Source organism: Zingiber officinale, chromosome 7B (genome assembly GCF_018446385.1).
Source record: "Zingiber officinale cultivar Zhangliang chromosome 7B, Zo_v1.1, whole genome shotgun sequence".
Lineage (NCBI taxonomy): Eukaryota > Viridiplantae > Streptophyta > Magnoliopsida > Zingiberales > Zingiberaceae > Zingiber > Zingiber officinale.
The window spans coordinates 2,078,847-2,220,168 of record NC_055999.1 but is presented as its reverse complement, the minus strand read 5'-3'; the positions used below and the strand labels follow the sequence as shown (position 1 = coordinate 2,220,168).

General features: G+C 42.3%; 11 protein-coding genes across 13 annotated transcripts; 3 read left to right on the top strand and 8 right to left on the bottom strand.

Annotated features, from left to right (window-relative positions):
- Positions 1-35,824: 35,824 nt before the first annotated feature.
- LOC122003478 (myb-related protein 308-like) lies at positions 35,825-36,897 on the bottom strand. The gene is made up of 3 exons (XM_042558587.1): positions 36,707-36,897; positions 36,491-36,620; positions 35,825-36,405 (listed from the first exon to the last, which is right to left on the bottom strand). Exons 1-3 carry the CDS (start codon positions 36,837-36,839, stop codon positions 35,943-35,945), a joined length of 726 nt encoding a protein of 241 aa, XP_042414521.1. The 5' UTR covers positions 36,840-36,897; the 3' UTR covers positions 35,825-35,942.
- Positions 36,898-59,998: 23,101 nt separating this feature from the next.
- Positions 59,999-63,169, top strand: LOC122005009 (receptor protein kinase TMK1-like). Its single transcript, XM_042559905.1, has 3 exons — positions 59,999-60,153; positions 60,265-62,441; positions 62,533-63,169. Exons 2-3 carry the CDS (start codon positions 60,290-60,292, stop codon positions 63,024-63,026), a joined length of 2,646 nt encoding a protein of 881 aa, XP_042415839.1. The 5' UTR covers positions 59,999-60,153; positions 60,265-60,289; the 3' UTR covers positions 63,027-63,169.
- A 2,316-nt stretch (positions 63,170-65,485) lies between these two features.
- LOC122003477 (protein GL2-INTERACTING REPRESSOR 1-like) lies at positions 65,486-66,145 on the bottom strand. Its single transcript, XM_042558586.1, has 2 exons — positions 66,090-66,145; positions 65,486-66,023 (listed from the first exon to the last, which is right to left on the bottom strand). Exon 2 carries the CDS (start codon positions 65,971-65,973, stop codon positions 65,632-65,634), a length of 342 nt encoding a protein of 113 aa, XP_042414520.1. The 5' UTR covers positions 65,974-66,023; positions 66,090-66,145; the 3' UTR covers positions 65,486-65,631.
- A 3,388-nt stretch (positions 66,146-69,533) lies between these two features.
- On the bottom strand, positions 69,534-77,439 carry LOC122005008 (mRNA-decapping enzyme-like protein). 2 transcript variants are annotated; one of them, XM_042559904.1, is made up of 8 exons: positions 77,021-77,438; positions 76,873-76,913; positions 76,455-76,504; positions 74,322-74,466; positions 72,933-72,986; positions 71,338-71,461; positions 70,719-71,180; positions 69,534-69,820 (listed from the first exon to the last, which is right to left on the bottom strand). In XM_042559904.1, exons 1-8 carry the CDS (start codon positions 77,174-77,176, stop codon positions 69,764-69,766), a joined length of 1,089 nt encoding a protein of 362 aa, XP_042415838.1. In that variant the 5' UTR covers positions 77,177-77,438; the 3' UTR covers positions 69,534-69,763. The 2 variants fall into 2 exon arrangements, with proteins under 2 accessions (XP_042415838.1, XP_042415837.1); XM_042559903.1 differs by lacking the exon at positions 69,534-69,820 and adding an exon at positions 69,863-70,013 and having other exon boundaries at positions 77,021-77,439.
- An 878-nt stretch (positions 77,440-78,317) lies between these two features.
- On the bottom strand, positions 78,318-81,703 carry LOC122005007 (vesicle-associated membrane protein 714-like). The gene is made up of 4 exons (XM_042559901.1): positions 81,294-81,703; positions 79,608-79,798; positions 78,805-78,968; positions 78,318-78,596 (listed from the first exon to the last, which is right to left on the bottom strand). The coding sequence occupies exons 1-4, from the start codon at positions 81,508-81,510 to the stop codon at positions 78,503-78,505; spliced, it is 666 nt and encodes a 221-aa protein (XP_042415835.1). The 5' UTR covers positions 81,511-81,703; the 3' UTR covers positions 78,318-78,502.
- An 8,519-nt stretch (positions 81,704-90,222) lies between these two features.
- On the bottom strand, positions 90,223-91,125 carry LOC122007394. Its single transcript, XM_042563262.1, has 2 exons — positions 90,938-91,125; positions 90,223-90,862 (listed from the first exon to the last, which is right to left on the bottom strand). Exons 1-2 carry the CDS (start codon positions 91,123-91,125, stop codon positions 90,223-90,225), a joined length of 828 nt encoding a protein of 275 aa, XP_042419196.1.
- A 4,533-nt stretch (positions 91,126-95,658) lies between these two features.
- LOC122003476 lies at positions 95,659-97,258 on the bottom strand. The gene is made up of 5 exons (XM_042558585.1): positions 97,165-97,258; positions 96,836-97,091; positions 96,549-96,760; positions 96,222-96,489; positions 95,659-96,151 (listed from the first exon to the last, which is right to left on the bottom strand). The coding sequence occupies exons 2-5, from the start codon at positions 97,088-97,090 to the stop codon at positions 95,816-95,818; spliced, it is 1,071 nt and encodes a 356-aa protein (XP_042414519.1). The 5' UTR covers position 97,091; positions 97,165-97,258; the 3' UTR covers positions 95,659-95,815.
- Positions 97,259-100,588: 3,330 nt separating this feature from the next.
- LOC122005006 (U-box domain-containing protein 8-like) lies at positions 100,589-102,697 on the top strand. Of its 2 annotated transcripts, none has more exons than XM_042559899.1 (2): positions 100,589-101,889; positions 102,308-102,697. In XM_042559899.1, the coding sequence occupies exon 1, from the start codon at positions 100,738-100,740 to the stop codon at positions 101,851-101,853; it is 1,116 nt and encodes a 371-aa protein (XP_042415833.1). In that variant the 5' UTR covers positions 100,589-100,737; the 3' UTR covers positions 101,854-101,889; positions 102,308-102,697. The 2 variants fall into 2 exon arrangements, with proteins under 2 accessions (XP_042415833.1, XP_042415834.1); XM_042559900.1 differs by lacking the exon at positions 102,308-102,697 and adding an exon at positions 102,025-102,293.
- Positions 102,698-105,186: 2,489 nt separating this feature from the next.
- On the bottom strand, positions 105,187-107,245 carry LOC122005004 (polyubiquitin). Its single transcript, XM_042559898.1, has 2 exons — positions 107,090-107,245; positions 105,187-106,832 (listed from the first exon to the last, which is right to left on the bottom strand). The coding sequence occupies exon 2, from the start codon at positions 106,830-106,832 to the stop codon at positions 105,459-105,461; it is 1,374 nt and encodes a 457-aa protein (XP_042415832.1). The 5' UTR covers positions 107,090-107,245; the 3' UTR covers positions 105,187-105,458.
- Positions 107,246-107,765: 520 nt separating this feature from the next.
- LOC122003474 (fatty acid desaturase 4, chloroplastic-like) lies at positions 107,766-108,915 on the bottom strand. The gene has a single exon (XM_042558584.1). It carries the CDS (start codon positions 108,792-108,794, stop codon positions 107,910-107,912), a length of 885 nt encoding a protein of 294 aa, XP_042414518.1. The 5' UTR covers positions 108,795-108,915; the 3' UTR covers positions 107,766-107,909.
- A 16,292-nt stretch (positions 108,916-125,207) lies between these two features.
- Positions 125,208-126,953, top strand: LOC122003473 (cytochrome P450 89A2-like). The gene has a single exon (XM_042558583.1). The coding sequence runs from the start codon at positions 125,212-125,214 to the stop codon at positions 126,751-126,753; it is 1,542 nt and encodes a 513-aa protein (XP_042414517.1). The 5' UTR covers positions 125,208-125,211; the 3' UTR covers positions 126,754-126,953.
- The last annotated feature ends 14,369 nt before the right edge of the window (positions 126,954-141,322 follow it).

The window sequence follows — 141,322 nt, the reverse complement described above, 5'->3', positions numbered from 1 at the left end:
GGGTGAGCTCAACTTTGAAAGGTCGTAATATCACCCAAGCGACCAGAGTAAAAGACTTGACAAAGAGTTAAATCTAAAGTTGACACTTATCCGGGCGCCCGGACCAATTTGGTGCTGAAAGGGCACCTCGACGCAGTTGATCGAATTTGGGTCCACGTTAGTAGGGTCCAAGCGTCCGGAGAGGGTCCGGGTGCTCGGGAGAGGATAAATTCTTATCACTTCGCCGTTACATATCCATTGCATGGAGATAGAGTTTGCCGCGCTGGGGGCGCCTGGAGAGGGTTCGGGCGCCCAGACAGCACCATGTCGGCAAATGGTCAGTTCGACCAGTGACCCTATAAAAGGAGCCCTAATGCTCTTCATCTCAACAACACTTTCTATATTTCGAGTTATTTCACTCTGTTCTTCAAAGCATGTGCGCTCAACATTTTGTACGAGGCTTCTCCGCCTCTGACTTGTGTCGAAGGAGTTGATTAGCTGAGCTTCATTGCCTTGGATTAACAACCTCTCCGGTTACTAATCAAGTAAATTATTTGTGTCTCGTACTTATTTTATACATTTCAGTTTGGTTTATTAAAGTGTTTTTCTAATCTAAAGTTGAAAGTTTCAGAAAGGGTATATTTGTTTTTTTCATAACAATTCACCCCCTTTTGTCGTCCATATTGAACTTGTACCCTCATCCGCTCATATATAACTTTGGCCTGAGAGTCAAGCCCATAGAGGGATGTGTTCTTTCTTACACCGACTATATCATAATAAATGCCATTAACTGCATCAGTGGAAAGAAGTTGTGACCCCTCTCCCTCTACCTCATGCTGAGATGCCTCAGCAACTCTAGTGGGCATTGCTTCTTATGTCAAAATAATGATTTATTAACATCCACATAAAATCTACAAATATATTTACAAAATTTAATATTCTTATATTGATTACTGAGAAACGTTGATCGACAAATGACCCATCTTTCTTCTTATGAGTTTTATTAAATATATCTGATGCGGATGTGATTAAGGGGCAGAGGAGGGATTTGGAGGAAAGGAGAGGGCATTTTGGATATTTGAGACCAATTAGGGTTGCTGGTGCTTATACAAAGCACTGTTCGCAGCGCTAGAGAGGAGGCTGTTCGGGCTTCTTTCCGCCGCCAAGGAAGGGTTCTCTCCATCTCACGCTCTTCGTCGGAGATCGTCAGCAGCATGGTCGACGACGGTCTCTTCAAGGACGCCTCCTCCCCTCTCCTTCGGCGCCGGTGTCGTCGCCTCTCTCCCTCATGCCGGTTGTCGTCGCTTCTACCTCTCGCGCTAACCGTCGCCACGCCACAAGGAGGTTCTCAGCCGCCGCAAGGAGAGGCCAGCGACACCGCTAGTCACACACGTCGCTGCCGCACAACTCCCCTGCTCTCCCTCTCTGCTACCTCCTCTCCTCGCCGACTCAGACGCTGTCGGAGAAGGTCGCCTCCGTCTCCAATGGACACCACCTCTGGTGGCTGATGCCAGTGCTTCCGGTGGCCGCCAGCACCTCTCGTCGGTCGCGCGCCTCCTCCAGGTACTGCCACCACCGGCATCTCCCACTGCTGCCATCACTAGCATCTCCCACTGCTGCTGTCACTGGCATCTCCCACTGCAGCCATGGCCACAGCCGCCTCGCGCAGCCAACGTCGCCACCTCTGGCCGCCACGGACACAGCTGCCTCTAGTGGCCAGCGCCTCCGGAGTCCAGCGCCGTCACCTCTAGCAGCCACTTCTGCAGCTGCCAGCACCTCCTGGCAGCCGCCATCACCCTCCGAGCAACCGCCGTCCGAGGGCTCAGGTATCGTACTATGCCTATATTCCGGCCTGCGAGCCGAGAGTGTGTTCGGCCTTTGTGCCGCTCTTGTATCCTGGCCTGCGAGCCGATGGAGTGTTCAGCCTTCATGCCGCTGTTGAATTCCAGCCTGCGAGCCGAGGTTGTAGTTGGACAGTGCGTCGTCCTACGGATCCATATCACGTCCGGCTCCGAGCCACCGGAGCCAGCTACTCACCTGGTGGATATTTATCTACTATTCAGGGCTACGACGACTCGGTCAGTATCCCGATCAGCTCACCCACCTATCCGAGGGCGCCCCCCAGAGCCAGGATACATTCTCATACTCGTCACTTATTTTATTGCTCTATTTTATGTGGCTACTTATATATCCGTGGGACCCGCCTAGAGCATCGGGGTACCAGAGACGGGGGTAACTTGGTCTCTGACTACAGGTACTGTTGACCAGGGGGCTTCGGATGACTTGGTCAACACCGAAGACAGCTCGCCACCGGGTCATGAGGATGCGATCAACCTTCCAGACACGACACATCGGCAGGTTCGTCTTCTTAGCTTCTCGACAGGATCAAATTACCGCCGTCTGTGGGAACGCACCTGATCTGGAACGTGGAGATGGACAATGGCGGAAAATTCTGCCATTCTCATGACCTCGGTCAGTGTTTCTGTTATATTCTCTCTCAGTTATTTGCTTTGCCAAAGTTCCTCGATCGAAGACCCCCGAGCCGATCGACCGGGTGCATATTATATCCGAGCCAAAGGCTCGATGTCGAAGACCCCGTGCCGATCGGCCAGGTGCGCATTATATCTGAGCCAAAGGCTCGATATCGAAGACCCCGTGCCGATCGGCCGGGCGTATATTATCCGAGCCATGGGCTCGAAGTCAAAGACCTTGTGCCGATCGGCCGGGCGTATATTATCCGAGCCACGGGCTTGAGGCCGAAGACCTCGTGTCGATTGGCCGGGCGTATGTTATCCGAGCCACGGGCTCGAGGCCGAAGACCCCGTGCCGATCGGCCGGGCGTATGTTATCCGAGCCACGGGCTCGAGGCCGAAGACCCCGTGCCGATCGGCCGGGCGTATATTATCCAAGCCACAAGCTCGAGGCTGAAGACACCGCGCTGATCGGTCGGGTTTGAGTTATGCTAGAAGACGGTCGAGCGGCGACCTTAAACACTCGCGTCATCGGCGGTCGAGCGGCAACCTTAAACCCTCGCGTCATCAGCGGTCGAGTGGCGACCTTTAACCCTCGCGTCATCGGCGGTCGAGTGGCGACCTTAAACCCTCGCGTCATCGGTGGTCTAGCGGCGACGTTAAACCCTCGCGTCATCGGCGGTCGAGCGGCGACGTTAAACTCTTGCGTCATCGGCGGTCGAGCGACAACCTTAAACCCTTGCATCATCGGTGGTCAAGCGGCGACCTTAAACCCTCGCATCATCGGCGACCAGCTTATCAGAGCATCAGATGTTACATCTCCCCCGCTCGGGGTCGAGTGATCGTCACTGGTCTCGGGCCAGCGTCGGGTATTTTATCTCCCCCGTTCGGGGTCAAGTGATCGTCACTGGTCTCGGGCCAGCTTCGGATATTTTATCTCCCCCGTTCGGGGTCGAGCAGTTTTCACGGGCATCTATCTCCCTCGTTCGGGGTCGAGCTATCTCCGAGGGTCAAGGACAAGAGTATCTCCACTGGTTTCGAACCAGAATGGCTCATAGGCTCTACGCCCGATCGGCTCACGACTTTCGTTTCTGTGCGCATTAGATTTCGCGTACGATGCGTCCGCTCTCTTCACGACTTTCGCACCCATGCACCTTCGACTCACGGGCTACACTCCAGTTCAGTTCACGTGTGATGCACTCGTTCGGCTCACAACTTTCATCTCTACGCACTCGATTTCACGGGCTATGTTTCCGCTCGGTTTTCGGGCTCTACTCCTGCCCAGCGCTGCTTCGCCTCTCGCTCAGTATTTTTCCAGGCGCTCACTCAGCGTTCGCCCGATAGTTTCCTTAGCAGTCGCTCGACCTTATTTTTCATCTCGCGGTCGACACTTTGGTCGCCCGGTCGCATTTTACGACAATCCGATCGGCATTTTACGATCGTCCTGTTGGCATTCTCCTAGCTGCTCGTTTAGCACTCTCGTAGTCGTCCGACCGATATCGCCCAGCCGCCCGTTCGACCATACACTTAGACTACTCGATCGAACGCTCGACATTCTCTCGATGGTCTGGTCAGCATCTTGTGGTCGACTGGTCGATATATTCTCAGTCACCAGTGCGGCATCGCCTGCTCGGTCGTCAGGTCGGCATTTTATGGTCATCATGTCCGACATTTCTTGATCACACTTCACAGCCATCCGGCCAACATTTTTTGGGGTTCGTCCTTCCGATTGCCCGGTTGCCATCTTCGCGGTCACACGCTCGGCGTCTCCGTGATCACGCGCTCGGCATCGCTCGTCCGCTCGGTCTACTCGTCCCACGTGTCGCTTGATCAACTATCATGTTACTCGCCGCTCGCTTGATGCTTTGCCGCTCGCTCGGTGCTTGGCCGGTTACCTGACTCGGTACTATTTTTTCATAGTTGGCTCAGCATCGCCACCCTCTCCCGTGTGACACCATTATGACAGCAATCGCTCGCGTCCCATTATACGATGAGTTCAGCGATTTGACTTTGATATCGAGAGCTGTTCAGCCCTTTGCGATAGACTATCCAGTCAGTCAGACTTCCGCCTCCTTCGACTAGACTTGAAGGGGAGACTTGTGATGCGGATGTGATTAAGGGGCAAAGGAGGGATTTGGAGGAAAGGGGAGGGCATTTTGGACATTTGAGACCAATTAGGGTTGTTGGTGCTTATAGAAAGCATTGTTCGCAGCGCCAGAGAGGAGGCGGTTCGGGCTTCTTTCCGCCGCTAAGGAAGGGTTCTCTCCTTCTCACGCTCTTCGCTGGAGATCGCCAGCAACATGACCGACGACGGTCTCTTCAAGGACGCCTCCTCCCCTCTCGTTCGGCGCCGACGCCGTCGCCTCTCTCACTCATGCCGGTTGCCGTCGCTTCTACCTCTCGCGCTAGCCGCCGCCACGCCAAAAGGAGGTTCTGAGTCGCCGCAAGGAGAGGCCAGCGACACCGCTAGTCGTACACGTCGCTGCCGCACAACTCCCCTGCTCTCCCTCTCTGCTACCTCCTCTCCTCGCCGACTCAGACGCTGTCGGAGAAGGTCGCCTCCGTCTCCAACGGACACCACCTCCAGTGGCCGATGCCACTGCTTTTGGTGGCCGCTAGCACCTCCCGTCAGTCGCGCGCCTCCTCCAGGGACTGCCACCGCCGGCATCTCCCACTGCTGCCGTCACCGGCATCTCCCACTACAGCCATGGCCACAGTCGCCTCCGGCAGCCAACGTCGCCACCTCTGGCCGCCACGGACACAACCGCCTCTAGTGGCCAGCGCCTTCGGAGTCCAGCGCCGTCACCTCTAGCAGCCACTTCTGCAGCTGCCGGCACCTCCTGGCAACCGTCGTCACCCTCCGAGCAGTTGCCGTCCGAGGGCTCAGGTATCGTACTATGCCTATATTCCGGCCTGCGAGCCGAGAGTGTGTTCGGCCTTCGTGCCGCTCTTGTATCCCGGCCTGCGAGCCGATGGAGTGTTCGACCTTCGTGCCGCTGTTGCATTCTGGCCTGCGAGCCGAGGTTGTAGTCGGACAGTGCGTCGTCCTACGGATCCATATCACGTCCGGCTCCGAGCCACTAGAGCCAGCTACTCACCTGGTGGACATTTATCTACTATTCAGGGCCGCGACGACTCGGTCAGTATCCCGATCAGCTCACCCACCTATCCGAGGGCGCCCCCCAGGGCCAGGGTACGTTCTCATACTCGTCACTTATTTTATTGCTCTATTTTATGCGGCTACTTATATATCCGTGGGACCCGCCTCGAGCACTGGGGTACCAGAGACCGGGGCAACCTGGTCGCTGGCTACAGGTACTGTTGACCAAGGGCTCTGGATGACTTGGTCAACACCGAAGACAGCTCGCCACCGGATCATGGGGATGCGGTTAACCTTTCAGACACGACACACCGGCAGGTCCGTCTTCTCAACTTCTCGACGGGATCAATTTCCTAACAAGTGGGAGGTCTCTATAATTTAGCAGCCTGTGTACGAAAAATGTAAATATATTAAAACTAATAGCAAAAAATATGTAAAAAATATTTATATAACTTAATTTTAAACATACCAAGTCAGAGGCATGCTCCACAATCGAACAGGATCCAATAGTATGCTTTATGGATTCGGTACTCAGTCTAGTAGGCTTTGAATTGTGATTACTGCGTGCAATCACTGAATTGTCCTGCTAATGCAGGGCAGCCCAAATGACTCTCTAAGACTGCTAAACTGCATCAAGGACCTCGAATGACCTGGTGCTCCTTTGTCTCCACTTCTACAACATGTCCCTATATAGTTAGAGTAGTAGACATTTCAAATTTTTTAAAACATTTTCTCCTGACCCTCCTCCTAAATATATCTCTTCTGTAATAATATATTTTGACAATTAATATCATATTTTATATTTAAAATACTTACCAAAAATTTACCATAATAAAATTTTTCCATGTCATGGTTTACGAGCCGCTATGTAGTACCAATAGGGGCAATCGTTTTTAAACTTTTTTGATATATACAATGCTACCTAGTGACCATTTGAAACAAAACTACATGCAAAAATATCATGTATTAGATATGTGTGATAATTAAAAAGAAGTTAAAGTACTGACATAATTACTATAAATATATAATTACTTACCAGTCATCAACAACTAGCAAAATAATCTAGTTACCACGTGGTCTCTGTATTGGATGCATGACTATATATGGAAAATCACAGTATAACATATATACATTTGATATAATATTATCTTCTAACTAGGGAAATGGAAAAATAATAAAAAAATTCATACATTATTCCATGATATTGTTAATAATTTTTAATCACCTGATGTCATTTTGAATCAACTAAATTAATATTTTGTAAGTTATCATAGCTAGACTCCATTGATACATCAACTTCCTTACTCCTAACATCTCTTCATCATCTATTTCCTCATAAATGACATTAACATCTACAAGTAATTGTGATGCGGATTGTATTTCTAAATTAACTGAATATATCTCGACTTCTTCATTTTGATATGCATCATGGTCTTAGGCAAGTATGATGTTCGACATTTCTATGGTTAACCGAGGCTTTATCTGACACATTGTTAACCATTCACTAGGTCTTCTTCTTTTTGTCGGGTACTCAAGATAGAATACCTGACCAGCTTGTACCGCAAAGATGAAAGGATCAAACTTGTTGAATCTTTTGTTCGCGTTAACCTCAACTAAATTTAGATAAATGATGTATTTTGGTACCTTTTCTTGGAGTTGGATCATACCATGTGCATATAAACAATACATACTTATCCTGTGGTAAGATCGGGGGGCCCTCATGAGAGAAAATTCGACGACATGTGGGGGTCGGCGGTCAAAGGGGGGTCAGGCCCATGGATTCGAAGAGCGGGAGGGACATGACGATCACCAGGTCATGACCTCCACTCGAAGGGACGACCATCTGACTGGTAGCCCGTATGGCCGAGCGGGAAGGTCATGTGGCCGAGCGGATAACCCGCCCGGCCACGGTTCAAGACGAGTGAAGGCCGAGCCGTTTGGCTGCTCGGCCAAGGTCTCAGGCGATGCGAGCCGAGCGGACGGGCGACCCCGAACCTTCTTGGATGGACGACCACCTACACCGGATCAGAGACGCATGCTCTGGCCGAACGGCTTGAGGGGCGATCCGAGAAGGGGAAGTCAAAAGGTAGAGGACAGTGTGAACGTCATTTCAGTAACCCCTGTTGCTGACAACAGGCATGTCCAAGGATCATACCATACTTAGTATGGGGCGAGAGAAGGTTCTGCTGTCCCATCGAAAAGACGCTCAGACTGTAGCGGCATGGAGTCAAACATGCTCATCTGACAAGCCCATGGTGTGGTATGGGGTATGACACGTGTACACTTCGGATTATGTGCACCAAGCTCCCGTGGCTCTATATATACAAGCTATTAAACTTCACCGGAGGTATGAAATCTGAAATCTCTGGAGCCACCTTCTTGCTATTTGTTTTCTGACTTGAGTGTCGGAGGGTCGTCGCCGGGAACCCTTTCCCGGCCCGACTTCTTTGCAGGATCGCCGGAAGTTCACACCAGCAGTCGAAGATCCACGTCAGCAACCGGAGAGCGCCACGTACCCAGCGTCCGTTGATTCAGCTTCCGGACAGGATCAATTTGGCGCCGTCTGTGGGAACGCTCCTGTAGCCGATCGGAATCAATGGATGAAGCTGGACGACAACACTCAGTAATGCTCTCCACAGAAGAGCTCGATGCTCTGGTTGAGATAAGAGCAGCTAAGCTTGTGGAACAAAAACAAAAATCGCAAGCCGAGCGGATGGAGCAGCAAGCTACATCAGCATCAGGTGGCCGAGTGGAAGCGCCACAAGTCACAGTTCCATTTCATCGAGCCCTCTTCCGCACTCCTCCTAAAGCCGCAGCAGCTAATCGGGATAGAGGCTCTTCATCAGATGAAGTACCAATGCGGGACAACAGAAAAGGCAAAACCCCCCGAGCGGACACCTCGCCCGAGCGGGTCAATCGTCAATTCTCAGAGGCCATCTTGAGGGACTCTCTACCAAAGCACTATGTGCCCCCGGCGATCGGTGAATACAATGGAACCACCGACCCAGATGATCACTTGGGAAAATTTGACAACACGGCTACCCTCCACCAATATACAGATGGGGTGAAGTGTCGAGTTTTCCTAACCACCCTATCTGGATCGACTCAACGGTGGTTTCGGAGGCTGCCGGACGGATCCATCACAAGCTTTAAAGACTTCCGCACGGCTTTCCTCCACCACTTTGCGAGCAGCCGGCGCTACCAGAAGACTAGCGTGAGCCTCTTCGCCATCAAACAAGAGTCCAGGGAGCCGCTCAGGGCTTATATCCAATGCTTCAACTAGGTGGCCATGGACATTCCAACAGCCACCTCTGAGACAATGATGAACGCATTTACACAAGGTCTCGTGGACGGGGATTTCTTCCGCTCGCTCATCCGGAAGCCGCCTCGAGACTACGATCATATGTTGCACCGGGCCAACGAGTACATCAACGTGGAAGAAGCTCAAGCGGCCCGAAGAAAGGAAACACCCGTCGAACTGGCTCCCCAGGCCGAGCGGAAGCCACACACTGCTCATCAGCCACCCAGAGGACCAAGAGCTGAAGCAATCCGCTCCCCCCATGGTAGGTCCCATGTACAAGAGGTAGCAACCGAGCGGCCCAAGCCGAAGAAAAAATGGACTCCCATGTTCTGTTCCTTTCACCGAACGGACACGCACAACACCAGAGATTGTCGAAGTCTCCCCTTGATCACTCATCCTGTTCCTCGAAGTGGCGGCCGACGATCACCATCATCCGACAGGAGACAAAGACCTCGGGAAGCTGATCGGACGATACCCGACAGGTGGCAGGGACAAACTCCGAAAAGGCACCACACTCCGAGGCGTGAAAATAATCCTCGGGTGTCCAAGGAGCGGCCCAGACCGTCCGCTCGGGAAGAAGAAAATAGAAACAACACTTCCCGAGATGAAATCAACATCATAGCTGGTGGGCTGACCGGAGGAGACTCCAACCAAGCAAGAAAGGCGAGCGTCCGGCAACTCCAGATCCATGCAGTCGGCTGCAGCCAAGAGAGGGCGAGCGGACCCGAGATCAGCTTCGGGCCTAGGGACTTAGAAGGGGTCGAAGTGCCACATGACGATGCTCTCCTCATTAAAGCGGTAATAGCCAATTACACTATTCACCGCGTTTTTATTGACACAGGGAGCTCGATCAATATCCTATTCAAAAAGGCCTTCGACCAACTACAAATCGATCGGGCCGAGCTGCTGCCCATGACGACCCCCCTCTACGGGTTCACGGGCAACGAAGTTCTGCCGGTCTGACAGATCCAACTGGCTATCTCACTGGGAGAGGAGCCGCTCAGGAGGACGCGGACAGCAAACTTCGTGGTAGTCGACTCTCCCTCGTCATACAACGTCATTTTGGGACGACTGGCGCTCAGCGAGTTCCGAGCGGCCGTATCCACCTTCCACCAGAAGATCAAGTTCTCCGTCGAGGACAAAGTGGGAGAAGTACGAGGAGACCAATTAGCAGCTCGGCGGTGTTACGTCGAGATGGTCCGAGCCGAATCCAGTTCCACTCGGAAGACGCCCCGGATCGAGGTGAACGCTATCACTGAAAAGCCTCCCTCTTTGGTTTATGAAGAAAAAGAGAAAGTGCAGATTCACCCGACCCGGCCGGAGGCCACCACGTTCATTGCGGCCGATCTAGAGACAGACCAGAAAGAGGAGATAATCAAATGCCTCCAGAAAAATTGTGATGTCTTCGTCTGGTCGACGCACGAGCTGCCCGAAATTTCGCCGAGCATAGCGCAGCACGAGCTACATGTCCGACCGGACGCTCGGCCGGTGAAGCAGAGAAAAAGGGATTTCAGCGCCAAACAGAATGCCATCATCCGAGCGGAGGTGGAGAAACTCCTGGAGGCCGGTCATATACGCGAGGTCCAGTTTCCAAGCTGGCTGGCAAACGTGGTATTAGTCTTCAAGCCGGGCAACAAGTAGAGAGTTTGTATAGATTTCCGGGATCTTAACAAAGCATGCCCAAAAGATTTTTATCCTCTGCCCCGAATTGATCAACTGGTGGACTCTACGGCCGGCTGCGAGCTGATATGCATGCTCGACGCTTATCAGGGATATCATCAAGTGCCGCTCGCCCGGGAAGATCAAGAAAAAGTCAGCTTCGTTACAGCCGACGGCACCTACTGTTATAATGTAATGCCGTTCGGACTGAAGAATGCGGAAGCTACTTATCAGCGCTTGATGAACAAAGTGTTCAAAGAGCAGATCGGGCGAAATCTGGAGGTATATGTGGATGACATTCTTATCAAGTCTGCTCGAGCGGCCGACCTCTTCAAAGATATGGAGGAGACTTTCCGAACACTGAGGAAGTATGGGGTTAAACTAAACCCTCAGAAATGCCTGTTCGGAGCCAAAGGCGGGTGTTTCCTGGGTTACATAGTGACCGAGCGGGGTATAGAAGCAAATCCCAGCAAAGTGAAAGCTCTACAAGATATGCCGCCTCCAAGAAATCTAAGGGAAGTGCAGCGCTTGACAGGTCAGATAACAGCACTGTCCAGATTCATCTCAAAGACCGCCGATCGGAGCCTACCTTTTTTCAAAATCTTGCGCAAAGCCACGAAGTTTCACTGGGACGAAGAATGTGATCGGGCGTTCGAAGATCTGAAGACGTACTTGAACTCTCTACCCGTGCTCGCCAAGCCAGCAGTAGGCGAACCACTTTGTATTTATTTGTCTTCAAATGAGCAAGCAGTCGGCTCAGCACTGATAAGGGCGAGCGGAGAAGAACCTGTATATTTTGTGAGCCATATTTTAAAAGATGCTGAATCTTGCTACACTGGGCTCAAGAAGCTGGCTTTCACTCTGGTCCTCGCCGCTCGACGACTCCGCCCCTATTTCTTGGCTCATACTATCATCGTACGGACGAACAGCCCATTGGGGAGAGTACTGTTGAATCCCGAAGCGTCCGGGTGGCTCATCAAATGGACCACAGAGTTGAGTGAATTTGACATTCAGTACCAACCCCGTTCGGCGATAAAAGCTCAGTCCTTGGCAGATTTTATCACCGAAGTACAAAAGCCTGAGCCCGAAGCCATGTGGAAGATATTTGTGGACGGATCATCTACTCGGCTCGGAAGCGGGGTTGGAGTACTGCTACTCTCCCCCCAAGGAGAAAAGATGCACTTGTCCGTCCGGCTGGATTACCGAGCTACAAATAATGAAGCAGTTATTCCTGTTGAAGTCGGCGTCGAGTCCACTCGGATCCAGAATTATGACGATGATAACGCCGAACAGAGAAACATGGAGCTGGATTTGGTGGACGAAGAGCGAGCCAAAGCATCCATCCGGCTGATGGCGTACCGGCAACGGATGAAGCAAAACTACAACCGACGCGTATTCCCCAGAACATTCCAAGTTGGCGACCTTGTCTGGAAGAAAGTAAAGCCGGTCGGCGACGTCGGCAAGCTGGAAGCTCCCTGGGCGGGCCCCTTCAAGGTCATCGAAAAGCTTCGCTCGGGTGTTTATTATTTGGAGGATGAAGACGGGAGGCAGCTGGATCGACCGTGGAGCGCAAATCATCTCCAGCCGTACCGAGCTGGATGAGAGGTGCGCTAATGTAATTTCACATATACTGTGGTCGCCCATGTACTTGTAATGCAGGACGCAAAAATGATTATGGCAAATGGCTTCGCCGAACAGCAGTGTTAAAGTTAGCCTTAAAGGCAGTCGAGCTCCGACGTTAAAAATCGAGAGACGAGCCGGCGTCTATAAACTCTCCGAGCGGAAGACCGTCGAGCTCCGATGTTAAAAATCGAGAGACAAGCCGGCGTCTATAAACTCTCCGAGTGGAAGACCGTCGAGCTCCGACGTTAAAAATCGAGAGACGAGCCGACGTCTATAAACTCTCCGAGCGGAAGACCGTCGAGCTCCGACGTTAAAAATCGAGAGACGAGCCGACGTCTATAAACTCTCTGAGCGGAAGACCATCGAACTCCGACGTTAAAAATCGAGAGACAAGCCGGCGTCTATAAACTCTCCGAGCGGAAGACCGTCGAGCTCCGACGTTAAAAATCGAGAGACGAGCCGGCGTCTATAAACTCTCTGAGTGGAAGACCGTCGAGCTCCGACGTTAAAAATCGAGAGACGAGCCGGCGTCTATAAACTCTCCGAGCGGAAGACCGTCGAGCTCGACGTTAAAAATCGAGAGACGAGCCGACGTCTATAAACTCTCCGAGCGGAAGATCGTTGAGCTCCGACGTTAAAAATCGAGAGACGAGCCGGCGTCTATAAACTCTCCGAGTGGAAGACCGTTGAGCTCCGACGCTAAAAATCGAGAGACGAGCCGGCGTCTATAAACTCTCCAAGCGGAAGACGTCGGCCAACCATGCCGAGGGGCAAGCCGACGGGCGCATGCACCTATAGAGCGGCACGGGGGCAGCCCCCGGTGCCAGGCATTTGGTTCAAAGGGGCCGTTCAGGTTGACATTTTTTGCCAAGCACCAACCATGCCGAGGGACAAGCCGACGGGCTCATGCACCTATAGAGCGGCACGGGGGCAGCCCCCGGTGCCAGGCATTTGGTTCAAAGGGGCCGTTCAGGATGACATTTTTTATGGTGCCTCCGCTCTGTGCACCACCAAGGCACAGGGTGCCTCCGCTCTACGCACCACCATGCAAGGTTGGTATCTAGATCTGGAGCAGCTGTAAAGCAAGGAATTGATATTGGAGCTGGAGTTATTGATGCGGATTATAGAGGTGAGATTAAATTATTAGTTCTTAATAATTCTAATAATATAATCTCATTACAAGCAGGGGAAAGTATTGCCCAGTTTATTCTGGAAAGAATTATTACTCCTTCAGTAGAGGAAGTTGAATCTTTATCATTAACTGAACGAGGAGAAGGAGCTTTTGGTTCTACAGAATTGGTACTCCCAGCACCAATGAATTCTATGGAATTAGCACTTTCGGCACCAAATTCTATGGAATTAGCACTCTCGGCACCAACAAAATCAGTGTTAAATAGATTATATAACATGGAGATTATCTTTCAAATCGGCATCTATAAACCTTCTGATCGGAAAACTGTCGAGTCCCGACGATAAAAATCAACGTTAAAAGGCGAGCAACCGGAGCCTATAAGGCCGCCGGACGGGTAACTCTCTGCGTCGTCCTCGGTTGTAACGGCCGACCCGCGATCGGGCCTGCCGTAAAGGCGAGAATGAAGACATCGTATGACCGAGCGACTCCTTTATAAAATGTACTTGACGCGAGAAAACTATAACCGAGACGAAAGTTAGGGATTGGACGCTGGTCGAACAAACAAATAACAAAAGAAAACATTCATTCACGCCGAACGGAGGACAGACAAAATTTATAATATTTGCCCCGAGTGGCAGGCATACAGAAAATTGCAGATACTTGAAAGAAACCTCACAAACCCTCATTCACAGTCATCGAAATTAAAAAGAGAGTCGGGGATGGAGCCCATCATGGCAGCTAGATCTTCGGGGGGGACGGACAGCTCAGCAGGTATGTGGCCCTTGGTCTTCATGTAGTCCACCGCCACTTTGATCGCCTCCTCAAAAGTTAAGGATAGCTTGTCGCTAAACCTTTCGCCAAACTCGTCCGAGCGGACGAATGCTTTGCGCACCTCCGCCGACCGACCGGGCTCCCCGTCTTGATACTCTTTAAGAGTAACCTTGGAAGCGTCAAGGGCAGCCTGAAGATCTTGCAAAGCCCCTTCCGCTTTAGCCTGGTCGGCGGAGCGGCCCTCCCGTTCGGCGGTTAGCGAGGCTTTCAACTTCTTCACGCGCTGCTCTAGCCCCCGGTTCTCCACCTTCATCAGGTCCATGTCGTCGATGGCTTTGCGCTTCCGGGTGGTCGCGGTCTTTATCTCCTTATCTCGTTGCTTGACCAAAGCTTCGAGGCGGGCCACCTCACTCGACAGATCGGAGGACTTACCCCACTCGGCTTCCAGTAGCTTTTTGGCCTTCTCCAGAGCGGTCGTTGATTGTCTGCTTTCTCCCGCGGCTTTGAGCTTTTTCAGCTCGTCCTCCAGCTCGGCTAGGCGGTTGCTGATGGCAATATGCTCCACCCAGTTCTGCAAACGGATAGGAACAAGTTAGAAACTAAATCCAAGTAACCAACAAGGCAAAGAACATACCCCGGTCGCCTGTTGCAAATTGCTGTCGCCTAGCTGACCGGGGGTCATAAGTGCAATTTGGAGCCGAGCATCCTCCCAGGCTTTGGCGAGAGGACCCGTAAGAGTGATCTGCTGCTCGAGAACCACTGGCCGATTAGCAGCCGCCAAGTATTCCTCCGACGGAAGGCGCAGGATAGTCTTTATCAATCTCGGGCCGCTCGGATCACCTGGGGGTGCGGCAGCTTGGCCAGACGGCTCGCCGGTGGAGGAAGGACGGTCGCCCAATCGCCTAAGACGACGCATGGTTCGGGGAGGACTGGAGGGAGGCACCTCGGAGGTAGCCATTGGAGAGCCGAGCGGCGTGGGGGTACTCTCTATGGAGACCGTCCCGGATAGCACTGGAGCTTCATCGCCCCGCTCGGAGCGCCGTTCGTCAGATGGGGTCGGCTGGGAGACTCGCTCTGGCCGTCCGCGCTTCCGAGTTGCCAAGGGGGCTTCGTCGGCCGAGCGGCCCTCTAGCCCGACTTGAGTAGAGGGCTCTATATCGCCCGCAGCCTCGCCGAGAGAGGCAGAAGCGTCTAAGGCTTCGGGGACAATCTGAGTCCCCTAGCCCTCTCCGCTGGCCGGACCAGCCGAGGCCAAGCTCCGCTCGACAACCTCTTTATTCTTGGCCGCCTCGATCTCAGCGGCTCTTAGTTTCAGCCGTTCGGTGGCCTTGGCGCGCCACATGACTTCGACTACGGAAGTAAAGAATAAATCAGTTAGAACAAAAGAAAGGGGACGATAAGAGAACTTACTCATGCTACAAGGCAGGTCGGCTGGAATGGGGGACAAGCCGAATATATACATCACTCCCGGAAGGAGCAACTTGTCGATGTGGTAGCGCTGGCCGACCAGCCGGTTGGCTGCATGAAGATAGGCTGGATCACCCCTAAACTTGCCGAGCTCCAGTTGCGCTGGCATCGCCGTCTGCCATTTGATTCGGAAGGCCGGTGGCTCGGGGAAGCGCATGTAGAAAAAATGCTCCTTCCAGTGTTTGTTGGAGCTCGGCATATTATCAAAAAGGACAAAACCTATCCTAGATTGAAAAACAAAAGTACCCCACTCGGCTTGCTTAGGGTAGTAAAAATAGTGGAAGACTTTGGGGTCTAATGGAATGTCGTTCAGTTTAAAAAGAATTACTATCCCGCTCAGCAGCCTAATGGAGTTCGGGACTAGCTGGCCGAGTGGGATGCGAAAATAGTTGCACGCTTGTAAGAAAAACTTATTTGGAGGAAAGCGTAGCCAGGCCAAAAATTGGTCTCGGAAGAAAAGAATGGTGCCGGAGGCGGGTTATGAGGCCGGTCGGTAGGGGTGGCTAATACTATGTGGTGGTCGGTCGGCAGGCTGTATGTCCGAGTGAGGCACAGGGCGTCCTCCTCGTCAAATCAGCTCTCCATGGTCGTGTACCATAGACCAGGAGCGCCGCCGGTCGGCTGGGAAGTATTGGTCATGGTCGGGGGCAAGGAAGGAACGCGAGATAAAAGGAAAGGGAAATAAAGCAAAGAATGAAGGTGGCAGAAAGAAAGAGGCAACCGACAGACAGAAAAGGAGGGAGAAAGCGAGGAAAAGAAGGGCTTACGAGCAACAGGATGGTCGCAAGGGGACTCGGGGTCGTCGGAGAGTTAAGAAGTGAGGTCGCCGGAGAAGAAAGAGCAGTGGGGCGTCGGGGATCGATGAAGCAAAAATGCAGCGAAGAAGAGGGGTCGCGAGCTTTATAACATCGGCCTCGAGCAGCCTCCACGGTCCGATTCAGGTCGTAAAGAACGAGGCCATCATCCAGCCGTTCATTTCAAACGGCGGCTGTCCCATCGGAAGTAAGGCCAGCACCGTACACTGACGATAGCGGGAGCGCCACGTGTCAACGAGACACAGGGCGCATTTAATGAACGCCTGTCACCGCACGCAGCAAGCGTGCAACAAGCGTTAACACCGACCCGATAATAGGGCCGAACGGACTTGACAAAGAATGTAAGCCGAGCGGATGAGCATTTCCCAGCCTGACCGAGCGGCCTAGTGCAGCATCCCTTACTCAATCAAGTCGGCAGTCCAGTCAGTCGGACTCCGCCTCCTTCGACTAGACTTGAGGGAGAGGCAAGTGATCCTGTGATAAATCGGGGGGCCCTCATGAGAGAAAATTCGACGACATGTGGGGGTCGGCGGTCAAAGGTGTTAGGATCCTTCGTACGGAGGCTAGAGAGGGGGTGTGAATAGCCGACCCCAAATCGTCGTGTTTCTACAAACTAGGGTTAGCGCAGCGGAAAATAACACGTAGAAACGAAGGAAAAGAAGACAAACCTCAAACAAACCGATGTAACGAGGTTCGGAGATGATACTCCTACTCCTCGGCGTGTCCGTAAGGTGGACGAGCCCTATCAATCCGTCGGTGGATGAGTCCCCGGAGAACCGGCTAATAAATGCTCCTTGTGGGTGGAGAAACCTCGCCACAATACTTGTAACAACAAGAAGGAGTACAACAGATACAAGAAAGCAAAAGACAATATGAAACACTTGCTTGCCTTTCTTGTCGACTGGAGTGATGAAGCAGCAGCTTCACACCAGCAGCAGCTGACGAGAATCCAGTCGAGAAGCTCACGCGAAGCTTCAGCTGCGAGGAGCTCAGCAAAGCTCTGATAGCAGGTAAGAGCAGAAGCTCTAGAGCACAAGAACATAAGTTCTAAGGAGGAAGCGATCTCCAGCAACGAAGCCCTGTAGCTTCTTTTATACCTGCGAAGAAAAACACGAAGGAATATAGCCGCGTCGCAACGGCTAGTGCCCCGATCGGTCCACGACCAATCAGAGTGTGCCCGATCGGTCCACGATCGATCCGCTTTCCCGAACCGCTAGCTATTGATCAGGTTCGATCGGTCGTGGTGACCGATCAGATTGTCTGATCGGTCCGCCGACCGATCCGGGCTTATTGAGTGCGGTTCCTCACACTCCTCAAGATCGTCACCTGATCGGTCCCAAGACTTACCTGATCGGTCCCCGCACCGATCAGATTCCACACAAGCCTTCTGTTTGTTATCGATCGGTCGCCAGACCGATCAACCAACTCTGGATCGGTCTGGTGACCGATCCAGAGCTTGGTTTTTGCCCAAACCAAGTCCCAAGTCTCCCAAACCAACATCCGGTCAACCTTGACCTGTTGGTACATCATGCTTAGCATCCGGTCACTCCCTTGACCTACTTGACCTTCTCAACACCAGATGTCCGATCTCCCTTGATCCATCTGGATTTTCCCTTGCCCGGCTTCACTCACCAGGACTTTCACCTAGCTTCACTCACTAGGGTTTTCCCCTTCACCTAGCTTCACTCACTAGGATTTTCCGACTGCCTGGCTTCACTCACCAGGACTTCTCCCCGTGCCAAACTCCCTGTTTGGACTTTCCGCGTGCCAAGCTACCTGCTTGGACTTTTCCAGTGCCAAGTCTCCATACTTGGACTTTTCGCGTGCCAAGCTCCCTGCTTGGACTTTTCCCGAATCAGGTCAACCTTGACCTAAGGTTGCACCTACAATCTCCCAAACACCTATTCTTGTCAAACATCAAGAATACAACTCTCTTCTCGTCAAACATCGTCAAACATCAAAACACAACTCGAGTCAGGTCAACTCGAGTCAGGTCAACCAGGTCAACCTTGACCTAAGGTTGCACCAACAATCTCCCCCTTTTTGATGTTTGACAAAATCCAAAATCAAGTTAGGTTAACCCGATAACCTAACTTAGGTTTTCCAATGTTCTTCCTTGAACATTCTTCCAGAACCTACACTCTCCCCCTTTGGACATCTCTCCCCCTTTTTGACACACATCAAAAAGAGGGAATCAAGGTCAAGAGTTTCTTCCTAATGAAAGTCTCATACCTTTCATTGAAACCCTTAATTTCCCCCTTGATACTAAACTCAACACTCAACTTAGTGACAATCCCATATCACTAATCCTCAAAAGTCTTAAGGAGTAAAAACTCCCTCTAAAAGTCAACTCCCCCTTGACAATTAGTTAAGACTCCCCCTAAAGGTCAACTCCCCCTTGACCATTGCACCAACAATGTCTTGGAGAGTTTCAAACCTTTAGAAACCCGAAACTCACCTCCCACAGCTGAAATTTCAGACCACAGTCGAAATTCAGCATGCCTGATCGGTCACCGGACCGATCAGGACCCCTCTGGATCGGTCCCCAGACCGATCCAGCCTTCCCTGGATCGGTCCAGTGACCGATCCAGCCTTGGACAGACTCGAGTTCTGATTTCCTTCTCCCGAAATTCAGAAACTCACAACAAATTCCAGAAAATTCCAAAAATTATAAAATTTTGAGGATATATTCCTCATAACATATACTATCAAGGAAAAATAGTTTTCTATGAAAATAACTTCCATTTTCAAATCTTGATACCAAGTTTGAAAACTTTTGAAATAGCTCAAAGTTTCAAAAACTTTGTATCACTTTGTTCAATGATGAATGCTATCACTAGAAAAGCTTCATCAAGGTTTTTCAAATCAATTTCAAAATGATTTTAAACCTTTTAATTTAGGATCATAATCTTAGGGCTAAATGTACATGACTTGTACATAAGCTTTCCCTATGATCCCCCTATTTTGAATTAGGTTCATCTAGGTACAAGAACTATGCACCTTGATCCTAACTCATCATCCTAATATCTCACACACATCTAAGGTGTATCAAACACATTCAAGTCAATTTTGATGTGAGATATGGGTTTAGGTCAACTTAGGCTAAGTTCTCATGCATTTTCTAAACACCAATTTGATCTCAATATCAAAATGTGCTTTTATCCTTAAATCAATTTCATTGATTATTAATGCAAGAGATGATGACATGGCATGAAATAATATCATAAATGAAAACATGTGCCAATGTCATGATGTCATGGCATAAAGTATGAAACTTAACTAAAGCATGACATATAAAGAACCTAAGCTTTATCATGACATATCAAATGATAAAATTAAACATGATGTCATGACATGTGAGGGCAAATAATCATGGCAAGATTTAGCATGAATAAGACATACCTAGATTACCTATCTAAGTATCCTTAGCCTTAGCTAATACTTAAGCCTTAACCCTTGATTGCCCTAATATGCCAAAATCCTAATTTTGACACTTCTTGAACTCTAGATTCATCCATGCCACTTAAAGATTAAATTTATCCTCAAATCTTGGCATGTTTCATTTTTCCTCAAGAGTTCTCTAGATTTTCCCAAATTGTGCCAATTGAAATTAACATCATCATTTTCCATGATGGCACATTTTACTCTTCCAAGGAGTAAATATTCCATTTCATTTTCAAAGGTTCCCAAAAACCTTGAAAATGCTCCTTGAGCGTCAATTTCCTCAAAGTTGGGTTAACTACCCTTCTAATCGGAGTTGACACTCTCTAACCCATCTATGGGGTAGAGAAGATGCTCCTAGGAACCCAATACTTATTTGAGCTCATTGGGTTCACTAAATATTCACTAGGGATAACTTCCCTAGCAACCCTCCTAATGACCCTCTTAGACTTTAAAGCCTTGGTCATTTGGGACTCATCAAGATCAACTCTAGGGGTGACTCCCCTTGTGACCTTGGTGATGGTCTTCCTAGCCCTAGATTTTGTTCCATAATCGAATGGAACATTATGATAAGTGGGCTTGACCACTTGGGACTTAGGTTTGTGACCTAAACCTTTCTTGTCCTTGGACATTGGTTTTTGACCCTTAAACCCTAGAGATGACTTCTCCAAGTTTTTAAGAAACTTTTCCAAAGTATCAAGTCTTGACCTCAAGACTTGATTCTCCTTCTCTAATACCTCGAGTTTTAATTTGTCATTGTTCTTTGAGGCATTCCTAGGCATATGTCTAGTTGATTTGGGATTCCTACCTAGGTTTTCCTTAGCTTTAGATGAGTTAATTCTAGGGTTGGCTTTCCTAGTGTTATCCTTATCTAGGCTTACATGTTTGGCTCCTAAGCACATATATTGATTCCTAAGATTATCATGCTTATCATTCTTGACAATTGCAATAAAACTACTAGCATGAGTCTTATTATTATTGCAAGAATGTGCCTTAAATGTTACCTTAGGGTTTGCCTTAGCTCCCCCTATCGACGTGCTCGTTCTCTTGTCCTTGTGAGATTGCCTCCCCCTCGGACATTGACTCCGATAATGTCCCCTTCGCTTGCATTGAAAGCACACCACGTGCTCTTTGCCTTTGCGTATCGGGACTCCGGCTTTCTTGACCTTTGGCGCCGGTGGAGTCTTCCTAACCCTCTTTGGACACTTACTCTTGTAGTGCCCAAATTCCCTACACTCAAAGCACATTATGTGTAATTTGCTAGAAATTAAAATGCTTGAGTTACCTAGGTTTGAGGATGGATGAACGCTCTCCTTCATCCCTTCCGGAGGTAGAAGCTTCTTCTTCTTGCTCCGAACTTGAAGAAGAACTCTCCTCTTCTTTTTTAGATGTTGAGTGGCCCTCAACTTCTAAATCCATTCCTCCATGATGTGAACTCCTTGGCTCACTTGACTCCTCTTCATGACTTGAAGTGGAGTTCTCCTCATGGAACTTTGCCAAGTTATTCCACAACTCCTTGGCATCGTTATATCCACCTATCCTACACAAAACATCATTAGGTAAAGAGAATTCAATGATTTTCGTTACCTCATCATTGATGGTTGATTGGTGGATTTGCTCATTGGTCCACTCCTTCTTCTCTAGGGTTTCTCCTTTCTTGTCCATAGGAGGCTTGAAACCTAATTGAACACAACTCCAATTTTCAAGGTTAGTCATAAGAAAATACCTCATTCTTACCTTCCAATACGCGAAGTCGCAGCACTCGTAGAAGGGTGGAAACGTGATGTCTTCTCCGAGTCGATCCATTATCTAGCTTGTGCTCCCACGGGTGTTAATCCGACGAAGAGCGCGCCTCGCTCTGATACCACTTGTTAGGATCCTTCGTACGGAGGCTAGAGAGGGGGGTGTGAATAGCCGACCCTAAATCGTCGCGTTTCTACAAACTAGGGTTAGCGCAGCGGAAAATAACACGTAGAAACGAAGGAAAAGAAGACAAACCTCAAACAAACCGATGTAACGAGGTTCGGAGATGATACTCCTACTCCTCGGCGTGTCCGTAAGGTGGAAGAGCCCTATCAATCCGTCGGTGGATGAGTCCCCAGAGAACCGGCTAATAAATGCTCCTTGTGGGTAGAGAAACCTCGCCACAATACTTGTAACAACAAGAAGGAGTACAACAGATACAAGAAAGCAAAAGACAATATGAAACACTTGCTTGCCTTTCTTGTCGACTGGAGTGATGAAGCAGCAGCTTCACACCAGCAGCAGCTGACGAGAATCCAGTCGAGAAGCTCACGTGAAGCTTCAGCTGCGAGGAGCTCAGCAAAGCTCTGATAGCAGGTAAGAGCAGAAGCTCTAGAGCACAAGAACAGAAGTTCTAAGGAGGAAGCGATCTCCAGCAACGAAGCCCTGTAGCTTCTTTTATACCTGCGAAGAAAAACACGAAGGAATATAGCCGTTGCGTCGCAACGGCTAGTGCCCTGATCGGTCCACAGACCGATCAGGAGTGTGCATGATCGGTCCAAAGATCGATCAGCGCTTTCTCCCGAACTTCGCTAGCTACTGATCGTGCTCTGATCGGTCGTGGTGACCGATCAGGGTATGGCCTGATCGGTCTGCTGACCGATCAGGGCTTATTGAGTGCGGTTCCTCGCACTCCTCAAGATCGTCACCTGATCGATCGGCAGACCGATCAGGATATCGCCTGATCGGTCTTTCAGACCGATCAGGCTCCATGCTGATCGGTCCCCAGACCGATCAGTAAGCTCACAGAATCGATGCGTGCCTTCTGTTTGTTATCTGATCGGTCAGCAGACCGATCAAATACACAAGCGTATCACTGGATCGGCATGGTGACCGATCCAGAGCTTGGTTTTTGCCCAAACCAAGTCCCAAGTCTCCCAAACCAACATCCGGTCAACCTTGACCTGTTGGTACATCATGCTTAGCATCCGGTCACTCCCTTGACCTACTTGACCTTCTCAACACCAGATGTCCGATCACCCTTGATCCATCTGGATTTTCCCTTGCCCGGCTTCACTCACCAGGACTTTCACCTAGCTTCACTCACTAGGGTTTTCCCCTTCACCTAGCTTCACTCACTAGGATTTTCCGACTGCCTGGCTTCACTCACCAGGACTTCTCCCCGTGCCAAACTCCCTGTTTGGACTTTCCGCGTGCCAAGCTACCTGCTTGGACTTTTCCAGTGCCAAGTCTCCATACTTGGACTTTTCGCGTGCCAAGCTCCCTGCTTGGACTTTTCCCGAATCAGGTCAACCAGGCCAACCTTGACCTAAGGTTGCACCTACAATCTCCTAAACACCTATTCTTGTCAAACATCAAGAATACAACTCTCTTCTCTTCAAACATCGTCAAACATCAAAACACAACTCGAGACAGGTCAACTCGAGTCAGGTCAACCAGGTTAACCTTGACCTAAGGTTGCACCAACAATCTCCCCCTTTTTGATGTTTGACAAAATCCAAAATCAAGTTAGGTTAACCCGATAACCTAACTTAGGTTTTCCAATGTTCTTCCTTGAACATTCATCCAGAACCTACACTCTCCCCCTTTGGACATCTCTCCCCCTTTTTGACACACATCAAAAAGAGGGAATCAAGGTCAAGAGTTTCTTCCTAATGAAAGTCTCATACCTTTCATTGAAACCCTTAATTTCCCCCTTGATACTAAACTCAACACTCAACTTAGTGACAATCCCATATCACTAATCCTCAAAAGTCTTAAGGAGTAAAAACTCCCTCTAAAAGTCAACTCCCCCTTGACAATTAGTTAAGACTCCCCCTAAAGGTCAACTCCCCCTTGACCATTGCACCAACAATGTCTTGGAGAGTTTCAAACCTTTAGAAACCCGAAACTCACCTCCCACAGCTGAAATTTCAGACCACAGTCGAAATTCAGCAAATTCAGTACGCCTGATCGGTCACCGGACTGATCAGGACCCCTCTGGATCGGTCCCCAGACCGATCCAGCCTTCCCTGGATCGGTCCAGTGACCAATCCAGCCTTGGACAGACTCGAGTTCTGATTTCCTTCTCCCGAAATTCAGAAACTCACAACAAATTCCAGAAAATTTCAAAAATTATAAAATTTTGAGGATATATTCCTCATAACATATACTATCAAGGAAAAATAGTTTTCTATGAAAATAACTTCCATTTTCAAATCTTGATACCAAGTTTGAAAACTTTTGAAATAGCTCAAAGTTTCAAAAACTTTGTATCACTTTGTTCAATGATGAATGCTATCACTAGAAAAACTTCATCAAGGTTTTTCAAATCAATTTCAAAATGATTTTAAACCTTTTAATTTAGGATCATAATCTTAGGGCTAAATGTACATGACTTGTACATAAGCTTTCCCTATGATCCCCCTATTTTGAATTAGGTTCATCTAGGTACAAGAACTATGCACCTTGATCCTAACTCATTATCCTAATATCTCACACACATCTAAGGTGTATCAAACACATTCAAGTCAATTTTGATGTGAGATATGGGTTTAGGTCAACTTAGGCTAAGTTCTCATGCATTTTCTAAACACCAATTTGATCTCAATATCAAAATGTGCTTTTATCCTTAAATCAATTTCATTAATTATTAATGCAAGAGATGATGACATGGCATGAAATAATATCATAAATGGAAACATGTGCCAATGTCATGATGTCATGGCATAAAGTATGAAACTTAACTAAAGCATGACATATAAAGAACCTAAGCTTTATCATGACATATCAAATGATAAAATTAAACATGATGTCATGACATGTGAGGGCAAATAATCATGGCAAGATTTAGCATGAATAAGACATACCTAGATTACCTATCTAAGTATCCTTAGCCTTAGCTAATACTTAAGCCTTAACCCTTGATTGCCCTAATATGCCAAAATCCTAATTTTGACACTTCTTGAACTCTAGATTCATCCATGCCACTTAAAGATTAAATTTATCCTCAAATCTTGGCATGTTTCATTTTTCCTCAAGAGTTCTCTAGATTTTCCCAAATTTTGCCAATTGAAATTAACATCATCATTTTCCATGATGGCACATTTTACTCTTCCAAGGAGTAAATATTCCATTTCATTTTCAAAGGTTCCCAAAAACCTTGAAAATGCTCCTTGAGCGTCAATTTCCTCAAAGTTGGGTTAACTACCCTTCTAATCGGAGTTGACACTCTCTAACCCATCTATGGGGTAGAGAAGATGCTCCTAGGAACCCAATACTTATTTGAGCTCATTGGGTTCACTAAATATTCACTAGGGATAACTTCCCTAGCAACCCTCCTAATGACCCTCTTAGGCTTTAAAGCCTTGGTCATTTGGGACTCATCAAGATCAACTCTAGGGTGACTCCTTGTGACCTTGGTGATGGTCTTCCTAGCCCTAGATTTTGTTCCATAATCGAATGGAACATTATGATAAGTGGGCTTGACCACTTGGGACTTAGGTTTGTGACCTAAACCTTTCTTGTCCTTGGACATTGGTTTTTGACCCTTAAACCCTAGAGATGACTTCTCCAAGTTTTTAAGAGCCTTTTCCAAAGTATCAAGTCTTGACCTCAAGACTTGATTCTCCTTCTCTAATACCTCGAGTTTTAATTTGTCATTGTTCTTTGAGGCATTCCTAGGCATATTTCTTGTTGATTTGGGATTCCTACCTAGGTTTTCCTTAGCCTTAGATGAGTTAATTCTAGGGTTGGCTTTCCTAGTGTTATCCTTATCTAGGCTTACATGTTTGGCTCCTAAGCACATATATTGATTCCTAAGATTATCATGCTTATCATTCTTGACAATTGCAATAAAACTACTAGCATGAGTCTTATTATTATTGCAAGAATGTGCCTTAAATGTTACCTTAGGGTTTGCCTTAGCTCCCTCTATCGACGTGCTCGTTCTCTTGTCCTTGTGAGATTGCCTCCCCCTCGGACATTGACTCCGATAATGTCCCCTTCGCTTGCATTGAAAGCACACCACGTGCTCTTTGCCTTTGCGTATCGGGACTCCGGCTTTCTTGACCTTTGGCGCCGGTGGAGTCTTCCTAACCCTCTTTGGACACTTACTCTTGTAGTGCCCAAATTCCCTACACTCAAAGCACATTATGTGTAATTTGCTAGAAATTAAAATGCTTGAGTTACCTAGGTTTGAGGATGGATGAACGCTCTCTCCTTCATCCCTTCCGGAGGTAGAAGCTTCTTCTTCTTGCTCCGAACTTGAAGAAGAACTCTCCTCTTCTTTTTTAGATGTTGAGTGGCCCTCAACTTCTAAATCCATTCCTCCATGATGTGAACTCCTTGGCTCACTTGACTCCTCTTCATGACTTGAAGTGGAGTTCTCCTCATGGAACTTTGCCAAGTTATTCCACAACTCCTTGGCATCGTTATATCCACCTATCCTACACAAAACATCATTAGGTAAAGAGAATTCAATGATTTTCGTTACCTCATCATTGATGGTTGATTGGTGGATTTGCTCATTGGTCCACTCCTTCTTCTCTAGGGTTTCTCCTTTCTTGTCCATAGGAGGCTTGAAACCTAATTGAACACAACTCCAATTTTCAAGGTTAGTCATAAGAAAATACCTCATTCTTACCTTCCAATACGCGAAGTCGCAGCACTCGTAGAAGGGTGGAAACGTGATGTCTTCTCCGAGTCGATCCATTATCTAGCTTGTGCTCCCACGGGTGTTAATCCGACGAAGAGCGCGCCTCGCTCTGATACCACTTGTTAGGATCCTTCGTACGGAGGCTAGAGAGGGGGGTGTGAATAGCCGACCCTAAATCGTCGCGTTTCTACAAACTAGGGTTAGCGCAGCGGAAAATAACACGTAGAAACGAAGGAAAAGAAGACAAACCTCAAACAAACCGATGTAACGAGGTTCGGAGATGATACTCCTACTCCTCGGCGTGTCCGTAAGGTGGACGAGCCCTATCAATCCGTCGGTGGATGAGTCCCCGGAGAACCGGCTAATAAATGCTCCTTGTGGGTGGAGAAACCTCGCCACAATACTTGTAACAACAAGAAGGAGTACAACAGATACAAGAAAGCAAAAGACAATATGAAACACTTGCTTGCCTTTCTTGTCGACTGGAGTGATGAAGCAGCAGCTTCACACCAGCAGCAGCTGACGAGAATCCAGTCGAGAAGCTCACGCGAAGCTTCAGCTGCGAGGAGCTCAGCAAAGCTCTGATAGCAGGTAAGAGCAGAAGCTCTAGAGCACAAGAACATAAGTTCTAAGGAGGAAGCGATCTCCAGCAACGAAGCCCTGTAGCTTCTTTTATACCTGCGAAGAAAAACACGAAGGAATATAGCCGTTGCGTCGCAACGGCTAGTGCCCTGATCGGTCCACAGACCGATCAGGAGTGTGCCTGATCGGTCCACAGATCGATCAGCGCTTTCTCCCGAACTTCGCTAGCTACTGATCGTGCTCTGATCGGTCGTGGTGACCGATCAGGGTATGGCCTGATCGGTCTGCTGACCGATCAGGGCTTATTGAGTGCGGTTCCTCGCACTCCTCAAGATCATCACCTGATCGGTCGGCAGACCGATCAGGATATCGCCTGATCGGTCCCCAGACCGATCAGTAAGCTCACATAATCGATGCGTGCCTTCTGTTTGTTATCTGATCGGTCAGCAGACCGATCAAATACACAAGCGTATCACTGGATCGGTCTGGTGACCGATCCAGAGCTTGGTTTTTGCCCAAACCAAGTCCCAAGTCTCCCAAACCAACATCCGGTCAACCTTAACCTGTTGGTACATTATGCTTAGCATCCGGTCACTCCCTTGACCTACTTGACCTTCTCAACACCAGATGTCCGATCACCCTTGATCCATCTGGATTTTCCCTTGCCCGGCTTCACTCACCAGGACTTTCACCTAGCTTCACTCACTAGGGTTTTCCCCTTCACCTAGCTTCACTCACTAGGATTTTCCGACTGCCTGGCTTCACTCACCAGGACTTCTCCCCGTGCCAAACTCCCTGTTTGGACTTTCCGCGTGCCAAGCTATCTGCTTGGACTTTTCCAGTGCCAAGTCTCCATACTTGGACTTTTCGCGTGCCAAGCTCCCTGCTTGGACTTTTCCCGAATCAGGTCAACCAGGTCAACCTTGACCTAAGGTTGCACCTACAATCTCCCAAACACCTATTCTTGTCAAATATCAAGAATACAACTCTCTTCTCATCAAACATCGTCAAACATCAAAACACAACTCGAGTCAGGTCAACTCGAGTCAGGTCAACCAGGTCAACCTTGACCTAAGGTTGCACCAACAAAAGGGGGGTCAGCCCCATGGATTCGAAGAGCGGGAGGGACATAACGATCACCAGGTCATGACCTCCACTCGAAGGTATGACCATCTGACTGGTAGCCCGTATGGCCGAGCGGGAAGGTCATGTGGCCGAGCGGATTACCCGCCCGACCACGGTTCAAGACGAGTGAAGGCTGAGCCGTTTGGCTGCTCGGCCAAGGTCTCAGGCGATACGAGCCGAGCGGACAGGCGACCCCGAACCTTCTTGGATGGACGACGACCTACACCGGATCAGAGACGAATGCTTTGGCCGAACGGCTTGAGGGGCGATCCGAGAAGGGGAAGTCAAAAGGTAGAGGACAGTGTGAACGTCATTTCAGTAACCCCTGTTGCTGACAACAGTCATGTCCAAGGATCAGACCATACTTAGTATGGGGGCGAGAGAAGGTTCTGTTGTCCCATCGAAAAGACGCTCAGACTGTAGTGGCATGGAGTCAAACATGCTCATCTGACAAGCCCATGATGTGGTATGGGGTATGACACGTGTACACTTCAGATTATGTGCACCAAGCTCCCGTGGCTCTATATATACAAGCTATTAAACTTCACCGGAGGTATGAAATCTGAAATCTTTGGAGCCACCTTCTTGCTATTTGTTTTCTGACTTGAGCGTCGGAGGGTCGTCGCCAGGAACCCCTTCTTGGCCCGACTTCTTTGCAGGATCGCCGGAAGTTCACACCAGCAGTCGAAGATCCACGTCAGCAACCGGAGAGCGCCACGTACCCAGCGTCCGTTGATTCAGCTTCCGGACAGGATCACATACCTTTTTAAAGGTAAAGCTGGATACTCAATCTCGATGATTCCTCAAGTCTACCATAATAATCAAATTAAGTATTATTGTTGTTTTTGGATCCTTTTATGTAAACATCATAATTATACATAAGTCTTTATGAATCACGTTGGGCCATGTCAAATCTGAATCCATTAACATAATAGCTTGAGTAGACTATTATGTCCCGGAGAGGTCCTGACGCAAGATTTTTTAGTCTTTCATCTTGTACATTTGATATTCTAAAGTCGTTTGCCTATAATAGTAATAATTATATAAATTTGATGAATATATAATATAGTTGTATTATAATAAATAATTTAATTGTTAACTTACATAAATTTGAAACCAATATCCAAATTCATCCTATAACTTGGTTTATACCTCACTTGTACTTATTGATGGATTTTATAGATATAGTTGTTGTTCATACAAGCTGTCAAAGAAGGTAATTTGAGGACATATTAGATAGCATGTCAAATATTCTTCAATACTGTATTATATTTAGACTTGAACTATTAGCTTATGTATGATTTGACCTCTTCATGGTTCAAGAGTATGTATGTCCTAGCAACATGATATTTTTATTCATTTAATTGTCTAGAAATAGTTGCACCTATTGTCTTACCATGAAACTTGAAAATAGAAAGTATCTTTGGGTTTGTTGGTTGAGTATCATCAGAATTTCGAGGACACTTGCAATGTTTGATTTTCATAGTATCAACAAAATAATAAAAGCATAAGGAAATTACTTCATCAACCAAATATGCATTACACATTGATCCCTCAACTCTTGCTTTATTATAAATCTTATTCTTTAATTTCCTCAGAAATTTTTTAAATGGGTATACCCATTTGTATTGCACAGGACCACATAGTTGTGCCTCATAAGGTAAATAAACAGATAGATGTTTCATAGAATAAAAAAACTAGGTGAAAATATTCATTCAAGCTTATAGAGTATCATTGGAATGCTTGTCTGAAGCCGGAGCATGTTTGATGTCATAATAACCCTTGAAGTCAAATCTATGAAAAAGAGACTCAATTTTGTAAGTAATTGTGAAACATTGTTAGAAAGTAGGTCATGAAATATTATTGGAATTAGTCTTTGCATAAACAAGTGGCAATTGTGACTCTTTATGCCAAACATTTTTAACATGTTTATATCAACACAGCGAGACATATTCAAGGCATATCTATCAGGAAATTTGATTACTTTCAACCAAATACATAATGTTTGCTTATCTTCTTTGTCTATTGTATAACATGCTTTCAGATATTTACTAGTTTGTTTTATTCTAATGTAACTCAGGTTTATTTACTAATTGTCTTAATTCCTTGTATGATTTTACTATATCTTTAGTTTTCCCATGAATATTCATTACAGTATTAAGATGTTATCAAAGAAATTTTTCTCAACATGCATCACATCAAAATTATGTTGAATGAGTAAATACTTTCAATATGGCATCTCCCAAAATATGCTTCTTTTTCTCCAACCATACTTATTCACTCTAACAATATACTTATTTATATCATCAGAACCATCTTGATGTACTAGTAGAAATCCATAACTATCAATTTCATCAACAATTTCTTCACTTGATTTCAATACTGGAGGAAGTTTCCTAACCATTTCATTCCTTTGAATTTTTTTTAATTTCTTTTGAATGGGTGATCAACTCATAAAAATTTTCGATGATTATCAAACCAGGATATCTTTTCACTGCAAGGCAATGAAAATGCATCAGACTCACTCATGCAATGTGGACATGCAAACCTGCTAGCCATGTTCCATCCTAACAACATTGAGTATGTTAGAAAATCACTAATCGTCTATAACAAAGCAACATGCATTGTAAAGCTTGATTTACTTGTAATGTCATAAGTCTCAGACCTTACATTCCATAAATAGTTTAGCTCAGTAATCAAAGGTGGTAATAAAATATCTATTTGTCCTTTTGAATTCTGAATTCTGAGGACTTGGATTAAACACAATAAGAAACATGAATTTGTCTTTCATACACATCCATAGATGTAAATTATATGGTGTTAATATAATTGATCCAGAAGAATATTGTTATTCATAACTTCCAAATGGCTGAAATTCATCTGTGCAAAGTCTAAGTCTCACATTACACAGTTCCAATGCAAAGGAGGAAAATATTATATCAAAATATTTCTACGCTAGTGAGTCACAAGGATAACACATTATATCTTCTTTGTGTGCATGGTTTTGATGTCGCCTCATGTGTCTTGTTGTTGTGGCAAATGCATACAAGCGTTAGAGCATAACAGTTAACGGAAAGTAATACATGACTTTCAAGAAAATATTTTTCTTCTTCTTCCTAGATAAGCAACTACTCTGCTTATAACGAGGGTGATTACACATTCTGCATTCCATTAGTTCACTATTTTTATTCCAAAAGATCATGCGATTATTGATACAACAAAAAATCTTCTCTACTAGCAAACTCAAATCTCTAATCAATTTCTTTGTATTATAGAAGCTATCAATCATGCAATTATCAGCGGGGAGTAAATCTGATATCAATTGACATATTTCATCGTAACATCATTCAGAGAAATGTGTTCTGTCTTCATATTCAGTAATCTTATAGTACCTGATAGTTGAAAATGGCCAGAAGGAATGTCTTCTCATAATCCTCTCTCATTAGCCTTCAACATGTCATACATTTTTTGAACTTTGGGCACAGGTGTTTCCTCTATATTCGATTGATCATATGCATTCATTGTGTCGTAAATCATTGATTGCATTGTTTTCACATACCTTGATGATTTCTTTAGAGCAATCGGGTTGGATGACAAAGCAACGAAAGGTCCAATTTGTTCAAATACATATGGCTCTCCATGATAATACAAGTTGTAATAATTTGGAACAAATTCATACCTACATATATGAGTTTTCACTGTATCCTTATCATGGAAATCTATATTTCTACATCTGTACTGATTACATGGATACTTTAACTCGACACCATTCAAACATTTTGGATCAGACTTAGCGAAATTCACAAACTCTCCAATCCTAGTAAAAAATTCTTGACTGATAAATCAATTGTCTCTCATATTGTGTGTATATATATATATATATATATATATATATCCTAATATGAATAAAATTTCTAACATGATTAATCATCTCAAACTAAGCATAATTATATTTTCAAACAGGTTAATCATGCAAGTAATATCTATATGGACAAATATTGTTAATAGTCTAAATCTGATAATTATATTTTCGAACTATGCAAGCATAATTATATTTTTATGCCAAACGAGGCTGAATAGTGCCGGCAGCGGTCGATCAGTGTCGGCCATGGCCGGGCACTGTCGGTCGTGGCGAGCAGTGTTAGCCACGGTCGGAACACTGCTCACCGCGACCGCGACACTGCTAGAGAAAAGCAGGCTGGAGGAGGAGAACAAGGCGGAGGAGAAGAGAGTCTTGAACATCGGAGGAAGAGAAGGTGATCACCGGAGCAAGGAGGAATTCACTAGAGCAAGCACAAGGACAATTCGTGTAGGGAAGAGATTGGACAAAGGATCCTAATATCTCAAATATAGCAACGGAATAAAATCCATCGCTGATTTAATTAGATCTGATACAAATTGTGAGTTTCTAGTTGGCAACATATATGCCAAGGACTAGCGACAGATTATTTAGTTATTCATCGCTACAGTTTACATCCAGAAATTGTAGATGCCCGGGCTACATGGAAACAATAGCGATGGATTATTGTCTTTATTAGCGATAGATAATTAAATAATTCATCTCTATTAGCGACGGATAAATAAATAATCTGTCACTAATAGCGACGGATAAATAAATAATTCATCGCTATAGCGACAATCGTCCATCCATCGCTAACCCTACTTAAAAAATTGGGGTTTAGCATTCTAACGACTAAATGTACATGAAGTAACGATGGGATTTTAATATTCGTCGCCAATTCGGTCACTATTAGGTGTTTATTTTAGTGATGTGAGATGAAATTTTTATTTTTAGAATGAATTTAACAATAAAGGAAAGAAATGAGGATCCCTATCTCATAGCCTAGTTTTGATTTCCTCATCCACAATTCTTGGTCTCTTCTTGTCCCTACACACTTCGGATTCCAATTTTTTTTATTGAATTCATCCAAAAAAAACCTCAATTCCGTATATAAATTATGATTATTATTATTTTTTTATCTTATAAATATATTTAGTGAGGTTTTTTCTTTCTTTTTCAGGGATTAAAGTTGGGAAAAAATCTCGTTAAATATATTTATAAGGTAAAAAAATATATTAAAAATCATAATTTATGTAAGGAATTGAGGTATTTTAGATTTTTATTTTTATTTTTATGGATAAATTCAATAAAAAAAATGGGATTCGAAGTATATATGTAGAGATCTGGAGGAGGGAATTAATCAGAGATTATGGACTAGTAAATCCGAACTATTCGTAGCCAATGCTTCATGATTTGGCTACGAGCCCAGTCATTATTAGTGTGAACTGATGAAGGTTTGCCAGTAGTAATCGGCGGCTGCAATTCATGCTTTCTCGGTCAGCACGTCAAACGAACTGGAGATAAGAATAAGAACATTAGGATTTTTGGTAACAACGCCAGGGAATTAGGTTCATATTAGGCATGACTTCATCATGTGTCCAGGTGTCGTGGGTGGTTTTGTCGCTTAATTTAGAATTATATGATTTGATTTTGATTTTGATTTTGACTAACCTCCAATAAAGCAAAAGTGTTTTAATAACCTTAACCCGATTGTTTGACTTAAACAGAATGAGCTAATATTTATTATAAAATTGGATAAATAATGCGTTCTTCATCTCTCCTTAATTAGTCCAAACGGATGAGGTCACCCTTTTAAAGAAGTCATTCGGAGAGAGGTGGACGGCACAAGCCATGTTTTGAGTGGCGTACCTACTAACGCATTTAGATTCAAATCAAAATGCTTGCATTTCAATAACCATTCTTTGACTTTCCAGTTAGTTTGATCAACAGAAGTCAGAGATTAGGGGTAATTCTCTTTGGTCAACTACTTAATTTATGTTTCCTTAATTAACCAGTTACTGACTGTCATGCTGATGCCACGTCTTCGGGCATCTTCAATGTAAAATTTATGAAAAAATTTTAAAATTTAAAAACTTAATAAAAAATCTTGAATCATTATAGATGAGATTTGAAATTTATAATTTAAGAATAATAGTGAAAATATAAACTTACTCTTTTATCTCAATTTAATGTAATATATATGAAATCATGCAACTCATACTATGAATTGGATCGTAAAAGTTCATTTAGAGCTTTCACCATTAGAGATATTTCAATAATCTTTCATGTTATTGATCTCATTTAAAACTCTAACTATTAAAGATACTTTTATTGGTTAGCCGCACCATTTAATTCTAGTTGTCAACAAACACCCTTTGATAATCTTCTAATTGGATCATGAAAATCTATTAATGTCTCAGAAATATCGAAGTGATATGTTTCCTTTTCCTTTTCCTTTTCCTTCTATTTCGGCTTAGGACTATAAATGAACCAAGCGTTCATAAATAAACTAAGTTTGGTGTTCAACTTAGTAACAGATTGTCTATGTTCGTTTAATATACACAAGATTAATTAAACAAATAAACTTGAACTGGTCGTTAAACTAAACAAACAAACTTGAACACATATGTATTTAGCTTGTTAACATTTGTGAACAATGTTCATAAACCATATTCATTAATATTTTTTTTTTTCAATATGCTAAATAAATAATAAAATAAAAAATAAATAAAAAATAAGTTTGAATTATCAAATTCAATAACCAATCAAACAACTACAAGTTTCAAACAATCAAATAAAATTTAATTAAGAGCTCATAATATCTAAACAAATCAAGCTCGAACTAAGCTTAAACCAAATTTGAATTAAGAGTTCGATAACATCTAAACAAACCAAGCTCAAGTCAAGTTTCAAATAAGTTCAAGCTCATAAAAAATAAACCAAGCCAAGTTTGAATAATCATTTCAAAAGCTTAATTAATTCATTTTAAACTCGACTCGGCTCAGCTCAGCTCGATTACCTTATCAAACAATCTTGAATGCTCCAAAGCAGACTGTTGCACCTAACTTTTGTATCGGACACATAGATTGACTACTTCTCAACAATTCCACATGCGTCCCCATCCTCCCTTCCCTTATCATTCAAAGGACAAAGCCAATAGGTGGGAAATGATAACAAGGGAATCAAGAATGCACATGATTATTTATTACAACTCTGTATGTATGGCGCATATATAGTATTGTTGATTGAAGGGTCCATTAATTGGGACAATATATTTTGGTTTTATTTAACAACTGCAGGCTGCCATTATCATCAAAGAAGACAAATCAATACAACAAATTGTAATTAAGTTGTTTTTATAGTTTACACCATGACAGTACGTTACGTTTATCCCAAACTAAGCAAAATAGTAATCAAGGAGAAGTCAGATCTAGCCGGCAACTTTTGCAACGTAAAAAGAGCGAAACGTTTATAAATCATTATTTCAGGTTGACAGATCAATGTCATTTGCTTGGAAGATTCAAACGCTGCATAATTGATAATTTATAAGTTGCAGTTTACAGTCAAGTCAGGCCATAGTAATCTAACACATTCCCAATGAGAATGTAGTTGGTACTTGTACGTCACGATGTTCTTTGACAACAACTTTAAGCTAATCTATGTTATTAATGATTTAAAAATTGTCATTGCTTTTTTCGATGAAAGAAATTTTAATTTAAACTGCTAGTTTACATCTCCATGAAATATGATGACTGCGAGATAGATTAAGTGTGAATAAATGAATTAAATAATCTTATCGACTTGCTTGACAACCAATGCTTATCACCTTAAATAATCTGTCCTTGCCGAGCAGGGGAAATTGCTCAGGGAGCTTCTCCTTTGCAGACGACGCACATCGAGACCTTAATCAGTACAACTGATACAGATAAATGTACACGAAAGTATTGATGAAAAACATTTAATTTTACTATAGAAACAAACAAAGTTGAGAAATCTGATCTGAGCACAAGAAGTACTCAAGTAGTCTGCTGCCTTTCTCTGAGAGGCCGATAAAGGCAACCAAAATTGTCGCCGTAACTCGTGTGGCAGCTACAGGCCTCGCTCGCTCGGTAACCGAGATGGTAACAGAAGCAAATAGTTCGGGCGTGAACAGACGCCGGAGCGGCCTCTGCTTCCGAAAGCAAATCCTCCGACGAAGCGGAGGAGGACTTGGGAGAGGCGCGAGGAAGGCTAATGGCGAGGTTGAGGTTGAGGTCGCTGCTCTGCCTGTCTTCTGCGGACGACGACTCGTCTTTGGACAACGCTAAGGCCATTCGCCGGTCGGACGAAAGGGAGGAGGGTTCGGAACCGCCGTTGATCGGAAGGTGTGTTCGGGGGTCCAGCCCTCGAGCGATGAGCTTGCGCTTGACGTGGGTGTTCCAGTAGTTCTTGATCTCGTTGTCGGTTCTCCCGGGTAATCGGCCGGCTATCACTGACCATCTTCATTCATGAGGACACAAAACCAACTGTAAATTTATACACTCTGTTCCGACAAATTAAACAGAGGAGAGGGACTGCAGCCTACTTGTTACCGAGCACGCCGTGGAGTTTGATGATGAGCTCGTCCTCTTCCTCGGTGAAGTTGCCGCGCTTGAGGTCCGGCCGGAGGTAGTTTATCCACCGGAGCCGACAACTCTTGCCGCACCTTTGAAGACCTTCAAATGTAAAACAAAGAACTCAGCGATCGCGCGACAGTAAAGGAGAAGCAAAGAACACTGATATTGATATTAAGGACGGAGACCTGCAGCTTTAGGGAGAGATCTCCAGCAGCCTTCGCCATGGGCTTTGATGTAGGCAACGAGCAACTGGTCTTCATCCTTAGTCCATGCTCCTTTGTTGGTGTGCGCCTTCTCGCAGCAAGGAGATCTGCCCATGATTAATGCGAATTGAGAGCAAGGGGAAGGCCTCTCTCTTTATAATTATATTATAGGAATAGGAGATGAAGCTGAAGCTGAAGCTGAAGCTGAAACTACCACTCTCTGTCGCTGTCATCTGTCTTTTTGGCCCACCCTTTTTAGTCCTATTGGTTGGTTTCACTCCTCGATCAGTTGGTCTGTCCACTCCTCTCGCAGGAAACGCTAGCAGGGACCGGTGGTTGCAAGGATGCGGTAGGTGGCGGCTCGGCCTTTACAATTACTCCGCTCTCCACGTTTTGCACTAACCAACAACAGTGCCGTCCCCAAAATCTATCCATCCACCGCATCCACTTCTTTGTGGATTTCTAGAATCTAAAGATTGTGCTGTTTACGGTGAGCATGGAGTCGTTTGGTGACCAACCACGCCTGATTAACTTTTTTTGGTTTACTGATTTAGAGGGGTGAACATGTTGCTCGTGGGGGGAATACGAGTAATGCCCTTTTAATTAAGGCAATCGAATCGATGCTGAGTTTGTGGAGAGCGACGCTCAGCCGCCCGTCGTCCTATCGATGAGATCTGACTTGAGAAGATTGATAATAAGAGGAAGAAATTTGGGACCGAGCGAGAACTGCCGCAGACGTACCAATTTTCTGGGATAAAATTCAACGGTAAAACCTACGACAAGTACTTCATAAAAATGTAAAGTGTTTTTCTCGTGTCTTGAAAATTTTCTATTGAATGCAAAATTATTTATTTACTATTAATTTGCAGACTTTTAGGCCCTGTTTTGTTTTCTTATTTTTTCCATTCTTTTGTCTTTCCAATGATTTCTTTTCCCTTGAACATTGTTCATGTATGAAAAGTTAAGAAAATAGCTGGTTGGAAAAGGTGATTTTGATACTTCTTGAAGACTCTAATTCAGTAAAAAATAACTTAAAAATGATTTCGAGTGATTTTATATGTTAAAAGGAGTGTTAGTAATTATGTTAGGGAGAGGATCTTGACATTGATTTTCTGATACTCAAGTTAGTGATTTGATTGAAGATGATGAGCAGTAAATAAATAGTATCTAAAGTTGTGTAGTCTCGCACAGCGTACCTGTACTTGTAGATAGAGACCCCTTTTTTATAATGTTAATATTTATTTCGGTAATTCTTGTTGGCCAGAATCTGGCCAACTAGAATTTTTTATCCTCCAATTAAAATGCATGCATGTACATGCATGTAATTAATGTACACAGATGATATTACTAAAATACCCATGTGTATACTTGCATGTATTGATTCTAGCTGGCCAGATTCTGGCCATTTAGCATTACCCTATTTATTTATATACGAATCTCAAAGGACAGATCATAAAGATGCTTTGATACATTTTCCAAAATATAATCACAATCCCTATGTTTGGCAGGTTGGAAGCTTCTGATATACAATTTATATGTTGAATATCCTCTGTCTTCCGTGATACAAAATGTCAAAAATAAATATAAGGTTGTTGGATTGAGTAACCCACAATATGCTCACCTGATAAGTCAATCGAGTCTTCATAAAGCTCAACCAGCTATTGCTTGCAAGAGACACGGGGCGGATTTAGGAGATATTCTCGAGGACTCCTCCGCTTGGCCTTTCAGTTTGGCCACTGAGTTTGATCAGGTCAATTATTTAGTTTGTCCGATTGAACTATAAGTCCAGTCGACTGAATGAATCGACTAAAATAGTTGATTATGACAACCCGAGTGATGAAGAGGACTTTGCTCTGGCGAGTACTAACTCGATTCGGAACTCCAACCATGATTCGACTGCCTAAATTGTCCGGTCAGATGAAGGGTCCGGTCAGATGACCACTCGGTTGAGACAATTGTATACGCTGACCCCAAATACTAACACTCCTTGACTTTGATTATCATATCAACCGATCTCCTTGACATTGACTTGACTTGCTCTACCCTATTTGCGGCATTAAATACCCTTTCGGCTTCTTTCCATCATTCAGACTTACAATGACTTATCTTACAATGTAAATAAAGTTTATAATTTGGTTTGAAGCAATACATTTTGTGATCTCAAAGTACAACCTTGAAGGATTCATCTCTGGGTTAACCTTGAAGTAATTATTTATTGACTGAAATATGTTATATATGACATGAGTCCTGATGCGGTGGTAAAAAGAGCACACCGAAGACGAGTCAAAAGTAGGAAAAGTTGTCAATAGAAAGGTCAAAGTCAAGGTGGTTAAAGAAATCACCCGGCCACTAAAGTTGGCTGAGCGGATGGCAATGGGCCGATCGGGTGTGAAATTAGTACTCACTCAGTAATAGGAGAGACTAGGATCAAGGTACCGCCCGGAGTCTCGTTCGACCAGCTCGCTCATCCGATCGCCGGACGAATAAAGGGAGGAGAATAGATGTGCGCAACTGTGACGACCAAATGAAGGATAGTTCAACCGGACCGCATGTCCGATCGGGCGAGGAACGACCTACTGAGCCGAGCGAGTATGGAGAAAAACAATTGAGAGACCAGGTGGGGAATTTTGGCCAAGCGACTCCCGCACTTGGCCAAATAGTGGGGCCCCTTGCTTAGTTCATCATATCATTCTAGGAGTTAGTGCTGCTGACAACAGGGCATGGTCCGCCGGTAAATCCTACGGCGGAAGCTTCCACTGTCATGTTAGAAATTTGCATGCTCTGTTAAGGAAAAGTGTTAGGGACCATTTTCTGACTTGTCCTTTCATAGGGAAGTTAGAAAAATGTGCACCCGCATTAAGAAGCGTGCATGTTTGCTACAGGAGTACTATATAAAGGGGGGTTCATACACCGACAGAGATATGCGTTATTTGTATTCACGCTCTTGTTGTTGTTACAGTTCTTTGTCGTCATTCTACTATTCCGATAACTAACTTGAGCATTGGAGAGCTAACGCCAAGGACCCCTTCCCTAGCCTGACACTGACGTTCTTAGTTTTGCAGAGCGGAGCTAAGTCTTCACACGGTCAATCGTGGAGCCACATCCCCAACCAGCTGTCTTCACCGCTTTCAGGCAGGATCATATTGGCGTCGTCTGTGGGAACATAACCTATATCTGAGACGTGAAGATGAAGGACTTTGTGTAGGATCGAGACGTGTTAGAGGGGGAGGGGGTGAATATCACTCGCGACTTTAACACACTTCTCGGAAAATAGAGAATAACACGGAGGAAAAGAAAGAAAGGAAAAAAGCAAATAAATGTTGACACTTTTGGTTTACTTGGTTTGGAGCATTTGACGACTCCTACTCTAAGACTCGCGATCGTCAATCACTTTCGTTGGACAATCCACTATTAGTTCGAATATTACAAGTATATTGATGCATTAAGTAAAATATATTGACAACTTAAGGATCCGGAAAGTCACACTTTCGATCGTCAGAGTTGCGTCGCAGGGTCGTAGGATCGTCCTTAAAGCAATGCATAAGTGAAGGATTGCAAGAATGAGTTGTCTTCGGCCCTCTACTTGAACTAGCCTTTTATGGGCTATTGAAGGCACCTTTAACCCCCTTGAAGGCGCATCCAGCGGTGCAGCTTATCCTCGTAGCGTCAGAGACGATAACTTCCACAATCTACGAAAGTTATCCCTTTGAAGGCGCCTTCAAGCGCAAGGAAGGCACCTTCTATCCCTGCCCTAAGGCGCCTAGAAGGCGCCTTGGCTCCTCTCCGCACGAAGCTTCGGCTAAAGCAGTTGAGGTGCCTCCAACAGCCCTAGAGGTGCCTCGGATACTGTTCATCCGAACTTTTCTTGTTGCATCTCACTTCCTACAAGACATATTAGTTCAAATACAAAGTATACATTGCAAGATAAAGTTAGCACAATAAAATTTGAATAATAAATTATTTGATAGTATCCAGACTGTCCGGTTCTGACTTTTCAAATTTCCTAGAAATCCTAGGTCGAACCTACGGCTACTGTTCCCTTAATGGGGAACGTGTCCTCACCTACTTCTCTCAGGAGAAATTACCTTTTATCAAACCGGTCCTTCAGACCGAGTAGACTTTTGCTCACCGTCCGAGACTTCATGCTGAACGTTTGATCCCGATCTGTCCAGTATTTCACTCGATGTCTGCGACCCCTAGGATTTTCACATAGTGTCCTCGACACTAGGATTTCACCCAACGTCCTCGACCTGCCAAAGCTTTGCCTAGTCCCTCGGACCAGGACTTCGTCACTTAACTACAGCTAGGACTTTCTGCTTAAAATCCACTAGGACTTTTGCCTAAGATAACTTAAGACTTTCTTACAAGCTCAATCACACTTGTTAAATAACAAGACAACTTTACTTTGAACCATTTGTTATTATCAAAACACATGTTTGATCGTCTGGTGCTCCCTGCACCAGCACGTTGGACGACTAACGACTGTGACATTGACAAAGGAAGAATTGGACATGCTGATACAAGCATGGGCGACCAAGATGGTGGAGCAGCAACAACAGGCAATGGCCGAACGCCAAGCAAATGAAACCGCGGTGTTAGCAACGGGACAGTAGGTCGGCCACAGAGATCAAGCGAAAAATATATCCATCCGGAGGGCAAACAACAAGTCGACCGACACATATGGGGATACACCAAATGTGACGATCCCCTTTCACCAAGTGTTGTTCCAAACCCCTTTAGAGGAACAAGGCCGAGCGATAAAGAGAAAGGATCCTCCTCCAACGACGCCCCTATCTGGGACAGACAGAAGGGAAAGGCACCAAGGATCGATGATTCCGCCGAATGAATCAATAGACAATTCTCTCATGGGATCTTGGACGACCTACTACCACAACATTACACGTCATTGATGATCAAGGAGTGCAATGGGACAATAGACCTAGAGGACCGTTTGATTAAGTTTGACAATACAGCCATGCTCTATCAATACACCGATGGAGTGAAGTGCCGAGTCTTTCTCACCACTCTTTATGGATCAACACAGAGGTGGTTTAGACGTCTGTCGATCAGATCAATTCACAGCTTCAAAGACTTTCGGACGACGTTTCTACACCATTTTGCCAGCAACCGCTGTTACCAGAAGACTAACGTTAACATGTTCGTTGTGAAGCAAGAGTCCAAGGAGGCATTGAGAGCCTACATCAAGAGGTTCAATAAAGTGGTCATAGACATTTTATCGGTCACCCCATAGTTATTGGTAAGTGCCTTCTCGCAGGGACTTACAGAGAGCGAATTCTTTCGTTCACTCATCTGGAGGCTGCTAAAAAAACTTCGACCATCTGCTCAAGCGCGCCAGCGAATACATTAATGTGGAGAAGGCCCAAACTGCACAAAGGAAGGAAGTGCATGATGAATATACTGCCGCCCCTAAATGTCGACCGGCCAGTAGTCATCAACCCCCAAAGGGTCCCCGGGCGAGAGTAACTGAACCGTACCAAGAGGCCCAAGCCCACACTATGCAACATGTAGAAGTAGAGTAGCCGAAGATAACGAAAGGTGGGCCTTGGACACCGATATTCTGTTCATACCATCGCTCGACGACGCATAACACCCGGGACTGCTACAACTTGAGGCCAGTTTCAGGCCGGCCGACTCCTCGAGGATATCGTCGTTGATCACCTTTTCCTGATCGGCATCTTCAACACAGATCATGTGGACAATGGGAATAAGAAAGGCCAGTGGCAGAACAACGTCAAGACTAGCCTCAACGTAGAGATAATGTGAGCCTCGCCATGATTTCAATCGAGCGGGCCCGATCTTCAACTCAAGAGGAGGAAAACCGAAGTAATGTTGTTCGAGGTGACATCGGAATGATCGTTGGAGAGCCAACCGACAATGATTCCAACAGAGCGAGGAAGAAGCATGCCCAGCGATTGGAGATACATGTTGTGGGATGCAACAAGGAGAGGGTCGAGGACTAGAGATCAGTTTTGTCCCTCGGGCTTAGAGGGAGTGAAAATCTCTCACTATGATGCCTTAATCATCCGAGTGTTAATAACTAATTATACTATTCACCAACTTTTGTGGATACAGGTAGCTCGGTGAAGGCGTTCGACCAGATGCAAATCAACCAGAGCGACTTGCAGCCCATGACGACTTTTTTGTACGGGTTTACGGGAAATGAAGTATTGTCGATCGACCAGACTTAGTTGTCCATATCACTCGGAGAGGAGCCTCTCAAGAGGGCAAAGACGTGGTGGATGCGTCGTCTGCCTACAACATAATATTGGGTCGACCGACCCTAAATAAGTTCTGAGCCATAATGTCCACCTTCTGCTAGAAAATTAAGTTCCCGGTGGACAACGATATTGGTGAAGTCAAGGGTAACCAATTGACCGCTCGGTGTTGTTACGTGGAGATGGTCAAGACCGAGGCTCTTGCCGCTCGGAAGACACAGTGATTGGATGTAAATGCGACTTTGGAAGAGCCTCCTGTTAGAGTGTATACTAAAAGTCTAGTTTTTTTGTATAAACACTCATTTTGAAATAAGAATCACATTGATCAAATGTCTACATTTATGCTAAGTGTAGTTGTCCATTTAATTTATATTGTAAATAACATGGTGTGAGGAGACACACAGAAAATCATATTATCAGTTCCTTATAAATTATAAATAGTAGCTCACAACCAAGATGGAATGGGACAACCCATTGGAGTGGTTGTAGTGTAATTTGGTATTAGTTTATTTTGACTATAAAATTACACTAGTACACTACGTGTATTGAGCAGGACCATTTGAGATAGTTTCTTTTATACTGACTACATAAAAAAACAAAATCTCTGTTATTATGGAAGTGCATATTCTTAATCATGATATAATATCAAGCACGTATACTTGATATTTATTTCTTTAATTTATCAAAGGGTGTGATTTAGCTCGTTAAATCAATAAACCCGATAAATTGGGAAATGATATTATTTATATGGTGTGTTGTTGATTATAGAATGAAACTGTGTCCTAGTAATCTAGATTGATGATGTCCCCTTGAGGAGCTCATAAGGATTGTCATGTAAACCCTGCAGGTGGACTTAGTCCGACATGACAATAAGGTTGAGTGGTACTACACTTGGAGCTAGATATTAATTAAGTGAGTTGTCAGTAACTCATTTAATTAATAGGCATTCAATATCTTAAACACAGGGAGACTAATGCACTCATGATAAAAAGGAGTCTATATTGTAATATGAGATTGGTGCGGTAGTGCAATAATAACTCTTTAGTGGTATGAGTTATTATTGATGAACTTGAGTTGGGTGTTCGGGGTGAACACGGGAAGCTCAAACTCATCGGGAGACCAAAACCAATTCCTCCTCTCGGTCACTATTGTAGTCTCTTATTTATAAAGCTTTATATCCACTTAGAGCCAAGCTTCTTACCCATCTCTTTGTGGCCAGCCAATTCAAGCTTGGAGCCCAAGCTAGGGCCACCCAAGCCAAAGGATGGAGCCAAGATCAATGGCCGGCCAAGCTTGGAGCCCAAGCAAGGTGGTCGGCCACACAATAAATAAAAGGGTGATTGTAAACTCTTTCCTTATGTGGAAGCTATGGTTTTAAAAGAGAGTTTTAAATTTTAAAATCTTTCCTTTTATAATTTTCTACAAAGGATTAAGAGAATTGTTTGATATCTTTCCTTATTTGTAGTTAAAAGGAATATTTTAATTTTTGATAAAACTTTCCTTTTTGGTAACCATCCACATGTTTTAAAAGAGAAATTTTAATTTATAAAATTTTTATTTTATTACCAACAAGGGATTTAAAAGAGCATTTTTTTAAAAAAATTCTTACCGGAAACAAATAAGTTTTAATTTTATGTTTAAAACTTTCCTTGTTTGGAGCACTTGAATATGATCGGCCATGACAAGCTTAAAAGGAAGTTTTAATTTTTTATTTTAAAACTTTCCTTTTTAGTTATTGGCAAGGAATATAAGGAAGTTTTAATTATGTTTAAAACTTTCCTTTTTTGCCAAGACTAAGGATTATAAAAGAGAAGGAGGGGGTGCCTCACCCCACAACACATCTTCTATTCCTCTCTTCCAATCCTTGATGGTTGGCCCTTGTCCTTCTCTCTTCTCCTTTTGCTTTCTCTCTTGGTGGCCATCGGCATCTTGTGTGGAGATCTCTTGGTGACCGGTTGCTTGAAGGAGAAGAAAAAGAGAAGGAAGCTCTCTTGTCTAGCATCCCTTGGAGGTTAGTTGGTGGACGGATCTTGGAAGCCTTGGAAGAAGCTTGAGTGGATTTCATCTTGGAAGATCGTCGCCCACACGACGTCCAAGAGAAGGAGAGGAATACAATAAAAGATCAAGAGGTATATAAGTTACAAAAGGTATAGCTAGTTATTAGTTTCCGTATCATAACTAGTTTATCTTTTGTATAGATCTTGAAAAACCAAATACAAGAGGTTATCGATTTTAATTATCATTTTTATTTTTCGATTTCATGTTTCGATAATGTGTTTCTATTAAGGTCTCTATAGTTAAACCTAGTTTAATGTAAGAAGTTAAATATCTGATTTATTTGTGAGGTTTTGTCTAGGAAGTGGTGGATGATCCCATACCCAAGAAGGTCTGGTGCCTCGCCATGTTTAACCTGGAAGACGATATTTGAAATAGATATTTGATAACTTCTGTAATATGATTTAACTTAGGAAGATCACATCGGTTGAACTTGGAGTTCACATCGGTTGAACTTGGAGTAAGAATGTTAAGTTTCGTTCACAATCCAAGTTTAACTTCTAAAGGGAAATTTGGGTTAATAATGTTAAGCATCATTTGTAATCCAAATTTAACTTTAGTAGAGCACATGGGTAGCTAGGATAGTTTTATGCTTGTACAAATTTTTGTACAAGGGAACTAGGATGGTATTCCAAGTAGTAACCAACACCTCCTGCATTGATCCATGATGAAATGGAGGAGGTCCAGATCTACCCCAGCCGACTGAGCGGGATAAAAGCTTAGTGAGCACGTTCGGGTAAACTAACATAGTATTTGTTTCAGTAATGCAGGGAATAAATGAATGAAAAATCAATTAAGTGCTTCAGACTCTTGTGTGGATCGACCAATTTAAAAATTGAGCGACGACTATAAATCCTTGATTAGGGATGATTAAAGTCGAGCGGTGACTATAAACCCTCATTACAAAATCAAGAAGTCGAGCGACAACTATAAATTCTTGTGAAACAAAAATTAAAAAGCCGAGCCACGACTATAAACTCCTAATGCGTAATTATGGATGTAAAAACACCAGCCGAGCGACGGCTATAAATTCGAGAGTCGTAGAAAACAACAACCAAGCAACAACTATAAACCCTAGCATCACCATTTGAGTAAAACTAAAGCTGAGCAACAGCTATAAACCTGGGGGTCTACGAAAGCTAAAGCCAAGTGGCGGTTATACACCTGGAAGTCGGCGAAAGTAAAAGCCCAGCAGCGGCTATAAATCAGAGAGTAAACGAAAGCTAAGGCTGAGAGACGACTTTAAACACAAGTAAAGTAAATATCAATAGCTGAGATGTGACTATAAACCCGGATAAAGTAAATATCAACAGTCGAGCAGCAGCTATAAATCTGGATAAAGTAAATATCAACAGTCGAGTGACGGCTATAAACCCGAGTAAAGTAAATATCAATAGACGAGCGGCGGCAATAAATCCTGATAAAGTAAATATCAACAGCCGAACATCGGCTATAACCCGGGGTAAAGTAAATATCAACAGCCGAGTGGCAGTTATAAATCCTAGTAAAGTAAATATCAACAGCCAAGTGATGGCTATAAACCCTGGTAAAGTAAATATCAACAGCCGAGCAATGGATATAAACTCTAGTAAAGTAAATATCAACAGTCGAGCAACGACTATAAACCTTGAACCAACAATTAATACAAAAGTCGAGCGATGACTATAAACCCTTGAGTCGACAAAAACTAAAGACAAGCGACGACTATAAACTTGGGAGTCGACGAATACTAAAGCTGAACAACGGATATAAACACGGGAGTCAACGAAAACTAAAACCGAACAGTGGCTATAAACCCTAGTGATGTGGTGATGATGAGGGGCCTCACCCCGTGGCCACGGTGGGGGTCAAAGTCAAGGCAGTCAACGCGTGGATAGCATTGGCCGGTCGGATGAAGCATGTCTAGACCGGGGGAGAAGGCCCCGACCCACCACCACCTTCAACACGGGGAGGAGTCAAACGACTAACGCTCAAAGGATCATTGGACGCCGAACGGAGGAGGAGACGAGCTGCATAAGCCAAGCCAAGTGGCTACCCCACTCGGCCAGACAGCAGAGTTCGCCACGAGTAGAGTTCAACTTCGGTCGAGCGGCTACCCCGCTCGGCCTGACAACATGTCTCAATAGTGGCAGTGGGAGGTGAACTTCGATCGAGCAGATATGCACAGAAGTATCAAGGTTCTGGCCGATCGGAAGGGGCACCAGAGAGGCGAATCACCAACCGAGCGACCAACCCTCTCGGCCTAGGAGTACACTCCCTCTGATATCCAATAACATCCTTTTGAGAGTTGGAATCGCTGACACTGGGCATGTACAGCCAAAAGATCGTATGGCAGAAGCTTCCACTATCACTTTAGAGATATGCTCGACTCGTTAAGGTACTGTGTCAGCGACACTTTACTGACAAGTATCTTCAGGAAAAACTTTGAGAAGCGTGCTTGTCTTGGGAAGCATACACGCGCGCTACCGGAGCTCTATATAAAGGGGGGTCCAAGTATCGGTAGATGTATGCGATATTCACTGTTTGTGCTATAGTCTTCTTGTTGCTCCGCCTTATATTTCATCGTCGGTGACTGACTTGAGCGTCAGAGGGTCAATGTCGGGGACCCCTTCCCGAGGGCCAACCCCGGGGACCCCTTCCCCGGCTCGCCACTGACGTAGTTTGTGTTGCAAGTTTGAGCGGAGTCTACAGGTGGTCAATGGGAGCGTCATATCCCTGACTTTCCATCTATTCGACTTTCGGACAGGATCTTATTTGGCGCCGTCTGTGGAAACCTCTACATTTGAGCCGAGAAGATGGAGGACAATGGATGACTCACCACCGTGATGCTCACCCAAGAAGAGTTCGACATGCTCATGTAAGCCCGAGCCACAAAGATGATCGAGCAGCAGCAACAACAAGCGTTAGCCGATCGACAAGCGTCGCAGCCTGCAACATCGGTGGTAGGGAGACGAGCGGGGCAAGAAAACTGAGCGGAGTAAATCTCCGTATGGGGACAGAATAGAAGGCCGATCGGCGCGTAGGGGGAAGCGCCACCCACGCCGATCCCCTTCCATGGCGCCTTGTTCCAAACCCCCTCAAAAATAACCCAGGCGAATCAAGAACGAGGATCGTCCTCGGCTGATGCTCTTGTTCGGGACGCATGAAAGGGTACGTCACCCGAAAGGATCAACCGATAGTTCTCCAATGAGATCTTACCAGACCCTTTGCCCAAACACTATACCCTGCTGGCGATCGGGACATACAATGGATCGACTGATCCAGATGATCATTTGGATAAGTTTGATAATGAAGCCACGCTGCACCAATATACAGATGAAGTGAAGTGCCGAGTCTTCCTCACTACCCTCTCTGGATCGGCGCAACGTTGGTTTTGAAGATTATCGGACGGCTCAATACGAAGCTTCAAAGACTTCCGATCCACGTTCCAACATCATTTCGCTGTAGCTGACGCTATCAGAAGACGAGATTCAGCCTCTTTGCCCTAAAGCAATGGCTCAAGGAAGTGCTCCGAGCATACATACGACATTTTAATCAAGTAGCCATGGGCATCCCCTCAATCTCATCCAAAACAATGATGAATGCCTTCACTCAGGGACTCATCGAGGGAGAATTCTTCTGATCGCTCATCAGGAAGCCACCTATGGACTTCAACCACATGATCAAGAAGACCAACGAATATATAAATGAGGAACAAGCTCAGGCAACAAGGAAGAAGAAAATGTCGGTCGAGCCCGCGCCAGCCCCCGAGCGACAATCTACAAGCAGCCACCAACCGCCTAAAGGGCCGAAAGCGGAGGGAACGTGGCCATACCAGGAGGCTAGAACGCATGTCGTGCAGCATGTGGCCTCCGGTCGGTCAAAGACGACAAGAGGCAATGTATGCACACCCATGCTTTGCTCATTTCACCAGTCGTCGACGTACAATACGTGCGATTGCTACGATCTGACACCGATTGATAGTCGACCGACGCCTAAAAGATACCGCTGTCAATCTCCAACTCCCGATCGACGATAGAGACAACGGTCTACCAGGTGACAAGAAGACGAAAGAAGAGCGCTCGAGAGGTACAATCGACACCAGGGAAGGGATAACTCAGATCCTTCCCAAGTCCCGGCTAAGCGAAATAGACCCTCCGCTCGGGAAGAAGAGAACAGAAGCAACGTTGCCCAAGGAGAAATAGGCATAATTACTAGAGGACCGACCGGTGACGACTTCAAGAGAGCCAAGAAGTTGTATGCTCGGTGGTTGGAGATCCACGTGGTGGGATGCAGTAGGGAGAAGGCCGAAGGGCCCGAGATCAGCTTTGGCCCCAGCGACTTAGAGGGAGTGGAGATCCCGCACGACGACGCGCTGATCATCCGAGCGGTAAATGCTAATTATACTATTCATCGAACTTTTGTTGATACAGGGAGTTCGGTGAACATCATCTTCAAGAAGGCATTCGATCAATTACAAATTGATCTGAATGAGTTGTTGCACATGACGACCCCACTCAACGGCGTCACGAGCAACAAGGTATTGTCGCTCGGACAAGCCCGACTAGCCGTCTCACTCGGGGAAGAACCACTGAGGAGAACCAGGACCACAAACTTCATCGTGGTGAACTCACCATCGGCCTACAACGTTATCTTGGGTCGACCGGCCCTGAATGAGTTCCGGGCGGTGGTGTCTACTTACTGCCAAAAAAATCAAGTTCCTGGTAGACGACTGGGTGGGTGAGGTCAAAGGTGATCAATTGGCGGCTCGGCGATGCTACGTCGAGATGGTCAAGACTGAAGCAAGAAACGCTTGGAAGAATCCGCGTTTTAAGGTGAATGCCGTCATCAAGAAGCTCCATGGGTTGGTCTACGAAGAAACGAAGAAGTTCAAATTCACTAAAGTCGAATGGAGGCCAACATATTAATCACAGTCGATCAGGAACCTAAGAAGAGGGCAGAGCGAATGTTGAGCGTGAATCATCTCCAACCCTACAGGACCAGATAAGAGGTGTGCGAGTGAATTTATGTATTTTTGTATGTTTCCTGAACACAGGGTAGAATATGAATAAAAGCGAAGAATGCCTCTTGAGATGTGTCTCCATCAACGGTCGAGCGGCGACCTTAAACTCTTATCTCCATCGATGGTCGAGCGGTGACTTTAAACTCTTATCTCCATCGACGGTTGAGCGACAACCTTAAACCTTTGTCTCCATCAACGACCGAGCGACGAGCTTAAACCCTTGTCTCCATCAATGGTCGAGCGGCTACCTTAAACCCTTGTCTCCATCAACGGTCGAGCGATGACCTTAAACTCTTATTTCGTCAACGGTCGAGCGGCGACCTTAAACTCTTATTTTCGTCAATGGTTGAGCGGCGACGTTAAACTATTGTCTCCATCGACAGTCGAGCTGCGACCTTAAACTCTTTTCTCCATCGACGGTCGAGCGGCGACCTTAAACCCTTGTCTCCATCAACGGTCGAGCGACGACCTTAAACTCTTCTCTCCATCAACGGTCGAGCGACGACCTTAAACCCTTGTCTCCATCAACGGTCGAGCAGTGACCTCAAACTCTTGTCTCCATCAACAGTTGAGCGGCGACCTTAAACCCTTGTCTCCATCAACAGTCGAGCGATGACCTTAAACTCTTGTATTCGTCAATGGTCGAGTGACGACCTTAAACTCTTATCTCCACTAACGGTCGAGCGACGACCTTAAACCCTAGTGTTCGCCTAATCTTCCTCAATGGTCGAGCGACGACCTTAAACTCTCGTCTCCCTCAACGGTCTAGCGACGACCTTAAAGTTTTATCTCCATCAACGGTTGAGCGGTGACCTTAAACCCCTATCTATGCCATCTCTACCGGTCTCGGACAAGCATATCGGCTCTCCTATCTCCCCCGTTCGAGGTCGAGTGATCTTCACTGATCTCGGACCAGTATATCGGATCTCTTATCTCCCCCGATCGGGATCGAGCGGTCTTCAAAAAACTCGAAAGTCTTCAAAATGCAATGACCGCTCAGGACTATTCTTCGAAATACTCCAGGATTGATCGGAAGTTCACAGAATTATAATAGCTCTGAATACAGAAAGGATCGATCGGCTGGATAAACTAATCATGGACGATCGGAGGAGTCACGAATTGAAAAAACAAATACAAGGAGATCAAGCTTGCCTGAACTTATAAGTATTCATTAAAACTTTAAAAAAATTTCAGTAACTCTCGGCCTCACTCAAGGTAATCTAAAGCGTCATTAGGCAACGACGTGGTAAGTTTATCCCGGCTGATGATGTTGCACTTGGTAAGTCTTCAAAGCTGCTCGGAAGGCCTCCAGCTCATCCTTCGGGGTGGCCAATGCATTATATTTGGCGGTGACTTGGTCGCGAAGGGCAGCTTCTTCTGCTGACCGGCTGTTCCGCTCGACGACCAAGAAATCCTCAGCTTCCTTGAGTATCTGGGGTGAGGGCCCGAGCCTCCTTATTCTTCAGTTCGAGGTCTTTGATGACCTGATTCTTCCTCGCATTGGCCGACTCAATTTTATTGTCGAAGATGGCGACCTGCTTATTAAGCCGAGCCAATAGAGTGGTCTGTCCTGAACTCTTGTCTCATTTGGCCTCGAGCAGTTTGGTGCTCTTCTCCAAATCGACCCGCAACTTCGTCATCTCGGCGTTCGCCTGCTCTTGAGCGGCGGAGGATTGGTCGCTCGACGCCTTCATCTTCTTTACTTCCTCCTCCAAAAAAGCGAGTCTTTGGCACATGGCCAGGCTCTCCACCCAGTACTCAAACACCAAAGTGAATATAAGTGCCAATCGGTAAAAAAACTATGAAAATACAAAACTTACCCCAGTAGGAATTTGGGTATAGCTATCCGCAAACACCCCGAGAGGCATTGTCATCGCAAGGGCTCAGGCGTCTGCCCATATTTGGGCAAGCGGCCCTTGGATGATGATTTGGTGCTCGGGGGCTCGGGATGAAGCGCCTGCCGACTCGCGCCACTCTTTGATCGACAGGTGGAGAATCACCGTAATATGGCGTTGGCCGCTCGGGGCGGATGGTACAGAAGTAGTTCATCCGGATGACCTGGATAAAGACGTCGGACGGATGCCAGAGTTCTTGGACTTCGACTTTGGTGGCAGGAAGGCCACTGGCGACATGCAAACTATTCCTTGTGGCAGACCGGACAAGGAGGGAGTCCGGTCAAACAACGTAGGAGCAGCAGACTCTTGGACGGGAACGGGGGTCGATGTCTCAACCCGTTCGGTGGACCGTACCCTCGAAGTCGCAGAGTGTGATGAAGGTTCCGCTTGGCGCCTCTTGCGCCTGATTAGTTGCTCGGCTGAGGAGGTTGAGCCTGACACCCCCTCAACCTGGATGACCGGTTGTCGTTCGGAAGGAGGTTGGGAGCCACCAGTCGCTCCACCCCTTGCCAAGGCAAGAGTCACTCCGCTCTCATCCTGCGGCTCTTCTTGTGAGTCAACCGGCTGCAGGCTGCGACTCTCCAATTCTTCTACAGCCTTGCCGGCTAGACGTGCACAAAGCATGACTTCGACTGCAAAAAAGAAAGAAAAATCAATTAGAATCAAAGGAAAGAGTAAAGAGGTCGCATACCTAGGCTAGACGGGAGCTGGGTGCGGATCGGACTCAGGCCGAAGATGTAGAGGACACCCTCCAATAGCAATTTGTGGATGTCATACTTTTGACCGGCCAGCATGGAAGTTACGTTGAGATAGTCTGACAGGTTCTTATACTGTTTCAAGGGAGGCTGAGGCGCCACTTCGAACTGCCAGTGGGTCGGGAAGTCTGGCCGCTAGGGAAGGCGTACAAAAAATAAATATTCCCTCCAATGCTTGTTGGAAGTCAACATTTTGTCGAAGAAAACCAAGCCCACTCGGGGTTGGAATAGGGAAGTCCATGGTTCGGATAACTTTGGATAATAAAAATAGTGGAAGATCCGGGGGTAAGAGGAATGACGTCAGGCGGAAAAGAATAATGACCTCGCACAACAGCCAAAATGAGTCGACGAAAAATAAACGAGCGACGACTATAAACCCGGAAGTCGACGAAAACTAAAATCGAGCAGCGACTATAAACCCTTGATCTGTAACTAAAGCCGAGAGATAGCTATAAACCCGGAAGTCACCATAAACCCTAACGAGCGTCGAATAAAAGCGTAAGTGTGAAACATTCTTGACCTAAGCGGACAGGTGATAAGCGAGCTTTGCTCTCGCGCCTGAGAATTAATAGTCACAGTATCCAAAGTGGGCATTTCTATGACTCACGATTTGCTCAGTCGTGCGACTAGCAATCAATGCCCTCACACTAAGTACAGACAACTGGTGACCCGAGCGGTGAGTTAATCGGGCCATCATGGCCAAAAACTTAATACCGCCGAGTGGGAGTGCAGGGATTCACACTTGGAAACAAGGATGAAGCACTATATGAAGCCGAATGGGAGGACATTGATTCACATTCAAAGGGCTTCGAGGGTAAAGTGCTCTACGAGTCGGATGGAAGAGAGTTAATTCATACTTAGAAATTTCTACAAAAAACTAACGGAGTACCAAAAAAGCTGACAAAGAACTTAAAGAGAAAATCTACTACAGATCGGCAACAGTTTCTTCAGGGAGCGAGGCCATGAGCTCATCCTTCCGAAAGGATGAAAGAGAGACTTCGGCAGACAAGTGGCTGCCCTCCCTCGGCTGTTGGATGGTGTCGGCTATGCCGAGATCAAAGAGTCATAGGATGCAATTAGAGAAAAGTTGGTTGAAACCCTCTGAGTGAAGATACTTAACTTGGAAGTCCTCGAGCGGAGCGGGCTCATCCTCTTGAAACTTAGTTAGCGGAGCCTTGGACGCCTCCAGCTCGGCCTTGAGAGACTTCAGCTTGGTATCTTGATCGGCGATTTTCTGTTGTTCCGCCGATCGGCTCGATTGTTCTTGCACCAAAGTTGTATCAGTTTCCTTGAGCTTCTTGTCCAAGGTCCGAGCCTTGAGTTTTTTATTCTCTAGGTCCTCTATTGCGTGGAGTTTTCGGGTGGAGATTGAGGCCCCCAAATCAGCCGATGGGAGAAAGAAGGAAACCGGTTGCCCCAGAAGTGCACCGGTCAACAACTTGAGCAATGATGGAGTCCGATCAAACGAAGGGGGCGTTGGAAAAATAGTCGTCCTCTCAGGGATGACAAAAGACGAGCTCTCACCCCGCTCGGACGGGGGTCGGGAAGCAGGCTCTTCCATGGGCGCCAGTGTTGAGGCTCCCGAGCGGGAGGTCCCCTCCGAGCTGTCTCTTTCTCCGCTGGCGCTGAAGCAGTGGCTTGTCAGAGCCCGCAGACTCGATCAGCAACGACTCAGATGGTACAATCACTGGGACCATGGAGGGCAGCACGGAAGGAAGCTCCCTAGTGATAGAGGCAGCGTTTCTCCTTGTCGTTCGGCTCACTTCGCCGGTTTGATCAGCTGAACTTCCAATCGGCATAAGTTTGTGGCTCTCAAGCTCGACCGCACTGCGAGCATTGATCTTGACGTTAGAGAGCTTGCTCTTGCCGCTTAGCAAAGACTTCAACATGACTTCAACTTTAAAAATGAAAATGAAATCAGTTAGATTCTGAGCCAATATAGGAAGAAAAAGCTTACCTAATGAGCCAAGTAGCCGAGAGCAGACGGGACTCAGTCCAAAAACATACAAAATGCCTCCATGCAGCAACTTATGTATGTGATATTTCAAACCGGCAAACTGAGCGGCTGCCTCAAGGTAGGTCATCTCTTGACGATACTTGTGCAAAACAGGAGGCTTCATCAGCTCCATTTGCCAGTCAGTCAGGAAGGATGGCCGCTCAAGAAGTCGAACAAAAAAGTAATACTCCTTCTAAAGCTTGTTGGAAGAAGGCAGTTTATCAAAAATTACAAGGCCCACTCGGGCCTCTATAAGAAAAGTACCCGCCTTAGAGAGCTTGGGGTAATAGAAGTAATGCAAGCTGCGTGGGATGAGCGGGATGCCATACAGGCGGAATAAGATTACCACCCTGTACAGAAGCCTAAATGAGTTCGACACTAGCTAGGGCAAGGGAATGTAAAAGTATCTACAAACTTTAGAAAAGAAAGGATGGATTAGAAAGCACAGATCGGCTAAAAACTAATCTTGGAAAAAGTAAAAAAGTCATTCGGTGGCATGTGGGGGCGGGCATATGCAGTGGGGATAGCTATTTGGTAGTCATTGGGGATACCATAACTCATTTGCATTTGCATGATTTCATCGTCGTTGAAGTCAAATTTTGTGGAAGTATACCACAATCTAGCAATAGGCGGAGGAAGAGGAGAAGAGGTGCCATGGAGAATCGATGAAAAGCAAGGAGCGGAAGAACAAAGGAAGAAAAATCTTACTGAGAAATATCGTCGGCGATGAACGATGGAGAAGAGAATCGGCAGAGAGCGTGCGCGAGGAAGAAGATGCGGTGAAGTGGAAGAAAAGCGATGAATTAAGGTTTATAAACCTTGGAGACGACCGCTCTGGGTCGTCCGATCGAGGGCTTCGGAAAATGAAGACTCAATCTAGCCATTGAATTCGAAAAGGTACTCGTCACATCAATCACAAATATCATTCTGTCACATCAAACGTGCGGCGGTAGAAAGTGGGGCACGTGACGCTCTATTACGGGGAGTATTAATGAAGCTTTAATTAAAGGGCATGGGTGGCATGCTCGACATTAATAGCTAGAGATTTGCACGGTCTTCAAGAAATTGGGATGACGTCAGCGACCATTATAAGACACTCACTCGCCAAAGGAAGTGGCAAGAAGTTAGAAAAATTGCTAAGTGTCGCCGACAAACATCCCGATCGGCAACAATCTCTTACTGAGAAGTGGCCGAGTGAAGACATTGTCAGAGAGTGGCTTATTGGAGAATGGTCATTCCGTCTCATAACCGAGCGACAACTCTAAACCCATGGCAGAAAGCAACTTCAGTATTCATCATAGTCGAACGACGACTCTAAACCTATGGCAGAAAGTAACTTCAGTATTCACCACAGTCGAGCGGCAGCTCTAAATCCGAGCAAAGTCAAGCGGCGACTATAAACCCTTGATCGGCGAAACTTAAAGTCGAGCGGTGACTATAAACCCTTAATTAACTAAAATGTCAGTCGAGCGGCGGCTCATTCGGCCGAACGAGAGACAACACCCCATCAGCCGGACGAATAAAGGAAGGTGAACGGATGTGCGCAACTGTGACGACCAAATGAAGAATAGTTCGACCAAAGTGGAACCTCTTGTTTAGCTCATCATACCCTTCTGGGAGTTAGTGTCGCTAATAACAGCGCATGGTCCACCGACAAATCATACGGTCGAAGTTTTCACTATCATGTCAGATATTTACACGCTCTGTTAAGGACAAGTGTTAAGGATACTTTTCCGACTTGTCCTTTCATAGGACAGTTGGGAAAACATGCACGTGCATTGAGAATCATGCACGCCCGCTATAGGGACATTATATAAAGGGATCCATACACCTATAAAGGTATGCGTTATTTGTATTTATGCTCTTGTTGTTGTTACAGTTCTTTGCTATCTTTCTACTATTCCGATGACTAACTTGAGAACTTTGGAGACCCCTTCTCTGACCCGGCACTAACGTTCTTGGTTTTACAGAGCGGAATAGAGTTTTCACACGATCAATCATAGAGCCATATTCCCAACCAAATGTCTTCACCGCTTTCAAACAGAATCTAAGTCCTTCCTTTATCGGACAATACAAATTAAACCTACTAAACCAAATTAACTTCAATAGGAACGAGAGATTATCATAATTACGCCATGCGCATCACCAATCAAAACTCCACCGTGAATTCTTGCGGCATTGTTATACAAGCAGGGGAGGAGGACGGAGGCGGAGACCATGAAGCCGAAGGTGCACACGAGGAATCCGAAGTGCATGTACTGATGTACCAGCTGCGCCTGAACTTGCCCAGGTAGCTAGCGAATCTCCAAGTCTCCGGGCCGCACAGGCGGCGGTTCTGCCCCGGCCACGGCGGCGGAGGCGAACCGCATCTTCACGAGCTTGAAGCGGTCGGTGGCGAGCGCGAGGGTGAGCTTGTGGCAGCGGCGCTGGTAATTGAACCCGCTGGCGCAACTCGGGGTCAGGGCGACTGCCACATAGAGGGAGAAGTGGGCGAGAGAGAGGAAGCCAATTGGAACCCTCGAGTGCCGGAACCAGAGGCGCGATGGCGGCGTCCCCAACTCTGCCGCCAGAACCACCGCCAGGAGGAGGAAGAAGAGCTGGAAGAGACGCCACAGCACAGCTCCTTCTTCTGCGCGTCTATCTCCCGCTTCATTTCCATATCTGCTACCAGACTCGTACGTACTGTGGTCCGACAGTGGCTTATATTGAATTCTCGATGTGATACTTATTCCTGTTTTGTCCTTATGCATTCATGTGACAACTTTAATCATGATGATGATTCGTATCGTGCAACACGAGGTCTATCAACAAATTTGTCATGACTCACTCTCCCATAAACTACTACGAGAAGAATCATGGCTTCTGGAAGCTAGATGAAGATTCATCAATTACCATCAACCTTTGGATATTTCCTCCAAAGGGATTAATTTCGTGCGTAAAACGATAAAAATTCGTGCACCACCGCCCTATTCTTATTCTGGAAAGTTCGCTGCATGGTCGCAAGCCCTTTCCTTCGTCTCGCGCCGGCCGAGCAGATGAAGCGAATTCATGCCCTATCCATCAAGAAGGCCTTCGGCCCGGCCCAATGGCACCCAAGTCCTGCCCCTACTGAGTAATAAATGCATTTGCTTCCACGTGTTGACGTAGTTGGTTTACTGTAATAAATTTTTAGATTAATTTTTAACAGATATAAAATATATTATTCGGTATTTCGGTGTCTAGTTTGTCATGTAGAGGGCTGATGAACAATATCATATTTTACTTTGAGTAAATGCACAAAATAAAATCATTGGACTACATTAATTTTCTTCTATTGGAGACTCTTATAGATAGAGATCTCCTTTATAGTGTCACTATTGTAGATATACACATATTCCAAAATATTCTTAAAAATGACAGGTCATAGAGTGACTATGATATCTTTCATTAAATAAGTCCATAAATCTATGATTTGACAGATTGAAAATTTTGAAGACATGATTTATTTGCAGTATATTTTCTATCTTTCATAGCGCAAACTTCCAAAAAAAAAAAATATGAAGTCTTTTGGCTTTGGGATCCACAAGAGGCCAACTGGTCACCTTTTTATAGGACCGTCAGTTCGATCTTGTATAACATAATAAACAATCTGGTCTTCACTAGAACCCTTCATTTGCCCTGCAAACACCATATGTCCAATCGACCCATATGTCCGATCGACTGGAGCAGTTCGTTGAGGTAATCATTACTTAGTCTTAAGCCTGGTCCGTATATCATAAGTTAGGACATGAAGTCCGGTCAATTGGAAGGCACAATCGGCTAGGTTCTTGCTAATTCGTGCACATTGCCTACCCGTAAGAAGATTCACAATCAAAATTCGAGGCCCGGTTGGCCACTCGTGTCCGACCGGTAGTTTGAGACCCTCGCTCGTTCCCCTAAAATCAATCGGTAATTCCAGGCCCGATCGACCATGTGGCCAGATTAGGCACACCACTATTCCTATTGGTGACTTTGATCACTTCTTGACTTTAACTGTGATAATAGCAGTTTTCCCCTGCTTTAACCTTATTTTTAGGAAGTCCACCCTTATAACCATATCATATGTTAAATAGAATTATCAATCCTCTAACTTTTCCTTATTACTAATTTAGTTGTTCAACAAATATGTCATAGACAACCATTCAAGTAAACGGATATTATTTATTATCCTCTTATTACTTTTAATTTTGTTTTCGCAATCAAATAATTAAACAAAAGGATATAATCACAAATCCAAGTAAAAAAGTAATTAATAGTATCTTAAATAAAATTACCAATCCTCAACTACTCCTTCTTACTAATTTAGATTTTCAACAAATATGTCATAGACACCAATTTAAGTAAAAACATACTATTTTATATCCTCTTATTGCTTTGATTTTTTTCCCCCAATTAAATAATTAAACAAATTTATATTAATCACCTTTCCATCTTAATTTTGTTTCTTTTATTGGCATGAGAGGCCTATATCTTGCGGTGCCATGGGGTATGCCATGTTCAACCTAAACCTTTGCATGGACGGTAGGACACATTTGCTAATGAGCCATGTTCGGTGTGACTCATACGATACTTTGCTAGAATTGACTAATCACCACCATAGTAGTATAAATATGGAATAAGAAATAATTAACTTCAACCATTAAGCCTATAAAAGCGAGTTGAGATCCTTTGTCCCAAAAATATTATATCTCCCTTTGCATTGGAGAGGATATTTTCGAGACAGAGGATTTCAACTCGATAAAAGCAATGTACTATTAATTATTGATATAACAATAAATCATGTACAACAATTCATAAACTTTTGCAACAGCTGTAGACAGCAACGTAAAGTGCAAATTCTTACGCGGAAAATACATGATAAAATTAGTAATTTCTTCTTTTCCTTAACAAATTATGGCATAGTAATTTCCCTATTTATTGCTTGAATTCAATCAGTCAACGTAACAAAGCAGGTGCCAAACAAGGAAGAGATCGATGTCCGTGAATCGTTTCATTCATTTTTTTTTTTCAAATTAAAGATTAAAAAAAGAAACTTCGACTCTCGGAAGTAATTCATCGTTCTTGGATGACAGCGTTAACGCAATTAATTTCCACCAAAAATCTCTCTGGAATTCTTTACCATCGCAATTATTTTCACGCGTAACTTTCCTTTTTTCCCGCGCCCTGATTTAATCCTTGCGATTTCGAGGTTGCGTAATTCATCCTCCCAACCAAGACCTACCGTAAAAGAAAAGGCAAAAAAAAATAAAAATTCAGTTTTTCTTTTTATATTTTTATTTTTTTCCTTATTTGTGTTGGGTACGTTCGATATGAGTGATGAATCTGCCAAAAAAAAAAGACGTTTCCTTTGGTGCTCTGTCCTCTGTCTTCTGTCCGGGTTTTAGATGAGGTATAGGATTCGATGAGTCTGCGCAATCTCTGATGCATGTACTTCGCCTTTGCTCTCGTGGTGGAGATTACGATTCTGATTCTGTGAGTGGCGTTCTTTTTCTTCTCGATTTCGATCTTTTTTGCTTCGACGTTTCGCTCGGATTTTTTATCGGCGACGATCTTTGATGAGGGGCGGTTGTTTGGAGGTTTCAGGGATTGACGAGTGCACGAATCTTTGATGGTTCTTGCGCCGGCGGCGATCAATCTGGGAATGGGGCATCGGATTGTGATAAAAATCCTGTCTTTGTGTCTTCTACTCGCCGCCTTATTCGCGGCCGCCGCCCGCGGCGCCACCGACCCCGGCGACTACGCGATACTCGACAAGTTCCGCAAGGGTTTATCCAACGCGGAGCTCCTCGAGTGGCCCGATGACAACCAGGACCCGTGCGGCGAGCCGAGGTGGCGCTACGTCTTCTGCTCCGGCAACCGCGTCACGCAGATCCAATCCAAGGGCCTGGGCTTGATCGGCTCTCTCCCTGAGGATTTCAACAAGCTCACCATGCTCGAGAACATCGGCCTCCAGAGCAACCAACTGAAGGGGCCTCTGCCCTCCTTCAAAGGGCTGTCCAAGCTCAAGTTCGCCTACCTCGACTTCAACCAGTTCGACTCCATTCCGGCGGACTTCTTCGACGGCCTCGATAATTTGCAAGTGATAAATTTGGACAAGAACCCCTTGAACGCGAACACAGGGTGGATGCTTCCGCCGGCCCTGGCCAATTCGGCTCTGCTCACCAACTTGTCCGCGTCGACTTGCAATCTCGTCGGACCGCTTCCCGATTTCCTCGGCAACCTGCACTCCTTGCGCCTCCTCGAGCTGTCGTCCAACAGCCTCACCGGCAAGATTCCGGCGAGCTTCTCCGACCTGCCGTTGAACACCCTGTGGCTCGACAACAACAAGCTGGTCGGACAAGTTCCCGCCGGTTTGGCGAGTTCGCCGCAGCTACAATCGTTGCATTTGGACAACAACGCTTTCATGGGGCCGATCCCAAAGGTGACCTTCGATGATTTCACATTCTCCGACAACTCATTTTGCCAGTCCGTGCCTGGAATTCCTTGCCCGCCGGAGGTGTCCGCACTCTTGGATTTCCTCGACGGCGTTGGGTACCCGCAGAAACTCATGGTCTCCTGGTCCGGCAACAATTCTTGTACTGCTCTGGGGATAACTTGCGCCGGCGGCAAGGCTACTGTAATCAACCTGCCCAATTATCATTTGAATGGCACCATCAGCCCATCACTGGGGAACTTGGATGCGCTCACTGAGATTTTTCTCCAAGGCAACAATCTCACCGGCACGATCCCCTCAAGCTTGACGAAGTTAAAATCGTTGAAGTTGTTAAATCTTTCTTCCAATAGTATTTCACCTCCTTTTCCAAAGTTCTCCAATGCAGTGACAGTCATTCTCGATGGAAATACACCACCAGCTAATAGCAGTAGTGACTCATCGGATACATCTGGCTCTTCAGGCGGTTCATCTTCTTCCAAGTCGAAGACTTTGGTCATCGTTATTCCCATCGTAATTGTGGTTATTGTCATCGTGCTTGCTACTCTGTTTCTCTTCTACTGTAAAAGATGGAAAAAGAAAAGCTCTCGGCCAGTTAGCATAGTTGTTCATCCTAGGGATTCCTCTGATCCACATGGACAGGTTAAAATCACAGTTGCAAATAGCCGCGACAACAGAAGGGCAGCTGGTAGCGGGCATCTTAGTTTGAATAATAGTGAAGGATCAGACGCACAAGTAATTGAAGCAGGAAACTTGGTAATATCGATCCAGGTTCTTCGTGATGCTACTAGAAACTTTGCCCCAGAGAACGAGCTTGGCCGTGGAGGATTTGGAGTCGTGTACAAGGGAGAGTTGAGCGATGGAACTAACATTGCAGTTAAAAGAACCGAATCTCTAGCGCTCAGTAATAAAGCTTGGGATGAATTCAAAGCTGAAATCGCCGTTCTTTCGAGGGTCCGCCACCGTCATCTGGTATCAATATTAGGCTACTCTATGGAGGAGAATGAAAAGCTTCTTGTGTACGAGTACATGCCACAAGGGGCTTTGAGCAAGCATCTTTTCTATTGGAAAGAGGAGAGATTGCAGCCTTTGTCGTGGAAGCATCGGCTACACATTGCATTGGATGTTGCTCGGGGACTCGAATATCTTCATAGATTTGCTAATGAATGTTTTATTCACAGGGATTTCAAGTCGTCTAATATACTTCTCGGCGACGATTATAGAGCTAAAATTTCAGATTTTGGACTGGCCAAACTCGCTCCTGATGGGAAACATTCTCTCGCCACTAAACTTGCTGGAACTTTTGGGTATTTAGCTCCGGAGTATGCTGGTATGTTATTATAATAATGATAATAATCATAATACAAATGTCAATTGAAATAATAATCTTTCCTCACAAGTTTGATACATTTTTTTACTAGCAACTGGGAAGGTTTCTGTAAAGGTGGATGTGTTCAGTTTCGGGGTGGTGCTGATGGAGCTAGTGACTGGTTTGAAGGCTCTGGATGGGAGTCGGCCGGAAGAAAGACACTACTTATTGACTTGGTTCTGCCAAATGGAGAAGGAGGATTTGAAGGCCATCATCGACTCAACGCTCACGGTCGCCGATGATACCTTCGATAGCATTTGCACGGTTGCAGGATTGGCAGTTCAGTGCGCTGCGCGAGACCCCGGGCAGCGGCCGGACATGTGCTATGCGGTGGGTGTGCTTGCGCCGCTCGTTGAGAAATGGAAGCTTGCCTATCGCAACGAGGAGGATTGTCTGGGAGTTGATATGTCGAAGCCTCTTCTTCAGATGGTGATGGGATGGGAAGCATCTGATGGAAATTCCGATTCGAGCTTAACCATCAATGACAACAGCAAGGAAAGCATCCCTACTGGTGTCGCAACATCTTTTGCGTTATCTGGCAGGTAAAGGAAAAGCAGTCTCGTGTTTGGATTTGGTAATGTAAGAATTTCGGTAGTTTTTGATATCATGGTTCCTTGTTAGGTGATTTGGAAGACATTTGGGATTAAAGTTTTGATTTATAATAAGATGTTTGAAATAACATTTTGTTGCAGAGAAGATGTTTTACAAAATTATGTGCTGCAAAATTATAGCAAAAATGTCGCACCCGAAGGAAACCATTCAAAGTGAAAGAAGTCATTTGTGCCACAATTTTCACCTAAGAAGAACGTCATATTGTGTCACACCAGAAGGAGGTTGATCCCTTCTGGTGCAGATGACGAGAGTATTGACGAATAGAGAAATCAGGTGGGGGAGAATTATTGATGATAGTCATTGCCTTGTCGACACCATAGACCAACCATCCTGAAGTATTAGAGTGAGAATCAGAGAAAAGGTCTTTAGCGTTAATCTTCCGATGCTCAAATTAGAAGAGAGACCGAGTAGAAAAAGATGAAGAAGAGTAAATATGTGTGCATAAATAAGATTGCTAGCCAGTACGTGTCTGGCCAACAGAAAGGACTTTCTTTTTTATACTAAGCCTTAGATCCGACTGACTAAGAGGTCGGTTCGGAGTAAGATTGGAATAATGTTCAAGAGAAAGGGGCCGAGCCTTGGATTTGACCGGCTTAAAAATCGGTCAGGAGTAAAATTGGAATGGTGCCTAGGAAAAAGGGACTGAACCTTGGGTTCGACCGGAGCTAAAACGAAGACTAAGAGTGAGACTAGGATGATACGCAAGAGAAGCGAGGGGACTAAGCCCTGAGAACCCGGCCGGGTTAGAGCTGATCGGACACAAAGAAGTGGACGATCGGCCCGGTTAGAGCCCTCGCTGGCGCTCTGTTTCAGGACCAGCAAGCGGGGTACACCCTCCTCTCTGTGCGAGTCGACGGCCACCTTCGGTGGAAGGTCGGCACCTGGGTCTCCGGCCGGTACCTCCACGTCAACTGCCCCACCTTGCTGGTGCTGGACGCCGGTGCCTACGAGTACGAGTTCCAGCAGAACACCCGGTGCAGCGTCGACATCTGATCGACTCCATCGAAGACTTCGCTTGCTTAAGAACTATTCTCACATGGATACTAATACCATACGAAATTCCATGCATGTCTGTAGCCATTGTTTTTAGAATCATAACGAACAGAGCGAGCTTCAATATATCGGTTAAATTGACCCCGTGGGTCATCCGAGATGGTATCGGGTGGGAGTTACTGCAATGAGGTCACCGGGTCGAAACTCAGTAGCAGCGAGGAAATAAATCCCTTATCCCTGTATCCCACCCGGTCTGTCCCATGTTAGCTCGGGTGTTGCGATTTACCTCCCTCATAATAGTCGTGGGTCCGATCAGTGGGGACCCTGGGGGTGAGGGTTTCGTCTTTTGCTGCAATATATCGGTTAAATTGATAAATAAATAAATAAATAATGTTCATCTCTTGGAATTCGATTTTAGAGAGGAAAGGAGTGAAAAAAATGGCTTATCAAAAGAAGGGAAGAGAACAAAAATTTTAATTAAATTAAATTTGAGAGGAAAGGACTGAAAAAATGGTTTATCAAAAGAGAGAATGAGAAAAAAAAAACTTTAATTAGAGATGAGGCATTGCTCTTATTTTAAGCAGAAGTTTGATCATTAGAATGCATCATTTAAATTCATAATCTTCAACTCATTTAACTCTTTTTATTTTTATTTTAAATTTTCTTCTATATACAAAGAGGAGTGAATAACGGATTGTTAAATCAGATATTTTATAAATTATTGATGAAGTTGACGTTGACGGTCAAATTTAAATTTTGATGAATTAAAATTAAATATATTATGTGGTCTAATTTTTGTATCAAGTGTATAAGACTTAAATTATTGATATCAGATTAAAATTCAGTTAGATTTAGAGAATCTGATAGTTGGTGTAAAACTTCACTTATAAGGATTATTTGTATAGAAAAATGACTGAAAGAGCAATGAAAATTATCAATTTCCAATGTATAGAAACACTTGATTCTCTTGTCAAATAAATATTTAATAGTTTCCAAACAACAATTTGTTATATTCTTTTTCTAACAATCTTGCATTTAGACTAAATTTTTAAATGAGCATAAATATTTAAATTTTAGTCATCCAACAAGTTTTTATTATATTTAATATTCAATTTAGCATAGTGATCATGCATATTTGAACACTGAAATGAGTTCCCAACTAATTGAACTAGCGTCTAACTTAAATTTTCCAAAGAGACATTTAATTAAATAATCAAAATTCAAGATAGATTATAAATGGACAAACGGATAAAATTTAAGCAAATTTTCATCCCAAATTTCTTTAAAACTTTATCATTATAAGCCCCTTAATCTAGCTCCCTATGAATCTCTAGGCTAATTTTTCTCATAACTTTCCATTAGTCTAAATTTCAGCAAAAATTACAACGATAATAGTGAAAAGTCATGGCAAATGCATGAATCGTTGGCAATAAATAATATTAAGGGAGATTAATTTCTTAACATAAGATTAACTATTTATGTTATTAATATGCAATTACTCTCTATCATGATTAATCAAATATGATCATGATTTTTTTGCTCAGCGCTAATTAGCTCCTCCTCGACTTGCGGCGGCGGCGCCGCCTCGGTGGAAATCGACTAGCACCGTGCTTTTGCACTTGGGGCACTTTGGGTCCTTCTCGGAAAGCATGACGTACATGAGGCAGCGAGGGCAACCGACGAGCATCATGGTCGCGGCAGCCTCCGGTGACTTGTTCTCCCCCTCTTCCCTCTCCTCCTCCGACACGCACGAGCTCGGCGGCGACACTGGCATCTCCTCTTCGTCCTCCGCCCGCGTCGACGGCCCGGCTCTAGCCCTCCTCTGCGTCGCCGCCACGTTTAACTTCAGCTCCATCATTAGATTCCTCCCGTGGTTATTCCGGCTCATGGTCGACCAAGGCCTAAATCTCCACTACACCAGTCGAACAGCAACCTAAACTACAAACACAAACTAAATTTCAAGCGAGAGTCTGAGATTATACCTTAAAATTACAATCAACAAACCTCTCCCAAATTCCCGGTAGCTAGCTAGGGATGGTGGACTTGTCCTCCACCACAAATTGCTACTCTGCTTCATTATATAGAGGAGAAGTATTCCAGGTCAATTACTTTCTTTTAATACAACAGCAGATACTTCTTTATTGCAGCTGTTAATTGCTTCCGTCTCTCTCACTCTGTCTTGTTTAATTATCTTCATTTTCTCTACCTGCTCTGATGTAAAATGGAGCAGGGAGCAGAGGTGAATGCTTTGATGAAATTTAAAGGTTGGGTAGCAGCGTATAAATCGAAGCCTGTGCGTGTATTGATTGCTCAAACTAATAAACAGTCGAGATTTATCAACTACACTCGCTAAAAGCTGCGATGCAGATGCTACCCGTTGCTTCATGTTGCAGATTGAGGCCAAGAAGGTCATGCCAAATCGCAAGTCAGATTCTGAGGAGACGTTTGGTTCTTTCCTAGAAATAGGAATCAGAATGAGAATCATTGTATTATGGAATGAGAATGAGTATGAGCATGCATGGATATCACTCTTAAAAGTAATGTTTGATTAGTTACATATTTTCTATAGGAATAAATCAAAATTTTATTTTTTACCCTTAAAGAAAAATAAGAGAAAAAATTAGATGTGAGAGAAAGATGAATGTGAAAGAAAATATGATGAAAGAAAATGATGATAGAGAAAATATGATGAGAGAGAAAGAAAAGAGAGAAAGTGTGATAAGAGAAAATGAGAAAAGAGAGTAGATAGGAGAGAGCATGATGAGAGAAAATGAGAAAGAAAATATGATGTGAGAGAAAATATGATGGGAGAGGATGAAGAGAGAAAATGTAACGAGAAAAAAAATGAGAAGAGAAAGTGTGATGAGAGAGATTGAGGAGAGAGAAAGTATGATGAGAAAAAAAAAAGAGAACAATGAGTGTGATGAGAGAGATTGAAGAGAGAGAAAGTATGGTGAGAGAGAAAGTGTGTTGAGGAAAAAAATGAGTGAGTGTGACAAGAGAGATTGAGGAGAGAGAGTGTGATGAGAGCGAAAGTGTGATGAGGAAAAAAGAGAAAAGAGAGTGTGATGGGAGAGAATGGGGAGAGAGAAAGTGTAATGAGAAAAAAAGAGGAAAGAGAGTGTGATAAGAGAGATTAAGAAGAGATAGAGTGTGACAAAATGAAGAGAGAGAAAATATGATGGGAGAGAATAAGGAGAGAGAAGTGATATGAAAGAAAAAATAAATAAATATATTTTGATATTTGATATTAAAGAAGAAATTTTTTATTTTAGGTCAAGGGTATTTTTAGAATAAAGAAATAGTTTTTAGAATAAAGAAATAGTTTGATTGATGAAAATAGGGTAATGACTCATTGAAGGGGAGGTACATGGGAATGAGTTATTATCCAATTTCAAAAATTTATTCCCTTATTTATATTCCTATTCCTATAATTCAAACATTAACAATAATAATCAATTATTCTCATTTCTATTCCTCATTCTTATTCCCGTAAATCAAACACCCCATGAGTTAAGATTTGAGGTGAATGAAAGGTTAATGCCAGTAATATATGTTGTTTAAGGTTTTCATATGTTTTCATGGCTGCATCTTTGTCCAAAAGAAAAGACATTGACTTTACATTTCATCTTTTTTTTTTCTCAGTGGAATTTATTGTATCTATCAGGCCATTACTCTTTCTCAGATATAAAGCTAAACCAAATAAATGGGGTTATTCGTAGCTACGCGAGTAAATAGGAATGAATCCATAAACAGACACTGTTTATATACGTATGTCAGTAACTGAAGTATTAAATGGGTTCTACTTTGAATAAATGGACTTTAATTCTAATTAATGAAAGTTACGGCCAGTCTGGTGCTTAGGTCAAATCTATACTACGAACATTGATTGACATTTACGTAATACACACAATTCTAAGAGGAGTAAAATTCAGATATGAACACTAGAGAACAGAGGAGCTTTATAACAACTGCATCAATCACTTTTGGATTTTCTTACGCACATAAATTACAGGAGACTTTTGTTTATAATTTGCATGGATGTTAGTCAAGGTTGTTAGAGTTTTTATGGATATTTGGAGGGACAAATATGACATTAAATAAGTTGTAGACAACAATATTGTTCCTTGACTTCTCAGACTTTCTAGTATTGTGTTAGGTATCAGCAGCTCATCTACCATATTATAGAACAAATTCAGGACACATATCAACTAATTGCATCTCATATGTGTAAAAGTCTTTGTCGGTTATCTAAAACTAGCTAATCAATTAAAATGATCAAACAGGTTTTTTTTACTCTTTATCTAGAACTGAAGGTTCAAAAGTAGAAGGAAATGAGGCTGGAGATGAGATGGGGTTGACAATTTTCTAAGAAATTTTCTAAGCCCTTTTTGCCCTTTCCATGAAACATAGGTTAAATGAAAAAAAAAGGTAGATTCTTTCCTAAACATGTAACTCTTTTATCTCTTGAAACAGCATAATCATTTAATCATTTTGTTTTTAAACCGTCTCCATTATGCCATTATACCAATCTAGCTACATTATCAAAATGTTGCAATTATTTTTTGCTTTTGCAGAAACAAAGTGACAGACATGGAGGATACCTCTCAAGAGGGGAGTAACGGTAGCATGAGGAGAAACAGGGGACAAGTTCAAGGACTAGTATGCAACCGCAACAAAAAACAGAACAAGAGAAGCGACAATGTAGAAATTCAAACCAAAGCGAGGGAAGCCAATATGCTTTGTTTCTAATGGTTGATGGTTGGCGCATATCTTGAGACTAGAAAGCAGAATGCAGCTATTTCTAGAAATGATATTCTCAAGGAAAAATCTCAAGGAAAATTTTTAAGGATAGACACATAAATGATGGGACTTACCAAAAGTGATGAATCTCATCATTTATGTGTCTATCCTTAAAAATTTTCTTTTAAGAGTTTTCCTTAAAAATATCTTAGCTCTTCTAACATATAAAGCAATTTGACTAGATATCCAATCACATTGTGGCTGATATGACAAACTCTGTTATGAATATAGCAAGCACCTTGAATGAATGAATGTCCTGTGACCTATGTTCGTGGGTACAAAGGACACGATCCAAATATAGATTAGAACTCGATACTCAAAATGCAATTCTTCTGAAGATATATTTGAGAGCTGCACAGGCTCTGTAAGCAATAAATTCGATCCAAATATAGATTAGCACTCGATACTCAAAATGCAATTCTTCTGAAGATATATTTGAGAGCTGCACAGGCTCTGTAAGCAATAAATTCAACCCGTGCATTTTTATCTTAGCCATTAGGCGCTCAATTCTTTTTCCAACTACGTGGCAAAAGACAAATATGTTCGCTCCTAATATCCCTGTCAACCTGTCCTAGAGTCAACACGGAAAATAATATTTTTCAAACCAAAAAAGGATAAAAGGAGAGAGAGAGATTCATTATATAATTTCAATGAAGAAACAAATATTAGATTAATTCCCACTAAATAACAGTAACACGCCAAAGTTCAGACTGAAATGCTCCCACTCATTTACAACCCAAATAATAATAATAAAAACAAAAGTTCCATGCCCTCATCTCACATTGGCAATTTTTACAATAGCTCTTACAAGAAAAAGCTGCATCATTAGCAACCATATGCAACAAGCTCAATCCCATTTGCCAAGGACTCATTCGTCAGGAATAATGTGCATTTAGCATCTCACGATACACCATATCAATGAAATCATTGTTCTGTTAACAAAACAACAAAAAAAAAAAGAATAAACAAGGTTAGAAAATCATATCTGGTAATTAGACAGGAGTAAGCCTCGACTTTAGCTCTGTGGAAATCATTTTAAAGAAAGCAATACTGAAAGTGCAAATTGGCTTGAATCAACTGAACCGAATGAATTGTGATCAAATAAAAAATCAAGGTCCTTTCCACCTACCAAAAGAGCAAAATTTTCAGCAAAATAAACTAATATTGAATATGAAATAAATATCCAATCAAATCTTCTTTGAAGTTTGTTTTCATGTATTCTCTAGCAACAAATTACCAAGACTATAAAGCAATTTTCAACTATTAATGAAAAAAGCAAGCTTCGACCAGGTAGATTTAATGGAAAACCAGAAGTTACATATCACATGGAATTGTCAGTAGGAAGTGATGTGATTAGAACAGCATGTACAACTAAATTAAACATCAGATGCCATGCAATCAGATCAATAAGTTAGCAGGAAAAATAGAAAGAAGAAGGGTTAAACAAGAAAGTGAAAAAGGAACAAAATCAATAACATCGAATGTAGATTTAAGACAATATTAAAAGCTTTTGTACAGTTATTTTGACTAAAACAATACCAGGTGATGAATGAACTATAATAAATAAAAGATCACATCATCTGTTTACTAGTTTTCGCTAGCTTACAAGATTTCAAGTTACACTGAACATCTTTCAACTTGTGCAAGGAGGTATAAAATAAGGAGACAAGGAAACTACAATGACAAGAATCCAGTTTATGCAATCGTAAATAAACAAATTGGATGCTACATCCACAACAGCATTGACAACCTAATGGTAGTTTATCTTAAATCAGAAAAGAGTAAAAGAGATGGTAAAGAAAATGTGAAGAATAATGGAAAGTAACTTACTTGAACAACCCTCAATAGTGCATCACGAACTTTGTCTCTTGTGATAACTGATCCAAAGTTTTGACTAGGAGTAAGTGATGCAGATGGGGTAGGAGGTGGAAACGGTTGAAGTAATGGAGTTCCATATGGTCGCTGCATAGTAACTGGAGGATGGAGGGGAGGAGCTGTTGGAACAGAGGATGATACTGGAGGCATTACCAGTGCAGAAGATAGAGCAGGTGAGAAAAATGAAGGTTTCACAAGATTCATAGCATGGCTGCCGCTTCCATTGCCAGATTCAAGATTATCCAGAGGTTTCACTAGAGGAACAGATGAAGCTGAGGGAATAGGAATTGATGGAACAGTTGGCAAAGTAGATGGATTGACACTTGATGCATGAGTAGTTACAGGAATTGGTGCAGCAGCAAGATGTGACTGGCCAGCCACTGTTCCATTTGATGCATTTCCAGTGTTCATAGCATTCTGAGAAGAAAAAATAAGTTATGTGCAGAATAGTTATTCAAGAACAAACTCTCTGTGGCTTGCAGTACACAATACTTAATAGAAAACAATGTTTAGCAACAATAAATATAAACCAATAGAAAGTATGATAAAAGAAACTACTTAGCAGAAAACATACACTGAAAAAATTCACAAATACATCATCAGCAACATCAAGGGCCGATGTAGCGACTGATGTTATTGGCTCAAGAGGACCTTCAATAACTGATGAAGTAGGTACAGCTTCAAGCTCCTCAAACTCACTGTTACAAGAAGAAATAACATTTCAACACAGTCAATAAAACAACCATATCATCATCTATAATTCAAGCAATTAAAAAGGAGGGAATTATCAGCATTCGTTGTGCATGCAAGAAGCTGACATAAAATAGGGAATCTAAGCTCTTCTATCAATAAATCCACCAACTGTCATGACCATTAAGCTGAAACCCATGTGTGCAACCGTAAAACATATGTTGGCATGATTGAATCACTTACTCTCTCACGTTGTAATTGTCAAACTCTACAATGGCAGCAGAAAAAAAAAAGCCTACCAACACATGGTCAACCACAACAATATCTTCCAGCCACCTATGTTCTTCAAACAACCATTAAGCTCAAACCCATGCACACAACCATAAGACATATGTGGACATCATCTCATCACTCAAACTCTCACATTGTAATTGTGAAAATCTACCATGTCAGCAGGAAAAAGTAACCTACCAACACATGGTCAACCACAGAGATATCTTCCAGCCACCTATGTTCTTGAAACCCACACTGATTCTTTAACCAAACGGCCTCCCAATTTCTGGTTTGGCCAGCCAATCGATAGAGTCATCTGAGTCAATGCAACAAGAGCGTATATATATGCAATTAACAGGTGTCATAATATCTTTCATCTGACCAGCTGCCACCAATATTTTTCCAGCATTTCACTCTCTTCCTTTCTCTCTTCTCATGGATGGAGGAATCAGAGTTGTGCATGTTATGCCTTTTTTTAAAAGACTCATATCATGAATAAATTTTGTTGTGTTGATGTTTTAGATTGTTCAACTGTGGATCTTTTTTAAATCCTCCTAACAATTTCCTTTCTTCCATCCTTATCTTTATGCAACTTATAGGTGAAGAAATAATATTGTCTTCTTACGTGTCGCCAACACCATTCCTTCTTTCCATATCTCCTTCCACTCTTATCATTTCACCCTTCTTCGATCGCACCTTACCTGAGACACACACGCGCGTTTCGGCAAAGACTAAATTCAAGGAAGTGGCAGATGGATAAGGACCTCCTCTCCTTGATCTAAGTTGAGCATTTTTTCAGGGTTTTTTTTTATTTTTGTTTCAGATATGTGATCTGCTTGGGTTTTTTTAAAAAAAGAAAATCAACAAGCTTCTTTTTACATCCTTCTCTTTATGTAACAATTTTTGTGATTGTACCAATTTCCACATATCACCTGTTTTGACTGGGTCTCTTTATCCGAGATCAGGCCAGAAACTGTTCTGGTTTGATTTTTAAAACATTACCTCTACTAAACCATTAACCAATTAGTAACCATTCCAATGCAAGGCAAGTTCATTATTTTTATCTACCAATAAACAATGTCACGTAGAAGTCCTACTGAAGAAAAAGTAAATGAACGGCCAACTGTGAACAATGGAATGGATATATTCCAAAAGAATTCTATTATCATATTATGAAATATAAAATCACCAGGAGATATGAAATACCTTTTAGAAGTTAGCTTAGGCTTTGGTGGTACTTTGGAATATGCATTTAGTATCCTGAACAAAAGAAAGAGTATCAATGTAAAATATAGAAATAAATTATATGAGCCTGCAACTCACTTCCAATGCTTAACAAGCTTCTATTGATTCTGTGAAAAGACTCTCAAGGTGTATATATACACAAACACATGCATATACAAGGACATAATGAAAGAGTAACACTGAATAGCATATGTTGTAAACAATCATGAAATAAATATACTGAATAGAGTAACACTGAATAGAGTAACACAGAAGTATAAAAAACTGCATCTTCCAATTGATGGTTCCCCAATTAGGAATATCAAATGCTTAGAAATCATAAGAAATAAATATTTACATCTACCCTTCAAGTTGGAGACTTAAATCTTTTTCATGACATCATTGGATGTTGGAACATTACCCGGAATATCATTGTATATTAACTTTCAAAGGTTTTTTGAATGGATGTTGACACATTAATGATGAGAAGTAACCATATGTTATTTATTAAAATACCATTCCATGGAGTAAACAGTGTCCAAACACATTCATTACTGCAACTAAACTTCTAGTTATAAAATAATTCAGACGGTGATAGTTTTTTAACAAAGGTAAATCATTGATGAACTATATCAATAAGGCATACAAGTGTCAATGTGCCATTATCAATGTCCTTTGCAGCCTTTGCTTTCCCAATGATAGCCAATCTCATTCAAATGATTACCGAATAACAGTATTCTATGGCTTCATCAATGACTCAGAAAATAAAACAAGGAATCATGATGGAAAGAATTGGCATTAAAAATTAATCATAGGAATGACTCATTCTGTATCCTTTTGCTTAATGCAATATATAGAAATTATAATGAAGCAACAGATAATTATTTAAATTTTGTATTACACCATATGAAATAGAAGAGTGATGAATCAATACACAATCATTGAGCATAGGTTTTGTGTACACAACATTTTCATCAAATAACATTTCATAGATATTCTTTTATTAATCACAAACGAGGGATTTAAACAAAATAAGGTGGACAATCACAAAAAATGGATTAGATGAACATTTACCAAATATTAGTTCATTGACATGACTTAACAAAAGCTTGACGATATATTAATTAAGACATCTCCAAACCATAATTTTAAAATAATGCTGTCACAAAATATAAAAAATAAAGTTGTCATATAATATGAGACCTGAATCAAAATCCCAAGTAAATCTAACATGTTATTTGTGTAATCTAGAATAAAGAAACCAGTATATATTTGCATATAGGAAATATGGGTATAAAAGGATAAAATCCTTATGAAAGTGAGCAAATTGCTACATTAGAGATCATTTTAGAAACGAACCAAAACTAGTACCTGCTAAAAAGATTTGCAATAGCTTCACAATCAGGTGAATTATAAAACCAAATGCCATTTACTTCTTGAGCTGCATTTCGATATAAAAGATAGGGAACTTGAACTTCATACTCGAAATCTCCCAAAAGATCCTCCACTAGATTATCTGTTAACCAAAATTAGCACACAGAGTCAACCTGGCGAGTGGCGACTGAAATTGATAAATCGTAGAGAATATTTATCTGGACAGTATCATTCATTTTCTATGTGTTTGAAGCATCTAGAGCTTTTGAAGAACTTTCTAAAGCATTCTGAATTTAAGATACTAATTCACAATGGAATACAGTATACAAACAATTTTTTAAACTATTGCAGAAAAGCTCCTAGTTTATACAACCAACAGCAACTCAATCATTTCTTAACCTACCTTTGATCAACTTGTAAAGAACAGATGGATGGATCCATCTTATTCTTGGAATAGAGAACTCACACACATTTACTTTCCAAAATAAACCAATACATCAAACACTACACTTAGATTTATTGGATATGTTGCTAAGACATCAGTATTAAACCTGAAATTCACAGTAGATAGCCAGCGGCCCAAGGAAACAAAATTATGAATTCAATTTTTCATATATTCTCCTCTCTTTTGGATAGGACTAACAATTTTTTGTATCACTTAGATTGCCCCTTTTTTATGGCTTTCTTTTTATTTATTTCCACTTTATTTATTTAACAAGAATAAATGAAATCTCATAATTGAATTTATTTGGAATTTTTACTCTTTGACATTTTCAAAAAAAAAAATCTAGTAAGATAGTTTTCTTACATTTTAGATATGATATCAATTGAATTTCTTGAAATGCTTTCAAACAATGAAAATGAAAAAGGTCTCTATTTTACTAAGCTAAAGACAAAAAGGAAGAAAGCAAGCAAATCCAGTAAATTCAGCTTATGCTGAACCATTTTATAATCGCAAGCCATAAAAACACACTTCAGCATGAGAATTTAAAAAATTACATATAAAATAATTCCACAACTAAATAGATAAATTTGAATCTTCCTAGTCATTTAGATTGAGAATTTTAATTTTTTAAATAGGAAAGCTCTAATATGACCACAATTGATTTAACCAAAGATAATTGTTTTTTGAGCTCTGATATATAATACAAAGCAGCTATATCATATCAGTCATTTCCACAATACGAGGAGGCCCATATGGACTTGGGATGCAGAGACAAACAAGTAACACTGACTAAAAAGCCAAAAAGGATAAATTGACATCCTTCTCATTCTTTTTATGGAGGTAAATACACATAGCTGACTAAAAACAGGCTTCTTCTTTTGTTTATTGTACCTATCGGAATGTTCAGCTGAAGAATAAAATGTATATGAAATTGGTCAGTTACAAACATAATGTCCTCTTCAGAGGCAAATTCCATCCTATCTTCTTGTTTTTATAGGTTTGTGTAATCATGCTTTCTCCTGTCCCTCCCGACGGTTAGCTTTCAAAGATATGATACAACAAAGTAGGTAACTACTTCCTGCTTTCCTAATCTACAACCTATTATTTGACCCTTGCTCATTCCTATTCCCTCTGCTTATGCATTATTTCCCACGAGAATAACCGCAAAGAGTACCTAGGCTAGTATAAAATATCAAATAGACTCAAACACCATTTGGATTCTTCAAGAAATGTTTTCAACAACAGATATATCAGATATGACGGTTCATTTTCATATTTTTACTATTACAACAATATTTACTTGAACAGAAATAGGAGAAAGGAAAGGAAGAAATGAATTTGCCAAGTGCTCATGATTTCTTAGAAGGATAAAGGGAGAAAGGAATTTAATTCCATCCAATTCATTATATTTCCAAAAATGAAAACACTAAAGTTTGAATATCTAATAAACACGACATATATAGGTGATGTTGCTTTTTCTCATTCTCATCCCTTCCAAGTAAACAATACAGATGAAAATAAGTAGTAAAAATAATAGTGTAATTCAATTATCTTCTTTGCCCTCACTTAAATTACCTCCTTTCTCTCATACTTCCTCCCCTCCCACTAAATACAGCATAATGAAGAAGTATAACAAAAATATATATGTTAAGAAAACGTGGTTCTAACATGAACCAATTCCCAACCTGTGTTGCGTCTATTCATCACGATGAATTGAAATCTGGGCTGTGTGTTCCTGCAAATACATAATCACTTAATCTTTTAAGTACTTGGAAATAAAAAATAAATAAATACAATTGAATTAGATCGAAGGAAAATGCCAATTACAGGAACAGTATTTGTTTAAAAAAAAAATGAGGTCCACATTAAATCAGCACTTGAATGGAGAAAATTAAAACACTGCCCCCATCCAAATTATGTGGAGTTGAGAATAATAAGTTGAAGAATAATACAAATATCTATATCACTAAATCCCATCTCCTAATCGGTACTAGAGGAATCGTCAGGGGGGAAAAAAAATACAATTCACGGGCATCTCAAATCCGAAACAAAAGAAATCGATATTAATAACACTTAATATCTTAGAGAAAGACTCCCAGTTACCTCTTGACAACGAATAGAGATCCTTCAACGTCCTTACGGCTCTGAAGGAAATAAAAAAGAACCCCAGATCAGATGCAATAGAACCAAAAACAGGCCGGACGAATCATAATCGAACAATTAAGGATGAAAATTTCCAGTCGGGACGCACCCACTGATTGAGCTCGATGTCGAACTCGTAGAGGGTGACATGAGCGGCGGTCATAAGGATCTCTTCCACGAACGGATCAATCCGCTGGAGAACAGTGAGATTGAGGACCTTCGTACTGTTCTGATCGAGATTTGGCATCAGCTTCCCGCTCGCCATCCTGTCGGCAACCGATCAAAACCCTAAAATCGAGAAAACCCTAGCCGCAATTCGAGGATGAGGAACGATCCAAGAACAAAGGGAATGAATAAACGCGAAAACAACGTTCCAGCAAGAGAAAATTCAATCAGCGTTGCTCGCTTCGCTCGGAGAGTCTAGTAAATTGTGATGCAGATCAAGATGAGAGAGAGAGGAAAAGGAAAAGGAAAAGGCAAAAAAAATTAGAAAAAAAAATGGGGAAGAAGAGAGAGAGAGCGAGGTGAGAGAGTACGAAGGCATAATTTTATCGGTGAACACGTACGTTGTTAAGGTTACTTTATTAGTTTATCACCCAATTGAATACCCTACTCGGCATAGGCACGGCTTGAGGAACCATATGCGGGCCCGAATGGAACACTTCACGTGCTCGGGGAACAGTTGGCGGCCCGTGCTCGGTGACCATTTGACTGCACTATTGCAGTTTGATTAAACAATATCATCCTTGTCCTGGCGATATATCAGCTGCGTTACGAAGAGATAAAAAAACTTTGGAAGAATTAAACTGATACATTCTACATAGCAATGAACATAACCTCGTCCGTTGCAATAGTACAGTGGGAAAATATTTTCTCAATTTTCAAAAATTGAGTCTTAACTTCGCAAATTGATGTGTTAAAGTGAACAAGAATACAACAGAAAAACTAACTGAAGTGTCAAAATTGAAATGGACACCTTAGCTGAGTTTTAAATGATACAGGCTCACAGAGAACGTTGAACAATCACTTGGTTTATAGAAAATATCACACTCCTATAAACACCGACCTATCCGAAATGACTTTCCTCCATGCTACGATTGCTGAAATTGTGGAATTTTAATAAAATCTACAAATTGCAATGACTTATTTCTGTTCATTATGCTGCAACTTAAATAAGTTATGTAAGTTGCAGTTTATATGAGAAATAAGTTATCTAAGTTGCAGCCTATTTTAACGGCTGTAGTTCTCTCTATTGTTATAGTAAGTAGATAAGAAACTATAAAGATGATTACGACCTGGTAACAATAGAGAGAACTACAGCCGTTAAGATAGGCTGCAACTTAGATAACTTATTTCTCATATAAACTGCAACTTACATAACAATATTCAATATAAACTCCTCCACAGACATTAAGCAAATAGCAACTGGTTCCTTTGTAATGATCATATCACGGCAGATAGTTTATGAACTTAGGAAGCACTAATGTTATTGCCACACAAGGAAAAACTGATGGAAGGAGAGCTTCCATACACAGGCAAACTAATGAATGTACAAAGCAAGAATCTCCACCACAATGAATTTTGATTGACCCTATTTTGATCTACATGATGGAAGTGTGATGCCGCCACAGATAGCTGCTATGATTATGTACAATAGCAGAACAATCAAAAATGTCAGCACAGCTCTGCAATGACATAAAACAACAACAACAAAAAAACACTGGAATCAGCACCATGCAACAGTTACCTTGTCAAAAGTCTAGAAAAATATAAAATGAATAAATTCCTAGCAAAACCATAATTTCATTTTCATCACAGAATAATCTATTGTTGATTTTTAGCTCATAAGATCATACGATTGCTCAAAAAAATTATTGCATAACTGGTGCTTACAAAAGCTTGGCATTTTTCATCCACAGAGCTCGCCTAAGTCGCTTGGATTGCTTTCTAAAATGGAAAGCACTATCTTGCATTGTAGCAGTTTTGTCCACAAGAAGGGCAAGGCGATCACCTCTGTCCAATATCTTTTCAATATTGTCCACCATGATAGTGTGTACCTGCAATTTAGCGTGAAATATTTTTGGTCTGAACACATCTACAGCAGGATCAGTTAAAAGTTAACATAGTCGAATATCCTAAGCCTATGACAAATTAGGGGGAAAAAAAACTAACTCAAAATATATAAATAATTTTGAAAATTACATGTTGAGTCAATGTAAAGGTAATGTGACATCAAGCCACTGACTTATAGTAATGCCAGAATAAAAAACTTATCGAAAGAACCTTCATAGCATCAAATTGTCAATTAATAATCACAGTCCAAAGAAGGCTGGTTCTTAATTTACCCTATGTGGACCATTATATGCTTTCTTCATTTTATAATTAATGAGTTACAACCTATGCAAAGAATATCCCTAGAAAAGAAAGTTGAAAATCTCAAGAGACAAGATATTAATGGCACATTAAAATAATAAACAAGTAAAGAAACTCGCTATGCCTAAAAACTTTAAATAAAAAGAAAAAAATTATAACAAAAATAACATTACTATTTTCTCAAAATCAGAATCACAGAATCCACATAATTCTATTAACTATTACTTATCACAAATTCTATTCTGTATATAGACTAAGAGAATATAAGGAGAAAACAACCACCTGTTCACTAAACAAGCAAACAAATTAATGATCTAACTTGCCTCACTAACTTCGCCACGTACACGGGTAAGTGTGTCAACACTTGGATTGCTCGAGTACAATTCCATTTGCTGATGTAGTACTCTGGAGAATTCATCATTCATTTCATAAGCTAGTGCTGAATGAGCCACCCTGCCATAGTTCTTCATGAATCTCATGTGAATGTCCTCCAAATACAGAAAGGGAACTCTCCCTACAATCAAGCAGACAAAAAACCTCTGGAAAGAGCAATAAACAACAGAAATCATTGGGCTTAATTGTTGTCAAGGGACAAAATAAACTAAGAGAATCATTCCGAATGATAATAGTAGCTCTATTCATTTGACACATATAACAACACTTTCAAATTTATGCACAAAATATTATAAAGGGCAGCCCGGTGCACAAGCTCCCTACGCAGCCTTACCCTACTTTTTTGCAAGAGATTGTTTCCAGGATTCAAACTCATGACCTTTTGATCACAAAGCAACAACTTTACCGTTGCGCCAAGACCCAAAATAAAGTGGCACTTCGAACCATATGAAATTGTAAGATAGAGCTCTATTAATGAACTTATTTTATGTTAGTTAAGTGTGTCCTTCAAGTTTGTTATCTTTTTGCTAGGCAATTTATTAGTTAAGAATCATGGTATTATGGTAAGGATGTGGAACAGTGGTACAATATTAGATTAACACATCAACTCAGTTACACACGAAGCAAAATGAATGAGATAATACGGAATATGCAAAATGAAATAAATGCAAAAGACGCTAGCATAGTAGGAATTTTAAATATTTCAACAGAAAATAGCGTGGATAACTATCATCGTTAACCTTGAAGTCATCAAAAAATAAATAGGTTGAGATGTTGGTCATCTGATATTTTGACAAAATAGTGATTGGTGGTCTGGTGAAGTGTCGTTAGCTGTGTCAATGAGGCCTTAAAGAAGAAATGAAAACCAATTTAGAAATTTTATTGTATGAAAAGATACAAAAATTCCTAATTTATGTCAAATATAAAATTTATCTCATATAAGTAATCTACATCCTGAACAGGGTGTCATCTTATAACGAAAAAGTACAAATATAGCTAGTCCTGCTAGCAAAACAAACTTTTCACTATCAAAAGGACCAACACAATTTTTTGAGCTAATACACATTGGAAGTATAAATTTTGCAAAACACAACTTGTCCTGGCAAGGAAGTCTGTCTGTGTTTGATTACTAATATGAATACAAAAGTTAGTTTATCAAAAAAAAAAAAACTAAAGAGAGTATCCAAGAGGACTTAATACCATAATTGCAATATGAGACAATTTTCACAAAAGTCTCTGTAGCATATAATCTTATCTAATAAATCCAAGTCCCAGAAAGATTCAGTGAGCATGCTGTATACCCTCTAATATGAACGCATTATTGTGGGAAGACAATTGTCTAATACAATCAGATTTTAATTCATTAGATGGTGCCTTTTTTAGCTTGGTGTTTCACAAGTGAAATTAAAACATGTGAACAGAAAACAAACTCAGCCCTGTTAATTGCTGAATGTGCCGATTATTCGATTCCGCATCAAGGTAATAAAAAGAAGTAGGAAAAAATAAAAATTAAACATATAACTAGGAATTATAATATCTAAACAGTTTAATATCACCAAACGAACCAAACTTATACGAAATCTAAAAAATGAGCATATCCGTATGGTCGGACTCACTCCCGAAGGTATCATTGGCCATGCAGAGGAAGGTGATGCCATCAGATCTGAGAACGTGGAAGATGTATCGATCCTGTGAAAAGCAGAGCCTGGAATCGGAATCCGGCGGAAGCTTCTCGAGGATACGCCGGGCGACAGCGCCGATGTTACCGGTGGCTGCGGCAAACTCGGCGAGGACCAGCGTTTCCCTAGCCACCACCGCGTAGAGGATCGCCATGGCAACAAAAGATGCCTTTTCAATTTCCCTGAATCTCTCTCGATCTTTTCACTAATTATCGGCAGGCGACTGCGTCGTTAGGGTTTGAGGGAAGAACCCCTTTCTTTCGCTGGTACGAAATCGATGCGCCGGGGAGCAGCAGTTAAACGAAGAACACAACAGAGGTAATTGAGTGGGATAATTAATCAATCCTTTATCCTTCTTTGACCTCCTTAGAAAAAAAATGTTTATATACAATATTAATTTTTTAAATATTTTTTTAGGATTTTAAATTTAGCATATGACGTTTAGATTAAAGAAAGTAAAAATTAAAAAAATAAATAAATAATACTAAGAATCGAAATAGAAATAAAAATTATAATATTGTGGAATGAGAATGAGTATAAATATGAATATGAATATAATTCTTAAAAATAATATTTGATTAATTGAATATTTTCTATCAAAATAAATTAAAATTTTCTTATTTACCCTTAGAACAAAATAAGAGAAAAAATAGATGTAAGAAAAAAAATATAATGAGAGAGAATGTATAATGAAAGAGAAAATATCATGGAAAAAAATAAAGAGAGAGAAAGTGCAATAAGAGAAAATGAAGAAAGAAAGTGTGATGGGAGAGAACATGAGGAGAGAGAGAGAGAGAGGGAAGATGTGATAAGAGAGAAAGTGTTATGAGAGAAAATGAATAGTGTGTGTGTGTGATGAGAGAAATCGAGGAGAGAGAAAATATGATGAGAGAGAAAGTGTGATGAGAAAAATGATAAAAGATAGTGTGATGGGAGAGAAACCATAATGAGAGAGGATGAGGAGAGATAAAGTGTGATGAGAAAGAATAAAGAGAGATAAAGTGTGATGAGAGAAAATTAAAAAGAGAGAGAGTGTATGATAGGAGAGACTGAGGAGAGAGAAAGTATGATCAGAAAGAAAGTATGATGGTACAATGAGGAGGGAGAAAGTATAATGAGAGAGAATAAGGAGAAAGAAAGTGATATAAAAGAAAATTTGAACAAATATATTAAGGATATTTTTGTCCAAAATTTAAGGTAACGTTTGGTTTAGAGGGTAAAAATGAAAATGGAAATGAGTTTGATAGTAGACTGAAATGAAAATGAGTTTGGCCATTTCAATACTACTGTTTGATTTATAAGTTCTGATTAATCCTACTATTTGGTTTACCAAAAGTTTGAAAATACAAATACAATAAATATAATATTTACTTTTAAAATACATCATAATATTTCTAGTAAGATGATCACCAATGTACGATGATAATTTATTTTTTAAAAAATTAAATATCATTAATTTAGTTGTAAACATTATTAAAATTGAAAAAGGGCAATACATGTTATACATTATATATATCTGAATTATATAAAAAAAATTAAAGTATTAATTATAGGCACAGTATAGTTTAGTCAGCATTCTGATCATGCCAATGGAAAACATTATTAGAATACGATTGTAAAAAAAAAAAAAAATTTAAATATCCATTATATAAACACAAAACCAGGCTTTGCAGGAACCATTTCTTTGAAATGCACAAAACCAAATCTCTAACCATGCCCAGACTTTGTTGGAAGTAGTACTACCTTTGTGATTTCACCATGAAACTCGAATAGCACAAATATTTATTTTCCAATGCACAAGAATGAAAGACAAAAAGAAAAAAATAATGTGAGAAATAAGTATTAAAATGAAATTATATTGACAATTAAATAAAAGAATGAATAGCAATCATGTTTACAAATATTATCACAGAATTTATAGAAGAATTTTACTATTAAATAGAAAAAATAGTTACTTCAAATCTCTCTTCGTTGGTGCACATTTCTTAATCAAGAAAAGATTGATCACTCAGTCATTTCGCCTGAATCAGACAAGTCTCCACATATATTGACACAACAAAATTTTAAAGGATTGAGTGACAGACCTAGAGTCTCAAATCTCCGACCTTGAGACAGTCGTGTCGGAACTTAGGGTGGAAGTGGCGGCCTTAAAGAAAGCATGTACCTTTCGAGAGCAGACCTTGGAAGAGGCACAGTCAGAAATCGACCACCTTCAAGAGGAAAAGAGCAAGATTGAAGCTCTTCTACAGACCTCCGAGGCTAGATGTCAAGAAACTCAATCGACACTAACTCAGCTATCTGCAGCTCTAGAGGATGTCAAGCTTACACATAAGCAGGAAATAAATCGCATGTCCCAAGAGCTGAGTTCCCGAGACTTGCTTATCATGGATCAAAGGCGAGATCTGGAGTCTCAAGCGGCAGAGCTGGGTTCTATACATGTAGAGCTATCTCAAGCTCAATCTGCACTGTCGACCTCAGTGATCGCCTTGGAGACCTACAAGGCAAGGGAGAGCGATCATCGACATGTAAGCTGTAAGGTAATAGGTTGCTAAACACACAATCGCGCAGCGGAAAAACCTATTACCCCAGAAGGTCCATACGAAGGGAAACAAAACTTTATACTAAGTTACATTTAAAACATGATGAAATATACCTTTGTTGCGTGCTCACGGACTCCCGACAGCTCGGATCTCAGCACGAACACACGCTCACACCTCTATGGTATCCACACGAACAAGGGTTCGTTTGTCTCACAAACTCACTAAATGGAGATGCCTACCACCTAAGTTTGTGCTAGCAACCTTAGAATGAGGATTTGGCCAAGAGGAGAAAAATGGCTTAAGTATTTTCATCAAATAAAAACACTTAATGATCATTAATTCCATTAATGAGCCTTAATGCTCATTCACTCTCCATTAAGGACCACATTTGAAAACTCCTCATTTTCAAAACTCCTCATTTTCAAATCAATTTTGAAAATTGAATTGAATGAAAATGATTCATTGAATTCAAAATTCAATGAATACCTCCATTAAGTCTCACTTGAGTCTAACTCACGTCTAATTCAATTGAGTCTTACTCAATTAATCCTCATACAATTCAAATTAAATGAATCACTATTTCATTAATTTGAATTGACTTTCTCTAGTCTAGTTTGAATTGGATTTAATCCAATAATTAGATTCAATTGAGTCTAACTCAATAAGTCCAATTCGGATTAGACTTAATCCAATTATTCATCATATGAATATATATCCAAATCTACTTGTTCTTTGTGTGTGACCCAATAGATTCTCGTAACGTTGGCAATGTATCCAAATCAACATTTAGATACATAAGCAATGAGTGACATCTAGCAAGGTATCATTGCTACCCAAGTGACGAAAAGGTCAAGATCCGACCTAACATGTTCGTGGCTATTATCTTGTATGACTTTGTCCCTCTATCCTTGATATCTAGGTTGATCAATGAGGCATAGACCGTGTCATCCTCTTATCAACCTTTGTGTTTCTTAATCTCTAAGTAGACACACTCAATCAAATAAGCTCAATATCTCATATTGACTCATTTGTGCATGATCATACTTTCTTGTGTCCTACTAATCAAGGGGCCCACAGATATCGCTTCCATCATATGGAAGGGATAGATCCCATTTACATCACTCACATCTCTCCGCATAATTCATTGCATGCCCAATGATCGACTTTATTGTCCATCTTGTTACAGGTGACGTTTGTCGATACCAAAGTACACAACTCCTTTTGTAGGGAATTGTAGTGACTTCAGGTCTAAGGACTATTCATACCAATAGTCACATGAGAATGTTTATGACACTCATATAGCGATCCATGAAACATTCTCATGGCGGGTCATTCAGTATATATTCTTTAATATATACTCATGTGTCAATCTGATATCTCATATCCATGACTTGTGAGATCAAGTCATCCGTTGACCTACATGCTAGTCTCAACGTATTAATATTATCCTTGTATATTAATGCTCGACTAGGAATAGTTAAGAGTAGTATTTTCTACAATATCTCATTATCAATTCAACCAATTGATATACTGTAGATAAGAACCTACTACCCAAGGACATTATTATATTTATTCAATCGGCACTAGACTGAAATAAATATAATAACCAACTTTGTATTTTTTATTTATAATGAAATATGATACAATAATGTGCCCTTTACAATCATCTCATAATTGGTACTAAGGTTGATACTAACACAAGCCTACAAGAATATTTGCATTCTCAAGAGTTCGACACCCAGGTAGGAGACCGCTTCGTCACATCTGTGGCTTACGGTGTAGTAAGGGCGCTTCAACAGCTCAAGGAGCAAGGATACCTGCCTTCCGTTGCTCCTACAAATTTTCTAGACCATTGTCACATCGTTAAAGAGATGTCTGACGACGTGTTCGCTGAATTTAAATGATTTATGTATGAATCGTATGAACACTTTATTGTACTCTACTTAGTAGAGACGTCACGGCTTCTCCTTAGTCTTGACTCTTGACGCAATAAAGTTAGAGCTACTTTATCCTGAGCACAGGATCCTGTCCTGATCTAGTCTTAGCTTAGAAAAGATTCCTGAGTGTCCTAGACCCCAGTATCTCAACCTGGCAGTTTGTGCCCGACCTATCATATTTCCTTGATCTAAAGGCTTACAAAATATTAATTTTGGGTGTGATAAGGCTGGAGGTAGTTAGCACTCCAGAAACGATCTAGCTTCCTACCCTGAGCATCTTGCAAATAGTAGGCACCCGATGATAACCGTTTAACAATCTTATAAGGATCGTCCCACTGAGGTGCTAATTTTGTTACCTCCCCTATGGGCTTTATCCTCTTCCATACTAAGTCCTCTTCTCCGAAGAACCAGGGAACAACCCTTTTATCATAGTTCTGATGTATCCTTTGCCGATATGTTATTAAGCGGGCAGTCGTGCACTCGCGAGTTTCGTTGATCAAATCTAGTTTTGAGAGTCGTCGCTCGGCATTCCCTTCATCGTATAGCATTCTTCTGACTAAAGGCACCCCAACCTCGATGGGCACCACAGTCTCACTACCGTAGACTAGATGAAATGGTGTAAGCCTTGTGCTCTCCCAAGGGGTTGTGAAGTAGGTCCAGAGGATGCTGGGTAGCTCTTCTACCCAATCGCCTCCAACATAGTCCAGCTTGACCTTCAGTCCCCTAACAATCTCCCTATTGGTAACCTCGGTTTGCCCATTACTCTGAGGGTAAGCGACAGATGTGAAGGCCTATGTCTTACCGAACCCTTGACACCAGGCCTGAATTTTGCGTCCTTGGAATTATCTTCCGTTATTTGAAACCAGCTTGTGTGGTATCCCAAATCGACAAAGGATGCTCCTCCATAAAAATTGAATGACGGCTCCTTCAGTAATCCTAGCCAGAGCTTCTGCTTCTACCCATTTAGAGAAGTAATCTACCGCTATCAAAAGGAATCTCTTCTGCCCCGGCGCCATCGAGAATGATCCCACAATATCTATGCTCCATTGATCAAAGGGGCATGAGACTATTGAATTTTTAAATGTGTTGGTCGGCCGGTGGGTCAAATTCTGATGCTTTTGGCAGGATAAGCAAGTGTTCACCAACCTTTGAGCATCTTTCTACAAAGTGGGTCAGAAATACCTGGCCAGTAATACTTTCCGGGCTAGTGTCCTCCCTCCAGCGTGGTTGTCGCAGCATCCCTGATGTACTTCTTGCAAAGCATACTCTGCTTCTTCCATTCTTAAACATTTAAGCAGCAGTCGGGAGAATGCTCGCTTATACAACTGGTCCCCGATCAGGGTATACATATGAGCTCTTTTCCTTATCAACCTGGCTTCTTATGGGTCATCAGGATAGTTGTGTTGCTGAAGGTAAATAATCATCGGGGCTCTCCAATCGATTTGCTCCTTCATATTGTTCTACAGGTCTATCTGAGCTATCAAGAAGGTCTGAGCTATCGACCTATCCAACACCCAAGTGGTCAAAGAGCTAGCCATTTTGGCTAGTTCATCTGCCCCTTGATTATCTGCTCTAGGAATCTTAGTTATGGTGACCTCCTTAAAATGATCATTTATCTTCTCATATGCCTCTCGATATACTTGCAGCTTGTCACTATTGACTTCAAAGTTACCTGCGACTTGCTGAGCTACAAGTTGAGAGTCTGAGTAAACAACTACCCGAGCAGCTCCAACATGCCGAGCTGCTTGAAACCCGGCCAATAATGCTTCATACTCTGCCTCATTTTTGTAGCTCTGAAATTTAACCTGACCGCCAGCGACAAGATATCTTCCTGAGGGGAGATCAGGAGGATTCCAACTCCGCTTCCTTGCTAGATAAATGACCCGTCCACATAGATCCTCCAAGTTTCTTTTGAATCCGGTTAATGAACCTCCGTCAAAAAATTTGCTAGAGCCTGCGAGTTAATCGCAGTGCGAGGTTAATATTGTATGTCATACTCTCCCAACTCCGTGGGCCATTTGATGAGGCAACCTGCTACTTCTACATTAGTGAGGGTTTTACCTATAGTGTTGTTGGTTAGGACTGTGATGGGATGTGTTAGGAAATAGGGCCTCAAGCGTCGAGCCATGAGCACCAATCCGTAGACTAATTTTTCCAGGGCAATGTATTGGGACTCAGTCCCTTTTAATAAATGACTGAAGAAGTACACTGGCCGTTGTACATCATCGTGCTCCTTCACCAACACCGCCCCCATGGCCTCAAGGGTGGCTGACAGATAAACCCAAAGTGGCTCTCTCGCAGTAGGCTTGAACAGGGCGGGTAAAGTCTCCAGGTGCTTCTTTAATTCTTCAAAGGCCCGATTGCATTCCTTATCCCACTAGAACTTGGCAGCTCTCCTGAGTACTTTAAAGAAAGGTAGGGCTTTACCCGTAGATTGAGATATGAACCGAGATAGTGCTGTTATTCGACCCACTAGCTTATGAGCTTCCTTCAAGTTCTGAGACACCTTCATATCTCGCAAGGCTTGGATCTTCTCCGGCTTGACTTCGATCTCTCGCTCAGTGACGAGGCATCCCAATAACTTTCCTCCTCAAGCTCCAAACAAGCATTTCAGAGGATTCAACTTCAGCCCATACCGTCTCACAGTGCCGCATGTTTCTTCTATTTCGGCGATCAAATTTATAGTCAAAGTGGACTTGATGATTATGTCATTTATATAGACTTCCACATTACGTCCAATCTGGTCCCAGAAGATCTTGTCCATTATCCTTTGATAGGTGGCCTCGACGTTCCTTAATCCAAAAGGTATGACTGTATAACAGAAGGTACCATCTGTCGTGATGAAGCTCACCTTTTCTTGATCTTCTAGCGCCAACGGGATCTGGTGGTATCCTTGATAAGCATCAAGCATATAAATCTTTTCATAACCCGAGGTCGAATCTACCATCTGATTAATCCTTGGCAGCGGGTAGCAATCCTTAGGGCTGGCACAGTTGAGGCCCCGGAAGTCGTTGCAGACTCTCCACTTGTTGTTGGGTTTAGCTACGAGGACCACATTAGAGAGACAAGATGGGAATTGTACCTCTCTAATATGACCTGCTTTCCTGAGCTAATCTACCTCAGCTCGGATGATTTTATTTTACTCGACCGAGAAATTCCTCTTCTTCTGTTTGACCGGTCGGGAGTCAAGCAGAAGGTGCAATCTGTGCTCAACCACCTTGGGCTTGACCCCAGGCAGCTCCTCAGGGGACCAAGTGAAAACATCCTTGTTATGAGTCAAGCATTGAACCAGGTCCATCTTGACTTCAATAGGTAGGTCGTTGGATATGCGGGTGACACTCTCCGGGCATTCAAGATAGAGTTGTACCTCCTCCCATGGCATGAGTTCCTCTGTGATAGGCAGAGGCTCCTCCTGAATGACGTGGATCCCGCCATCTTGAGTTCGCTGAGCCTCGCGAGCCTCCACCTTCACCATATCAATGTAGCACCTACGAGAGACCAACTGCTCACCTCTAACTTCCCCAACCTGGTCCTCTATAGGGAATTTGATTTTCTAATGAAAGGTAGAGACTGCCGCCCGAAACTCATGTAATGTCGGTCTCCCCAAGATGACGTTGTACGAGGACGATGAATCCACCACTATGAAGGTGCTCCTCCTCATCCTCACCAAGGGCTCGCTATCCAAAGTTATGGCTAGCTTGATCTGACCCATGGGTCGTACCTCATTGCCTGTGAAGCCATATAGTGAGGTAGCCACGGGCTGGAGTTTGCTGACATCAATTTGCATGCTCTCAAATGCACTTTTGAATAGCACGTTGACGGAGCTTCCGGTATCCACGAAAACTCTAGCCATGCGACTGTTAGCGATGACTGCCTTTATTATCAGGGCATCGTCATGTGGGAGCTCCAGTCCTTACAGGTCTTGAGGCCCGAAGCTGATGATGGGCCCTGCGGCTTGCTCCCGACTGCATCCGACAACATGTATCTCCAAGCACCGTTCATGAGACTTTCGAGCCAGGGCAAAATCTCCATCTGTGGGTCCTCCTGAGATCATACCCATCTCGTGAATGACCGTATTTCCCTGGCTTCCCCAGGCTCCTGGTTGCGGCCAAGCTGTTAATTTCCTTGTCCAGCATTGTCGGGCTGAGGTCTGCCAGGCTGACCTACACCTGCCCCAACCTGTTGGTTGGCCAGTATCCTCTGCTAAGTCCTGGGCGTGATATCAAGCGTAGGTAAGCCCAACTCAGCGATGCGCCGAGAGTCTCGGGTGAACTGGAAGCAATCACTGGTGGTATGGGTGTGTGAGCGATGGTAAGTGCAGTAATGCAACCCCCATGGTCCAGGTCTTGGGGCTTGGACAACTGCTACACGTGGAGCCGGTCGGGGATCCTAACCGGGGCCGAAGGGTGGTCGGGCGTCTCGGGCACGCGGAAGAGGTTGAGCTAGGGGTTGAGGCGACCTTTTCTCTAGCTTGTTGGCAGGAGTAGGCGCTTTGTCTGCTTTGCGCTGAGCGACCTGAGCCTCTTCCACGTTGATATAGCTAGCGACCTTCCTAAGCATCTCGTCGAAGTTCTTCATGGGATCCCGAATGAGATCTCGGAAGAACTCCCCCTCTACTAGCCCATGAGAGAAGGCGCTCATCAGTATTTCAGAGGTGGCCAATGGAACGTCCTGAGCCACCTGGTTGAAGCGCTTGATATAACTTCGCAAAGGCTCGACAGACCCCTGCTTAAAAGCGAAGAGACAATGGTCTATTTTCTTGTACTTCCTGCTGTTAGCGAAGTGACGTAGGAAGATAGTTTTAAAATCATGGAAACAAGTGATGGACCCATTCGGTAATCCATCAAACCATTTCTGTGCCGAGCCAGAAAGAGTATTCAGAAACACTCGACACTTAATAGCGTCATTGTACTGATGTAACAACGCCGCGTTCCAGAACTTATGGAGATGGTCTTCCGGATCCTTACTGCCATCATATTCTCTTATGGCTGGGGGATTGTATCCCTTGGGTAGTTTCTCTTCTAGCACCCTTAAAGTGAAGGGCACTTGCTCATCAGGTTCTACTCGAGGCTCCTCCCAAAGAACTATAGCCTTCCCCTTCTACGAATCCCTAGGCGGGGAGCTCTTTGCCATAGAGGCCTGCGGTTGCTCTTTCTTATTATAACAGTCCGGGCCCTTGTGGTAGTAGTCCGGGGATGGTTCTCGGTAGAAAGCTGAGGGGAATTCCTCGGGTTGCTTCCTCTTAGACCCTCTGTCTGAAACGTAGGTCGGGTCCTTGGAAACAACGGGCATTTTGTATGGTCACGAGGCAATGGTCTGTTTTTCAGAAGCCGCTCTTCTCTTCACTTCCTTGAACAACTCGTACTCCCCTGCCGTCATGGTCACGTTGATTCATCTAGTATCCTCTATCTTCACATTCTGGAACAGGTGAAGCAATTTCCCACAGACAATGATAAATTGATCCTGTCCAAAATCTGAGTCAGACGAAGGACGGGGGAGCTGGTGCGAACGTTGACGGAGGGGCGACTGAGATGCCTTTCTCGTACATGCTTCCAAAAATAAACTCCCACGTGGTGCTGACGGATGACGAGGACTGCGCCGACGGTACTTGAGCTCTGTGCACACTCAGACAGGCACACGAGCATTAGAAGCCAGAAATGAGGGAAAAAGTCCCCAGAGCAGACCCTCCGACACTTAAGTTAGGTACTTTTTTCCCAGAAGAATAGTGTACGAAGAAGAAGAAAAGTAGAAGACAAGTGCGAATATGCGAGAGAGCGTACCTGCGTGAGGGAGAGGACCTCCCTTTTTATATGATAACGCGTACCTTATGGAGCCTGACTGATGTCAGAGAATGTCGGATATCAGGCCTTGCCGGGTGATGGAGGACACGTGGCATCCTCTTATAGCCTGAAGGAAGGTTCCATTCGTAGGTGACTACAGACCATTGAAATATTTCTTGACACTTGACAGTTATTCTCTGACAAGCGGTTATGATTCTCTGACCTCGTTGTCCTGTAGTGCTCTTCGTCCCGACCGGGAAGGAGTAGGATAGCCCGGGATGATCAGTCCGGTATAACCCCTGGTCTAGGCCTTGGGAGGCCGAGGCTGTCGAGAGATAGTCCCAGCGCTGGCCAAGAGTTGGCTGACCGAGAGCTTTAGCTTACTGGGTGTTGGTTAGTCCTAGGAAAACGTACCGGTTCTACTGTACAAAAATTTTTGTACAAGTGTCGAACCTTTCCTTAAATAACCTATTGTGTTCTTTAGAAGTTAAATTAGGAATCGCAGACGGAACTTAACATCATTGATTCCAAATTTAACTTATCTGTTCTTAATGGTTTAGATTTGAATCGCAAGCAGAACTTAACACTATTGATTCAAATCTACTTAAGTTATTAATTCCATAAATATTAATTTCCAAATTTGGCTTCCAGGACTGCATGGCGAGGCACATGACCTTCTTGGATATGGGAGCAACCACCACCGCCTAGGCAAAGCCTTTTAAGGAAAACTAATATTTATTTCCTTAAATAACTCTAGGTTAACCAAAAGGAACAATCGAATCATAAATTCGAAAAAGAAGAAAACACAAACTCGAAAAATAAATTCGATAAACTAGATCTAATTGCCTCTTATATTTAGAATTCTTACAAAGAAAATAACTAGTATAATGCGGAAGAAAAGTACTAGTTATACCTTCTCTTTGTAAGCTAATGACCTCGAGATCTTCTGCCGTATTCCTCGCCTCGCCTTGGACGTCGTGTGGGCGACGATCCTCCAAGATGAACATCACCCAAAAGCCTCCTCCTCTTCTTCTAAAATCCGCCCACCACCACCACCAAGGAGAAGAGAGCAAAGGGAAAGGGAGAAGGGAGAGGGCCGGCCACCAAGAGATCTCCAAGCAAGAGAATAAGAGTTGTATCTCATGAAGCCCCCTTCACCCCTTCTTTTTTATTACTTGCCCAAGGCAAATAAGGAAAAACCTTTTACAAAAAATAAAATCATCCAAGAGTTTTTCCTTTTTCCTTTTTATTTTTCCTTTTCTTTCCTCTTGATTGAATCAATCACCAATCAATGGTTGTGATCAATCCTATTTGGTTTAGGATTGTGTTTTGGCCGGCCCCTTGCTTGGGCACCAAGCAAGGTGGCCGGCCACCATATTTAGGAAAGAAAAATAATTTTTTATAAAATGAAAAAACTCTTATAAAATTTTACATTCTCTCTTTCCTAAAGTTAAAAAAAGAAAGTTCTAAAAAATTAAAACCATGTTTTAAAATTTAAAACTTCTCTAACAAAATTTTCTTTTTTAACATGATGATAGAAAATTTTAATTTTAAAACTTATCTCCCTTTTTTTCTTAAACCATGAGGATGGTTAAAAAGGAAAGTTTTAAAACTTTTAAAACTCTCTATTAAAACATGTGGCCTAATTCAAATAAGGATAGTTTTAAAAATTAAAATCTCTCTTTTAAATCTTATAGTTTTCTACAAAGAGAAGATTTTAAAAATTCAAAACACCCCTCCTATTTGAAATAATTATGGACGGCCCCTTCATGCTTGGTCACCAAGCAAAGGGTCGACCCCTATAAAGAGGATGTGGCCGGCCCTTGCTTGGTCACCAAGCATTGGACCGACCCACTTCTTGGACACCAAGAAGAGCCTTACATTTGGATGGACTTGAGGCTGTAATGAGGCTACGACAGGGACCTAGAGGAGAAATTGGTTTTGGCCTTCCGATGAGCTTGAGTATCCCGTGTTCGCCCCGAACACACAACTCAAGTTCATCGATAATAACTCATTCCACTAGAGAGTTATTATCGCACTACCGCACCAATCTCAAATTATATTATGGGCTCCTACTTATCATGAGTGTGTTAGTCTCCCTGTGTTTAAGATTACGAATGTCCACTAATTAAGTAAGTTACTGACAACTCACTTAATTAATATCTAGCTCCAAGAGTAGACCACTCAACTTCATTATCATGTCGGACTAGGTCCACCTGCATGGTTTAACATGACAATCCTTATGAGCTCCTCTTGGGGACATTCTCAACCTATATAACTAGGACACAGATTCTTTCTATAATCAACAACACATACTATAAGTAATATCATTTCTCAACTTATCGGGCATATTGATTTATCGAGCTAAACTCACCCTTTAATAAGTCAAAGAAATAAATATTAAATATATGTGCTTGTTATTATATTAGAATTAAGAGCACACACTTCCATAATAACTAAGGTCTAGTTCTTTTACTAAGTTAGTACAAAAAGAACTTACCAAAATGGTCATACTCAATACACTTAAAGTGTATCAGTATAATTTATTAGTCAAGATAAACTAATACTTAATTACACTACGACTATTCTAATGGTTTATTCCTTTCCATCTTAGTCGTGAACAACTGTTTATAATTTATAGAGAACCGACAATATGATCTTCTGTGTGACACCACACTCCATGTTATCTACTATATAAATTAATTGAACAATTACATTTAACAAATAAATGTACATATTGACCAATGTGATTCTTTTATTTCAACAAATAAATGTTTACAAAAGCTAGGCTTTTAGTATACACTCTAACATTCGGAGCATCCGGTTTACGTGTCTCCGAGCCGTGAGGGCCCAACCCATCAAGTCCTGGTCAGGTGTCATCCAATTGCCTACCCAAGTGTTTCAGGTCTGAAATCCTGGTCTGTTGGAACCCGACCGGGAATTAGGTTACTGACATCGTTCCCAACCTATTGACTGTCATGTCTCCTTGACTTCTGACTACCACGCCCCCTTGACTTCTGACTGCTACATCCCCTGGACTTCTGACTGTCACGCCCTCTTGACTTCTGACTGTCCCGTTCCCTTAACTTCTGTCTGTCATATCTTTATCAGACCCTATTATCATGCACCATATCATCATTATTTCAAGTACAAATAAAACATAGCTAATCATCATCGCTAATATGTATAAAATCAAAATATTGTTTTATCTCTTCTATTGGATCTTTCAACTTAGTTAAATTTTTAAACTGAGAAACTCTCTCCTCCATGAGTTTGAACTTAATTTTCACTAGATGTCTAAGAAGTGGGTATTGATTTTTTATACAGGTGAGCCAGAAAAGCTCTTTCTACCTCTTCTCTATTCTTGAAAGACTAATGTATAGCACTCTCAAAACCATTAAGTTTACTAAATGCTTCTACTCACATGTCATGAACACCCTGTTCATGTCCAATAAAGATAACACACATTTTTTCTATATTAAAAATAATATTTAAAATATTGTATAAGCAAAAGATTAGAATGAGAGGAAATTACGATTTAAAATGAAATAATTTACCCTTCAATGATATAAAGAAATGTTATTTATAAGTTTTCTATAAATTATACAACCAAAAGAATAAAATTATCAAAAGAAGAAAAAAAACATATTACTAATGATTATATGAAAACTTATTTTAAATTATTTTCAACAAATTACTCATCCATAACACTTACATGTGAGATGAAGTGAAACCCTACATATCATCATATAACCATAAACATTCTAAATTAAATAGACATAAAACTATAAAAGAAATAAATCAATTTGTATAAACTATAGATTGACGCATACACATATAAGAAAACAGAATTTTGGATAACAATATCAATAACCTGACGATTGTCAAATTGAGTCCTCAAGTAAATATGTTATTCAGGAATTAAACTACAATCACCATGATACGACCTCGACCTCGACCTCAATTTCATCGTGCCCTATATCGCAATTTTAATTTTATATTATGTTAAAAGCATCCTTACAAAACGATTGGAACGTTCAGTTAATTGAAGTGGCAAGTGCGACGTCAAACGAAGCATGAAATTAATATTGTCTGCTCCTCCACAGACCATTTGACACCTCACCAACCGTTCATTATTTCGACTAAACACACAAGTCCATGAAAGGTCATATCATCATATGACCTAACAATAATGCTAAAATTTATTTCTTATGAATCGGATTCCGCTCCCCGGAGTAATCGTGACGAATTAGAAGTTCTTCGAGTATTTTGCGATGCCAATGCTCCTCGTAGAAGAATAAGTGCCCAGCCTCAGGATCCTCATGATAATGTATCCAAGGCAGCCTCTTCGCGATGTAGCGTTGCACCTCCTTCTGAACGATCTTATCTTCACTGCCCTGCCAAATGTGGACGGAGCCGTCGTTGTTAGGGAAGGGATCGACGATATCCGTGGGATCGAATTCCCAGTTGCTGAAGACGACCATTACATCCCGGTAGGCGGATTCAAAGGCACCTTGTTGCCTTGCTATCTTCTTGAACTGTAAAAGCACGCGACCTGTTAAAAAGCTAGAAATGGAAAATGATGATTTAACTCGAGGAACAGCTTACTCCAGTTATTTGTTCTTCCTTGTTGGCTCTCTCTCTGATTTTCTTGTCCTCTTCAGATAACACGATCGGGTTTCCTGTGGAAACAGCAGAAGCATCGAACCATTTCTGAGTCATCCAACCATGGAAAAAGAATGGCAGATAGTGCGCGATTCGAAACGCCCATCGATCCTGTTTCGCCAATTTGCCGTATGCCTCTGCCGCTGTCTCGGCAGGGAGAGACCGCCACCAGTAGTTGATCGCCGGCACAACAAGCGCTACTCCTCGTAATCTGATAAAGAACACGTTGAGTGCACGAAGATTGATCAAAAGGAGGCGAGTTTCGCTTGCCTGTGCGGTATGTAGGAGAGGCAGCTCCATGCAGCATAAGCCCCCATGGAAATTCCGACCAGGTAAAACTTGTCCCCGATCTCCAGCTTATCCGCGAGTTCCTCGATGTCGAATGCCTCGCTTTTGACACTGCGCTTTGGATTCGGATCGCTCTCGCCGTACCCTGCTCGATCGAATGTCAACAAATAGATCCCCAGTTCAACTAACAACTCCTGAAACAAGTCACAAAAAAAAAGATCAGGGGAGGGTCATCGAATCACTACTACGGTGGTCTCTGGTTTTCTCACTTGGGATGCAGGGAACGAGTCTCTGGTTGAATCAAAGCCATGGACAGCGATGATCTTGTATTTAGCCTCGTCCTTGCTTGCCCCTGATTCCTTGTAGGCGAGGTGCCTTCCATCGTTAAGCACAATCCTGGGAGCGGTGACAGGCGGAGCCAGCGGTCGGCCACAGATCCTTGGAGGGGGAGGTTGAACAAAGTCCTTGTAAACCCAGGCGGCAAAACCAAGCAGCAAGGCTACTGCTACTCTGGCGTATAACATCCTGCAACAAAGAGATCAGTGAATCAGAGTGAATCTGGAGGGAGAGGGATAGCACCAGGAACTGGAGAAATCACCTGGAGGATAATGTGCATTGAATTCAGATGTCCCTACAAGTAGAGTTGCTTTTGGCAAGTGTGCCATGACTGTCCTTTCTTGAACCAGTAATTTGAACAACCAGCTGTTTGTGTAAACGTATATGGTAAGCCTTTTGTGGTCCAGTCAGACTCGACATGGTTCAGGCTGCACTTGATTCGATCTACATGGATTTGCTTAGTTGGTGATGAGTTTATATATTAGAGACTAATTATCGTGGTAAATTGCCCCTTTCCAGTCGTTTTTTATTCTGATGACGTCTCTAATTCTTCCAAAACTCTTGCACAATCGCGTGAGATATCTTTCTTCCTCGAATGTTCATAGCCAGGCTTATTCGGGTTTATTGACTGAGCCCAATGTCTCACCTTATTGATAATGAGGATAGCACGCCTCGATTAGTTTCATTTACTGGGCTCAATGTCTCGCCTTATATAATAATGAGGACAGATTAGATATACCATAGTCTCACGTTTTCTCTACTGTCCAAATAAAATTAGGAGATGATTGATTGATTGATCGATCGCTAATAGTGAAAAGGTTTTTGATGGGATGGTTGGACTGTCTGGTTTGCTTCTTGTCAAAAGCGCATTTGTCTTGGAGCTTTGCTCTTTTACCAGTAGAGCTGTCTATTTAGATCGATCGGGTTCGTCAAAATTGATTCGTCCCATTAAATAATTTAAATAAGTCACATTGAAATTTTAATTTTTTACCGAATCTAATAAATAAGATTTTAAAATATCTAAATCATGTAATATAATTCTAAATTTATCAAATCATGTAATCACTTCTCGTTTTATTGTCTATCTTAAATCAATTCAACTAGAAAAAAAAAACAGTTGAATAAATTTTATTTTATTTGAAAAATTCATCTGTCAATTTCGATCAAAATCGATTGATGGATCTAGTGATCTTGGAATGATATGAAATCAATTTATATGTATTTGTCTAGTTCTCTTGATTATAAAAATACTATCAAACGTCAATTTGACCCAATATATTGAGAACAGTGATTTTTTTTAAATACAAATATATTCAAAAAACTAATTCATATTTAAAAAATTATTGCTCTCATTATATTCGATCAAATTGATGTTTGATCGTATTTTTATAATCGGGAAAACTAGACAAACAAATAAGAACTAATTTCATGTCATTTCGAGGTCTCTATGTCCATCAATCGATTTTGGCCGAAACCGACTGCTGGACTTGGAGACCTCGAAATGACATGAAATTAGTTTATATATGTTCGTCTAGTTTTCCTGATTATAAAAATGCTATCAAACATCAATTTGATCCAATATATTAAGAGCAATAATTTTTTAAATATAAATATATTTAAAAAATTAATTCATAATTAAAAAATCATTGTTTTCAATATATTTGGCTAAATTGATGTTTGAGAGAATTGATATACTCATAAGAACTAGAAGAACTCATAAGAACTAGAAGAACTCATAAGATCTAGTTTCACTTCCATTCCGAGCACTTTAGGTTTATTAACCGATTTTTATCGAATGAACCTACATTGATTTTATTTAGGTTCATTTGGCCATAGTTTAAAAAAACAATCACTGCTCTCAATATATTACGTCAATTGATATTTGATAGTATTTTTATAATTAGGATAACTAGACGAGCATATAAAAACTAGTTTCATGTCCTTTCAAGGTCTCTAGATATATTAGTCGATTTCGGTCGAATATACAGGAGAACTCGACCAAGCTTCAATATACAACACTCATACGATCATATGCGCTTTCGATTCAACTTCTAAACAGTCCGGCTTCCTACTACAACTCCACTGTGGCGCTGCCACGCTCATCTACTGCTAAGAAGCCTCCCAAACACTGAGCTCGAGCAGACCAACTTCGAAAAAAGTGTTCAGTAACTTTAAATTCTGTACTTAAGTTTTATAAAAGGACAAGTGTAGTGTATTACACTTGTTCCGACTTTCTCTGTACTTGATTTCTTTTTTCGTCGGTTCCGGAAGAGGTATTTTAGTGAATTACCTATCGATAGATCCACGAAACTTGGATTTTGGAATAGGAGTTATCGAAAGCTCCAAACTAAGTAAACCGACCGTGTTTAATTCTGAATTCATACTTGTATTTTTTTGTGTCTTCTGCTGCGTGTACTTTACTTTTTAAAATCGAAAAGAACGAGTTTTTCAAAATCACATGATTCACCCCCTTCTCCTCTCTCACGTGTTACTTGATCTAACAAATAGGACTATTGATTTCCTCTTAATCACATGGCACCCTCCAAATTCCTCGCATATCAAATTCTAACTTGGTGAAAAATGAAAGTCGATATGTGCATGATCTAATCCATTGTCGATCCAAAGCTTGCCCGCCCTATTATCTTCTTTTTCATATATAAGAAATGCTAAACCATACTAACCTACTTCTTATGAAAACTTGGAATTAGTAAGGGTGGTTCCAGGGCTTAGCGTAGACGGTGAGCGCATGATATCCCTGGCATAATGACTAGGGGTCGATTCTCATGAATTAACGATCTAGGATTTATCCCACCATGTGTCTATGATCTGTGTACCTATATATACCTCCCTTCATATACATGAAACCAACATTAAAAGAACCGTTAAGATAACGGATCTATCTATATAATTAGTAAGGGCTCTCAGGACCTAGTTAAAGACCCCATATAGGCCTAAACCAAGAAATATTCAAAAATAAAAAATAAAAAAAATCTCAAGATTTTCTTAATGACTCATATTTCCCACTCAAACCACTAAATTACTGCAATAAATCAAATATGACCACAGATAGTTTTAGGCGATGAAGAAAGGGACGGAAAAGAAAAACATGCATTTTTCTTAGTTGTGAATTTTTCTTCTTTCAAGACTTGCTATTATTGAATAATTAAAAAAACCTTTTAAATCTCCAAACCAGGATAAAAGGCAGCCCATATTATTATTATTATTATTATTTTTATCAAATATCAAAGCAATACAAAAATAAAGGGACAGAAAAAGGAAAAACAAAAACAAAAGTAGATGGTCGCTTTAAATACAAGCCTTCTCGTGGACCTAACGGCTATAATTTTTAATTACTTTAATTTAATCCCTTCCCTTTGGGAAAGGCACGCATCTTTGGGGGCAGATCCGGTCCGCAAAGACTACTGCGCTCGTGTGCGAGCAACGGCCCGTGCCCGTTTCTTCTTTGAAGCGATCAGTGAATAGCATCATCATCGCCGCCTCACGCGGGCAATGGAATTTGATTTCGTAATTGAAGTGACATCGCACGAGTACGCAGGAACGATCATTATTTTAGTGCTCTCTTGGGCCGCTGATCTAAAACGATCCTTCTCGACTCTCCTGCGCCGAAGCCCATCGCGATGCCGTTACGTTGACCACCTGCCCCGGCATCATCTTATCTAATCGAACCTAAAACCACACAAATTCCACACGCTTTCGCCAACCCACCGCAACATCTGTGGTCATTTCGTACCATCCAAATTCATCTCTGCTCTCCAATCCATGAAGTTGCAGGCTCCGGGTGGCCTGCGAGGAAGGTGAAGAGAGAGCGAGAGAGATGGAGGTGCAGTTACCGGATGACTTCCGGTGCCCAATTTCCCTGGAGGTGATGACGGATCCGGTGATTTTGTCCTCCGGCCACACCTTCGATCGCGCTTCCATCCAGCGTTGGCTCGACGTCGGTAACCGTACCTGCCCGGTCACTAAACTACCCCTCCCTCCCTCCCCTTCCCTCACCCCCAACTACGCCCTTCGGAGCCTCATCTCTTCCTACCTCGCTCGCCGACCCTCCGCCGCCTCCTCGTCCGATGGCCACCTCGACTCACTTCTTCTCGCTCGCTTCTCCTTCCCCTCCGACGCGCCTACTCTCTCCGCCGTCCTGCGCCTCGCGCAGCGAGGCGGCGCCGCCTCGCGCCGGCTCGTAGCCGACTCCGGCGCCATCTCCGTCCTCATCCGCCACGCCGACGTCGCCGACCGCTCCGACCTCCAGCACCTGGCCCTCCGCGCCCTCCTCCACATCTCGCTCGACGGGGACCACGCCCGCCTCGGCCTCCTCGCCGAGGGCGCCCTCGACCCCGTCGTCTCGGCCCTCCGCGGCGACCCTGCCGCGGCTCTCGCCGCCACCCTCCTCACCAGCCTCTCGATCATCGACGTCAACAAGGCCACGATCGGAGCACACCCTGCCTCGATCCCCCGCCTAGCGGCGCTGCTCAGCGACGGTGACGAGCGGCAGCGGAGGGAAGCCGCCACGGCTCTATACGAGCTGTGTAAGTTCGCCGAGAACCGGAGACGGGCTGTGCGAGCCGGTGCCGTGGCGCCTCTCGTCCGCTTCGCCGGGGAAGGATCGGAGAGGGCCGTGCGTGTCTTGGGTCTCCTCGCTAAATGCCGAGAGGGGAAGGATGAGATGAGGAAAAAGGCTGGATTCGTTAGGGTTTTAGCCGACGTCGTCAGAACAGGGAGCCCACGGGGCGTGGAGCACGCCCTCGTCGTGCTCAACTTGGTGTGCTCCGATAGCCAAGAGATGGCTTTCGAAGCCATCAAAGTAGGTGTTTTGGACCTCTGCTCTGTTTTGACCACTGACATGAATCAAAAGATTGGGAAGAATGCCATGGAATTAGCTCTCAGACTCGGAATTTTCTCCTCTCCCTGCACAATAACGAAAATAGGGCAGTGAAGCTACTTGATGGGTTGCTTTACTTGATACCTCAAGGTAAAAAAAATGAAGAAGCAATCTTTGATCATTTCTTTTGTCCTCTAGACTCCTTTCTTCTTAGTTTTGTAGTTCTCTTCGATAATAAATCCTGTTTATATGAAAATTGTTGTAACTTGTTATCTTGATCTTTAGTGTCTCAATGGAAATTCGATTTGATGCTAACCAGCAAGATTGCCATTACAAGTAGTTCTGCATCCGTTTCTTGTGAGAATGCATTTACTTGGTTTCTGAAGAGTAGAAATAGAATTCTTAGCCACTTTTTTCAAGTCATCGCAATTTAGAACTATTTATCATTTTATTATGATTCAAACTGTGTGATCTGATATTAAGTATGTTCAACTCAAATCAAAAGAACATGTTTAATATGTGTTTGATTTATTTCTTTGAGGTGTAAAGGAGATTGTTTGTTTTGCAGTGAAAACACTTCTGTAAAGATTTATCTAAGATGTTATATGGATGGATTGTACCAGTTACGGCTGGTGATTTGCTAGCATACAAATATGCATGTGCATTGTTGCCTTCAAATGCATGAAATTTAACTGGAGATCTGAAATTGGAATCAATAATGCATCCTCTGATGATCTTGTTGAAGCTGGGAATAGCAAATAGAACCTGTAGAAGCTGAATGCTGAACAAAAATATACAGGGAATGGACCACTCTGAAGTGTAGGGTTAATGGTGATTCCTGAGGCAAGGAATAGATAAATGATAAAGTAGGAAGGAGTAATTTAATGAAAGGGACATGACTGAGCTATGTTGGATCATACTTGATTCTTTAAGGTAAATGATTGCTGGTTTTTTCATGGCTGCCAAAGTGCCAATGATGCTACTGATTAATGACTATTAATACCAATTTGCTCAGCTCTAATAACTAGTTGAACGAACTCTTCTTCGAAGCTTGTTTCGGAATTCTGCGACAATGTTGAGGCGGATTTTTGGGTTCAAGAGAAATTCCAAAATATATGAAGGGCATATGATTAAACCATGTCATTGATGCCCTGGGTTTCCTGGCTAGAGTTGACACCCTAATATTTTATGATTAGGGAAAATATGCTGCATAAACTCTTCATACAATCAAAGTGTTACAAACGAATGTGAATTGGAATTGCTTAGGAACATGTATGAACGAATGGTTCAGTTTGAATGCTATGAAGTTATGGGGTTGTCCAAGTTAATGATGTGCTTGAACTTTGTTTTCAGGAATTGTTAAGCACTATGAAGGTGCGAGAAAGTGGTTCAGAATTCATTCTTGGGAATTAGATGTTGATCATTTGGTCAATTGGAATTTGAAATCTCTCTTGCGGGGAAACAAAAAGAGAGGAAGGAATTGAATTAATAAGAAAAAAAGCCCTCTCATTTTCAATAAGAAAAAATATTTGAATTAATAAGTGGGCAACACTTGCTGTTGTTGATTACTCCATCTAGACATAAATATTTCTTTGAAAAAAAAACAAAAAAGTGATATTATTTTCCTTTTCCAGAGGTCATATATTAATCCTATCTGAAAACGGGAGAGATAGCGCGTTGAATAGGTGATTGTACCATTAATTACGTGAAGACTTTGAATTAGAGAAAAAAGAATTTCTTCAACGTTAGCATCCAAAAAGCAGGAAAAGAGTTTTTGACGAAGACCCTCCAACGCTCAATTTAATACGATGTTCAAACAGACAAATGGAGAGAAGAATAGTATAATACGTGCGCGTAAGTAAGACTGCTATAAGGCATGCGTACCTTATCAATGGAAAGAATTCCTTTTATATACTACCTTTCATAACCTTCGCAATTAAGAGGTAGAAGAGAATGTTAGAGATGGTTGAGTAAGGGAAGATACAGCCAGGACGATGTACAGTAACCGCTCGAGGAATTTTTCGTTACCATATATGCACCTTTTTTGTCTTTTGTAACTTACACCATTAATAAGACAGTTGAAGAAATATGTTGTCATAAGTTGTTGGATGATGAAAAGTGTTATCACATTCGAAGAAGATTCTAGTGAATACTCATAAAACAATAAAAGATATTCTCTAACAAAACGGTTGTTATTCTGACAAGTTGTGATTCTCTAACCATATTGTCTGCTGAGTATATCTCGGTCGGATCTATAAACTAAATGGATGTATATTCGTTATTCCCTTAAACTATTCGATTATGCACTAAGTGGTGTTGGAGATCTGTTCTGGAAGTAATATGAAGTTAAATCTCCTAGGTCCATCGGTCCTTTGGAGTGAGAACATGAGAAATGAAAATTTGTTTTGAGCTATATAAATTTGACTGGAGTTGTTATCGACGGGCTATACAAAGGAGGGCTGATATTTGAGAAAACTCATGAGGTCGATTGACAGTGGGGTCAACTGATCATATGCTAAAAGACTTATACTGAGTGGGAAGCTAGGTCTCCTTATTTCGGCTGAATGTATGACCAACCGGGTAAGTTAGATATCTCTTAAATTCGATCGGCTATCAACTGTCCGGATATATGATAGATGTTTTAATATAGAAATAGACGCTAGGTTCCTTAATTCAATCGACTCCTGGACCTGGACCGGACATACTCATTTTGAAGGTCTTACCAATAGGCGAAAAACAAAATCCATCTCTACTCAACTTTGACTCCTGTATCATATAGATGTATATATAAAGGTTCCATTTGATAGGGGTGATAGGATTAGAATTTAGTTGATTAGGATAAGATTAGGGGTAGGATTAATAATTACTCCCCATGTCTAGGGATTGTGAATCTCACTCCTAATCAACCCTAATCCTACCTCTAATCCATCCTACTAAATGACATATTAATAACTTTTTGAAAACATAATCCTAATCTTATCCTCCCTACAAACGGAGCCAAAAAGTTGGGATTCAATCCTTCAAATACAACCTCATATTCTGAAAATATCTATGCTCTATTTTTTCTTTTGTGGTATCTCTGAAAGTTTGGACTAAAGCATGCAACTCATGGTTTGATATATGATTTAGCCTTGCATCTCTAACATTAGCATGAACGTGATAGTTCCTTTGGAGCTGCGATTCCGCAGTCTGCTTATCAAGCATCCAGCCAGAGAATGACGGAGCAGACAGCTGCCTTCATATTTGCTCCTGGCGAAAAAACGAAATTTACGATGTAAATTCGGAAACGTGTAGGACAATGGTTATGAACCAGTACAAAAAGAGCCATTTAAGCAACGAGGAGCGAAAAACATTGCAATATTTTCAATGGAATAGCTGCTTTCATGATTCGATCGTCGTTCAAACGAATATAAACACCGATTAATTTTTCTGTTAGCACAGGCAGCAGAAATAAAAATTATTTATGTTAATCCAGACACAGAACAAGAACACCAGAAACAATATGTATATAAAGCACTGCATGAATTATTCTCGATGCATAGCTGCATCGCACACTACTTTCTGAAACGAGAAATATAGCATAGTTCGGAACCAACCATAACTAGTTGTAGAATCGGGGCACAAACACAGACCAAGGCAAACATACTAAATATTATACGGGCACTGATCATCTGGAGCTGAACAAAAGACCCATATGTAGCGTTAAGCAGGACAGAGGTTCACTGGCCTCCGCGGAGACGGAGCACCAGGTGAAGCGTCGACTCCTTTTGAATGTTGTAGTCCGCCAGGGTGCGGCCGTCCTCCAGCTGCTTCCCTGCAAAGATGAGCCTCTGCTGATCCGGTGGGATCCCCTCCTTGTCCTGGATTTTCGCCTTAACGTTGTCAATCGTGTCCGAGCTCTCTACCTCCAGGGTGATGGTTTTACCAGTGAGGGTCTTGACGAATATCTGCATCCCTCCCCTCAGCCTCAGCACCAAGTGAAGGGTAGACTCCTTCTGAATGTTGTAATCGGCCAAGGTGCGGCCATCTTCGAGCTGCTTACCTGCAAAGATGAGCCTTTGCTGATCCGGGGGAATGCCCTCCTTGTCCTGGATCTTAGCCTTCACGTTGTCGATGGTGTCTGAGCTCTCCACCTCGAGGGTAATGGTCTTGCCCGTTAAGGTCTTGACGAAGATCTGCATGCCACCACGGAGGCGGAGCACTAGGTGGAGGGTGGACTCCTTTTGAATATTGTAGTCGGCCAGAGTGCGACCATCCTCAAGCTGCTTTCCGGCAAAAATCAACCTTTGCTGGTCAGGGGGGATGCCCTCCTTATCCTGGATCTTGGCCTTCACATTGTCGATTGTGTCGGAGCTCTCGACCTCAAGGGTGATGGTTTTTCCCGTCAAGGTTTTGACAAAGATCTGCATACCACCACGAAGTCGGAGCACAAGGTGGAGAGTAGACTCCTTCTGGATATTGTAGTCGGCCAGAGTGCGGCCATCCTCGAGCTGCTTGCCGGCGAAAATCAACCTTTGCTGGTCCGGGGGAATGCCCTCCTTGTCCTGGATCTTGGCTTTGACGTTATCTATGGTATCAGAGGATTCAACCTCAAGAGTAATAGTCTTGCCGGTTAGGGTTTTAACGAAGATCTGCATGCCACCACGGAGACGGAGCACAAGGTGGAGGGTGGATTCTTTCTGAATGTTATAGTCGGCAAGGGTGCGGCCGTCCTCGAGTTGCTTTCCGGCGAAGATCAGCCTTTGCTGGTCTGGGGGGATGCCCTCCTTGTCCTGGATCTTGGCTTTGACGTTATCAATGGTATCGGAGGATTCGACCTCAAGAGTAATAGTCTTGCCGGTTAGGGTTTTAACGAAGATCTGCATGCCACCGCGGAGACGGAGCACCAGGTGCAGAGTGGATTCTTTCTGAATGTTGTAGTCAGCGAGGGTGCGGCCGTCCTCGAGCTGCTTTCCGGCAAAGATCAGCCTTTGCTGGTCCGGAGGGATCCCTTCCTTGTCCTGGATCTTCGCCTTTACATTATCGATGGTGTCAGAAGACTCCACCTCAAGGGTGATGGTCTTGCCAGTTAGGGTTTTGACGAAGATCTGCATCTGATTGATGGTTCAAACAGGATTAGCATAAAATTACATATCAAAAATTATCCCCAAAAAAATATAGAAATCCGTGTAACAAATTGTAGAGAATACCATGAACTTATGTTATCGAATAAGAGGATCTAAAAGAATAAATGAATCAGAAAAAGAAATACAAGAACAAACAACAAAAAAAAAAAGGAACGATAACATATCGAAGCCATATCGAGAAAGAAGACAATAGAAAAAACAAAAAAGTACAACTAGAAAGATACCTTGAAAGAAGAGAGGAGAGCCTGTTGATTTGTTGAGATGATCAAATACACGGTTTGGCCTGCAACCCAAGAGACCGTATTTATAGCGATTTGAACGAATATGATCACCGAGTGGTGAGGTTACCGCACGGGTCACCAATGAGGCTTGAATGTGTATTCTACAGCTAGCCGGTTTGATGTTTCTGGGGGTCGTTTAAAATTTACTAAAATTCCCCTTCCCAGTCTTTACCCTCCGTTCTTTATGGGGGCTTACGTTTCTAGACCCAACCAAAATCCGAGTACGCGTTGTCCTGCTTGAAGCAGCGTCGAAACTACGGAACGTTTTCGTCCCCTAGTTCGTCTCTCTCGCCCAGAATTTAACGGCGTTTAATCCGAGGCCCGTTTCGTCCGTTAGCTACAATTTTTCTAGATGTATCCCGATGCATCTGCCTGCCGAATCGGATCATATTTCGATATTATTTTATTTTATTTATTTATATTATTTTTATCGATACAGATTTCATTGAATATTCCATAAATATTTGTGGTTCCTAAACCGCATGCTTCCCATATAATATCTTGGTTTCCACTTTCCGCCAGCTTTTTTTTAAGGAAAGAAAGCACATAAAATTTGGTAAATATTTTTACAAAAAAATTTAAAAAATCAAGTGCGCATTGCCATAAATAAAATCTTCTATTTCTTTTTCTTTAATATTAAAGGCATTTTAAAAATTACCATAATAATTAATTTTAATAATAAAGCGCATTTCTTTCCATCAACGGCGCCGGGAATCGGCCCGAAAGAATATGCTTCACGATTCTCGAATCTTCACTAGATCGTTCATAGTGCCGCCGCTTCTTCAGCCTCCTCCTCTTCTTCTCTCCACTCCGGCCGCGGCTCGCTCCACGATCTCGGCCTCACTGCGAACCTGAAAAAGAGGATCATCTCCATCGCCTCGAACACCTTGTACTCGTCCAGCACCCCGTTCCAAGCGCCGCTCACGATGCAGTAGTTAATATTGTACGGCGGCCGATGGTGCGCCCCATGCATCTGCCGCGACACCAGCACGCCCGCCGCCTGCAGGGCCGCCACCGCCCTCGGCACCCGCCTTGCCTTCTCGTGCGCCCACGCGTGGAACTGCTGGCTCAGCATCACGCACCCAGCGCAGATCCCCACGAACGCGTGCGCCGCCGCGCCGGCCTCCATGACGTCGAGCAAGGCCTCGATAGGCAGCACGGTGAAAATCACGGCCCGGGCGAGCGGGTGTAGGTTATTGGCAAACTCGCGGCGGGTGATCGTCCACGGCCACCGGTGGTGCCCCTGGAAGGCCTCGATCTGGGAACCGAACACCGGCGTGGAGGGGCCGCCGTAGTTGTCGACGGCCCAGTGAAAGACTCCCGAGGCGAGATCTGCGAGAACGTAGCCGGCGTAAGCGGCGAGGAGGGGCTCGAAGACCGAGCCGGAGTCTGCGGCGGCGACGGCGGACTTGGCCAAGGGGGTGAGAACGGATGCGAAGCCGGAGGCGACCCACGCGCGGTGCGACCACGTAGAGCGGAGGGACGTCGGGTCGTCGATGGCGACGTTGGTAGGCTTCATGGGAGTGTCGTCGGTTTGGTGAGGAGAGGTGGTGGAGGGCCGGGTGGCGATGGTGGCGCGGCAAGGGCGGCGGAGGCGGAAGGCGGCAGGAGCCGTGGAAAGGCGAGAATGTGGAGTGAGAGTGTACATATTGGCGACTTTGATCGATCGGGGGAACCGAGAAATTAAAGTTGTTGAACAAAATGGCGGATAACTAGCGGCGCCGCCGGCAAGTAGGATCGCAGTGGAAGGGGCGGGTTGTGGTGGTGGAAGAGATTACGTGGTTGCATGAAGTTTATTGGAGATGAAGCGCCGAGCTCCGAGCGCAGGACAGATGAACCACACAAATCTGTTGGTGTTTTATGGCCGTTCCTTCTCTTCTGTGGACGAGGTTAGCAGCGGCTGGACGAGGGAGGAGACCTTTTGAGCAGCGGGTTACTATCTCCAAATTTTTATTTAATTGAATTTTAAATATCATCATTATGTTAACATATTTAATAAATATTCTATTACTATTTTATATTTTATAAATCAAAATATAAGACAGACTCGCCGTTGATGGCCTGCACGTCCCAGGAACGAAATGTTGATTTTTTGTTTTTATGTCAATAAAATTTTTATCTTGAGTTATAATATTAAATAAAAAAATTCAAATCGAAAATAAAATTTAGGATTATGTTTTAAATGACGGAAGGATTAAGGGTTGTTAGGTGTTTAGCTGCTTTATAGCACTTCGGATCCTCTCCAAATTTTTTTATCCCGGTGTCCCCTGTCGATCGGACGGATTAGATTACATCTCCAGGTATCATGACATCTTTAAGATGTGTACAATATCCTCATGATATATAAGACATCCTTGAGATGTAATCTGGTCCGTCCTATCGACAAGGGGACACGGATACAAAAAAATTTAAAAACAGAGAATTCGAACTCGCTTTATAGAGATATTTTATAGAGGCAAATTTCTTCAAACCCCCAACCCCCACACCGCGCGCCTCCCCTCTCTCTCTCTCTCTCTCTCTCTCTCTCTCAAAAGGCCCTTATACCCTTGGCCTTCTTTGATTTTTTTTTTATTCTTTTATTTTTAAAATTAATTTTATTTATTTATTTTCATTCAACATTATATATTTTTAAATTTTTATTTAGATTTAATTTTTTAATCAATTTTATTTATTATTTTTCATTAATACTTATATATATTTTAAATTTTTATTTAGTTTATTTTTTTAATTAATTTTGTTTATTATTTTTTCATTAATATTTATATATTTTTAAATTTTATTTAATTTTATTTTTATTTAATTTTATTTATTATTTTTAAAAAAATTTACTATTTATTTAGTTTTATTTCTTCAATCAATTTTGTTTATTATTTTTTTCTCAAATTTTTTAATTTTTTTTATTTTATATAATTTTTAACATAGGTCAGAATCTCTTTCTTCCTTTAAATTACATTCTTAATTCAACACTTAAATTACTTCCATCTAACTATTGACACATGTCATAACTTTCTCTCCCTTTAAATCATCCCTCCCTCTAACTTTCGACACATAACACATGTTATAATCTCTCACCCTCTTTAAATTACCTATCCTCCAATCATTGACACCTGTCAAACACTCCCTCCATTTAAACTAGTCATTCTCTAACCATTGACATCTGTCAAAACACCCTTTCCCTTTAAATTACCTCTTTTCAATGCTTGACATATATCAGAACTTCCCCTCCCTTTAAATTACCCCTTTTCCAACCTTTGACACATGTCAAAATCTTTCATCCCTTTAAATACTCCTCTTCCAACTCTTGACACATGTCAAAATCTATCATCCCTTTAAATTACCCCACTTCCAACTCTTGACACATGTCAAAACCCCTCACTTTCTTTAAATTACACATCCTCCAATCCTTGACACATGTAAGAACCTCTCCTCCCCTTAAATTATCCACCTTTCAACTCTTGACACATATCAGAACCTCCCCTCCCCTTAAATTATCCACCTTTCAACTCTTGACACATATCAGAACCTCCCCTCCCCTTAAATTACCCACCTTTCAACTCTTGACACATGTCAAAACCTCCATTCCCCTTAAATTACCCACCCTTCAACTCTTGACACGTGTTAAAATCTCTCCCTTTAAATCCTCCTCTCACACTTCATTTTTAATCACTCTTCATTCACAACTCCCTCCACTGCTATCTCCCTCTCAGCCTCTCCTTCTCTCTTCCTAAAACATAGCTATCTTCTTAATCATTACTTTTCGTAATTCATAAAAGGAAACTATGGATGACTATTTGGGTTTATTTTCAGATAGTTAGTCAATTGAGAATGATGTTTCTAGTGAAAATATCTCCAACAACAGTCACGATTATATAGTCGAATTTACCACAGATCAGGTTAGTTATTATCATTATTTATGCATATTCATTATTTATTTTATAAGTAGAGAAATTATATTAAGATTGGTAATGTCATATTTATACATCTTTGTTGTATTTTTTTTACATAGATATTTAAAAGTAGAGAAAATATGATAAATTGGGTAAAGACAATTGGTCTGAAGAATGGTATTGTAGTGGCTATTAAAAATTCTGCTAATTTAAAAAGTAGCAAGCTACCAAAGTGTCATCTTATGTGTGAAAAAGGTGGAAAGTACAAACCGCTACGATATCTAGTTGATGGGCAATCCTTAAAAAGAAATACTTGGACTAAAAAATGTGAATGCTCATTTGAGCTGTGAGGTATACCAATACCTCCAGATGGTATGAAGTAGGGTTTAAGAGTTGTTTGTGGTTTTCATAATCATCAATTAGCAGAATATATTGATGGTCATGAGTACCCGAGTAGGTTAAAACCAATATAGAAAGAATTTGTACTCGACATGGCCAACAGCACCACACCTCGTAAAATTCTTAGTATTTTGAAGGAAAGAGACCCGTCAAACACTACAGGGATCAAAAGCATTTACAATACCATTTTCATAAATAAATCCGCTAAACGAGGCGGCCTAATTTTATTCAGTATGTCTTGAACAAATTAATCAAGAAATAATACCTCCATAATTACCATACAAATCCAGACACCAACGAAATCACAGATATTATTTGAGTTCATCCAAAAGGTCTAGAGTTGTTTGTCAACTTTTCGTCTGTGTTGATTATTGATGTCACATACAAGACCAATGAGTATCAGATACCACTATTGGAGGTTGTGGGTATCATATCCATAATGCGAACTTACTCACTTATGTTTGCATATCTTAGTAATGAGAGGACAGAGCAACTGACATGGGCATTAGATACCTTAAAGAAGTGGATGGTTGAAAAGAACGCATCGTTGCCATTGATGTTTGTTTAAGATCGGGATTTAACGCTTATTAATGTTAGGATGTATACTAAAAGCCTAGCTTTTGGTATAAACATTTATCTAGAAATAAGAATCACATTCATCAAATGTCTACATTTATGATAAATGTAGTTGTTCAATTAATTTATATTGTAGATAACATGGTGTGTGGTGTCACACACAGAGGATCATGTTATCAGTACCTTATAAATTATAAACAGTAGCTCACGACCAAGATGGAAAGGAATAAACCATTGGAAGGTCGTAGTGTAATTAGGTATTAGTTTATCTTAACTATATAATTACACTAGTACACTTAGAGTGTATTGAGTAGGACAATTAGAGGTCGTTTCTTTTATACTGACTTTATAAAGGAACAAAGACCTCAGTTATTATGGAAGTGTGTGCTCTTAATCCTAATATAATAACAAGCACATATATTTGATATTTATTTCTTTAATTTATCAATGGATGAGATTTAGTTCGATAAATCAATAAGCCCGATAAGTTGAGAAATTATATCACTTATAGTGTGTGTTGTTGATTATAGAAGGAAACTGTGTCCTAGTGATCTAGGTTGATAATGTCCCCAAGAGGAGCTCATAAGGATTGTCATGTTAAACCTTGCAGGTGGACTTAGTCCGACATGACGATAAGGTTGAGTGGTACTACTCTTGGACTAAGATATTAATTAAGTGAGTTGTCAGTAACTCATTTAATTAGTGGGCATTTGACATCTTAAACACAGGGAGACTGACACACTCATAATAAGAAGGAGCCCAAAATGTAATTTGGGATTGGTGCGGTAGTACAATAATAGTTCTTTAGTGGAATGAATTATTATTGATGAAATTAAGTTGTGTGTTCGGGGCGAACACGGGATGCTTAATTTCATCGGGAGACCAAAACCAATTCCTCCTCTCGGTCCCTATCGTAGCCTCTTGTATATAGAGATTTATACCCACCACATACCCACCTTCTTACCCATCCAATGGGGCCGGCCAAGCTAGCTTGGAACCCAAGCTAGGGCGGGCCAAGACCAAATGGATGAGCCAAGTTGGTGGCCGGCCAAAGCTTAGGTCCCAAGCTTAGGTGGCCGGCCACTAGAATATTAAAAAAGATTTTTATTAAAATTATTTTTTATGTGGATATCATGGTTTTAAAAGAGAGTTTAAAAATTAAAAATTTCTTTTTATACCTTTCTACAAAAGATTAAGAGAAGAGATTAATCTCTTTCTTTATTTGTAGATTAAAAGGATGGTTTTAATTTTTGGTAAAAACTTTCCTTATTTGTAAATCATCTACATGTTTAAAAGAGAGTTTAAAATTTGAAATCTTTCCTTATTTGTTGATTAAAAGATGGATTTTAAATTTTAAGAAAACTTTTCTTTTTAACCATGTTCATGATTTAAAAGAGAGTTTAAAAATTAAATATTCTGTTTTATAAGTTTCTACAAGAGATTAAGAAAATATTTGATATCTTTCCTTATTTGTAGATTAAAAGAGATTTTAATTTTTAGAGATAACTTTCTTTTTATCCACATGTTTAAAAGAAATATTTTAATTTATAAAATTTCCTTTTTATTAACCAATCATGAAGGGATGAAAATTATTGGAGAAATTTTTTAAATTTCTGGAGACAAATTATGAAGTTTTAATTAATTAAAACTCTCCTTGATTGTAGCTTTAATATGGCCGGCCATTATAATTGCTGAGAAGAAAATTATTTTTAATTAAATAAATTTTCCTTTTCATGGCAAAAGAATTAAGGAAGTTTTTATTAAAATTTCCTTATTTGCCAAGACCAAGGATTATAAAAGAGGGGGTAGAGGAGGCTTCATTAAGAACAACTCTATTCTATTTTCTCCCTCTTTTCTTCCTTGGTGTGGGCGGCCCTTCTCCTTTTCTCTCTTCCTCTTGTGTGGCCGAAATCCTTTATCTCTTGGAGCTTGGAGGAGGTGGCTGGATCTAGCTTGAGGAAGAAGGAGAGAAAGCTTGCATCCCTTGGAGCTTGGTTGGTGGAAAAAAGTTCTTCATCCTTTAGAAAATATGCTTGGCCGAAACTTGAAGGAAGGAAGAAGAAGGTGCCTTGGTGGTTCTCGTCTCGGAAGATCGTTGCTCACACAACGTCCGAGATTAGAAGAGGAATACGGTAGAAGACCTAGAGGTTTTTGTTTGCAAAAGAAAATGTATACTAGTATTTAATTTCCGCATCATACTAGTTTTATTTCTTTGTAAAAATACCAAATACAAGAGGCATGCGATTCTAGTATTTCGAATTAGTTTTCGATGTTGTGTTCTTTTATTTTTTTTTCCTTGTGATTTGATTGTTCCTTTTGGTTGACCTAAAGTTATTTAAGGAAATTAAATATTAGTTTTCCTTAAAAGACTTTGTCTAGGCGGTGGTGGTTGTTCCCATATCCAAGAATGTCATATGCCTCGCCATGCAGTCCTGGAAGCCAATTTTGGAAATTAATATTTAATGGAATTAATAACCTAGGTGATTTGGATCGAACGTGTTAAATTCCGCAGGAGATCCAAGTCTAAACCTAAAAGAACAAATAAATTAAACTTAGGATCAAACGTGTAAAGTTCCGCAGGCGATCCAAGTTTAATTTAAAAGAACACATGATAGCTAGGAAAAGGTTCAGACCTTTGTACAAAATTTTTGTACAGTGGAACCGTTAGGTTTTCCGAGTAGCAACCAACAATTAATGCCATTGAAACATGTTTTCCCAATGCACTTCATTTCCTTTATATTTAGCACATAAATCAGTGCGTAATGAAGAAATTCACCTCTATCCTTGGTCTGGAGTGGTAACATTTTTATGCATCATGACATTCACTCATTAATTCATCGACAGAAGGGTCTTACCAGCAGAAGTGGGATGTCATGTGCGAGGAGTATCAACAATTTGAGGGTGTTCTAAATTACCTTTGGGATACATGGTTACACCCTTACAAAGAGCGATTTATTTCAGCATGGGTTGAGACATGTATGCACCTCGGGAGCAATTCAAATCAAAGGTATAGTCATTTTATAGTTTTATTATTTAAATTTTGTTCATTATTATACTATTTCAATTCTTTTCAGTATTAAAACACAATGCATTTTTTTATTACAGGGGAGAGTCTGCACATGCGAGACTGAAGTTATATTTGGGAGATACCATGTTATCCCTACAGACATCTTTTGAAAAAATATATAAGATGTTGAGAATTCAGTTCGGGAATATTAAGAAGTTGTTCGAAAAATCTCTTAACATTCCACGCCATCAATATTTACATGATGACATTTTCATTCAAATAAGGTGTCGGATTTCATTAGAGACAATGGAGTTGATTTCTGGTCAACTAAAATGTATTAAGGAAGCATCTCACCAACTAGCCGGCAGATGCAACTATTCTATCAAAATTGTATACGGATTGTCATGCGAGCATGATCTTGCATATTACCGTTACTTTTCCATTCCAATTCCGCTTCGGAGTATCAACGCTCATTGGAGGAGATTGTCAATGCACGTACATCAGTTTAATGACGAGGGAGCAGAACCTAACAGGACATCCCACGTTGTTGAGATATTAGATGGGATGAATCCACATATGTGAGAGCATATGATAGACAAGTTTTTTGATATGATAGATCCATCTCAAAGTACAGTGCGAGTTCCTTCATACAACACAGAACATAGAGGTCGACCTACGGGTAGAGATGAGCAAAGTGGACGTCGCATATCTTCTTTCGGAGATGCATCCGCTTCAGGATCTAGGATCTCTCAACCGACTACAACATCTCGAGGGAGAGGAAGACGTGGAAGGGGGTTGAAGGTTCGCAATACTCAAACGACCCATGATCACTTTCCAGTTCCACCCATCCATGATACATATATTGAGAAATTACCTGTGCCTCTGCAGTGTTATATTTCTCACATTGTTGACGTTCAACCTAACAATCATTATGGATTCAGGGCAATAACTGTACTAATTGGGTATGGTGAAGAAGGTTGGTTTCAATTAGGATTCGAGTTTATAGAAAAGATTCAACAAAATAAGGAACTATATGATCAACTTTATCTAGATCGAAATTTGGTAGTCAATCTATTATTCTCATTGAATTGATTCGAGTCGTGGGCACCAAAAATGTATTGGATCGACTCTATGCCTTTGAGAATTATCATCGCATCAAGGTACAATCTTGTACTTCATACATTTGGTGAGAATGTTGGGAGTTATTTTACTCACTTGCCATTAAGAACTCCTCCAGTTCAAAACCAAAAGCGTCGAGAAATAGCTATTGTTCATGTTAGCAATTACTTCGTACAAGTTTTCTTACATCCTCATTATCATGTACCACCCATTCCAACTTGGTGGTGACAACATTCATCGTATGAAGCTAAAGGATGGGTCACTCGTTATAGGACATGTATTCATTTGTGGTACGAAGTAATAAATACACCACCACTAAACGCATCGGAAGCAGAATTTGGAGGCAATATTGATTAAGATTTATATTTTTATATATTTTCATTTTTTTTTTTGCATTATTACATGTACTCTTCATTTGGAAAAAAATATTTGTTCCTAAGTTATGAATGCGTTCACTATTAATTGTTAGTATTTTCGTTAGTTTTAAATATAAACTAAAAATAAACAAAAGATTATACACATATAAAAAAATTATTCAAAAAAATAAAATTGATAAAAAAAACTGATTAACAAACAAAAATCAATAAAAAAACAAAACTTAAAAAAAAAATTGAAAAAATACAACTATTATGAAAAAATAATAAATTAAATTAATTTAAAAATAAAAACTAAATAAAATTTATATAAAATTGAAAAATAAAGTATAGATAAAAATAATAATAAATTAAATTGATTAAAAAATAAAACTAAATAAAATTAAAAATATAGAGCTATTTTTAAACAAAATTAATTAAAAAATTAAAACTAAATGAAAATTATATGAAATTAAAAAAAATAAAAAGAAGAGGAGGGTAGTGTGTCAGAATAAAAATATTAAAAAGAAGAGATAGAATGAAAAAAAAAAAAGGTTAGGCGATTACTAAGTCATCAAAGAATTAAAGTTATGAAAAATAAAATATAATTTAATATTGTTTCATTCAATTTTTTAGAATACTCATTTTGAAAAAAAAAAATATATAGAAATCACTCATTACTAAATATGATTATTTTTTTAGTTGATAGCTAGTCCTGTCCCATGGAAATTTACCGTCGATCACCTAGGTAAATCGAAAAAATACGCATAGAGGTTGATCCTGTCTGAAATTGATGAAAGCAATGAACTGAAGACATGACTTTGCTATTAACTAAATGAAGACTCCGTGCTGTCCTATAACACAAAGAGAGTTAATGTCAGGTCTGAGAAGGGTTCCTGACGTTGGCCCTCCGACACTCAGATCAATGATCGATTTGTGAAGAGGAAATAGTAAAAATGAACAACAGCAAATAAGCATGTAAAATTATAGAGCATCACATACCTTCACCAGTGAATAAAGACCCCCTATTATAGGAGGTTTGATCCTCTGGTCCAGAATTTTCTAGACCAGAAGAGCCATATTGATTCATTGGTTGGTGGACTGGACCCCACCTAATTAACAGGTGGGGTACAGTCCACCCAACCAATGAATGAACAAGGGACCAGGATTGGTCCAGGGATCCTGGACCAGAGGATCTCTGCCCTTGTTATAGTGTCATTGTTATATTTATACATGTATCTCAAAACATTTGCATGCTTACCAAAGAGTTCATAAGAAATGATAGGTCATAAAGTGCTTCTGACATCTTTCCTTAAATGAGCTAGAAGCTTCTAAACTATGATTTGACGGCTAGAAACTTCTAAAGTTCAATTTACCTGTAGTATGTTTTATGTCCATTATAGTACAAACTTCCAAAAGAGTAAGATATGACGAGAACATGGGACCCATATTAGGCCAACCTGCGGTCACTCAGGGAGACCGTCGACTCAGCCCTATGGGTGGCCACCAATGATTCGGTCTTCACTCAGTCCTTCCTTGGTCGTAAAGGAATAGAGTGTCCAATCGGCTCACATCCTCGATCGGCTGAAGTTTTTTGTTGGGTTACTCAATGCTCTGCAACGAGACTGGCTTGCCTAACCTGGGTTGAGACATAAAGTCCAGCCGAGCAGGAGGCCCGGCTGGACACTCACATTCGACCGACTAAGTGGCTTGTTTAGACACACCCCTACTATTGTTTGTATCTTTGACCTCTTCTTAACTTTGACTACTACATTAGCCGGTCTTTCCCATTTTAACCCAATTTTTTTGGGGTCCGCCTTTATCATCGTATCATAAGTCTCCCCTCCAAATCTAGTTGAAGAAGATTGTAAGTCCGACTAACAGAGCCCTTAGTATTATTTGCAACTTTCATCTCCGATCACGGGCCTTGCTTACTCGGCTGCCACTCGGTTTAGCCGTACATTGCTCTTATTGATAGTTGCTCCATGAACTCTCTATCTCCCGAGGGGCTTTGTAGTAAGCAGTCATTCGGCTCGAAAGCCCACGACACTTAGATGTTATCGCCCTATGATTCTTTTTCCCGAGCGACCTCCAATTTTGCCTAGTATTTTTTTTATCACGGCTAACATCATCTTAATTTATCGAAAATTAATCAAATCCTTTACCATTAATACAAACATGTCGAACATATTTTTTCATCTTATGCCTACTAATCACCTCCATTCCTCGTAAATACATCCCGTGATTGATTGTCATGTGTCATACTCTTATGCCGCCGAATATTTGATGTGATACATGACTGTTAGGATCAAGCCCGTACTTGAGGTGAGGCCCAGGAGGCACTCGTCTCAGGCCTAGTTCTAAGAGGGGCCCAAATATTATTAATGTGTTATGTAATTTAATATTTATCTTTTAATTTTAATGAAACTTGCATCCTTGATTCCTCTCCTTAATTTCGCCTTCGCAATTTGCGAAGTGCCCCTCTGCCGATTGCCTGATCCTAGCCCTAAATTCGTCGTCGCGAAGTGTCATTAACATTGTGCAGATCGCCCGATCCTCATCCTAATTTCGTCGTCGCGAAGTGCCCCTGTGACGATCCTCACCCTAATTTCACCTTCGCGAAGTGTCAATCCTCGCCCTAATTTCGCCATGAGCTCTCCTCTTCAAGGATGGTCGTTTCTAGTTTTCTACACAGCCGGCGATAGCAGCATGCTAGCCTCTTCGATTAATCTTTCATATTGGTAAGTTTCTGTTTGATCTGTGTAGTTTTTATTTCCGATCAACTTCATTGTTCTTGCTTGCAACACTGGTTCTCTTGCTTTTGAATTGTTGTGTGTTTTGTGTGGTAACAAAAGCAAGGGAAAAGGTGAGAGGGAGACAAAAGCAAAGTTGATTTTTCTTGTTCTCTTCTGCTGCTGTGCTCCTAATCCTTAATTTATATTAACTCCATCCAATTTGATTCAATTAGTTTGTATCATTAAATTAGTTAGCTTTTTACATCCGAGATCAAGCTGAAAAAAGGATTTTGCACCTTCATAGGAAGACCATGAGAGATCTAACAAGTAAATCCACATTTAACAATTCAATTGGGTCTTGCATGACTGATCACTAATGCTCATTGTATTAAATACTAAATATACCAAAAATAAAGATAAATTGATAAATTTTCTAGCAACAATTGGTCGAACGGGCATAATACCATGGACACTTTCATTTCCTCGGTCGGTCAGTGTGACATGTTGTGATACTTCTGGCAGGACAAACAAATGACCACCGTCCGAGCGGCATCATATCCTCTTGGAGACTTGGCCAAAAATATCCGCCCAGGAGTATCTTTCGAGCTAATGCACGGCCGCCCGGATGGCCTCCACAAGAGCCTTGGTGGACCTTTCGTAGGATGTACTCGACATCTTCCGATCTGACGCACTTAAGAAGGGACTGGAGAAGACTCTCTTGTAAAGCTGATCCCCGATCAAGGTGAACCGCCCGACCCTCTTCTTCAATAAGCGGGCTTCTTCTGAATCGGATGGTGTAGCTCCCAAACGCATAAACTCAGTCCAAGTTGTCTCCAGTCACTCAGGAAGATTATTCCTTCCATTCGGTCAATACGCGCCACAAGTAAGACTTGTTTGATCGGTTGAACTATGATGATAGACGTCAACGAACTGGCTAGTTATGCTAACTCATCCGCCACCTGATTTTTCGATCGGGGGATCTTCTATATAATGACCTCCTGGAAGTTGGCCTTCAGCTTCTCGAAAGCCTCTGCGTAGAACCTTAGCCGAGCGTTGCTTATCTCGAATGTCCCGGATAGCTATTGGGCGGCAAGCTAGGAGTCCCGGATAGCCACCTGCAGGTCGGCTATCAGCGTCTCATATTCTGCTTCGTTATTGGTGGCTCGATAGTCCAGCCGAACGGAGATCTGCATTCGGTCTTCCCATGGTGAGATAAGCAGTATGCCGATTTCACTGCATTGTCGAGTTGATGAGTTGTCCACATATATCTTTCATGTTGTCGTCGGCTTGTCACTCTGGACTTCTATAATGAAATCCGCCAAGGCTTGAACCTTGATTGCCGCTCAGAGTTGATACTGAATATCGAATTCGCTCAGCTCTGTCATCCATTTGATTAGCCTCCCTAATGCTTCCTGGTTGAGAAGGACTCGTCCCAGGGCACTGTTAGTCAGCACGATGATTGTGTGTGCTAGGAAGTACGGATGAAGCTTTCGAGCGGTTAGAATCAAAGTGTATGCTAGTTTTTCAAGATCGGTGTAGCGAGATTGAACATCCTTCAATATATGATTCAAAAAATATACAAGCTGCTGCTCTTGGCCTTTCTGCCTAACCAGAGCTGATCCAATGGCATGTTCGTTGGGTGATAGATAAATCCAAAGTAGCTCACCAACAACTGGTGGCTTAGCTAATACAGACAGAGAGTTTAGATATTCCTTCAGCTCTTTCAGTACCCAGTCGCACTCAGAGTCCCATTGGAATTTCATGGCTCAACGAAGCACCTTGAAGAACGACAGGTTTCGATCGAACAACTTGGAGAAGAATCTGGACAGCACCGTGATCCGATCGGTCAACCTTTCAACTTCCATCAAGTTCCGAGGCGGAGGAATATCTTGCAAAGCTTTAACCTTGCTGGAATTGGCTTCAATGCCTTGCTCGGTCACTATGTAGCCCAAAAAGCGGCCACTTCTCGCGCCGAACAGACATTTGCTGGGGCTCAGTTTTATCCCATAAGTCCTTAACGTCCGGTAAGCCTCGTTGATATTTGCGCATAGGTCAGTAGCTCGGAGGGATTTAATTAATATGTCGTCGACGTATACATCCATATTACGGTCGATCTATTGTCGGAACACCTTGTTCATCAGTCTCTGGTAAGTGGCTCAGAAGTTCTTGAGTCCGAACGGCATGACATTGTAGCAGTATGTTCCGTCGACCATAATGAAGCTCGTGCTGAGCCACGCTCGGGGAGATGCTGGGAAGCTCGTGTGTCGACCAAGCGAACACATCATGATTTTGTTTAAGACAGGCGACTAACTCTGCCTTCTCCTCCTCCAGGTCAGCGGCAATAAAGGTTGTTGCCTCCGCTCGGCTGGGGTGGATCTGGACCTCCTCCTTTTCTTTGTATACCAAGGTAGGGGGTATTTCAGTGATAGCATTTACCTCCAGTCGCGGAGTCTTCCGAGCACTCCTAGCCTCGGACTTGACCATTTCACATAGCACCGTCGAGCGACCAGCTGATCACCCTTGACTTCTCCCACCCGGTCGTCCACCGGGAACTTTATTTTCTGGTAGTAAGTAGATACTATCGTCCGAAACTCGTTGAGAGCCGGTCGACCCAATATGACATTGTAGGCCAACGGCGCGTTCACCATGATGAAGTTGGTGGTCCTAGTTCTCCTCAGTGTCTCTTCTCCGAGCGAGGTGGCAAGGCGGGCTTGCCCGAGTGGCAGTACTTCGTTCCCCGTGAAGTCGTAATGCAGTGTCGTCATGAGCAGCAACTCACTTCGATCAATTTACAACTGATCGAACGCCTTCTTGAAAATAATGTTCACCGAACTCCCTGTATCAACAAAAGTTTAGTGAATTGTGTAGTTAACGATTACTGTTTGGATAATTAGCACGTCATCGTGAGGGATCTCCACCCCTTCAAGTCGATGGGGTTGAAATTGATCTGGGGCCCTTCGGCCTTCTCGTTGCTGCATCCCACGGCGTGGATCTCCAACCGCCGAGGGTATGACTTCCTGGCTCGGTTGGAATCGCCGTCGGTTGGTCCTCCGGGTATCATACCTATCTCTCCTCAAGAAACATTGTTTCTGTTTTCTTCTTCCCGAGCGGATGACCTATTTCGCTCAGCGGGGACTCGGGAGGGGTCGGTGTTATCCCTCCGCTGATGTTGGTGATGGCATTCGGGCGGCCTTCTGTCGTCCTCCCGCCATTCAGCGAATATATGTCTCTGTTGTCGATTAGGAGAAGGAGATCGACGACGGTATCATCGTGGAACCGGTCGACTAACAATTGATGTTAGACCGCGGTAGTCACGCATGTGGGTCGCCGACTGGTGGAACGAACAAAACATCGGCGTCCATACCTTACCCTTCGACGCCTTCGGCCGACCGGACGTCACATGCTATACGGCATGTGCCCTGGTCTCCTGGTACGACCGTGCTCCTTCAGCCCTCGGACCCTTGGGTGGATGATGGTTGCTTGATAGTTGGCATTCGGTCGGCACCGAATGTTCAGTCAGCGCCTCCTTTCTTCTAACTGCCTAGGCTTCTTCCATATTGATATATTCGTTGGCTTTCTTGAGCATGTGGTCGAAGTCCTTGGCCGGCTTCTTGATGAGCGATCGGAAAAAATCTCTCTCGGCGAGCCCCTGGGTGAAGGCGTTCATCATTGTCTCGGACCAGACCGAGGGGATGTCCATGGCTACTTGGTTGAAGCGCTGGATGTACGCTCGGAGCGCCTTCTTGGGCCCTTGCTTCAGGGCAAAGAGGCTAACGCTCATCTTCTGGTAGCGTCGACTGCTGGTGAAGTGATGCTGGAATGCAGCTCGGAAATCTTTGAAGCTTCGAATCGAGCCGTCCGACAGTCTTTGGAACCGGCACTGTGCCGATCTGGGAGAGCGTAGTGAGAAAGACTCGTCATTTTACTCCATCCGTGTACTGGTGCAGCGTGACTTTATTATCAAACCGATCCAGATGATCATCTCGATCAGTCAATCCATTGTACGTCCCGATCGCCAACGGGGTATAGTATCTACGTAGAGGGTCTTGTAAAATCTCCTCTAAGAACTGTCGGTTGATCTATTCGAAAGACGCGTTGCTCCGGGACGTCTTGGCTTTCCGTGCATCCTAAATGAGAGCATCATCTGAAGATGATCCCCGCTCCTAATACGCTTGGGATATCTCTGAGGGGGTTTGGAACAAGGCGCAATGGAAGGGGATCGGTGTGGGTGGTGCTTCCCCCTGTGTGGCGGTGAGCCTTCTGTTCTGCCCTCATACAGAGAGTTGTTCCGCTCGGTCTTCTTGCCCCGCTCGCCTATCGCCCGCCAATGTTGCAGGTTGCGGCGCTAGCTAATCGGCTAACGCTTGTTGTTGTTGCTCGATCATTTTTGTTGCTCGGGTTTGAATGCGCATCTCAAGCTCCTCTTGGGTGAGCGTTACAGTGGAGAGTCGTCTAACGTCCTCCATCTTCTCGGCTTGGATGCAAGTGATGTTCCCATAGATGGCGCCAAATATGATCCTGTCCGAAAATCGAAGAGACGGAAAGCTGAGGATGGCTCATACTGACCTCCTATGGACTCTGTGCGGACCTGCAACAAAGACTATATCAGTGCCGAGCTAAGGAAGGGATCTCCGGCGTTGGCCCTCCGACGTTCAAGTTAGTCACCGGCGATGAAGTGGAAAACGGAGCAACAAGAAGACTACTGTAGCGTAAATAGTGAATATAGAGCTCCGGTAGCGCGTGTGCACGCTTCCCAAGGCGAGCATGTTTCTCAAAGCTTTCCCTAAAAAGACTTGTTAGTAAAGTGTTCTTGACACGGTACCTTAACGGACCGAGCATATCTCTGAAGTGACAGTGGAAGTTTCCGTCATACGATCTTTTGGCAGCCCATGCCCTGTGTCGGCTGCACCAACTCTCAAAAGGATATCACTGGATATCGTCAGGAATGTATTGCTAGGCTAAGCGGGGTAGCCGCTCGGCCTGAATTCCGCCGCCTTGGTGCCCCGTCTGGTCAGCCAGAACCTCGTTGTTCCTTCGTGTCTGTCTGCTCGACCGAAGGTCCATTGTGTTATTGCCGAAGCCCGTCACCGGGCCGAGCGAGGTAGCCGCTCGGCCGAAGTCTGTTGCCAAGTCGAGTGGAATAGCCGCTCGACCAAGTTGAACTTTTCATATCTCTGTTGTCTAGCTGAGCCAGGTAGCTGCTCAGCTCGACCTCTACATATTGTTTCCCTTGAGCGTCGATTGTTTAATTACTCCCCCGTATCGAATGCGACGACGGATCGGAGCCGCCTCCTCATTCGAGGCATGCCTCGCCCGACCGACCGATATCATCTCCACCTTGACTTTAATTTCCTTTGATCTCCATCATGACAATAGGATGGGATCTTTGACCGATATCATCTCCTCCTTAATTTTCACCTCCTTTGATCTTCACCATAATAATATGATGAGATCCTTCATCATCGCCATATTAATTATCAATTATGAACCCTACTTACGAATTAGTATGTCATCTACATGTATTTCAAGCATCGCTTGCAAGTTAAGTGTTTCAAAAAATAGTCAATCATCGGTTGCTTGGTAGGCAAGCTTTCGGAACTTGAATTCCCCCTCCAGCTCACGTAGCAACGTTAATATTAAAAGCTTGAGTCGTGCCTTGGTCAACTGTAAGTTTTTATTAAAAATTTTTCATCAACTATTAAGATTATTAAGATGGGGACGGTCCCACCTTAAATGGGATACGAACCGCTGACCACGGCATTCCTTCGATCGTACGCACCCCACTTTAATAACATTATCTTGACTCAGTTTCTCTACGAATGCACCACGCAAGTTCGATCACAGAATTGAAAAGTAATTGTTCATGGAATTAACTCAAAATTATTAATTAATCCCACCATTTACTAGTATTTTTTCTTCGAGCTTCGATCGTAGCGTGTGCGTGCTAGTATAAATACACGGCGTTTGTATGAATTAAACAGAGCGCGCCATGGAGATGTACTGGTTTCTCGTCTTCCTCTCCCTTGCCTCATCCACTCTCCTCTTCCTCTGTCTCCTTCGCCGCCATGGCAGTCGGAAGTCGCTACCGCCTGGTCCGCCCTACATTCCCTTCTTCGGCAACCTCATTTGGTTCCGCCATTCCCTCGTGGACCTCGTCGCTGTCCTCCGCGACCTCAACGCCACCTACGGCCCCGTCGTCACCCTCCGCATTGGGTCTGAGCCCGTTGTCTTCATCTCGGACGGCGACATCGCCCACGCAGCCCTGATTGAGCACAGCTCCGCTCTCGCCGACCGACCGCCCCCGCTGCCTGCCCTTGGCTTCGTCAGCGCAGGCCAGCACACAGTCTCCTCCGGCGGGAACGACCCTCTCTGGCGCCACCTCCGCCGCAACCTCGTGTCCGACATCCTGCACCCCTCACGAGTCAAGATCTACGCTGGCGGTCGTGAGTGGGTTCTCGGCGTGCTGGTCCGGAACCTCCGGGATCGGGCCGAAGACAGTGGCGGCGCGGTCGTAGTTAAAGACAGCTTCCAGTTCGCCATGTTTTGCTTGCTCGTGCTCATGTGCTTCGGCGAGAAGTTGGACGAGCGAAAGCTTAATGAGGTGAAGGCGGAGACTCGGAGATTACTCCTCTACCAGGAGAACTTGAACGTGCTCTTCTTCCTACCGAGCATCACGGCGTACCTCTTTCGAAACAGATTGAGGAGGGCGAGGGAAATGTTCTTAAAAAAGAAGCAGGTGTACCTTCCCCTGATCGAAGCACGAAAGCAGAGCAAGAAGGCGCGGCTGGGATCGACGACGGATAAGGAAACATCCGATAGATTCGTGTACTCCTACGTAGATTCTCTTCTGGATATGGAGCTATCGGAGGAGGCAGGCCGGAAGCTGACGGTTGACGAGACAGTGGCGCTCTGCTCCGAGTTCTTAAACGGGGGCACGGACGCGACTTCGACGGCGCTGGAGTGGATCATGGCGAACCTGGTGAAGCACCAGCGGATCCAGACGAAGCTTCGGGAGGAGATTCTTCGCGTCAGCAGCGCGGACGAGGCAGTGAAAGAAGATCAGCTGCAACGAATTCCGTACCTGAGGGCGGTGGTCATGGAAGGGCTGCGGCGCCACCCGCCAGGGCAGTATCTGCTGCCGCACAGAGCGATGGAGGACGTGAGCCTGTGCGGTGGGCGGTACCACATCCCCAAGGGGACGGAGGTCAACTTCCTGGTGGTGGGGATGAACTGGAGCGAGAAGGTATGGGAGGATCCGATGGATTTCAAGCCGGAAAGGTTCCTGGAGGGCGGCGAAGGGGCGGCGGTGGACATCACAGGGAGCAGGGAGATAAAGATGATGCCGTTTGGGGCGGGGAGGCGGATTTGCCCTGGGCTGGGGCTGGCCGTGCTGCACCTCGAGTACTTCGTAGCGAATTTGGTGAAGGAGTTCGAGTGGGAAGCAGAAGGAGAAGTGGACTTAACGGAGAAGGAAGCATTCACCACTGTCATGAAGACTCCTCTGAGAGCTCGTATCACTCCGAGAAAGTAGGAGAAGCTTCATCCTTCAACGAGGGGCAAAAGTGCTGCGTTAATTTATAAAGTAAAAAATAAAAGGAGGGGGTTTGCTGGTTGACTTCCCTTTAATAAACAATTTAGTTTTCCATGTCCAGGAAAATGAGTAATTTAATCATGATAAAATTTATTATGAAATGTAGTTTTGTTACTGTTTTATCAAATATCGTTACATCATCGGTCAACGAATAGGCTGACTCACAGAGGATGAACGAACTGGAAAGATGCTTTTTAAAAGAAGGTTATACTGGTGGTGTAGAGTCTCTGACATTCAAGATTTATTTGAAATACAATGCTAAAAGAAAAAAAAAACAGAGGATAATATGGTGGAGGTGTAGAGAATCTAGCTAAAATCCTTTACCCTCGCACTCTCTAAGGTTTATATAGTTGTTAGATGACAAATGACGCTGCATTACGTACTCCTCCATCATCTTGTATGAGCCAATGGAGGGACTGGATCTGACAATGTAACCTTTAGTTACCTCTCATTTTCAGCAAATACCAAGTATTTGGAAGAATATAATGTATATAGTGTTGGTTGCTACTCGGAAAATTTATAGGTTTCACTATATAAAAATTTTGTACAAAGGTCTGAACTTTTTCCTAGCTACCATGTGTTTTTTTAAATTAAATTTTGGATTGCCTGCGGAACTTAACACGTTTGATCCAAAACTTAATCTATTTGTTCTTTTAGGTTTTGACTTGGATCTCCTGCGGAACTTAACACGTTCGACCCAAGTCTCCTTAAGTTATTAATTCCATTAAATATTAATTTCCATAATTGGTTCCCAGTACTGACGTGGCGAGGCACATGGCCTTCTTGGATATGGGAGCAACCACCACCGACTAGACAAAACCTTTTATAGAAAGATAATATTTAATTTCCTAAAATAACTTTAGGTTAACCAAAGAGAACAATCAAATCACAAGGAAAAGAAAAAACAAAAGAACACAACTTCGAAAAACATATTCGAAATTCTAGAACGTAAGCCTCTTGTATTTGGTATTATTTCCATAAATAACTAGCATGATGCGGAAAGAAAAATTACTAGTTATACCTTGTAGAAAAACCTCTTGATCTTCTACCGTATTCCTCTTCTAACCTCGGACGTTGTGTGGGCAACGATCTTCCGAGACGAGAAACCACCAATCACCTTCTTCTCCTCCTAGCTAGGTTCGGCCAACAAAGAGGAAGCTTCACCAAGGAAGAAAATCAAAACACTAACCAAGCTCCAAGAGATGCTAGCTTTCTCTCCTTCTTCTTCTTCTTCTCCGAGTAGTATCCGGCCACCACAAGAGCTCCAATGGAAGAGAAGGGTTCGGCCACCACAAGAGGAAGAGAGGGAGAGGATGGCCGACCACACCAAGGAACAAAAGAGGGAAAGAAATAATAGATGTTGTGTCTCATGAAGGCACCCTCACCCCTTCTTTTATATTCCTTGGCCTAGGCAAATTAGGAAATTTAATTACAATAAAATTTCCTCAATTTCCTTGACATGATTTAATTGAGAAAAATAAAATAAAATTTCTCAAATTAAAACCAATGGCCGGCCACATCAATGAAGGAAAAAATTAGACAAATTTTAATCAACAATTAAAACTTCCTAATTTGTTTCCGGAAATTTTAAAAATAGAATTTCTTTTTAAAAATCTCTTCATGATTGATAAAAAGAAATTTCGATAATTTTAATTTTACAACATGTGAATAATTTTTAAAGAGAAAATAAAATATCTCACCAATCTACAAATAAGGAAAGAGATCTAATCTCTTTCTTTAATCTTTTGTAAATTTTATAAAAGAGATAATTTAATTCAAATTCTCTTTAATAAATTATTTCTTCCACATAATAAAAAAAATTAAAATTAAAATTCTTTTTAATTTATTTTGGCCGGCCCTACTAGCTTGGGTTCAAGCTAGGGCCGGCCACCCAATCTTATACCTAGGCCGACCCTAGCTTGTTCCCAAGCTAGCTTGGCCGGCCCCTATTGGGTGGGTATAGAAGGTGGGTATAGGTGGATATAGAACTCTATAAATAAGAGACTACGATAGGGACCGAGAGGAGGAATTGGCTTTGGTCTCCCGATAAAATTAAGCATCCCGTGTTCGCCCCGAACACACAACTTAATTTTATCAATGATAATTCATTCCACTAGAGAACTATCATTGAACTACCGCACCAATCCCAAATTATATTTTTGGGCTCCTTCTTATTATGAGTGTGTTAGTCTCCCTGTGTTTAAGATATCGAATGCCCACTAATTAAGTGAGTTACTGACAACTCATTTAATCAATATCTAAGTCCAAGAGTAGTACCACTCAACCTTATCGTCATGTCAGACTAAGTCCACCTGCAGGGTTTAACATGACAATCCTTATGAGCTCCTCTTGGGGACATTATCAACCTAGTATCTCTAGGACACAGTTTCCTTCTATAATCAACAACACACACTATAAGTGATACCATTTCCCAACTTATCGGGTTTATTGATTCATCGAACTAAATCTCACCCATTGATAAATTAAAGAAATAAATATCAAACATATGTGCTTGTTATTATATTAGGATTAAGAGCACACACTTCCATAATAACTGAGGTCTTTGTTCTTTTATAAAGTCAGTATAAAAGAAACGACCTCTAATGGTCCTACTCAATACACTCTGAGTGTACTAGTGTAATTATATAGTCAAGATAAACTAATACCTAATTACACTACGACCTTCTAATGGTTTGTTCCTTTCCATTTTAGTCGTGAGCTACTGTTTATAATTTATAAGGTACTGATAACATCATCTTCTGTATGTGACACCACATACTATGTTATCTACAATATAAATTAAATGAACAACTACAAACAAATGTAGACAATTTGACCAAATGTGATTCTTTATTCATAATGAATGTTTACAAAGCTTAGGCTTTCAGTATACACTCCAACATATAGGAGATTAGATATGACAACCCCATAACTCTTTCTCCATTTAGATGGTGTCACATATTCTAGAATATTCATAGAGGAGCGAAATCATAGAGGAGACAATTATGTTGTCTCCTTATCCACGTGCCCCGCGTGTGCTTTCAGCAGGCCACATGGGGTATGAGTTTGATCCAAGGATAGACGAAGGAATGAGGCTAATGCAGGGCAACCTTGAGAATCGACAAGTTGAGATTCGATGTTGATGCTTAGAGGGTGTCGACGACTGAAGCTGAGCTAGATGTTATGGCAAGATATGAGACTAAAGTGTGGAATGTGTCCATGACTGAGGCTGAGTGAGTATATCGGCAACTGAGGCCGAGTGAGTATATCGACAACTGAGATCGAGACAGAAACGATGCCGGAATACTACGTGTGGAGGGTGTCGGCGACTGAGACCGAGACATGGAGGTATATTGGCAATTGAGGCTAAGACAGGGAAGGTGTTAAGATCCGGAGTTGAGACGAAAGTGATATCAGTGACTGAGACCGAGATTGGGAAGGAGTCGGTGACTGAGACTCGGAGGGTGTCGGGATTTGAGGCTGAGAGTGAGAAAGTGTCAGGATCCAGAGCCAAGATTGAAGCAATGTCGGTGAATGAGACCGAAACTGAGACTAAGACGGAGTTGGTGGTTGAAAATTGGAGGGTGTCAAGATCTAAGGCTAAGTCTGGAAAGGTATCAAGATGCAAGGTTGAGATGAAAGCAATATCAACGACTAAGACCCAGACTGAGATGGAGGCTGAGACTGAGAAGGTGTCAGGATCTAGAGTCGAGATGGAAACTATGTCGGTGACTAATGCCAATATTGAGATGGAGTTGATGTTTGAGACTAACTCTCTGTTTGGGGAGCAGGTGAGGGAAGGGGAAATAAGGGGAAGAAAAAATTTTAACCTTGTTCGAGAGGGGGTGAGCCAAAGAAAGGAAAGGTAAGGAAAAGTAAGTTTTAACCTTCCTTACCTATGAAATAGAAGATTTGCTTACACCCCAAATTAGGGTGTAAGCAAGGGTAAGGGGAATTAAGAAAACTTTTATTCCTATTTTATCCTTGTTCATAATATTAATTCCCAAGTGTTATTTTAGGTTTCTTTTATTCCTCTTGTTACACCGTTGCTTCATCTTCCTTGTTCCACTACTCGACTAGGCGACTACACAACTTCTCACACTCCACAGCATCTGTGCTGACGTCGGTCCTTGCAGCATATCTCTCCAAAGACAAGTAACCCTAATCTTTGCTTATACTTCTATTCTCTACTATGTAGCATTTTTTCCTTTACTGGTTCTTCTATTTTCACTTATGATCAATGCTCGATGATATAAGTTCATATTGTTGTTATCATGTCATATAGTCATGTAATTTATTTACAAATTATACATACAACAACTTCAACATGAAAAAGTTTATCAATTTTATTTTGATGTTAGATGTATTAAACCTAATCCAAAAAGTTAAATTTTAACATATTCACATTTACGAAGGTATAATAGTCATGCTTAACTTCAGCAAAGAGGTGTTGGTGCAATATCCCTCAGGTCAAGGGTGACCTGGTTAACCAAGCTGAGTCTTGGTTAGGGTTTAGATGTTTGACAATAAGATATTGATTGAAGAAGAGTCAAGTAGGTCAAGGTTGACTGGATACTTGACTGGGAAGTCCTAACTGGCAAGTTAGGCAGATGGAAAACCCTAGTGAGTGAAGCTAGGCAGATGGAAAATCCTGGTGAGTGAAGCCAGGTGAAAGTCCTAGTGAGTGAAGCTAGGCAGAAGGAAATCCTGGTGAGTGAAGCCAGGTGAAAGTCCTAGTGAGTGAAGCTAGGCAGAAGGAAATCCTGGTGAGTGAAGCCAGGTGAAAGTCCTAGTGAGTGAAGCTAGGCAGATGGAAAACCCTAGTGAATGAAGCTAGGTGAAAGTCCTGGTGAGTGAAGCCAGGCAAGGAAGGAAATCCAGATGGATCAAGGATGATCGGACATCTGGTGTTGGGAAGTCCAAGTAGGTCAAAGGGATTGACTGGATACTTGGCAAGGAAGGAAGTCCAGATGGGTCAAGGTTGGCCAGACATCTGGGGGAAGTCCAAGTAGTTCAATGGAGTGACCGGATACTTGGCACGATGAGTAAAAGTCCAAGTGGGTCAAAGGGATTGACCGGACACTTGGTGGGGAGTCCTGGCAGGTCAAGGGAGTGACCAGATGCGAGGCATGATGTACCAACAGGTCAAGGTTGACCGGATGTTGGTTAGGGAGGTTTAGGACTTGGTTTTGGGCAAAAACCAAGTGCTGGATCGATCCGTGGATCGATCCAGGCTGTGGATCGATCAGTGGATCGATCCAGATTCTTCCCAGCGAACAGAAAGCTTCTGGATCGATCCGTGGATCGATCCAGAGGTCCCGATCGATCAGCCGATCGATCGGGACGATGCTGCTTCGCGCAATAAGCACTGGATCGATCCGTGGATCGATCCAGGCGCGTTTCCTGAGCACAGAGGCGCTCTGAATCGATCCGTGGATCGATCCAAAGCCTCCCCGATCGATTCGGAACATTCGAATCGATCGGGATCCGACCGTTGCGTCGGGTTTAAAGCCGCAGGCGAGCGTGGTCTTCGGCATCCTTTCACGAGCTCTTCTCAGATTCATTCCAGCTCCTCCACAGCTCTCTACAAGCACGTGATCGCCAGTTCTTGAAGGTTCTTGGAGGCTTTCCAAGTCAAGAGGCGGATCTATTGCAAGAGGAAGAAGTTAGGGTTAGGGTTTTTACTGCACATCTTGTAAGCTTTTGCTTAACTTGTATTTCCCTTTCTTCTTCTTGTATTGAGAGTGTTGTAGGGCTTCTCCGCCTTTGGTAGTTACCATAAAGGAGTGTTATTCATAGTGGAGGGTGTGTGCGTTGGTGTGGATCCTTGGATTAGTCACCTCTTGTGAGGTGGATACCAAGTAAAATCCTAGTGTTAGCGTTTTGTGTTTGTTTCTGTATTTTCCGCTGCACATCCAAGAAGAAACAAGCAACGCCAAGCAACCAAGCGCACCGAGCGAACGCGACGAGCTATTCACCCCCCCCCCCTCTAGCTACTTTTGGTCCTAACAAGTGGTATCAGAGCAATGCCGCTCTTCACCGGAATCATCGCCGGAAGGGTCAAGCATATCAAGAAAAGCTAGAGGGTGAAGAAGTTGGAGCAAATTCTTCAAGTTCAAGATTTTATCAAGCTCAACTTCAAGATGCAATTCCAAGATGGACTTGGATTTGACACAAGGGTGGCTCCACCATACACATCCACAAGCTTCGATTCTTGGAAATCAAGAATCGAAACTTTTCTTATGATGGAGATAGAGCAATGGTTTGCTCTAATGGAAGGCTTCGAAGCTCCAACGAACTCCAAGGGCAAGCTTCTAAAGAAAAGCAGATGGAGCTCGGAGCAAATTCAAAGGGGCGAAGCAAATGACAAAGTGACCAAGCTTTTGGTCAACTTATTGCCTAGCCACATCTTGGCTCAAGTTGGAGAATTCGAAGATGCCAAGGAGCTTTGGAGCAAATTGGCCAAGCTTCATGAAGAGATCCCCTCCACTGTACGAGATCAAGAAGAATCCAGAGAGGGAGACTCTTTGGAGCAAGACCAAGAGGAGGATTCCGAGGTTGAGAGATGCTCAACCTCCGAAGAAGAGGAAATCCAAGAAGCTTCATCCTCAAGGGAATGCAACGAAGGGAACAAGGAGGGAGCATACTCCTTGTTTCATATTCAAGATGATGAAGCCTCCACCTCTAGGATTGAGGGGGAGTAATCCTTGGTGACACCGGATCAAGAAGAAGGAGAAGCCTCTACATCCGGGTCAAGAGAAGAAGAGGAGGAAGAAGCTTCTACCTCCACAAGTCAAGAAAAATCAAATGGAGGAGAATCAAGGCCTGATCAAGAGGAAGCTTCTACCTCCAGATCCAAAGAAAAAGATGTCACCCCTACAAGCAAAGGTATAAATATTTCAATTAATAATAAAAATCATATTATATGCTTTGAATGTAGGGAACATGGGCACTACAAGAGCAAGTGCCCTAAATTAGCCAAGAAAAAGGGCCAAGTGGCACAAAAGGGCAAGGTGAAGCCCAAGGAAACCATCCCCAACACAAAGAAGAGCAAGGAGCATATTATATGCTTCTCTTGCAATCAAAAGGGGCATTATCGTAGTCAATGCCCCAAGGGGAAGAAGAGGGTCAAGGCTCAAGGAGGCACTAGTCAAGGGGGAGCCTTCAAGGTAAAGAAGAAGGTAACATTTATTGAGCCTACTCCTTTACATTATGGTAAAAAACATGATAATTCTAATTTTTATCATTTTAATGCAATTTACCATAAGAATAGGAAGCATGAGGGCTTTAAGGAAAAGCATGTGGCCCTACATGCCAAAACTACTACACCTAAGGCTAGGAATGTAGGTAAAAGTCTAGGCAAGAACTCTAAGGATTGTAGCTACAAGTCTAGAAACAAAAATGCTCATGAACTTAATGAAAAACCAAATTCTAAGGATTTAATGATAGAAAATCAAGTCTTGAGATCAAGACTTGATAAAATGGAAAAGACCCTAAAAAGGATGGAAAATATCCTAAAAGGGCAAAATGAGCAAAACCTAGGGCTAGGAAAGTCAAAGCCATCAAATAGCCATAGAGGTTTGGGATACAAACCAAAGGCTAAGAAGGATGTGCCTAGTTATCATAGGGTTCCATATAGTTATGGAACAAACCCTAGGTTTAGTGGTCAAGTCAAGAATACTAGGAAGTCATCCCTAAGAGTATTTTTGCAACCAAAGTGACTAAGACTTCTAAGAAGTCTAAGAAAGTCACTAACAAGGTCACAAGGGAGGCTATCCCTAGGGTTGACCTAGAAAATGTGACCAAGGCTTCTAAGAAGTCCAACAAGGTCACTAGGAAGGTATCTAGGGAAGTTATCCCTAGTGAGTACCTAGAGCATCCAAGGAGCACCAATAGGTGTTGGGTTCCTAGGAGCATCTTCTCTATCCCATAAATGGGTTAGAGAGTGTCAACTCCAATTAGAAGGGTAGTTAACCCAACTTTGAGGAAATTGACACTCAAGGAGCATTTTCAAGGTTTTTGTTAACCTTTGAAAATGGAATGGAACTATTATTTACTCCTTGAAAGAGTAAAATGTGTCTAGTGGTGAAAATTTGATTTTAATCTTAAAAGGCACATATTGGGAAATTCATAAAAGCTACCAAGTTGGGGGTTTTGGTATGTTCTTAGAAAATTTAAGGCAATCCGGGCCTTAACTTTAAAGTGCTACTCTTGTGGAAAAATGAAATATGCCAACATTTGAGGAATATGCTTAATTTCAATTGGCATAAATTAATCAAGGGAATTAGAAATGCCAATTTAGGTTTTGGCGTTTTCTTGACGCACTTAAGGGCAATCTAGGTTTAAGTTGTAAGTTTAGCTAAGGTTTTAAGGATACTTAGATAGCTAATCTAGGTATATTTTATTTATGCTAAATCTTGCCATGATTGTTTGCTCATCATATGCCATGACATCATGTCTACTTTTGCATTCATGACTTATTATGAAAAATACAAAAATACCATGTCATGACATTCATACATCATGTAGTTATAGGATATTTTCTTTTGAAAATTATTTCCTTTTGATGTATGCCATAACATTATCATGCATTAAGTTTAATTTCTTGTAATCAAGGACAAAAGGCATTTACCAACACTTATTATCAAGTGACATCCTAGGTGGGTGTTTAATATCTCCAAAATGCCTAGATAGTATGCATGATCCCTAGAATAGGGCAAAACCAAAATCTTACATCTCACAAGGACTATAAGATGACTTGTATGTGTTTTAGTGCACATTAGATACAAGTGAGATGTTAGGAAGATGAACAAAACTCAAGATGTTGATTTAGTGCATTCTTTTGAGTTTTAGGTTCATCAAAACACATAGTTATGTGTTTTCCCATCATTGGGAAAGCTAATGTACAAGTCATGTGCATTAAGCCCAAGGAATATGGTGGGATATTGGTTTTGAAAAAGTTTTCAAAATATTTTTGGAAAACCTTGGTGAAGGTTATCTTTTGATAGTAATCACCATTGTATAGTTAGACACAAACTTGAAGAAAACACTAAAGTTTTTGCAAGTTTTCAAGTTTGTGTCAATCTTTGAAAATATGATGTATTTTCATAGAAAACTATTTTTCCTTGATAATATATGCCCTAAACAATGTCTACACGAAATTTCATAATTTTTGGATTTTTGTAGAATTTTCTAGGGGTTTCTGAAGTTGACTGAAATGGAATTTCAGCAACTATCAGAGCTCCGATCGATCCATGGATCGATTGGAGTGCCTGAATCGATTCATGGATCGATTCAGAAGGCATTTCCCGCGAGCAGAAGCTCGCTGGATCGATCAGCCGATCGATCCAGGGTGTCTGAATCGATCAGTGGATCGATTCAGAGAGGTTCAATCGATTGGAACCCAACTCCAATCGATCCAAGTTGCTGATTTTGGCTGGGAAAGCTGATTTCAGCACTTTGAACCTACTTTAGTCTAGGTAACCTTTCCAAACCCTTAAAATACATTTGTATACATAAAAAGGGGTGTTTTCGTGATGAAAACAAGGATGGAATGGTTAAGGAAGACTTCATTGAAGTTTAGGTTGAGGTTTGTTTCAAACTTTGAACATTTGAACCTCAAAACTTCTAAATTTGGGTTTCCTAAAGGTTTAGGATTTCCAAGTCATTGTTGGTGCAATGACAGAAGTTACCACCATGTCTTTAGGGGGAGGGACTCTTTAAAGGCATGAAAATTATTTTTCATGAACCTTGGAAGGTGGTTAACCTTCTGTTGTGAACTTGCTCAAGGTTGAGCATTTAAACTTGAAATGGGGACAAATGGGGAGTGGATATCCTCATCATTTCAAGTGGCAACTCAAGTGGTTGAAAATGCTCAAGGTTGGGTATTTGTCAACGTTGAGGGAGAAGTTAAGGATAATGAAGGGTATGGGACCTTCAATATTGAGTTGATCACCATGAGTGAAATTGTGATCACGATGAGCAACTCTTCAGGGGGAGAGTCTTCAACAAATGGAGTTGTCGAAGTGTGCCCAAAATTGGAGCATAGGTTGATGTGTGTCCAAAGACGGGTTGATGTTTTTTTTGTAAGGGGTTGATGTGTGCCAATAGGGGGAGAATGAAAGGAAGTAAGTTAGGTTTTCATTACCTAGAGGGAGTTTGCCCTCTTAGGGGGAGAATGAAAAGCTTAATTTATGGGTTCATTACCTAGTGGCATGAAGAAGGAGGCTATAGGATTAGCCTAACTTACATGTGGGATTGTAAGTGTTTTTGTGGTATTGTCAAACATCAAAAAGGGGGAGATTGTTGGTGCAATATCCCTCAGGTCAAGGGTGACCTGGTTAACCAAGCTGAGTCTTGGTTAGGGTTTAGATGTTTGACAATAAGATATTGATTGAAGAAGAGTCAAGTAGGTCAAGGTTGACTGGATACTTGACTGGGAAGTCCTAACTGGCAAGTTAGGCAGATGGAAAACCCTAGTGAGTGAAGCTAGGCAGATGGAAAATCCTGGTGAGTGAAGCCAGGTGAAAGTCCTAGTGAGTGAAGCTAGGCAGAAGGAAATCCTGGTGAGTGAAGCCAGGTGAAAGTCCTAGTGAGTGAAGCTAGGCAGAAGGAAATCCTGGTGAGTGAAGCCAGGTGAAAGTCCTAGTGAGTGAAGCTAGGCAGATGGAAAACCCTAGTGAGTGAAGCTAGGTGAAAGTCCCCGTGAGTGAAGCCGGGCAAGGAAGGAAATCCGGATGGATCAAGGATGATCGGACATCGGTGTTGGGAAGTCCAAGTAGGTCGAAGGATTGTTGGATACTTGGCAAGGAAGGAAGTCCGGATGGGTCAAGGTTGGCCACGTTCGGGGAAGTCCAAGTAGGTCAATGGAGTGACCGGATACTTGCACGACGAGTAAAAGTCCAAGTGGGTCAAAGGATTGACCGGACACTTGGTGGGAGTCCTGGCAGGTCAAGGGAGTGACCAGATGCGAGGCATGATGTACCAACAGGTCAAGGTTGACCGGATGTTGGTTAGGAGGTTTAGGACTTGGTTTTGGGCAAAAACCAAGTGCTGGATCGATCCGTGGATCGATTGTGGATCGATCGGTGGATCGATCCGATTCTTCAAATGCTCGGATCGATCCGTGGATCGATCAGAGGTCCCGATCGATCGGCCGATCGATCGGGACGATGCTGCTGCGAATGCCGGATCGATCCGTGGATCGATCCGCCGATCGATCACGGGCCTCAGATCGATCCGTGGATCGATCCAGCCTCCCGATCGATTCGAACATTCGAATCGATCGGGATCCGCGTCGGGTTTAAAGCCGCAGGCGAGCGTGGTCTTCGGCATCCTTTCACGAGCTCTTCTCAGATTCATTCCAGCTCCTCCACAGCTCTCTACAAGCACGTGATCGCCAGTTCTTGAAGGTTCTTGGAGGCTTTCCAAGTCAAGAGGCGGATCTATTGCAAGAGGAAGAAGTTAGGGTTAGGGTTTTTACTGCACATCTTGTAAGCTTTTGCTTAACTTGTATTTCCCTTTCTTCTTCTTGTATTGAGAGTGTTGTAGGGCTTCTCCGCCTTTGGTAGTTACCATAAAGGAGTGTTATTCATAGTGGAGGGTGTGTGCGTTGGTGTGGATCCTTGGATTAGTCACCTCTTGTGAGGTGGATACCAAGTAAAATCCTAGTGTTAGCGTTTTGTGTTTGTTTCTGTATTTTCCGCTGCACATCCAAGAAGAAACAAGCAACGCCAAGCAACCAAGCGCACCGAGCGAACGCGACGAGCTATTCACCCCCCCCCCCCCTCTAGCTATTTTTGGTCCTAACAAGAGGAACGTCAAAAACACATTATAAATTTAGAAGTAATTAATTTGAATCTTTTTTAGGATGTGGACCTACCTCTAAAATCTTAATAAAATAAGAAGAAGATACATAGATTTGGTATACAATATAGTTTAACGAGAGATCTTAACATACAAATATAACAAAGTAGTAGAGAACCCCACATCAGTAATAAAGATCAAAATGGACAACAAAATCTGAAATAAGGAACAGTGAGAACCCCACATTAAGACGTCATCTTCCCTTCAAAATAAATTTTCAAATATTTATCTTGGCTTAGGAATGAGTGGTTATTGAATCTTTGCACACTAAACATAATACCACATCAGTAAACACAAATTCTTTATCTTTAAATTTTAAATGTTAAATTGAGTTATGAAACTATTGATCCAATAGTCAAGCAAAGGTAGTATGTGTGATTATTCTATCTATTTTGTATGTGTGCTTATATTGATGTGTTTTTGAGGTAAGACTAAAGTTGTCATAGTTTAAAGCATAGATATTACCTGTTTATAATTTATTTATTTTTCCCATTTATTTGATTATAGATGAGTGATGAAAACGGTAAACGTAATGATTTCATTAAGCTGCATCGTATGCATCAACTCACATTGGCATAGGTTGTTTGTTTAGTTACAGCTTGGTATGCACAAAATAGGCACAAACAAAATAGTCAAATTCCTCGTGTTGTACAGTTAGAAGGAGAACGTGTACGAAATGAGTTAATGACAAAAGTGATAACTAATGGTCAATGTTGTAATATAATTAGAATGGGTCCTTCTGCATTTGTGGAATTATATAATCTTTTAGTCAAAGAAAATGGTTTACGACCTACAACAAGAATCACTGTGGAAGAACAAGTAGCAAAATCACTTTATTTGCTAAGTCACAATGTTACAAATCGTGCACTTGACTTCTTTTTCTATCGATCGGGAGAAACAGTGAGTTGTCATTTCCAAATATTTTAAGAGCTATAATTGAATTAGAAGATAAATTTCTCAATCAACCGGATGGGTCACAAGTTCCTTCAGAAATCTTCAATATCAATCGATTTTATCGATTTTTTCAGGTAAAAATATTTTTCTTATCTTTTGACTAGTATAACTGCATATCTATATATTCAAATTATTCTCTGTTGTTGTATTTTACACAATTACTTGATTAATTCTGATCCAGATGAGGGTTTGCTTGCCAAGGTTAATACTGAACTTAATAATAATAGTGAACATCAAGAGGAAAATCATAGTAATAGAGATGGTAGTGACGATGCAAGAAGGGGAGAATTGCTCAGGGATTCCATAGCTACGACTATGTGGTTAAATTACAATATGTGATATTTATGTTTATTTGTTTATCTAGTGATTTTGGATAAATTCTCTTGTAATTGGATGACTATGAATGTTGACATTTTAATTTATTATGTTATTTAGATTTTATATCATATGACTATTTGTATGATTGTGTGTTTCATTATTAATATATTTTTATTTTTAAGGATGCAAAAAAAGGACTTGCAAAATGCTAGTGTAAGCAAGGCGAATAATTAGTATGTTTGGACTAAAGTAATGGATGATGCTCTTATTGATTCATATTTGAATCAGCATAATATAGACAATAGGGTTGGTGGAACCTTTACTACATGTGCATTTGAAAATATTGAGTGAATTGAAAGTAAAAAAATTTCAACAAACTTATCGATAAGGATAGGATTCAAAATCGCATGAAACATATTAAAAGATACTAATTTTCATATTATGATATATTCAAGAATAGTATGAGTGATTTTGGATGGGATCTTATCATAGAATTCTTCATTGCTGAACCTGAAGTTTGACAACAACTAATTGAGGTGTATTTCATAATATGCATTTGAAAGCTATATTTGATTTTCTTTTGTAATATTATTTATAAATGAATGTTTAATACAATTATATTGTAACTTGTAGATAAAACCAGTAGTTACCAAATGGAAGACCAAGCCTATTCAAAATTATGAGAAATTAGTTCAATTATATGGAAAAGATAGGACTACAGAACAATATGTCGAAACTGCATCAGAAATGAAAAAAAAAAGAGCTAGCATAGAAGTAGAGAATAATGTTGGTGGACATAATTTTGAAACCATTGATGAAGTTGAATTTATGATTTCTCAATAGAAAATCCATTTGGACAATTCAGATGCAGTTAATAATGATATCCAAATTCTAACTCAATCATCTAAATCTCAAGCTGACCATTTTGTTGGATCATCATCAAAGAACAAGAGTGCAAAGAAAGATAAAGTTGATGATGAGAATATAAGCAATTCAATTGACCATGTAATTCAAACCATTATGAGTTCAACACGTGAAATAATTAAGTCAAATGAATTTCCTATATATTCCAGAGCATGAAGTGTTGAGTTTATTGAATCAATTAGGCATCGAGCAACATATAATTTCTACATGCTATTTGTTTCTTGTTCAATGCTCAAAGATGTTGAGAACTTTATTTGGATGTCATTTTGAACATCGTAAAGACTTGTTACTTCAAATGTTGGATGCATGGAGAAAATCTATGACATGATTAATTTTTTTACTTGTTATGTGAGATATAAATTTGAATGATTATATTTGGATGCTATGTATTATGTATTTGGATGCTATGTACTTGGAAGATTTTGAATACTGGTTGGATTATTATTAT

What these genes read in the sequence shown, in the direction of transcription:
- LOC122003478 (XM_042558587.1), bottom strand. Translation starts at nt 36,839, where the DNA reads ATGGGCAGATCTCCTTGCTGCGAGAAGGCGCACACCAACAAAGGAGCA. An exon ending in ATCTCTCCCTAAAGCTGCAG is followed by an intron (nt 36,621 to 36,706) that starts GTCTCCGTCCTT and finishes TTACATTTGAAG; the next exon opens with GTCTTCAAAGGTGCGGCAAG. An exon ending in CACGGCGTGCTCGGTAACAA is followed by an intron (nt 36,406 to 36,490) that starts GTAGGCTGCAGT and finishes TCATGAATGAAG; the next exon opens with ATGGTCAGTGATAGCCGGCC.
- LOC122005009 (XM_042559905.1), top strand. Translation starts at nt 60,290, where the DNA reads ATGGTTCTTGCGCCGGCGGCGATCAATCTGGGAATGGGGCATCGGATT. An exon ending in TTTAGCTCCGGAGTATGCTG is followed by an intron (nt 62,442 to 62,532) that starts GTATGTTATTAT and finishes TTTTTTTACTAG; the next exon opens with CAACTGGGAAGGTTTCTGTA.
- LOC122003477 (XM_042558586.1), bottom strand. Translation starts at nt 65,973, where the DNA reads ATGAGCCGGAATAACCACGGGAGGAATCTAATGATGGAGCTGAAGTTA.
- LOC122005008 (XM_042559903.1), bottom strand. Translation starts at nt 77,176, where the DNA reads ATGGCGAGCGGGAAGCTGATGCCAAATCTCGATCAGAACAGTACGAAG. An exon ending in GATGAATAGACGCAACACAG is followed by an intron (nt 74,467 to 76,454) that starts GTTGGGAATTGG and finishes TTTGGTTAACAG; the next exon opens with ATAATCTAGTGGAGGATCTT. An exon ending in CACTATTGAGGGTTGTTCAA is followed by an intron (nt 70,014 to 70,718) that starts GTAAGTTACTTT and finishes CTCTTTTGGTAG; the next exon opens with GTGGAAAGGACCTTGATTTT.
- LOC122005007 (XM_042559901.1), bottom strand. Translation starts at nt 81,510, where the DNA reads ATGGCGATCCTCTACGCGGTGGTGGCTAGGGAAACGCTGGTCCTCGCC. An exon ending in GGCCAATGATACCTTCGGGA is followed by an intron (nt 79,799 to 81,293) that starts GTGAGTCCGACC and finishes GCTTGATTGTAG; the next exon opens with GGAGAGTTCCCTTTCTGTAT. An exon ending in ATGAAAAATGCCAAGCTTTT is followed by an intron (nt 78,597 to 78,804) that starts GTAAGCACCAGT and finishes ATGTCATTGCAG; the next exon opens with AGCTGTGCTGACATTTTTGA.
- LOC122007394 (XM_042563262.1), bottom strand. Translation starts at nt 91,125, where the DNA reads ATGCCCGTTGTTTCCAAGGACCCGACCTACGTTTCAGACAGAGGGTCT. An exon ending in AGCTCCCCGCCTAGGGATTC is followed by an intron (nt 90,863 to 90,937) that starts GTAGAAGGGGAA and finishes CTTCACTTTAAG; the next exon opens with GGTGCTAGAAGAGAAACTAC.
- LOC122003476 (XM_042558585.1), bottom strand. Translation starts at nt 97,090, where the DNA reads ATGTTATACGCCAGAGTAGCAGTAGCCTTGCTGCTTGGTTTTGCCGCC. An exon ending in ACTCGTTCCCTGCATCCCAA is followed by an intron (nt 96,761 to 96,835) that starts GTGAGAAAACCA and finishes GACTTGTTTCAG; the next exon opens with GAGTTGTTAGTTGAACTGGG. An exon ending in AGGAAGAACAAATAACTGGA is followed by an intron (nt 96,152 to 96,221) that starts GTAAGCTGTTCC and finishes GTGCTTTTACAG; the next exon opens with TTCAAGAAGATAGCAAGGCA.
- LOC122005006 (XM_042559899.1), top strand. Translation starts at nt 100,738, where the DNA reads ATGGAGGTGCAGTTACCGGATGACTTCCGGTGCCCAATTTCCCTGGAG.
- LOC122005004 (XM_042559898.1), bottom strand. Translation starts at nt 106,832, where the DNA reads ATGCAGATCTTCGTCAAAACCCTAACTGGCAAGACCATCACCCTTGAG.
- LOC122003474 (XM_042558584.1), bottom strand. Translation starts at nt 108,794, where the DNA reads ATGTACACTCTCACTCCACATTCTCGCCTTTCCACGGCTCCTGCCGCC.
- LOC122003473 (XM_042558583.1), top strand. Translation starts at nt 125,212, where the DNA reads ATGGAGATGTACTGGTTTCTCGTCTTCCTCTCCCTTGCCTCATCCACT.